Raw genomic sequence first — 105,549 nt, 5'->3', positions numbered from 1 at the left:
GTGGCATTCGCTCCGGTAGCCATGGCGCCCCCGGGGACCGCACCAGCGGCTCCTCTTCGGTGGCTTCTCCTTAGCGAACCTTCCGAACCTTCCGGGGGGAGGGGACTCGACTGTGTTGCCTCAGAACGTTTGGAGCTCTTCCTCTCACGCGACCACAAAGAGGAAGGAGAGAGCCCGCTACGGGGGCAGGGGCGGCCTGGGGGCGACAGGCCGAAGCCTGGATTGGGCCGGGCTGAGGCAAAGGGTCGGACCGGTGGCCTCTGATTGGCGGAGCTTCTGTCCTCGCTGTGCGCTGGGATTGGCCGGACGTTAGGCCTGGCGAGGAAATGGCAGCAGAGGCTGGAGAGCTGGGAGGTGTGGACGAAGGAATGACACGGAGACAGCGTTCAGTTGATCAGCAGCCTAGCCAGGTTCGCTAGCCAGGTTCTAGCCAGGATCTCTAGCCAGGTTCTGTGCTTTCCTGTCTTGTTACATCTGTATTTATACCAGTTGATTTTAATCCTATCAATTTCTATTCCAAAGGTTAGGGCGTTTCTTATCTCCATTCCAGGGAGTAAAGATTATGTAGCTTAAGCCTGATTGTTCGTAGTTAAAGTGATTAACTACCCACCTGGCACTTAGTTCAGGGGTTTTATCCCCTCCTTAACTTCAGGGAAAAATCCCCACCTGGGAAAACAACCTTTCTCGGAGAGGTGACCTTGGTTAAAACACATAGCGCCAAGAAGGGGAGCAAACATATTAAGAACAGTATGCCATATACGCCAGGTCCCTTGAAACATATGCTGTGCAGATGTTTCTTCCCTGCAGCGACTGTGTCAAGCAGCAATGATGGACCAGCTTCTGGCAGAGTCCAGTTCCCCAAAGAGCTGGGTGACCCCCACCCTGCAGGCAAAGCTGAGCCCACAGCGGGGGCAGGATGCCACCTACAGTAGTTCTTGACAGCATCCAAGGTGTGGCCCCGGGTAGCCTGCTCCAGCTGCTGGCCCCGCTCTTGGACCTTTGCATCCAGGGTGGCCAGGCCTCCTGCACCTTGGCCAACTGCTGGGCCAGGCTGTCCTGAGCCGCAGGTTGCAGCAGGCCCAGGCGGTAAGCCTCCGTCCACACCTGGGCCACCTTCTTCTCCACGGCTGCCAATTCCTTCTGCCGCCAGGACAGAGGATCAGATCTCACTCCCTGCTGTGTGCTCCTCACTCAAGAGTCCAGTCCTCACTGGCCAGGCCGCCTACGCTCTGCTCCACAAGCTGGGAGGGGGTCCTTGCCTCTCGCTTCTGGGGTCCCCTTACCCACTGTCTTCAGGGAGTGGCTCAGACAGGAAGCCCAGAGCATGGGCCCTCACCTCCAGGCACCTGTGCTGTTGCTGCAGGGTCTGCATCGATGACAAACTGTGGTCACAGGTGTCTCTTGCCATCAGGGTGGCCTTGTCCTGCATCCAGGCCAAGCTCAGCCATGGCCTGCTCCAAGCCATAAAGCTCCCAGGCTGCAGCCAGGCTCCGGAAGAGGGTGGGTGGGCTGCTCTGGGCTCAGCGTATTCCTAGGGTCCTTTCTCCCCGGAGTCATGACCTCCTGGGCCACCCCCTTGCAGGGCTGGGTGACTCGCTCATGACCCCCCAGGCACAGAACATGTCCCAGATGTGGCAGCTGCTCAGTGAAACCCGATGTTACGGATGATGTGGTCGGGCCTCAGGGGCATCCTGTGGGGAGAGTGTCTTCAGGGCACAACACGTGAGAAAGGCAGAGATGGGGGCTCTGCAGCAGGTGAGGTGGGTCCATGTGGGGAGGACACTGGTTTGGGGCATCCACCTGCTGAGAGGAGAGGGTCAGCTCAGGAGGCGGCTCTGGCTCGGACCCTGGGAGATGGCATCTCTGGTCCAGGCAGAAGTCTTCCATCTCCTGCCTCCCTACCTGGCCCCTCCTGGTGTGGTTCACAGCTCCAAGAAGCAGACAGCATGTCCGGCAGCTCCTAACTCCGCCAAGCCACCCCCACACAGCTCCCGTGTTATTAAGGACAGCCACGGCCCCAAGACCATCCAGGGGCGCCTGCAGGAGGTTCCTCTCATCATTGATGTTTCTATCTCTTTATCCCTCTCCCTTCTTCTTTCTAAAATCAATAAAAACATATTTTAAAAAATGATGATAGAGAATCACTGATCGGCTGCCTCCTACATGTCCCCTACTGGGGATCAAACCCGCAACCTGGTCATGTGCCCTGATGGGGAATTGAACCGTGACCCCCTGGTTCATAGGTTGATGCTCAACCACTGAGCCACACCAGTCAGGCCGTCTAAACCACCTTTGATCATGAACTGCTATTAGTAAGAATTTTTTGAGCAGGGACTTCCCAAATATATATGTATTTGTGTGTGTGTGCATGCATTTAGCTATATATTATTCTATATATGTATATACTTCTGTACTAATATGTTAAGTACATTGTCATGTGTTCAAAAAAGAAACGAGATCATTAAAAAATAGGAAAAGAAAGTTTAATGTGCCCCTCTCACCCTGGGGCCCACCCACACCTCATATTGGCCGAGTCCCCACACTGGTGTGTTAGCCTTTGTCTCCTCCTTCTGGGGCTGCCGAAGGGGGTGCAGGGGCCATTCAGGGAGGCTTGACGGAACCCAACACCTGAGAGGACGCCAGAAGCCTGGGAGGGGAGGGGTCAGGTGGCGTTCCCCACGGAGGCAGCTGGGCCTGCCAGGAACTGTCTGAAGTGATGGGCAGAGAGGGTGTTGGCAGAGACCAGCAAACCAACGTTTGCCATCTGTCAATCAAAGACCCCCCAGGGTTCCCAGGTAGGGGTCTACCTGCAAGGAGGAGGGGATGGCTCACCTGCCCCTGCCAGGGCGCCAGCACGAGGCGTCACAAACACTGTGGGTCCCGGTGGGCTCTCTCAGGAGGGAGACCCTGCCAGTCTGGGGTCCAGCTTTTGGCCAGGATCTGCCTTGATCTAAAAGTCTGAGGAGCTGGACGAGGCTCCTGTGGAACCTGGCACCTTGTCAGCAGTGTCGGTTTCAGTTAAATGAGCATAAAAGAAACCTGTCAGCGGCCAGAGTGCCAGGCACCAGCGAGGACATGAGGGCTCCCTTCAGGCCTCATGCAGCCCCAGAGCAGGCAGTGCTGTCCCAGTGCAGCAGACACTGGACTCCATGAGGTGTCTGCCCCAGCGCCCCCGTGAGTGGGCAGCAGGGAACTCAGGACTGCCCGGCTCTGGAGGCCTGACCGTAGCCCTGGCGCTGGTACCATCGTTCCATTAGGTTGTTTCTCTCTTCGTTCCCCCTGTAACGCTCCCCCTGATCTCAGCCCAATGACCATGTGCTGCTTGGCATTCATAACGGACCCCCTCCCTGCAGGGGGGAGGTGGTGGGGCCCTGGCTTCTGATTGTAGCCCTTGGCAAAGGCCGGTGAGCCTGGGCCAGGAGGCAGAAGGGCAGGAAGGGAAGAGCCAGATGCCCCATGCCCATGCCAGCCTCCCACGACTCCCCTCAGTCCCAGAGCCAGAGGTACCTGAGGAGCGTGGCCCGGCACCGGCCGAGGGTGCCCTGGGCCTCGGGGTGTCCACCCCGGTGCAGGCTGTGAGCCAGGCGTCTAGAGCGCTGATCCTTCCCGCCGGTGCCTCCAGGCCCCGCTCCAGCACCCCCTGCTCCCGCAGGAGGGTCTCCACGTTGGCTAAAGGGTCCCTGATACTGTGCATGGGGCTGCACCCCCCTATCCCAAGCTATGCTTTCCCCCCAAAACCACCCTACCAAGCACAGCCTCAGCTCACCCCTGGGACCCTCGAGGCTGTACTTGGCTTTAGGACTGTGAGTCTCAGCCAGGGAAGGTACTGGGGGATACGGTTTAAGTGTCAGAATTTCCAGGGCAGGGGGGGCTTTCACGTGGCAGGAACGCCTCCCCTTCTTCACACTCCCAATAAGGCTCCTCAGCACAGGATGGGCTGGGCCCCGATGGTTCTCTGAGGTTTCCTATGAGTAGGCTCGCCTGCCACAGGGGTCAGGACAGTGGTCGGAGAAGCAAACCTCTGGGTGCAAGGAAGCGAGGAGGGCCGAGGTGAGAAGGGTGGTGGGAAGAAGGCAAGAGTGGGCCTGGGCCACACGCTCACCCTCTAAGCTCCCACAGCATTCCCGGGGCGGGTGCACCTGAACTGCTCACATAGATGGGCAAGTAACTGCCCAGGGACTGATGTGGCCGAGGTGGGGAGACCCCTTGGCCTGGGAGCTCAGGCAGCCCTGGCTGGTTTGATCCCTAAACGCTGCTCTGGTAAACCCTCCCTCCCTCACTCCGCTGGCACCAACCCCAGACCCTCACCGGCTGGGCATGCTTACCGGCTGCAGAGCCAACTTCCCATCTGCTCCACAGAGCTCAGGAAGAACCGCTGGGAAAGGAAAGGCAAGAGGAGTTAGGAGAGGGTCCAGCGACTGCAGGGGCACGAACTTGTAGGTGGCCCAGTGGAGAAACAAGGGACCTGGGGCCTGGGTCAACAGGACGAGTCCACGCAGGCAAGACTTGTGGGCAAGCTGGGTGGTGAGCGGTGGGAAGAGGCCCTGGCACAGCAGCCTCTCTGGCTTTGGCTTTGACCAGGGCATGAGGTTAGTGTAGCCCCCGGTGGGCGGGGCAGGATGGAAGCTGCTTACCTGCAGCTCCAGAGGCTGCTGCCGCTGCAGCGGGCGCTCCTGCCAGGTCCCTTCCAGGCCATGCAGCTCCTGGTCTAAGCCAGCCAGGGCCTGGCGGATGCCAGGGGTGCACAGGTGCCCAGCTGCCAGCAGGCGCTGCCTGTGCTCCGGGCCAGGCGTATGCTGTCTGCTCGGGAGTCCAGCTCAGCCTATAACAGGGCTGGACTCAGATCCCCGAGCTGAGGCCGCCAGGGCTGGAGGAGGCCCAGTGGGGAGGAGGAGGGCTGGGAGGCAGCTGGAGGAGGGATGGGAGGAAGAGGAGAAAGGCAGAGGCCGGCGATGGAAAGAGGACCCAAGAGAAAGTTGGGATCACAGGAGGGAGAGGGCAGAGGGGAGGTGAGATCCCAGCGACTAACTGCTCACCTTTAGCTCCTGGAGCTCCTCCAGCAGGTGCCGGGCCTCTGCGGGGCTGCGGGGGGCACTTCGGGCATCCATCTCCGCCCGCAGCCCCGGCCCAGACCGGCAATTCCCGCAGCGCTGCCTGCAGGTTCTGAGCTTGGTGCGAGGCATCCGGCGACTCCCGCCTGGCCACAGGGTTCATCAGCTTGTCCTCCGAGCCCCTCTTCCCCCCTGTGCCCGCCAGTGCCTTCTGTCCCAGAATCCCCTCAGCCAAAGGCGGGCCCCCAGGGGCTGGGGGTCAATGGGGTGACAACACGGACAGGTATCTGAAGGATGAGAACTGGGGCCAAGAGAAGTATGGGGACCGAGGGATGGTCAGCAAGGGCACTGGGGTTCGCACCACTTCTCGCCCTGCTCTGGAGCTGCTGCCCCTGGTCCACCCTCTCCTGCTGCTGTGGCCGGGGCTGTGGCCGCCAGGGGACTTCTCTGGCAGAGGCGGCCCTCCTCCCTCTCCAGGGGCTGTGGGGGAAGCAGGCTTTACTCAGGGGAGTGCCGGCTCCAGGGGCCCAGAGGAGTAACAGCTGAGTGGACCCCCGCCGGCTCTCGAGGTCCCGAAGCCCCTGGTCCTCCGCCGGCCTTCCCAGGGCCCCACCTCCACGCCCAGCCGCACACCGCCAGCCGGGCCTGGATGGGGCCCATTTCCTGTGCCAACTTCTCCCGTTTCCACAGCAGCCTCTGCACGCAGTTCAGGGCCTGGACCAGGGCGGCCTGGGAGGAATGGGGAGATACGGCCTGGCCTTTCTCCAGCTCCTCCCTCCCTGCAGAGGGGTCGCTGGCTGCAGGGTTTTTGTGTAGGAAGCGAGCACGCAGCGTGATTCCCTTCCCGGAGCCCTTCGTGGGGCAGAGGGTTCTGAGGAGAGACTTGGGGTGGGGACTGCCATCAGTGAGGTGCTTCCACATACACGGTCTCACTGGACCCTCATCCCTTTGGAGGGAGCTGAGCATGGACGGGCGGGCCTGGCGAGGTGGGAGCCACAGGAGGAGTGAGGATGGTCTGTTCCACATGGGGCCTCTCAGGCTGCCTGCAGCCCCTCCACTCTGCCTCTGCCTCTGCCTCTGCCGGCCGGCCATTCTCGCGGTGGCTGACACAATCCTGGGCTAAGGCTCCCGTCTGAGCTTGCTCAGGGACAACGGAGAAAACCCTGGGGAGGGGGTCTGGCCTCTGGCCTCACGGTGCTTCTGGGGGTGAAAGGATCCAGGTGGGCTGTCCTCAAAGACTGCAGCGGGGGCTCCTACAGTCCAGAGAGGATCCTGAGAGCCCCTGAGGGCCCCCTGGTGGAATCTCCAAGTGCCCTCGCTGAAGAGGAGAGGTGGGCGAGGGCAGGACCCGTGGGCAGCGCTCACCCTGGGCTGCATTTCTCTCTGATCCTCTCAGTGACGGCATCCAACTCACAGGACAACGTGTGTGTCTCCAGGGCATCTTCAAGCTGCCGCTGGTGCCGGAGCGGGTTGCCATGGAAACTGTGCCACCTGGCAGAGAGGATGTGAGGCTGAGTCTGAGCTGGCCCTCCAGCCCCCTCTCCTGCCCACTGCTTCCCACCCTGGGGCTGGCCTGCTGTTGAGCTGGTGTTGCTGCTGGCAGATGGCCTTGACTTGCTGGGGGTCCTGGTTCTTGAGAGGCAGCGACAAGTCCTTGATGCTCCTGATGGGGTGTCATACATCGCGCCCTGTGGGGGTGCAGGGTGAGTGCATTGGCACCGCCCACTCTGAGCCCCTATCTGCACTGCAGTTGGCACTCAGAGTGTCTGCTTGGGCCCGAGGGAGCATGAGAGGCAGTTCGTCCGGGGAGTGGAGGCAGCTGCCTCCTCCGTGCCCCATCCCGTCCTGTCCCACCCAGGGGCAGTGAGCAGGGCACACCAGGAGCCCGCAGCCTCACAGTCTGAGGCCAGAAAGAAATGTGCTCCTGAGTCAGGACCAGATGGGAGGGGGCGGTGGGTACACACTAACTAACTGACGCTTTTGGAGTTAAAATGCAGCTTGTTGGGATAAGAAAGGCACCCTCATAAGAGAAATAGATGTTTGGGGGTGTGTGTGAGTAGGGGGAGATGCTGAGATGCTGAAGGATGGTTACTGATTATCCATTACACCGAGGCACACATGCATTCTTGCATTCTTTTATTTTCAATTTTGAAGTAATTATAGATGTCCAGGAACTTGCAAAACTAGTATAGAAAAGTCCCATTACTCTTCCCCCAGCTTCCCCTGACTGGTAACAGCTCACATATCTACAACAAAGTATGAATAACTGGGCTACAGATTCATTCAGAGTTCATCCATTTCTACATGCGCGTATCTGTGTGTGTGTGTGTGTGTGTGTGTGTGTGTGTGTGTGTGGCGGGGGGGGGGGTATAGTGCTGTGTAGTTTTGTTACTCGTACAGGTTCGTGTAACCACCCCCACATGTACATGCTCTCTTGCCTATGAGGTGGTAGGTGTTATCCCCATTTTAAAGACAGAGAAACTGAGGCTCAGCAAGATGAGGGAGCCTGTCTCAGCACATCCAGGCAGTAAGTATGGAGCTGTCACTTGAGCCCACACCTGACTCCAGAGCCCAATACTCTGAGCTGTTTTCCCAATGGGCGGATGTGTTGGCCGACCTCCCCCCTGAGGACCCTTACCCCGGCCCAGACTCCTTGGAGCTCCCGGAGCTGTTTGAGGAGTGGCAGGCAGTGCTCACGGTTCTGTCCCAGGTCACCGATGCTCACCATCACCCCCTGTGGAGGCGGAGGAGCAGGAGGGCAGCCCTGTGAGCACCAGCCCTGGTGCACCCAGCCCCCTGGCACCTTGCTGCCGGCGCTCCCACCTGTCAGGGAGCCAGGGGGCTGCAGGCCTGGGGCTCCCCACTTCTCAGCCCCACAGCCTCATCCCCAACTCGCCCCTGCCCAGTGGGACCTCACCTGTCCCTGCATCCTGGCCTCACAATGGTCCTCTCTCTGCAGGAACTCCAGGAAGTTCTGTATGTCCTACAGGTTCTGGCCCCAGAGGGCCACCGCCTGCGTCAGCGTCCCCCAGCGCTCCCACAGCGCCCACAGCCGCTGGGAGACCTCTCTGCCGGCTGGTGGCTCTGTGCCAGGAGAACCTCACCCTCCTGGGAAGGAGGGCTACTGGGAGGCCCTGCCCATCACCCTCCCCTCTTTCCTCTGTCACAGGCCCCTGCCTAAGGCCTTTCCCATTGGCCATCCTGGGATTCAACTTTGGGGCAGGGCTGGGGCTGACGGCCTGGCTGTTACCTTGGCGACTGACATTATGACCTCCTCGTGGGCCTGGACCTCAGCCTGGAAGGCCTGGTGTTCCCGCAGGTGCTTCAACTGACCTTTCGTGTCCCCAGGAGGGGGCAGCTCTCCCAATCGCTGAGCCCGCTGAGCCCGCTCCTGGTGAGGGATGAGTGGTCATTGTAATCCCAGAGGGCTGGGTCCCCAGGAGAACCAGAGCTGGCACACCTGCTGTGTTCCCCAGGGGTCAGCTGGTCCAGGGCCCACCTCCTGCAGCAGGCTCAGCACAGCCTGTGTGCCCGACACCCACTTCCTCTGCCCTTGGAGGCGCTGCAGGAGCGCTCCCAGCGCCGACTGATCTCCAGCTGCCTGCAGGACATGAGAGGAAGGGTGGCCTCCACCGGGCTGGGGCGGGGAAGCTGCCTTGGGGTGCACAGCTGCTTGGGGGCTGGGCTGCCCTGCAAGAGGCTGAGCTCCATGGATGAGGGCGTCTGGTGCAGTGCATCCTGGCCGCTTAGATACCAGGGGGGCCTGGGAGGGCCAGGCCTTCATTCCTCCCCACCCCTGAGCCTTCCTTCCAGCCTCCATCTCACGTGATAGCAACTCCATCCTTCCAGATGCCGGGCTAAACCTTGGAAACTCACATCCTCACACCCCACATCTGCTCCGTCTTCAAGTCCTTTTGGATTGAAAAAATATCCAGAATCCCACCACTGCTCACTGCCTCCACTGCTTCTTGGGCTGGATTATTTCAATGGGTTCCTAACTGCTCTCTCTGCTTCTGCCTTTGCCCTGTCTGTCTGTCCAGCATCTAGAGTGGTTATTGTAAAACAAAGGATGGTGTCCCTCCTCTGCTCAAGCCCTTCCATGATCCCCCCTCTTTCTCAGAGGAAAAACCCAGTCCCCACTGTGCCCTACAGAGCCCAGCACGATCTCTGCCCCCCTCCCCCCTGACCACTGTGTCTCCCTGACCTCAGCTCCTACTTGTTCACTTCGGCCAACGCGGGCCTCCATGCTGTTTTGCAAACATACCAGGCATGCGCCCACCTGGGGACACAGCACCCTTTCCTCTGCCGAGGTGCTGGGGTCCAGCCCCAGCGGGTCCAGGGGTTCCCAAAGGTGTGGACGGAGTCGGCGAAGGATGTTTTACACAGAGACAGCGTTCAGAACTCTCTAGCTTTCCTCAGTCTCCGTGGATCTTCCCTGTGCCTGGCTGAGGCCACAGAGAGAGGATCCCAAGGCAAGCTGAGCCTTTATTTTATAGTGAGAGGTAAACAAGGTAGTGGTTTCTATAGTTACACAGTTCTTGTGAGTTTCACTTGTTTTGACCATAGTTACACTTCCTGCACTTCCCTCAGCCCATTAGCTTCCCAGATAAGATCTAGAGAGCCTCATAAGGTCAAGCCTAATTATGCTAGGAGGACTGTGCCCTCTAAGCTGGGAATTGTTTATGACTTTGCCAACAGGTCAGTCTGAAGTTTAACCCTATAGCGGCTCCCCACATCTCACCCTTCTTTTATTTTTTAAGCTACTATAATGAGAGTTTTTACACTACTATAATGACAGTAAAATTTAAGCATCAAACTTAAGCATCAAGAACAAAACTCTGGCTATTAAAACAATAACAAAACAATGCCAATGCAAAACCTAAAACATTTTAAAATTTGAACATGCTAGTTAACTAGTAAGAATAATAAAACAATGGCAATGCAAAACAGCAATAAGTGAAAAATCAAACCACAGTAACATTTTTCTACCAAATGAAAGTCTCTTTTGCCAATTTACTCAGAGTCCTCTGACTTGGCTGAGAGAGTAGCTTCCACTTCTTGCTTTTCTACCATCTGCTGGGCCTCAGTTGTTAACTTCTTCAGTTGACCCCAAGTCGGTGGTTTGGTTGTCCTTGTTGATCTGGCTAGCAGGTGTTGCTGGCGACGGGCTTCCTGAAGTGTCAGTGTGTTGTACAGCTGGATCAAAGGGTCCATCAGGGCCGCGTTTGATGGTGGTGTCAGTGTCCGGGGAGGAATCAGCTGTGCCCTCTAAGTCAGCTGATATGGATGATACTGGGGAGGAGGATGAGGCGGAGATGGAGGGTAGTAGAGAAAAAGAAGAGAAAGCAAAAGAACTACAAGGCATGGAAGTGTTTAGAAAAAAGAGGAAGAAGAAAGGGAAGAAGGCAGCATCCTGCTCCAGCCCTTTCTTTCAGCTGCCCCTTTCCCTGTGGTCCAAGGTAGAAATGGGAAACAAGTCCTGTTGCAGTGAAAGGGAAGCTGCTGTCAGCCAGGTCTCTTATCTAGGTACTGATCTCAGCTGGACCAAGTCTCTTTCTGTTCCCGATCTGAGCTGGGCCAAGTCTCTATTTGTTATCTGGGTCCCTATCTGGGCTGGACATGGGAAGCGAGAAGCAGCCATGGGGGCAGGAGACCTTCCTCAGAAGGGGCGAGTGTTCAAGCCCCTGCACCATTGGGGGGGTGAGGATCTGTGCCCCACCTCTGTTGAACCCCAAGTTCTCTTCTGCTGGCCCCTCTGTGACTGTGCCTGTCTTAGGTTGTTCCTCCCTGAGGAATCTTACCCGTCTTTGACTAACCAGCCAAGCTCCGGGACCAAGCAGGGTAATGTGAGGTTCAGTTCTGTCTCCTTGGTAGTCTGTGTCCCTCTGGCCTCCATGCCCAGCAACTGCCTTTGGATCCCCTCGCCTGCTGGTGGGGTCCTGGCATTGATCACATATCTTGGGGAACCCAGGTTTCTTCTTCAGAGAGGACCCAGCTCACTCCATTGGGCAAGAGACAGATCCATGGTACCAGCCACCGTGACCTCAGCATTAACAGAGAACTCAGGCAACAGCTGTGGGCAATTGGATTGTGAGAAGAGGGTCCCTCTTGACACAAGGGCAAGAGGGGCCAATATAGGACAAAGGAGAGTCCCGGGACAGGGCTTTCTCAGCCCAGGATGTCAGGCTCTTGGCACAAGACAACTCCACGTATGAGGCATATACCAGACACCCCCTAGTCATGGCAGAAAAGGGAGGTGCCCTTCCTGGAACAGTAGGGTAGGGAGATTCTAGAAAAGGCTGTGTTCAGGAGAGAAGGAGAAAGGCCAAAGAACCAGCAAACAAGTAGTCAGATTAAGAAAAAAAGAAAAAGGATAGGAGATGTGGGGCAAAGCTGGAACATAAGGACAGACAAAAAGGAGGCACATGTGATCCTTCCAATGGACAGGTGGTTCCAGCTCAGGGCTGCACATCTGCTGCAGACGGGCACTGGTCAGGTGTGCTAACATGGCCTCCCAGGCGTGACGGTCCCCAGGAGGGAGGCAGAGGCTGCTCCTTCTGGAAAGATATAAAACACAACCTCTTCCCCACATCATTACTAGATCTGGTAAAACTCTTGTCTGGTTTGTGTATCCTTCTACCAGGCTGAGTCGGCAGAGGCTATTGTACAGGAGGCCCGATGCCTTTTGGCTGCTGTACAACCCTCTGCATCGTATTTTTAAAAAATTTAACATATAACAGTCTTCTCCCCCTTTTTTGTTTTTATAGAAAAGGTTTACATTGATGGAATTCTGACCATATATAAACATACATGCTCCTCTGTATTCACAACTTCCCACTTCAACCCCAAAAGCCACAGCTTCACATTTCTACCGTGAATTGGCTCCACCCCCGAGCCTCAGCACCTCAAAACAAAACCCCAATTTCGAGCCAAATTGTTAGTTTTACCTTTTGTGTCAAGAGCTAACTTTGATATGTTAAAAACTAAGTAAAATCCACTTACTCAATCCAAAACAGGAATTAAAAAGAAAAACCCCCAGTGCTCTCTTGTATCCATTTTAAGAGTAGGATTGGTGCTTTCCGCTATTACCTGAGTCCTGATCTATCACCCCAGGGAGAGCTTGCCAATCCTGCACTTTCCCGGGGTGGAAAGGCTGCAGTGGGGTTAAGGATAAGGCTCCTTGGGCCTACCTTCTCCCATGCCTCTACATTTACCTTTCCGGCACCTTTCCTTCCTCAGAAAAGCATGGACATGTTAAAAGATCAATACGGAGTCTTTTTTTCTTCTAGACTCAGTATGGCACATCTTCTCATTCTAAAGATCAATACAGAGTCTTCTTTCTTCTAGACTCAGTATGGCACATCTTCTCAATCTAAGTTCTGTACTATCCACCCACTTACCCTACTTATCCTCTATAAGGGGGTCTGCAGCACCCTATGGTGGAGTCCTATCCGTCCCGAGTGTGGGGGGGCTTACCTAGGGGAATCCTGTTCCAAGGTTTCCCAAAGGTGTAGACGGAGTCGGCGAAAACTATCCACCCTCTTCCTATGGTGGAGTCCTATCCGTCCCGAGTGCAGGGGCCTTACCTAGGGAAATCCTGTTCGGCCTGTCTGGGCGCCATATGCTGGGGTCCAGCCCCAGCGGGTCCAGGGGTTCCCAAAGGTGTGGACGGAGTCGGCGAAGGATGTTTTACACAGAGACAGCGTTCAGAACTCTCTAGCTTTCCTCAGTCTCCGTGGATCTTCCCTGTGCCTGGCTGAGGCCACAGAGAGAGGATCCCAAGGCAAGCTGAGCCTTTATTTTATAGTGAGAGGTAAACAAGGTAGTGGTTTCTATAGTTACACAGTTCTTGTGAGTTTCACTTGTTTTGACCATAGTTACACTTCCTGCACTTCCCTCAGCCCATTAGCTTCCCAGATAAGATCTAGAGAGCCTCATAAGGTCAAGCCTAATTATGCTAGGAGGACTGTGCCCTCTAAGCTGGGAATTGTTTATGACTTTGCCAACAGGTCAGTCTGAAGTTTAACCCTATAGCGGCTCCCCACACCGAGGGGCCTGTCCCCTCGTGTGGCTGCCCCTCACTTCTGTCTGGTCTTTGCTCAAAAGTGAACCTCCTCTGGCCCTCCAATCTAACTCCCCCACCCTGCGCACCTCATCTTTCCTCTCCTGCTTTGTTATTATTTTTATCATCATCTCACACACTATACATGTTTCTTATTTGCTTGTTTGCCTTAGCAGGGTGTTAGCTCCCTGAGGGGAGGGACATTCTGTGTGCCCTGTCACTGCTAAACCTCCAGCACCTAGCACAGTGCTGGAAGCAGCAGACACTCCATAAGTGCTTGTTTAGTGAATGAATTAGCACGAAGCTACCTAGACAGGGCAGTGCTTTCCCAACAGGGACGGATTGTAAGTGGTGAGTTTCAGGCATCAGAGGGAGCGAAGTCTCTTTAAAGGGAACCCCGAATCCATAGTCACTCCTCTGCGGCTGGGAATGGGTATGTGTAATGACACAGGCGTAGTAGGAAGGCCTAGCTTGTTCTGAGGACGGCTTATGTGCCTGGGGCTCACCTGCAGGCCACATCTGCCCAGCGGTGGTACTGCTCCTGCGGGAGGAGGTCTGCGGGCTCGGCCAATGCCTGGAAGCGCCCTTCCTGGGCCTCCAGCATGCCCAGCCTCCGGGAGCCGCCTCCACTGTGGCCGGGCTGGCGGGCAGGGCTGCAGCCTGGTCCAGCCTGCTCTGTGTCTGTCAGAAAGCTTTCCCGGAGGAGGGCTGCCTGGTGCTGGAAACGCCGGGCCAGGGTTTCTAGGCGCTCCAGCTGCAGGAGTCTCTGTTGCAGGGCCTGGTTGCGCCAGGCTGCTGCCCGCTCCAGGCCAGGACAGCTCCACAGGGCGCAGGCCCTCTCGAGGCAGGAAGGGCTGCGGTTCTGGGCTCAGAGTGCTGCCTGCAGCTGGAAGAGCAGGGCCCCTCGCTGCTGCTACCGAGGTGGCTTCTCCTGGGTGCGGAAGGAGGCAAAGGCCAGGAGTAGCTGGCGCCTGGCAGGCAGGGAGTCTGGGAAATCCCGTGTCTCCAGCTGTGCCTGCTTCTCTGCACCCAGCACAGCAGGTGGGCCGCCAGCGGCTCATACTAGGCCTGCAGCTCCGCTGTCTGCTGGAGCTGGAGCTGGAGCAGGATCTGGCGGAGGCCGGGGAGGGTCAGAACGACTCTTGGAGGCAGGCTCGGGAGGCAGGCACTCCCGTTTTGGACATCAGGTGCCGGTCAGGGTTGCCCAGGTGGGTGGTGGCTCCTTCCCTCAGCTGAGCGTGCACTGAAATGGGGTCGTCCCCACATCCTGAGAAGCCGGTTGGCTCAGCCCGAGTTGTACACTCAGACCTGGGAGGCCCCTGTCCTTCCCTCTTCCGTCTTATTTTACCCCATTGGGCCTCACCTCTGGGGGTGCTATCCTTTTTCTGAGCCTTTGTTCCTTTCCCTGAGGCCCCCCCACACCCCTAAAGCAGCTTGGCGCCCTAGGCCTGAATCATCTCCCCCACACCCGACTGAGACACCAACCCTGCGAACAGCCCTCCCAGGCCTCAGCCTCTGCCATGGTGGCCAGAGAGTGAGAGAGCCCCCAAAAGCATGGCCTCGGCCCAGCAGAGCTGCTTCTGTGCTCGTCCTCCAGAGTCTGGCTCTCTGAGCCGTTAACTCCCATTCAGAGTCAAGCAGCCTCAGAGCAGAGGGGAGGGGAAGGGAGCGGAGGAACAGGAGGGACGTCGCTCACTGGCTCTCCCTGTGTGCCAGGCACCCCATGGGCACTTTGTCACGCTCCCTTGAGCCCTCACAGCAGCCTCTGTCCCCCAGGCATTTTCACTCCATTTGCAGGTGGAGCACAGTCAAGTCAGGTGACACGGCTAAGGCCACATGACTAGAAAGAGGCAGAGGCCGGCTTCAGACCCTGGTGTGTCTGACACTGGAGCCCTGGCTCACCCTCACCTCTCCTCAATGCCACCTTCCCTTAGTCACCAACCTTAGCCAGTCTCCTCTGGACATCTGCCCCGGTGCAGGCGGGAGAAGTGGTGGTAGCACAGGGAGACATAGGTCATGATGGAGTGCTCCTCAGGCAGCAGGGCTGCCTCGTCCTCAGGGTCCAGCAGCCGAGCGATGCCCAGCCCCTGCCCAGCCCCTCTGCCCAGCCCCTGCCCAGCCACCCGGAAGCAAGGTCGAGGCTATGCCGTGGGCGGTCAGGACGCAGGGAGCAGCAGTCAAGCAGGTCTGGCCTGGACAAGGAGCAGGACAGGGCTCCTCACCAGAGCCAGTTACTGTGTGGGTTCACGTGGACTTGTTAAAAAGGCAAACAAGCTCCTGTTGGTCGTTCACACCTGACTGATCACCTGAGAGCCTGGCTGAAGGACCCAGACGGGTGGGGTGGGGGTAATTGGCTCGGGGGCCCTGCTCCTGGGGAGGGGGGGCTCCAAAAGGGCAGGTGCTTGCAGGGAAGAGGACTGAGAACAGAATCAGGGACACAGAGTGGAGACAGGAAGGGGTCAAAGGCAACCCTGGCCAGGTCCATGGGGTTTCCTAGGAAAGGGGAGAGGTGATTGCAGATCAGGGCCTTGGCTAGCAGCCCCCTCTCCTTCTGTGCCCAGGCTGCAGTCGCCAGAGGGAGAATGGGCAGGGTGAGAACCTGAGCCCGGGAGCAGCTGGCTCAGTGGGTGGAGGCCTCCAGGAAGGAGGCTGAGGCCGGTCTCAGGCCAGGCCAGGGCCGGGAGCGCGCTGGGCCCTTCCCCTGCACCACTGTGGGCATGGATGAGGGCTGAAGCCGAGCCCGTCACTCCAGCTACGGGAGAAGTCGGTGATGCTGACGTGAGCGTAGCAGGCTGCCTTCCGCTGGCCCCAGACCAGCAGAGCTTCCTTGGCAGACAGCAGGGCTGCCCTGGCTCCAAGCTCCTCCTGCAGGGACAGGTGGGGCGACAGCAGGGCCTGTCGCTGCGGGGGAGGCAGGCTGGGTGGGGCTGAGATGCTGTTCCCCTTCCCCACGAGGGCTGGCTGTGCCCTCGGGTTGTCTGAAAGCTGTCACCTCCGAGCAGCTGGCTTTCAGCGGCAACAGGAGCAGTAGCTCCCGTTCCTCAGCCCTTCTAATGGGCCGGGCATGGCGCTCACCAACCCTACGCAGCACGGAAGCAGGCGGCTCCTGGTCACTGGGCTCGGGCCCATACACACAGCTCTCCCTGCCTCAGGTGCTTCTTATTAAAGCTGGGAACCTGCTGCCCTAGGTCTTTTCACTTGGACGGGGAGGAGGAGTGAATCCAGGGAGAAAGGAACAAATAGACATTGAAGCCACGTGTGACCTGGGTCCTTTCACCCGCCGGCCACGTCCCCCTCTCCTGGGTCACATGGCAAGGCCCAGAGGGTTCTTGCACTTCCCTGAGTGTAAGCACAGGCCGCAGGGCCTTTGCACTGGCTGTCCTGGTGTCTGAAAATATTATTCCCCCAGATTGCCCCATGGCTACCTCCCTCCCTTCCTTTGCTCAAATGCCACTTTCTCTGTGAGGCCCACCCTGGCCACTTGATTCAAATCAAAGCCTGAGGACTGTTCCTCCTGCCCAGATACAGGCTGACCCCTTCACTCTGCTTGGGCGGGGATCCTGGTTTTGTTCCCCAATGCTCTCTCAGCGGGAACACTGTGCCAGGAAGGCCTCCTTCTGGACTCAGGCTCCAGAGCGTCCACTATGCCCCGTGGCCAGCCCAGGAGAGATGGTCTAGGAGTCCAGCCTGTCCCCGCTGCCCACCCAGCACCCACCCAGAAGCCCCCTCCCCGGTGCCCACTTGGCCCTGAGGAAGGCCAAAGCCTGGCTGCTGTTCTCCAGGAAGTGCATGTGCATTCAGCCCTGGCGGGGGGTGGGGGCAGGTGGGGGGGGTGGGGGTGGGGGAGTGGGTAGCAGGGCCTCACCCGAGATGAGCTCCAGGAGCCGCAGTAGGTGGGTGCCATGGGCCAGCTCTGTGTGCAGGTTCTGGATCTTGAGACCCACCTGGGGGGGAATGGGGAGGGCAAGGGGTCAGCCAAGCCTCACCTGTCTGCCCCCCCAGGACCTGGGAGGTGCAGCCCAGAGCAGCTGCCTTGAGGAGGGAGCATTGGCCTCAGTTGTGCTGTGGGGTCCAGAGAAGTCTCAGCCAGATGACCTCGCCAGGCCCCAGGGTCCACTGGCGGGAGAGCGGGGGAGGGGAGGGGGGAAAGGAAGGGCAGAGGTGGGCTGCGGGGCACCCGGTCGCACTGGGAGATGTTGTTGATCCAGTTGGCGAGAGTCTCCTGCATCCGCTTGTGCTGTGCCTGCAGCTGGCGAACGTGGCCCATCTCCTACGCAGAGTCCATGGTGGACCTGGGCTGGGAGAGCCGGCTCAGGGCCCTGGGCAGCCCTCCTGCTTCAGGTGTCCTGGAGCCCCCAGGAGCTGCTGGGGCGTGTGGGGCTGATGAGCCGTCAGGCCTGGAGCCCTTTGGGTCGGGGGGCCAGTGGCAGACATTTCCCTGCTGGAGATGTTGGGGGAATGGAGGCTGGGGGAGGCGTGTGGATATGATGGCTCCTCCGTGGGACGGGGTGCCTCTGCCAGGGGTAAGGAGACCCTCCCAGCCAGGCTGGCTGCCCACATTGGAGCCTCGCCCGGGGAGGTTGGGGTGCTCCTGGCTGGGGCCCTGCACTTGAATGGCCCAGGGCCCCCTTTTGCCCACCGCACTTTCCAGATTATTCTTTGAGCTCTGGTGCCAGAGGTCTCCCCTGGGCCACAGCGATTGGCTGCTGCTCCTTGGGATAAACCGCTCACCTTGGCGATGTCTGGGCCTGTGGAGGAGACCGACTGGACGGATGGGGACGGAAGACAGAGGAAACTGTGGGGCAGGAGCGAGCCGTCAGGAGAGGCGGAGGCTGGAGCCAGGCTGCATCATGGCCTCCTCTTGAGCCAGCAGGACGGTGGGAATGCACAGCCTCAGCCGGCATTATCCTCCCACCTGCCGTGGGGGCTGGAGGGGGCGGCTCCAGAATGCTCCAGACCATTGGTCAGATCCCCTTCTTCATCATGTCCCCAATGCCAGGTTGGGGCCCTGGCTCCCAAGACACAGAGGCCCATGGGCTGTCCTCCAGTCACTGGGGTTGGGAGCCCCATGGAGGAGCTGCAGTCGGGGGAAAGGAACTAGGGCAGAACCTCTGTCAGCAGCTTTTGCACCCGCTTCCCAGTCAGGGACTGCCTTTCTGCACCCACTTCCCAGTCAGGGAATGCCTTTCTGCACCCACAGGGCCTCTCTGGGGCACACACAGGGCCTCTCTGGGGCACCAACAGGGCCTCTCTGGGGGCACACACAGGGCCTCTCTGGGGCACCCATAGGGCCTCTCTGGGGGCACACACAGGGCCTCTCTGGGGCACCCACAGGGCCTCTCTGGGGCACACACAGGGCCTCTCTGGGGCACACACAGGGCCTCTCTGGGGGGCACTCACAGGGCCTCTCTGGGGCACACACAGGGCCTCTCTGGGGGGCACTCACAGGGCCTCTCTGGGGGCACACACAGGGCCTCTCTGGGGCACCCATAGGGCCTCTCTGGGGGCACACACAGGGCCTCTCTGGGGCACACACAGGGCCTCTCTGGGGGCACACACAGGGCCTCTCTGGGGGGCACTCACAGGGCCTCTCTGGGGCACACACAGGGCCTCTCTGGGGCACCAACAGGGCCTCTCTGGGGGCACCCATAGGGCCTCTCTGGGCGCACACAGGGCCTCTCTGGGGGCACCCATAGGGCCTCTCTGGGCGCACACAGGGCCTCTCTGGGGCACCCATAGGGCCTCTCTGGGGCACCCATAGGGCCTCTCTGGGGCACACACAGGGCCTCTCTGGGGCACCAACAGGGCCTCTCTGGGGGGCACTCACAGGGCCTCTCTGGGGGCACACACAGGGCCTCTCTGGGGCACACACAGGGCCTCTCTGGGGCACTCACAGGGCCTCTCTGGGGGCACACACAGGGCCTCTCTGGGGGGCACTCACAGGGCCTCTCTGGGGCACACACAGGGCCTCTCTGGGGCACCCATAGGGCCTCTCTGGGGCACACACAGGGCCTCTCTGGGGCACTCACAGGGCCTCTCTGGGGGCACACACAGGGCCTCTCTGGGGGGCACTCACAGGGCCTCTCTGGGGCACACACAGGGCCTCTCTGGGGCACCCATAGGGCCTCTCTGGGGGCACACACAGGGCCTCTCTGGGGCACACACAGGGCCTCTCTGGGGGCACACACAGGGCCTCTCTGGGGGCACCCATAGGGCCTCTCTGGGCGCACACAGGGCTTCTCTGGGGGCACACACAGGGCCTCTCTGGGGGCACACACAGGGCCTCTCTGGGGGCACCCATAGGGCCTCTCTGGGGCACCCATAGGGCCTCTCTGGGGCACCCACAGGGCCTCTCTGGGGGCACCCACAGGGCCTCTCTGGGGCACCCATAGGGCCTCTCTGGGGGGCACACACAGGGCCTCTCTGGGGCACCCACAGGGCCTCTCTGGGGGCACACACAGGGCCTCTCTGGGGCACCCATAGGGCCTCTCTGGGGGGCACACACAGGGCCTCTCTGGGGCACACACAGGGCCTCTCTGGGGCACCCACAGGGCCTCTCTGGGGGCACACACAGGGCCTCTCGGGGGCACACACAGCCAGGGGTGGGAGGGAACATGCTGGGCCGGAGCCCCCTCCCTTCCCCTCCTGGGGAATTGTCCGAATCTGGGCTCGGCTTTCCAGCCCAGACAGAAAGGAACCCAACCTGGCCCAAGGCTGACTGGCAGTGCTCCCTCACCCCCGGGGCTTCTCTCTGAAAGGGACTCCCCCTGGGAAGGGTAACCTGGATCCGAAAAGGCCATGGAGACCACAGTGGCTCCTTCAAAGCCATGGTTCCCTGTTTGGGCTCCAAGACGGGGCCCCAGCGCCTATGGGCCCGGAGTTGGCCGGCGGGGCTCCGAGGACAGCGTGCGAGGGAGCGTGAGTTCTGCTGCAGGCGGCTCACAGACAGTCTGGCTGAACTTGGGAGCAGCTTCCAAGCTGGGGGACGTGTCTGTGGTCACCCACCCGGCAGCCCTGGGAGACTCGGGGAGACACAACACTCCCCAGGGAGGTGTCCCTGACAGGCAACGCCAGCGAGGGGAGGCGTGGCCACTGCCTGGGCATTAGAGGCAGGGAGGGCGACTCACACTGAACCCGGGCTGTGGCTCTTGGGATGGGGCAACTCCCCTACATCTAGAGGAGCTTCCTCCCGTGGTCCTCTCCCTGTGAGGTCCTCGCTCCCAGCCCAGATCCACTGTCACCAGTGGCTGCGACTGCAGCCCCCCCAGTGCTCCACGGTCCACCCTCCCATCCCGTCTACTCTCCCTGCCCCTGCAGGTGCTCATCACAGCCCCCAGCCTGTCATCCTGCCTGCAAGGCACCTGCTCACGCCCCGATTGACCTCCCAGAGCACAGCTCTGCTCACACCCAGGAAGACTCCCCATTGCCTGGGCAGAACCAGCTTTCCTGCCCACATCTGGGCTTCAGCTTAGAATTCCCTTCTACTCTCCATTCCCCTATCGGATGCAGTGGTCGGCAAACTGCGGCTCGGCAAACGGTGGCTCGCGAGCCACATGCGGCTCTTTGGCCCCTTGAGTGTGGCTCTTCCACAAAATACCGACTTCTGCACATGGGCCACGCAGTTTCAATCGCACTGTACGTGCACGCCTGCATGTGGTATTTTGTGGAAGAGCCACACTCAAGGGGCCAAAGAGCCACATGTGGCTCGTGAGCCGCAGTTTGCCGACCACGGCCCTATCCTATCTGTCCCAGTTAAAACCTGCTCCTTCTAGGAAGCACCCCCTCTCACCCGCCCCCCCAGCTTGTTCCCCCTCCTAGTAAGACCTTGGCCCAGGACCTCCTGTGTGACGCGACCACGGGGAGCTGCACGATGCTTTGTACATAGATCTCAGCCGGGGTTGCTGTAGCTGAGGCTGCGCGTGGGGCTGGGGAACCGCGTTCCTCCCCGCTTAGCGCAACTGCAGGGAAGCCCCTGCACCTGAGGGCCGGCCTCTGGCAGCAACTGACTGAGCCCCCGCGGAAATGAGAGTCCCTGTTGGTTTTGGATTACTTACCTCGAAGGTAAGTGGAATCTCAAGTCAAATGGGTTTAAACAATGTAAAGGGAATGTATTGGCCCACATAACGGAGGCGTGAGGGAGGAGGACTTTAGGTGAGGTTTGATCCAGCAGCTCAAAGGATGCCCCCACAGGCCTGGATCCTCTCTGCCCACCCTCACTCCCCTACCCCAGCAGCTCTGTGCACCATTTCAAGGCCATTTATACTGCTGCACTAACAGGCTTGCTTTTTCACATGGCAGGATTCAGAGAAGAGAGCATTTCTCCTAAGAACTGAAACAGAAGTCTGAGAGGTCTGGCTCTCATAGGCTTCACTGAAACACATCCAGTCCTGAACCAATCTCTGTGACCAGGGGGATGAAATACTTTGGCTCAGGACCCACCCCAGAAAGAGCGGGGAGGGGCTTATCACACCCAACCCTTACGGCTCAGACTGAGGGTGGGGGAGTGGGAAGTGCTCTGCAAGGAGATTCTAGGTCTAGATCACCAAAAGGTAGGTGGGTGCCGGTGGGGAAACCCAGCTGTCTGCTCTGGGGTCCACACCTGCGAGGGGTGGCAAGAGGCAGGAGCGGTCCCAGCAGCCAGGGCTCCACCTGGTACCACTGCCCCGTCCTGTGTGAAGGGAGCGGACCTCCTGGCAGGACTGCTCCTTCGAGGTGCTCAGTGATGCCCATCCGTCCTCGGAAGGGCCCGCCTCCCAGGTCCCCTCTAGCCTTGGCTTCCAGTCTCAGTTGGAGCGTCGGCTTCCCTGGGGGCCTGCTCCCAGACCTGGCCTCTGCCCCGTGGCTGAGCTGCTTTCTCTCTAAGGAAGCCCCATTGGGGGAGCCCCCCTAGAGGGCACAGGAGGTCGGGAGTCACAGGGATGGCATGCAGAAGGGGCACCCGCCCCCTCACCCTGCCTGGTTTCAGAACAGATGGCAGGGATCCCCACTTTACTGCCGAACTGCCGACGGCTGCGCGCAGCCCCTGGACAACCAGAGCCAGCGGAGGAAAGGTGGTGATTTTTTCAGAAGTTTATTGATCAGTAGACGGTGTCTTTTTTTGTTGTTTGACTTCTAAACAAGGTTACAAAACAAACAGAAGCATTGTGTATTAACTGCACTGGCTAATTGACAGGTAACCTGACACACTCTTAAATCAGGCCCGTTTACCTGAATAAACTCAGTGCTTATCTGTCCCAAGAATGTTCTTCTTGTTAAATGCGCTCCTTATCCTCAAGGCGACTTATCCAGGTGTTGGGTGTCCGGCAAGACGCCGGGCGGTGGACTCCAGTACAAGACATTCCCCGGGGGGTGGAGAGGGGCTCCTGAGGACCCGCAGACACTGGGAGGGACTGTGGTCGGGGCAGGGGGGCCAGGCTCTGCCAGGGCGTCTCCTGTGAGCTGGTAAGGAGGGCAGGGGCTGGGGAGAGAGCAGGAGGCATTTGCTGCTCACGCCCTCTGACCCACCTGGACCCTCAGTCCTCTGATAATAGAATAAGAATTCAGCTCTTCAAGGCCCCCCGTTTGTGGGAGCACCCAAAGCCCAAGTCCGAAGACACTATTGCTGCACAATGACTGTGTTCCAAACAGAACCCAGTCTAGCCCTGGGAAAGCAAAAGCCAACTCACTGAACGGCCCTCCCCACTGAGGAGGGACCCGCCGTGGGCCATCCAGGTGCTCGGGGAGAACGGGGAGATGCTGGGCTGGAGCCGGAGGCTGAGGCAGGTGGCCGCCCGCACGTGGGACAGAGCTGGGGAGCCGGGCAGGTCTCGGTGCGGGTCCTTTACAGATGGTGCGGAGGGCCTCGTAGCAGGCTCACAACTGGGAAGAGGCTCAAGTCTTCATCCCCCCGACAAATGCCAGACTGCAGAGGTCTGTGTTATGTGGTATCATGTGCTGTGTACAAACCAGATTTTCTCTTGTGGAACCATGGGGAACACGAAGATAGTTCTGAGAGCTAGAGTTTACCTACTGCCACCCTCCCAACCACCTGTAAACACTCTGGGGAGGGGAACTTTGAGAATTGGGGTGGCGTGGGACGGCAAGAAGGTCGGTGGAGGTGGACAGGCCTTCCTGTCCCCCTGCCCTGCTGCGTGGGGTTGGGGGTGGGGATAATGGATGTTTCAGACACAATTAAAGGAACTCTGTGCCAGTCCTGGGAGGATATGGTTTCTCACTTGGGGGCCATCCCTAACGTTTCCCAGTGTTTTTCTTTCCAGTCAATTCCAATGACTTCATGTGGGAAGAGAAGATATTAAGAAAAAAGGGTCACACGATTTCCCCCCTTTTTTTCCTCAGCAGGGAAAGGATTCAGCTGTCGGATGCTCTCCCCCTGAGGGCATGGGGTAGGGGTCACAATACCATCCGTTTCCATCCACACAGAAACCTGAGTCCATTGGCTCCCTAAAACACTTTTCTTACATGTCTCTACATACACAACCTTTGGCCATATCTACATATGTACACATTGACAAGTTCAAAAATACATATTTATGTGACATATATGTGTATATATTTATCTTTATATGTGACAATTCAGTAGAGTTAAAGCAGCAAGATAATTCTGGATGGAAAATCGGCTAACCCTGGCATCTCTGAACCTGTGGACGATTGAGCTCTCTCTCCGCTCTCAGTGCTACACAGGTGGGCAGTCCCCATGCATTCACAGAACTCTGCTCATAATACAGCAGGAATTGTAACCGTCCCCTTTCTGTGTCTAATTAATTTTAAAGTGCTCAGTAAGAATAAAAACCATGCTATGCATTTATTTCTCTTAAAACAAAATTATTGAGACAGCAAGCTAGGGAGCGTGAGGGCTGGCATCTGGACGCATGCTTCTCTGAAGTAAAACATTTCTCTTAAGCCTGCAGTTCTGACCCTGATGTCACAGGTGACATCAGAAAAAAACACACCATGTGGCTTTGGGAGGCTCAGGTGGGGCTGCTCTGATTTCACGCATGTCTGGTGCTGGCAGGGCCCCTGCCCTGCGGCCACGCCGTCATTATTTTGCGTCTCTCTCCTTTACTGCCTAAGTCATGGTGAACGGCCCTGGGCCGAGCCAGCGCCCACATGGCAGGGAGGGTGGAGGCGATCATTAACACCTCCACCCGACACAGGGCCCAAGTGCACGGTCCAGAGGGGCTGATGGGGCACCTGGGAGAGACCCTCAAGGAGCCGCTAGATACGGGCCTGCCCAAATCCTGCCTCGTGATGGGCATTCATGATACAAGCCACACAGCTTTTTGAAGAAAAGGCTTTATATGAAAGGTTCCATCCTGTTTCTGTATAAAGGCTTTTATCCTATAAGAAAAAAAAACCAAAAACAAAAACCTAGACATAATAAAAATTCCTTTAAAAAATTAAAATAAAAATTGTATCTAAGAAAAAAAAAAAAAATTGTATCTAAGGCTAGTAGAACGATCTCTTCTCCCTGACAGCCGGGCAGGCTGGCTTCTCATTCCCGTGTCCGCAGGCCCGGACTCTGTGCTCACTGAGACACAATTTGCTGAATTTAAATCCTGCCGCTGACCAAGGAGCCCTGGGGCATGTAACAAGGCTATGGGACAACTGGGGAGAACCACCTCTTTTCCTCACTGTAGTTTAAGTACGATAAATAGACTTTGCTACAAATTATTGGACAGACCAGTAAGAAAAGCTAATCTTTAAGACTCCAACATGACTTGAAATCTTGCTGGGGCTAATAAAACGAATTATTAATTCCTAATTAATTCCAAGTTCCTAACCAAATACAACTTGGCGGGGAAGGCCCGGGGGTGGGTGCTGGGAGGGCCAGTGAGCGTGATGCTGGGACAGACGCCGTCTGCGGCCAGCTGCCTGTTCTGCTCGGGGCTGCAGAAGGCACGGGGCACAGACACTACCCTGCTTTCAAACCGTGGGCACCAATCGCCTTCTCTTTGGTAGACAGTTTAGAGAGAACAGAAACCCTCTCTGCCCTATCCTCCCCCCCCCCCCCCCCACCTCTAAATATATAAGGAAACAAACAAGATCATCTTTGCTCCCACAGGGCAAACAGGTTTATGATGATGAGTGGTCCAGGGAAGCCCCAGCTCACACCACAATCTCCTGGGGCTCCAGCAAGCCCACCCCCCACACTTACGTCTCTCCAGGATTCTGAGTACTCTTTGGTCAATTTCCATTTCTTTTCCACCATTACAATCTCCTTACCCACCTCCCCCCAGTATTTTAATAAAAACTCAGGGAATTGTAGAGGTGAAAGGACCTCATCTAGTGTCCAATGTCTGCCCTCCCCATTCTACAGATGGGGAAACTGAGGCAGAGAGGGCAGTGCCTTTCTTGGGGTCACTCAGTGAGTCGGTGGCAGCAAGGACCTCAGGCCCCAGTCCCAGGAGCCCCACCCTGCACTGCCTGCCCTGCGGGTGGCCCGCCCCTCAGTCAGCCTTCTGAAAGGACTTCCTGTGAGAGGGAGGCACCAGGTGGGGAGGCAGGCTGTTGGGCAGCTCGTAGCCGTCCAGCTTGATCTTGATGAGGTGCTTGGCCAGCGCGAACTCCTCCTCGTCCAGCATGCCGTCGCAGTCACAGTCGGCCAGCTTCCAGATCTTGCCCAGGACGCTGTTGGGCAGCTTGGAGGTCACCATCTCCTTCTTGGCGTTGACGCCTGATATCTTGCCATTGATGGGCGACAGGGCGTAGAAGAGCTCATCGTAGACGGGCTTGTCTTTGGCCACCACCCACTCCTCCTCGTCGGCGCCCTCCTTGGCGCCCTCCCCGTAGCCCTGGTTGAAGGGGCCCTCGGAGGTGCCATCGAAGGCGCCGCCCTGCACGAGCTGCATGGGCGTGTTCAGCTCCTCCTGGCTGATGAGGTTCATCAGGGACGAGATCTTACTGGTCAGCATGTTGTCCACGGCCTCGATCAGCTTGGGCTTCAGCGAGTGGAATTTGGTGAAGTCGTAGCTCTCAAGCTGTTCCTGCAAAAGGAGAAACCACAGACTTAGTGACATGCCCGATCCTCTGAAAGCAAAGAGGAGAGGGGAGCTGAGGGAGGGGAGTTCTCCCTTAAAGCACACACTCCGTACCCGGGCCTGTTCCAGGGCTCTCTCTGGTGGGGTCCCCACATCCAAACTCACCAGACACAGGACTGGCTTTTAGAACAAGAAATATGATGCATGGGATGCCACGCTTCGCTACAGTAGCTCATCCCTGCTGGCTGCGGTGGTATGACTGACAGCGATCCCTCAGGGCTGACAACCTTCCCTCACCCTGCCTTTTGAGCCCTCAGAGACTCAGCATTTCATCTCTTACCACATACCTCGGTTGACCTTCACAACAATGCTGGGAGCAAGCAAGGACAGCATAATGCCGTGTGTTACAGAGAGCACACGGGGCGTCCTGGCGGAGTCAAGACAAGAGCCCGTGCCTCCTGCTTTGACTAGTGCTCCTTGTGCTGTGACATGACGCCGTGGAGAGGGACTTATTTAGTAAAACAATTAAGGACACTATTTTTGGATTAGCTTTTAAAAATGTAGTTTAGGGTACAAATAAGTAAAAGTTGAAACTGGTAAGAGGGAACAGAGGAGGATGGGAAGGGCGATTATAAATCCAGCCAATATGCTCGTCAAGTCAGGCGGTCTCAGCTCCTCCCAGGAGAACTGGCCGTCAGCAGTCGGAGCGGCAGGAGCACAGGCTCCAGGGACACCATGATAATTACCTGGCGGGACAGGAGCCAACCATGGTGCCCGGATGGCTGTGCAGAAGCATTCCTCCTACCTTGGCTCTCTTTGGTTACTCATCCATCCATCCATCCATGCATCCATCCATGCATCTGTCCATCCATCCATCCATCCATCCATCCATCCATCCATGCATCCATCCATGCATCCGTCCATCCATCCATCCATCCATCCAACATTTATTGGCCATTTGTTATGTGCCAGGCCCTGTTTTAGGGCCTGGGGATATAAATAGGAAAAGCCAGTCCATACCTTCAGGGGCCTGTGTTGTAATAGAGGAAGGACATTTAAGTATCTCTGTTCCTGTCTAATTGCAAAAAGGGTTGACCTAGCTTATAGTGAAAATGTTATCACAAAATAGAAGTCATAAAAAAGGGAAAAGCCAAGTAATTAAGAGAGAGAGGTTGGGAATGAACACATCAGACAACTGAGGAGAGAAAAGCGACTGCCCCTCAGCTGCCCCCCACTGAGTCGGGGCCGGCGGGGGGGTGGGGGGGTCAAGGATCACACCCCCTCATTGTCCAAGGGAGAAGCCACCTGTTCATTACAAGCTTTCTCTTGTCCTGAATGGTGAGGTGGTTACCCAGGGCCTTGTATAAGGGGCCTCAAAGATCCAGTGAAAAATGTCTTCAACAGCAGTTTTGTCAAGTAAATGCAGGAAATTCCAGGGATGGCAGTTTTTATATGGCTTCTCTGTGAAGCAGTTCTGTTGGGACGACTCTAGAGGGCCAGTGCGCCATGTCTGGGAGATGAGGCAGGGAGACTCAAGGAAAGGAGGTTTCACAAACCTTCACACCTGACTGTTCGTGGCAGAAGTAATGCAGTAGGCCATTAGAAAAAATAAAACTTTGAGCTATCACAAATATCATACATTTACTGTAAGTACTAGAGGCCCAGTGCATGAAATTCGTGCATGGGGGTGGGGGGTCCCTCAGCCCGGCCTGCACCCTCTCCAATCCGGGACCCCTTGGGGGATGTCCAACTGCCTCTCACAATCTGGGACCACTGGCTTCTAACCACTCGCCTGCCTGCCTGCCTGATCGCCCCTAACCCCTCTGCCTGCCTGATCACCCCTAACCACCTCTGCCTGCCTGATCACCCCTAACCACCTCTGCCTGCCTGCTTGATCGCTAACTGCTCCCCTACCTGCCTGATCACCCCTAACTGCTCCCCTGCTGGCCTGATCACCCTTAACCACCTCTGCCTCGCCCCGCACCCGGGACCCAGGACTCCCTCCTCTGGCCAGTCGCAGGCACCTGGGACTCAGGCTTCCCTCCCTCTGGCCAGCTGCAGGCACCCAGGACCCGGGCCGGCTTCACCTGGGCTAGCCGCAGCCGCAGGGGACCATGGGTGGGTGGCTTCACCCGGGCCACAGGCGCCCGGGATCGCGGGGCAGGCGGCTTGTCCCTCTCCCGGGCTGCAGCTTGGCTGGTCCCCATTCCTCTCTCATGAGCTCATTTGTGCCTGGCTGGTCCCCATTCCTCTCTCCCCAGTGTTGAGTGTCTGAGCCCTTATGGCAGCATGAGAGTGTGATGACTATTTGCATATTAGCTCTTTATTATATAGGATTATGGGGGGTGGAGGGGACCAGAAAACAAAAATAAAAAATTTAAATCACTTATGATCCCATCACCCAGCAATAAGCTGCTAATATTTTGGGACATGCATTTCCAGCCATTTTTATAAACACACACACACACACTCTAACTAAAATAAGACCACACTGTTAAATAACTTGTATTTTAAAGAAATAATGTATTATATTGTTCCATAATATTAATTTTATACAAACTTTTTTTTGTGTGTAATTTTCCCAAACTATATTTTGCACAGACTGCATTCACTGAAATCCGTTTCTTAGTCTGTGTTCAGCTAGTGTTTTGACAGACATTTCCTTAAATGTCAGAAGCTAAAACAAAAAATAAAAGCAATACTCCAAGACCAACCAACCCACCAACCAACCAACAAAAGAATCTGCCTCCCGCCTACGCAGAATTGCTTTGTCCTGGGCAGTGCTTCCATACTTAGCGAGGCTGGCTGAACCCCGGAATCAGCCTGATGTATAACCTTAACCTTAATAGCTATAGAATACTGAGTTTATAGCTGAGCCCTTGTCATTCACCTTGTCCCATGTAGTTGGATGTTTAGGCGGTTTCCAATGGAGAAGCAAAACTGTGGTCTCTAGGGCAGTGGTTGCCAACCGGTGGTCCGCGGACCACTGGTGGTCCATGAGGTCCGAAAGGTTGGCGACCGCTGCTCTAGGGAATACTGGCAGGGCAGTGGTTCATTTTGAAGCAGAGCCCTTAGCTTTAGACGGTGGAGGGGACAGAACGGAAAGCTAGAGTCTGACATTATCTCTAGAGAGGCACCTCCAACACTCTTAGCAACTCTGCAGCTGTAGGTCTCATTGGGCTGGGCTGACATTATCCTCCCTGACAGTCTGTGGACACCTGTATGGCACCCCAACATCTCAGTCAGCCAAGGGCACTGAGACAAGAAAGCTCAGGAGGAGAGCAGGCAGCCTACACAAAAATCCCAGTGCTGCAGCGGCAAACAAGCCCACATTCCCCGGGTGCACAGATACCTACCCTATTTCCTCATGAATGAGCCTGAGCCCTGAGCACACACAGAGCTCTGTGTCTGGCCAGGCAGACAAAGGAGGGTGGTGTCCGCCCAAACTTTCCACCCTCCTGCAGGGGATGTGCATCCAGACTGCAAACCTCTGGAAAGCTGGCAAGGGGAAATGGCCACATACTGTGGGGGTGGGCAGGAAGCAGCAGCAGCAGCAGCAGCGGGCACACAGGAAACAAACCCCACATGGCCCGCCCCCAGGCCTGACCAGGGAGTGTGGGGTAGAGATTAAACCACTGCCCTCCCTGCCGCTAGGGTGGCTCCAGAACAGAAGTCTTTTCAATGGGATGAATGCACCCCGGGGAATTTAAAGATCAACTCATCAACAATCACACCTGTCAAAGCCACCAAGCCCAGGACAGCCCCTCCCAGACACAATGGTCAGTGCCCAGCCCCGTCTCCATACGCTGTCCCTGGCCCACTCACTCCCAATGTTCACCAAAAGCCGTTTTCGAATCCAGAGATCTGAGCAGATGGGATGGCTCTGCTGCCCTCTGCTGTTGAAATGCTGCCAACTCCTCAGCTGTGGGGCCAAATTCTCCTCGGAGGACCACTGAGGCAGCAGTGAAGGTGGTCTCGCCAGTGTTCTCCTTGTTTGCCAGTATGGACACATCAGTGTGGTAAATCAGGTTCCTTCCCAAAGGGAAGGGTGGGCACAGGCCGCTCACCAGGAGGTCACAGTACCTCCCAGCAGCAGGCAGAAGCCTTCAAAATGCACTTGACTCTTTATGGCTAAGAGTCAACCAGACCAGCTTGGTTTATGAGAGCACTGGGAGAACAGAGACTCAGAGCTGGCATCGGGAGCGCTGAGTGACCCTGAGATGTGCAAAGATCTTAATAAAGTCATTGCCAAGCTTAAGCCCTGTCCTGGATGAGGTTAAGGTGAGGTCGAATGCCTGAGCTGTAGAGGATGTCAGACTCAAGAGACTCAGGGATGACAGAGGCCCTGGCCCACACTGTGAGCCCTGCCCCCACAGGCTTCCTGGGTGACAGAAATCTAGCCTGAAGCACACCTTACAGGCTCCAGGCCTGCCTTGTTTCCTGGGGGTCCCTGAAGGCCTGGGGTGGTGTGATCAGGGCCCAGCTAGCTTCCCAAGGAGGAAGCCTATTCCCGCTTCCAGGGAGTTGCTCTGGGAACTGTGGGTCTGTAAGCCCGGTGAGCATCAGTCAGGGCTGGGCCAGGGTCTGAGAAAGTCACCAGCCTAGGGCTTGCTATGATTTACATGTGAGGAAAACAGAGGCGATGCAGCAACCCTGCCAAGCACAGTGACCAGAGGGACCACACAGGATGTCTACTCACAAATTCCTCGCTGGGCATGTCACAGTGCACAGGCACACTCTGCGCCTATCGATGCCTTAATAAAAGGTTAATTTGTGCCACAAGTGAGCCCCGCCCATTGTTTTGTGCATCTGGGATAACATGCCCTTAAGAATGTCAATAACTGTCTTTTCAGACCCCTCGGAGGAGGCATAACCACCTGCACCAGGAAACGCCTTATTGTTATCTTGTTGCCTCGGACCATCTCTATTTACTGTAAATGTGAAGTGATAAGCATCCTGTACCTCCCACTGTAAAAGAAGTATGTATCTATTTCACTTTTTATCCAGTCCTACAGATTTCCCTGCTTTGCCTTCTGCTGCCTCCCCAACTTACCAGCAATGGATTGTATGTAACCTTCCTTACATTTTCTCCTTTATTTCTAAATGTATAAAAAGAACGGCAAAACTGCCATTTTTGAAGCATTTGCTCAATCCTTTGAGATTTTGCTTCTGGCTGGTCTTCAGTTTTTTTTTTTGCTGAAATAAACACTTACAAAATTTTCTATAGGTTTGGACATAAGCATACACTAACTTAACGATGAACTCACTCAACATATATTCACTGAGCACCTGCTACATGCCAGGTGCTGGGGATATGGTGGTGAACAGGACATGGGTCACTGGCCTCATGGAGTTGCAGGCAATGAACACAACATCACTTGTAACAAGGAGCACATGTCCCCAAAATAAGCTTTGCTGCCAAAAGTTTTACTGCCAACCATAGTCACAGTGGCAGATACCATAATCCATAATGTATACACCACAGGGACAGAGATATTTGCCATTTGTTCATTTTTGTTTGTTGATTTATTCTGGGGCCTAGAAAAGTGCCTGGTCACAGTAGGCTTAATATTCCTTAGGTGAATGAATGAGTGAACACAGGTGAATGGGGCACCTGTCAGGTGGGACTCCTTGATCCCAGTCCTAGGGCACTCAGGTGTCCATTGAAGGTGCTAAGGCACCTGTATGGGGCCTGACCCCCAGGGTCCTCAGAGAAAGTTTGGGCCCTTCCTAAACTGTCCATCTAACTGGGCTGTGTCTTCTCCAGAGACCTGAGGTGAGGGGGCATATGGCTTCCTTGTTTCTTCCCCAGGGACTGCCCTTCTGCCCCAGCTCTGACCCGGCAGGCTCAGGCTAAAGTAGTCCTAGTTTGCTCCCTATGTTAAGGGAGGTCACTGGGGGATAGGTGGGAGGCCTGGGTAGGGGGGCTTGCAGCAGCCCCGGTGGCTCAGTGGTGCCTCAGGTCTGGGGAGCAGCATCTTCTTGTGAGTGGGGCGTTGTGGTAGCCTCACTAGGCTAATGAGCCGCAGAAGCCCCATTGGGCTATAGTGTGCAGTTTTCAGAGCAGTCAAAAGCCAATTTCCCTTCAAAAATTTCTGAAGGACGCCAAGAATCAGTTGTCCTTCAGCTGGTCATGGGGTGCAGCGCATAAACCAAGGGTGTGCAAGTGGAATCTGCTCAGGAAGTTGCTCCAAGAGGCCCCTAAAATTAGCCATCTTGTGACCAGATAAAAAGCAATTCGTCTTCTGAGTACAGGAATAATTATTTCATTTATGGAAGAACGCAGATATTTCTGTATTGATTCTGAAGTCAGCTAAGTCCCATTTGACCAGATTTTGTATTGCAGATACTCTCTTCTGAGCCCTGCCATGGCAACAGTGAGTGTAACCTACCCCTCTTCCCATGTGCACTGTATACTGCGCACTCCCACTCCGTGTTCTTTCTCTGTGCCTTGGGGCACAGCCAGCAGGAAGGTATCCTCTATCTGGCCTATGCAGTATTCTTTGAAAGTTTGAACCGAAATTGGAAAACCAGGGGACTTTATAGATTTCCAGCTTCCAGTGTTCCCCCAGGGCAGCGACCACCTGGCCTGCCTCGCCTGCTCACGTTATTGGCTAGCGGCTGCAGTCATCTCAACGTGTACTGCTCACCTTCCAAAGGACTGTGGCCTCCAGGGTAGCCAGGTCCCTCACTGGACTGGAAGATGGGCAGCCTGGCTCAATGAGGACCATCTTCCTGTCCAGTGCAAGGGCCTGTCTCCCTGGCTTGGAAGGATGTGGTCGGCATTGATATGTTTACCTAAAACCACTGTGCGCGGTGGGCACACTGGTTGGGCCAAGATGGCTGAATGCAGCACCCACTCGGGCTCATCTGGGGCTGCCCACACACAACTCAGGGGGACCCTGAAATCCGGCCAAAGGCTGCCCAACACGCACATTTAACAAAATCCTCAGTGAGCATGTCTCGCTGTGTCCAGAGATGCCCAGCATGTCCACAGAGCCCCATGCCTCTGATGCCTCCTGAGCCTGCAGCAATGACGCTGCCTGAACACGTAATCCCACATCGCAGGGCAGTGCCGGACAGCGCTGGCTGGAGGGGCAGCCTGGGTGACCTCCAAGGTCACTCCCAGCTCTGATTCCCTTACAGTTCTGGGATTCCAAAAAACAGGTGTCATCTCAATGTCAAAACAACAGTGAACAGAGCCTGAGAGGGTGGCTCAGATAATTTTTTCATGTGAACTTAACTTCCTGGACTGTGTCCCCTTTTGTTTAAATGTTTCAGGAGGCAGGCAACTCCTGCCTTATTCACAGCAGCCTGTTATCATGGATCACCACAAGGAAGGTGAATTCATTGCATTCTCCTCCATCCTAAACCATGAACCATGTGTACCCTGTGACCAGCCGGACAAGATGGCAGTGCCTCGTCCCCCCGCCCCCCCCCCCCCCCCCCAAGACGCTGTAACGGGCGCCCAGTACCTGCATTGCCTTGACCTCCGGGAAGTCCCCTGCAGAAATCTGGTATTCTCGCTGCAGCTGAATGTAGATTTCTGGCAACCTGTCGATAAGCTCTCTTTTCTTGTTTTCCTTTCCAAAAACACTTGGCATCTCCTTTTTCAGGTGGCTGATGATGTAGGCGTGTACCTGAAAGGGTACATGTCAGTGAGGATGTGCCATTCAGAAGTGCACCAGGACAAACAAGAGGGCATCTTATATGCATCACAACACACAGCAGGCACCCACGCAGAGCCATGGTCCTCGGGACCAGAGGAGGGCAAAGACGGGGAGATTATAGCCTGGTTCTGGATGTGTAGAATGTGAGGTATATGAGGTATATAGGGGAGCTGTCTCAGGGTGAGTGGAAGGGAGAGCGACCTGGACAATGGGTTTTAGAGCGGGACTTGAGGTGGTAGCAGAGCCACGGGAGTGGATGAGACCACTCGGGGAAAGTGAGCAGAGAAAACCCCACTGTTAAGGGTCAGGAGAGGAAAGAGGTGAAAAAAGATCTTGGGATGTGGAATGTGGCAGATACAGACTGTGGGAGGACAGATTCAGGGAAGAGGTGACATCTGAGTTGGGCCTTGATAAACAGGTAGGGTGTGTGGGCGAGGGGAGGGATGTGGCAGTCTGGGGGAGGAAAGAGCATGGATGGAGGTGTGGAGGCAACATGCTGGGCCATACTTGGGGCAGTGCCGAGTATGAAGATGCAGCGCAGGCTTAGAGGTGGGGAAGGTGGGCTGCATTTAGACTCTGCCTAGGGAACTCGGAGCTGATGGAGGATTTAGAAGGACTGCTGTCCTAGTACTGTGCTAATGATGGCTCTGGGAGAGCAGGGAGACAGGAATAATGCCGAGAGCTCCCTGCTTTCCAGGGCTGATGATGCCTGGCTGCGTATGGGTGGGGGCGAGGTGGGCTTGCACAGATTTCTCTTGGAACCCTGTCCTAAATAGCATCCCTGAGGAAGGGCAACTGACATGGGGAAATTCTATAGCCATAGTTCAGTTGTGCCTCTGATTGGCTGTTCCATGGGGAGTGAGTGGGATGGGTGGGGCCTGGGTGAGAAAGATCTTAGTTCTGGTGATTAACCAGAAGACCTAAAGAGAGTTTCAGATACTAAGGCTTCCGGTCAAGATGGAGGCATAGGTAAATGTAGCACTCTCATCCTCCCACAGCTATATCAAAATTACAACTAAACAAAAGAACATCCATCATTCAGAACTGCCTGAAATCTGGCTGAATGGAAGTCCTACAACTAGAGAATTAAAGAAGAAGCCGCCCTGGCCAATTTGGCTCAGTGGATAAAGTGTCGGCCTGTGGATTGAAAGGTCCCAGGTTCGATACCGGTCAAGGGCATGTACCTTGGTTGCAGGCACATCCCCAGTAGGAGGTGTGCAGGAGGCAGCTGGTCGATGTTTCTCTCTCATTGATGTTTCTAACTCTCTATCCCTCTCCCTTCCTCTCTGTAAAAAAATCAATAAAATATATTTTTAAAAAAGAAGCAGCAGCCATATTGAGACTGATAGGAAGGGTGGAGATGTGGAATGGGCTGATCCAAGACCCATAAGTGGCCTGTTTTTAATCCGGAGAAATATCTTGGCTGTGGAGGTCTACATGAGGAACAAGGGGTCCCAGCTCCACACCAAACACCTCAGCTCAGAGTTCCAGTGCAGGGAAGAGAAGTCCCCATAACTTGAGGCTGTAAAAACTAGTGGGGATTGTGACTGAGTGATATGGAGTATGTGGGAGTCCCAGGCAGTTCCTCTTAAAGGGCCCATGCACAGACTTATTTGGACTAATTCCCTTTGAGCTCCAGTGCAGCTTGAAAGGATCCAGGAGCATACAGGGAGGAACTAAATTGTGTGGCATCAGAGCAAGAACTCAGAGGCAGATTTTCCCAGATAAAAGTGTTTGGACTTCCCTCAAGCCAGAAAGCTGACAAGCAGGTGCCATATCTGAATTTCCATTAACCTGGCTCACACTGTTTGCCTGGCCCTGGTGACTCCCTGACACCCTACTCTACCCAATTTGCAGCCCCACCCAAGTTGTTGGCAGTGGTCTTTCCATATGAATAACCTGTCCTAGCCCAGGCTTCAGACTTTTCTAAAATCTCTGAAACAAGCAGCAGCTGGCCTCGGTGTGCCCCATACCTCTCAATAAGAGGCCCCAGGCCTGGAACTAGCAGAAGCCTGCCTTGGTTCACAACTTGGCCTCTCCTGGACATCTCCAAGCCCAATACAAGTAGCAACCATCTGCAGGTCTCTCTATAGCTTGTGGCCCAAGGCAAGATACAGGCAGTGGCTGACTTTGCACCTTCTGTGAGGCCCCAGAACCAGTGCATCCTGTGGTCAGCTTCAGACAATGCCAGATTACAACCCTACCACATCCATAAGTGACACATTCAAGGGGAAGACTCTGAGAGCACCAAAGCCCCACTGAAGCAAGTCCTGCTCTATGGGGGTGTCTCCTGCACAGCAGCTCTTTTGCTATAGTTGCAGCTGGTCTGCACAGCCGATTGGCCTGGGGGGGGGGGGGGTCAATCCTGCTCAGTATGCCAACAATAAGCAAGGCTCAACTACAACAGGACAGGGCACACAGACCACAGAGGGCTGCACTTAGAATGCCCAGCTCCAGTTACTGGGGAGACTGAGCCACTGGGTCCTACAGGACACCTACTACACAAGGCCACTCTACCAATTCCAGGAGACATAGCAGCTCTAACCAATGCACAGAAACAAACACAGGGAAGCAGCCAAAACGGGGAGACAAAGAAACAGGTTGCAAATGAAAGAACAGAAGAAATCTCCAGAAAAAAAACTAAATAAAATGGAAGCAAGCAAACTACCAGATACAGAACAATGGTTACAAGGATGCTCAAGGAACTTAATGAGATCTTCAAGGTACTTAGTGACAACTTCAAGGAACTTATAGAGAACATCAACGGCATGAAAAAGGACCAGTCAGAAATGAAGGATACATTAACTGAAATGAAGAATAATTTACAGGGAAGCAACAACAGAGTAGAGAATGCCAAGTATCAAATCAGTGATTTGGAATATGAGGAAGCAAAAAACACCAAATCAGCACAGCAAAAAGAAAAAAGAATCCAAGAATATGAAGATAGTGTAAGGAGCCGCTGGGACAATTTCAAGCGTACCAACATTTGTATCACAGGGGTACCAGAAGGAGAAGAGAGGGAGCAAGAAATTGAAAACCTATTTGAAAAAGTAATGACAGAAAGCTTCCCTTACCTGGTGAAAGAAATAGACTTACAAGTCCAGGAAGTGCAGAGTCCCAAACAAGAGGAACCCAAAAGGCCCACACCAAGATACATCATAATTAAAATGCCAAAGGTAAAAAACTAAGAGAGAATCTTAAAAGCATCAAGAGAAAAGCAGTTAGTTACCTACAAGTTGCCCATACAACTGTCAGCTGATTTTTCAACAGAAACTTAGCAGGCCAGAAGGAAGTGTCAAGAAATATTCGAAGTGATGAAAAGCAAGGACCTAAAACCAAGATTACTCTACCCAGCAAAGCTATCATTTAGAATTGAAGGTCATATAAAGAGTTTCACAGACAAGAAAAAGCTAAAGGAGTTCATCACCACCAAACCAGTATTACATGAAATGTTAAAGTGTCTTCTTTAAAAAAAGAAAAAAAAAAAAGAATAATAAAATGGCAATAAATACATATCTATCAACAATTGAATCTAAAACTCAAAATAAACAAAGAATCTAATGAACAAAATCACCTGATCAATAAAATAGAACCAGAGGTATAGAAACATGGAACAGACTGGAGAATTTCAGAGGGAAGGGGAGAGGGGAGGGCAAGAAGAGATTAATCAAAGAACTTATATGCATATATGCATAACCCACGGACACAGACAATAGGGTGGTGAAGGTCTGGGGTGGGGCATATCTGGGTAAAGGGGGGTTATGGGGGGGGGGGGAGGGGACATCTGTAATACCCTCAATAATAAAGGAGAAAAAAATAGTTTCATAGGGCCAGTGCCCAAGAGCACCAGGAAATGAAACTGAAGCTGAGTAAATGGCTGATCTTCACAGAAACGTGTGCCCAGTGAGCAGTGAGATGAGGATTCCCATAACCTTCCTGTGAACAGTGTAGACCCCGAGATCTCCACAGGTCATTTCTGCACAGGACCAGCTGCCTGGGCCCAGGCTGGACAGCAGAAGCTCGGTCCGAGAGAGGGACCCCCAATACACGAGGGGGAGCCCAGAAACCCTGACCACATGGGGGTTGCAGACATGACTAGTACCTGGGAGGTGAATCCTGCTTGGCTGGGGCACCACCTTCCTTAACGTTTGCACTTTTCCACTGAGTTCCAACTTCAGGACATTAAGAAATGTTCTTTAGAAAAGTTCTCTTTGTGTATCTAGAATTCTACAGAGTAATTTAGAAGTCAAGAAAATAACTAAAATAAGAAAGGATGAAAAACAGAGTGGTGATTACAAAACAAAAAATGACTATGTAGCTATGGAAAATCCTATTAAAGAAAACAGACTTCTTCTGTAATCTTGTGGAAGAATGGAAATTAAATAAAGGAAGTAAGTAGATAAGTCCCATGGTTCAACCGAGGGCCTCTGTGCATGGACACACACTTGGCACAGCCAAAACCACTCAGCTAAGACCCAAACACTAAAATAACTGCACAGTGCAAACACTGGCATGCTCAAACCAGACAATGCCAACTTCTCCATCCCTATGAAGGCCATTTTTACATAAGCACCCATTGTGCTGTCTGGCTACTGCTACAAGTATAGGTTGGGAGAGATGATTCTAAACTTTCTGTCACTAGTAAACTTGTTTATTTAGTTATTTTTCAAATTAACACTACTTACAATATTTACACAATTCTTTGAGATAGAGAAACCCAAAGTTTGGAATCTTTAATTTAGAACAATGGGCTTTAACTGCATTCCTGAGGATATGATGAGTAAGTGGTAAGACTAGTAATTTCCTTGTCTTGGGTAGTGATGCCTGACTCGGTTTGGATGGAGCGGGGGAGGGCCCTGTGTAGCCCTGAAGGACTTGGAGGGCCCCCTAAGACCCTCTCACCATCTACTATTGAGGTACCTCAGAGCTTCCAGGTCCCTGCTCAGGGAAGGCTGACTCCCCACCCAGCCCCTGGCCCTCTAGGGTTGGCACTCTGTTCCTGAGCACTTCCTGGTACCCAGGAGCCTGCTCTACCTGGGCTGAACTGTGGGTGATGTGCACCTACCACCCAATGCCTGGCACCTGCTCCCTGAGCTCAGCCCTCATGCTGTTCAATGGCTGATGACTGAGGCTGCTGAATAATGGGCCACCTTCAGACACCAGGCCTCAGGGCTCTGAGATAACTGGGGCAGTTTTTGTGCCAGTCCTCAACTCCCTCCCCCCCCCCCCCCCCCCACCTGCCTGGTGCTACCTGAGTCATGACCCTCAGGTGGCCGACTCATGCTGCAGGAGACTCTCAGCCTCAACCTCCACTTCTAGGAAGTTCCACTGGCCTGTTTTGTGGAAATTTCCTATTGTGCTGTCTCTGAATGACCACCCCCCTCCTGCCCTTTCCTGGGCATCCTGAGACAATAACCAGGGTCAGATTCCATGAATGGGCCCCACCCCTAAGGAGCTTATCAAGTTATGAGGTAAATTATAATCCTTAGAATCATGGAGTATTAAATCTGGAAGGGACCCCCTATATGGAAGTGAACACCTGGTTCCAGGAAATTCATATGACTTTACTCAAGGTCACCCAGCTAGTTAGGGGATGGAGAGTTGATACCACCATTCAACTGCCTCATTCTTATAGAATTGCTTTCTATGAGTATGAATTAAAAAAGTTACTGAAGCTGTTGAAGATCTGGAATTCAAAATGAATTGGGTCCTATAGAACAACAGTGTGGGAAACTTTGAGGTTTGACTTCTGATTATTCCTAACTCATTTGGAAGGTCATTTACTCTTCCCTTCGACACACAAGAAACAGATATGACACACAACACTATGGACACAATGTGGGTAAAGACTGCAATCTTCTGGCAGGATGGCACCCTGTACATTTCTAAGGCCTCTTGGTAAACAGAGGGCACAGCTGGGATGGCTGAAATCCACAGTCAACATCAACAAAAGCCCTTACGTGTCAAAGGTGTGTCTCCAAAGAAATGGCAGATGGAGGGCCAGACCAGGTGGTGGTCCCCGTGGAAGGAGGTGGAAACAGTCTGACACCTTTTGTTCTTCATAATGAGAGAAAACTCATTAAGAAGAAGATATATGGGAATGAGAAGGGGGCAGAGGGAGGAGAGAGGGAGGTAGGGCAGACCACGCACTGGAAGGCGGGGTCGGGCCCTGCCACCACTGCCGCTCCCTGAGCAGCTCCAGGAGAGATGGCTAATCCCCAGCCTCCGTTTGCTCATTTGCAATTTGGAAATTACAACCCTTACCTCACAAGGGAGGGTTGTTATTAAGACTTGAAGGTACTCTGTCCATTAGAAAGAGGAGTAAAATGTTACTTGTTATTGATTAATGGTCAAAGTCCAACAGCTGGAGGTAGCAATGCCAGAGAAGGCTCGTGGCTATTTAGTTCTTATTGAATAATTAATAAACTCTCCATATTTAAATAGTGATATGGTGAATTTGGGTCCCAAGTGCCTTATTCACAAGTGAAGGACATTGAACCCTGGGGGCTTTTGAACAGTCTTAGCTTGTCCAATTCACCCATTTATTTCATTGTATAAAAGTGGAAAAGCCCAAATGTCACTTTTTCTCTGGGCTAATAACTCAATGAGCAGAAAGATGTCTTCCCTTAAAATGAACATGAATTGATAGTTCACATACAGACTCTGCCGCAACCTCGTTAATTGTGCCCAGTGGCAAGTGTTCATATACACCCAAGACTGAGAAGCATGTACTCAGACTGATACTGGATACATCCACCTGGGCTTGAAGGACAACCCCCAGCAGCGAGACTGGAAGCTTCCCGTGCTCATGGTCAGTAGGAATGGAAGTGCTCATGGAATTTGGATACCGGAAGCAGTTTGAGGAAAGTTAGTCTGGAAAAACGTGATTCTACACTGTGCAACCTCATCTGCAAGCTTTGACACGACCTGGTGGAGACCTGCGCCTTTGTAGGCCCAGCTGGAGCCTTGCAAAGAGCACTTAACATCAGGGGATCAGCACATTTTTAAAGGGGGCTTATGATGATATAAGAAATTCTGTTCACAAATACCCAAAGATGAACCACGGGGTCATCAAGTGTGAGACTGCAAGAGGCAGAGAAAAGCAGCTGACAGGTTCCCATTTGAGCAGGAGGTTGGCTGTTCTGTTGAAATCAAAGCTGGCACTGATGGTCATGTGATTCTGAACAGCTTAAAGGGGACTTGAGGGGACCACCCAGCCACTTGAGGTCAACCTTCAAAGAGACAGGCTTCCCTATACGGGTTCAAGCACTGACATATACCCCCACAGCAGCTTGGGGCTGACGACTGAGCTATTTTTAAAAGCCCCAATGGTGGACCATCATCACCTACTATGGAGTGACTCATACACCTTAACCTGGGTCCCTTTGGTGAAGTTCAAAATGTCTAACTTCTCCACAAAAGGAACTGACAGACGAACCAGAAAGCTGGGCTCTGTACATTACACGTGACCAAGAAGAGAACACGCTTTGAAGATGAAACTAAATTCTGCAGAACTATAGTGAATCCCCAAAATCACTGGTCTCTCCTTTTCCTTCTCATTTTTAGTTGTTCCTTCCTCAAATGTTGACTCATTGTTTTGTTGAGCAAAGATCTCCAAGTGGGCAGGAACCTTTCCTATTCTGGGGCAATGTGTTATAAAGGGTGAGGTCTGCTCGTGAACAGGCCTTGATTTTTTACTTTTGTGCATTTACCCCATAAAACACTATCACCTCAGGTTTGTAAGAGCCTCATTTTTTAATTTGGCTATTTGAATCATAGCTGAATACAACTCAATTATATTTTCTAAATGCTTTCTGGGTCTTTCCCCAAGTAGCTTACTTTAAAGAATCATGAGACAAACCTCAACTGCATCTGAGATTGTGGACACTCTCCAGAGAATGACGTCTACTGACACCATGAGATGTGCGATCTCTGAGGCTAACCAAAAACCCACTCCAAGGTTTGCTGTTATGTGAAACAGAGCTGTGGAAAAAATGCATAAATAGAAAAAGCCAGGAAATCATTAAGTTTCAAGAGTTCTTTGGTCAGAGTGCCATGTTTCATATTATTCAAATGCCATCTTCGTGACATCTCGAGTTTGATCTCCACGGAACTGGCAGGACAGTAACATCCTTGTTTATTTTTGGATGCGTCATGAATTCTGCCTCATTATGGTGTTCTATAAATAGACACACTTCATACCCCAACTCAGATCTGACACCTCCTAGGTGACATCTGAATACCTTTCGCAGGTTTTCAAAATGTCAGCTCGATAAACCTCTGAACTTTTGTAGGTTTCTGTGGGTGGAGAATTTTATAGAATAAACAGTGGCAGATCAGCGCAGAAAGCAAGGACACTTATTGAGGAGCAACGAATGCCGTCCACGCTGGATTTTAGGTGAACACTTTCCAGGCCAAGGAGTCAGACTGACTGGGGTTGCAACTTACAGGCTACGAAGCCTTGGGCAAGTGGCTTCACCTCTCTGAGCTTTAGCTCCCTTTAGCAGGAGAAATGAAGATAGCGCCTGACTGTGCAATTACTGACTGGATCAGACGAAATAACACATTCAATGCAGACCACAATGCTTCTGAAACACGGCAGGCCTTCTGCAAGGGCTGACTTGCAAAAGGAAGACTAGATAAAGAGAATAAAGATGAATGTACCAAAATCTAAGAGTATTTTTAAGAAACATAAATACGGCAAAAAGAAAAACTCAGGTGACTCCGGGTCCATTTAAGCAACAACAAGTTCACAAATGGCCATACAACTGCAGATGGTGTAAAGAGGATGGCACCGCAGGCCACCGTGCCGAGCTCTCCTTCTTACCCGCCCGGGAGTGTTTCCCGGCCCCTGCACAGCTTGGCGCTGCCCCCCGAGCGCACTGGCACTGAGAAGCTCGGCTGGATCAGCTGTACTTTAAACATGTTTATAAGAAGGAACAAGCCAGCACTATTCTCAGGAAGAAAAAAGGAAGACAAGCTTTTTTCCTAGAAGTAAACTCAGCAAGTGGACTGCTCCCTGCCCCCATCTACACCGGCCTCCGTTATTCCTGGTGTCTGTCCAAGGCAGGATTTTGTGCCTCTCTAGACCCAGGCCACACTGGCCCATGCAGAGGGCGGCAAATGCTCAAGGGTGGCAAAAAGTCCCACGTGCTTGGCACTCCCAGTGAGCTCTCGGCTCTTTATTTCTTTTTAAATGTTTTTATTGATTTCAGAGAGAAAAAGGGAGAGGGTGAGAGAGATATATAAACATTGATGAGAGAGAAACATCGACCGGCTGCCTACAGGGGATTGAGCCTTGACCAGGAATTGAACTGACAACCTCCTGGTACACAGGACGATGCCCAACCAACTGAGCCACACCGGCTGGGCTCAGCTTTTATTTCTTTATATGACCGAATACAGCTGCATCTTGAGTCACTAGGCTCTCAACAATGACAGGTAAATTAAATATGCCCATGTGCATTTAAAAGTATTTCGAAAAAAAATCTTGAAATCTGCAAAGACTATGACATGATTTTCCAGCCTTGATTAGAAAATAATGTTGGGTATCATGTACCCTGACGGTTAAGTCCGGCTGTATCCACTGGAGAAGAGAAATACCGAATGCCAACAGGTCACTAACACCTGTGACGTGCTCTTCTTCGCTCCATTTTACAGATTAGAAAACAGTTTGGAGAGGTTAAGCCAGGGGTGGGCAAACTTTTTGACTCGAGGGCCACAATGGGTTCTTAAACTGGACCGGAGGGCCGGAACAAAAGCATGGATGGAGTGTTTGTGTGAACTAATATAAATTCAAAGTAAACATCATTACGTAAAAGGGTACGGTCTTTTTTTTTTTTTTAGTTTTATTCATTTCAAACGGGCCGGATCCGGCCTGAGGGCCGTAGTTTGCCCACGGCTGGGTTAAGCCATTTGCCCAAGGTTAGAGAGCTAGGAGCCAGAATTCAAACAGGGCACCGATCTCAAGGGTCTCTTCTAACCTCTGACAAGTTCATTCCCTAAGTCTCCTGGGATGGGGCACCCCCCTTTCTCTCAGAGAGCGGGAAGAGTCCCCTGCTTGAGGCTGGTGCGGGGACTGTGCTGCTTACCTTGGCCAGCCTCGCTCGCTTGATGAGGTCGTTGAGCTTGCGCACCGCTGCCTTCTGGGGGAGGCTCTGGATATCTCTGAAGAGGTCCTGGGCCTCGGCCTCGAAGAGCCGGCGGTTGTCAGTGTTCTGCAGGGGCTGCGCCCAGAAGGAGCCGATGTAGACGCGTAGCACCTCGGGCGTGTTGATGACTTTGCCCAGGGACCACATGAGGGCCCCGTAGACACGCATCAGCTGCTGCGTGTCCACTTGGTCGGCCTTGTTCAGCACCACGCGGATCTTGTCGTCCTGGCCCCGGAAGGCCTTGATGGCCTCAGAGAACTCGTCCGAGATGTCCAGTTTGTGAGCGTCAAAGAGCAAGATGATCCTGTCGACCCGCTCAGCGAACCACTGCAGGACCTGGCAGAAGTCGTACCCTAGGTGGAGAGAGGAGCACGTCAGTACAGCCACTGCTGCGTGTGGGAGACACATGTAACGAGAGTCTGGGAGTCACTGGTTCTCCAGCAGTGCCAGGGAGAGGACCCGTCTCCAAGCTGGAGGCAGTGGAGGCCTGGACCTGAAAATCACTTCAAATAGGGCCCCTGGATTGAGTGCATCTCATTAATGCTGGTGCTCCCAGGAGCCCTTCTGTGGGAAGAAATAGGGATTAGAAAGAGGCTCACAGTCACATTGGGCATTGCTTACTTCCACATCTGAAGTTTCATTGAGTCCTCACAAGTCTCTTATTTCACCTAGCACAGTCCTTGGATCAATGGAAAAATTGATCAATGGCTCTATAAAACCGCAGGCCATGGGTCAAAAGCTCCTACTTCTCTCAGCTTCTCACTTTTCTGATAGTACCAGAGATGGAGAAGAAAAAAAACCTGTTGGCCACCTGGAGACCCAGCGGGTGTCCAGTAAGCACAACAAGAGAGGAATTGCCTTTTCTTGACCCAAGTTTTTAAGAGTGTTAAGGAGGTCAAAGGTTGGGCTGGCTGAAATTGTGACCAATATTTATCATTTGGACTATTTATATCTTAAGAATGTTACATTTTAAAAAAAATTATGTCTCACAGCCATTCTATGAAATGGTCTCTTGCCAATTTCTTTTTTTAAAGTGGCTAGGCCCACCACAAGTTCTGTTTAGTTTGCTTTGGCCACATACCAATACACTTCAAATCATGCAGTTAAATCAACACTCCTCTCAGCCTGTGGTCAAGACTTTCAGGATTTCCCCAGGGAACAGAGTCCCGCAAAAAAGCTAATTAGAGGAGATTTATTTTTAATCTCAATCTGATTAGCTTCAGAATCAGAGTCAGTGCAGCCATTCAGAGCCCGGATGGCACCTTTCTTAACTCCTACTTTAGTGCTTGTGTCTCTTGTTTTAGATTTTGAAAACTTCCAAACGCATACCAGTCTAGAGAATCATAACATAAGCCTAGATTATTTATATAACAAAATACCATACAGCACTGAGGATGAACTAGATTTTTACTTGTCAACACAGGCCAATCTCCAAAAAACTGGTGAGTAAAAACAAAAAAATCAGTTTCAAAAGGATATGTACAGTTTAATAACATTCAGGTAAAATGCAAAAACAAAACAAAGCAATACTCAATTGCCTATGGATGCATACTGCAGCAGAAATATAAAAATGTTCACACCCATTTTGGGATACTGGGAGGGAGGAATGTAAGATGATGAGAAAGTGTCTAGAGGGCAATGATCTATTAGGCAGAAATAAAGGGACTCCATGCACTAAAGTTCCCATGACATTTGAAGAGCAGGCGTAAGGGGAGTCGTTGAACGAGCAAACCGATCCAGACACATTTTTAATATAAAACCCAAATGTTCAGCAATGCTGAAGCCGCCTGTGCACCCGTCCCCAAGCCCTTGACTCAACCTCCTCCCCGAGGAAACTGCTGCCCGAAGGCGGTATTTATCGTCAGCACCCGTCTGTGTGCTCCGGGTCAGGAGGTTCACTTCTCTATTCTGCCTCACTCCTGATTCCCTGGGGACGACAGAACAAAGGTATTCCTCAGAATGCGGGCCCACGCTTACTGTCATTCCTGTCAGCAGCTAGTGTAGAACAGAGGAAAATAAAAAACCCATTGAATGGGTCACACAGCAGCATGTAAAGACTCAGAGTCAAGTTTTCACTCTGAATTCTTTCCCTGTGAGGCCAGAACAAACTGTCTCCCAAGATAAGAGTAAGTGGTTCTGTCACTGGGGACTGGCTTGTGGGCCAGAGAGCCCCAGGTCCTGGTGGTGGATCAGCATATGAATGAGGCGCTGTTCCCAGGAGCCGCAGGGAAGACACCTTGGACCCGCCCACCGGAAGAACCTGCCTGTGAACGTGCTTTTCCAGTAGGGATGATTGGCCTCTCTCTGACCCAAACACTCTCTCCCTTGGTCTCCTCTGTGACCAAAATCAGGTAACTGGAGGTTCAGAAACAGGGCAAAGAAGATGTGTGTTGGGTGCACAATGTGCATTTTTCTGAACACCCTTTCGGTTAGGGTTGGGAGGTTCTTTATGGGCCAAAGCAGCTGCAGGTGTGGCAGACAGGCCCTTGCCTCATCATAGCAGGTAGGGCACAGGAGGTCTAGAATCAGACCATCATCGCCTCCCACAACAGCGAATTACTGAATCTTGAGGGAATGATGCAGACACAGGGAGAAGAGAGAATGAGACTTCATTTATAGTGTGGTGGCTTCCTACGCTAGTTTTTGAGCCTCGTTCTCCAATTAATTCTGTGAACAACCTGATCTTTTAGAAAAATGCATTTCCTGCTTAAGTTAGCCAGAATCAGCTTCTTTGCTGTGCTACCAAGGGCCGTGACTGGTAAATAATCCCCCCCCCCCCCGCCCCCCATTTGACTTCTGCCTGCTTCTTACAATCAGTACCGAAGGAAACGTGCCACTCCCATAACTGTCACCACAGGTGCACACGCAAGGTCAGCCAAGCAGCCAGCGTCTCTTCCTCCGAGGGTCCCCTGGCTTGCGGGGTTGGCCCTCATAGCACCACATGTGTTTAAGCTTTAACTTAAATTTGGGTTCCTAATAGTTACTTTTGATGTTTTTTAAAAAACACTTTATTTCAATGCTTTGGTACAATAAAAAGTTACAGGGCACTGAAGTACCAGATGTGAGTTTATTATAAGTGAACCATTACTCATCTCTGGAGGAATGGCTGCATGTACATATTCTCTTGTTTTAAAATAACAATGAGAGCTTAACAAGGTTTGAGTAGTACAGGTAGGTAGATGGGTGTTTGTCACTGAGCAGGTGCAAAAGTATCATTTGTCAGACATCAGGCATCACAATCAAAGGTGAAGAAATCAGTGTTTCAGAAGAAAACAGAATTATCAAAGCTGAGAAAGGCTGGTTTACTCAATCCCTCACCCCAGTTTTTATTTATTATTATTTATTGGCATTAAGCACATTCACGTGGTTGTGCAACCACCACTACCACCCACCCCTCAGAATTCTTTTCTTCTTCCCAAACTGGAACTCTGTGCAGCACTGTCTTTCCGTGACTGGCTTACTTCACTTTAACGTAATGTCCTCAAGGTGCAGCTATGTTGTAGAATGTGTCAGAATTTCCTTCGTTTTTAAGGCTGAATAGTTTTGCTCAATTCTTCTATCTTCATGATATAAGATGGGCACCGAATACCTATCTACCAAAAAGTTCTGGCTGATTCTTAAGAAATGATTTAATTTATGATGTTTAATCTGCCTGAATAAATGCAGAAGGAAAACAGTGACCTAGAGACCACTGATTCTCAAATGTGGCCTTGCATTAGGATCAAGTAAGAGGCCTGCTAAAACGGAGACTCCCAGCCCCTCCCCAGAAACACAGAATCCAAATCCATGTGTTTGAGTTCGATGCCTGGTACAGTTTGAGAACCACTGCCTTAGACTGAATACTAAGGCGTGGATTGCAGATATGTCTATGTTATAGTTGGTCAGCAAAACAAAACACATTTAAAGTAGTTTCTTTTTATTATAAAAAGTTACCAATAGATGGTTTGATGGTGCATCATGGAATTGAGGAAACACAGACTTTGAATCTGTTTATTTGAAGATGGATTTAAAAATTCATGAAAGCTCCACTATCATTGCTCAATGCTGGGCTTTGGCCCTGGCAAGCCCTTCCCCTCTGGTTTAGGACCTATAAATCTAGCCTAAATCTTCCTCATTCTTCAAAGCACGTGGGCGAGCCTTGATTAAGTCATATGCTACTTAACTTCTTTAAGCCCCCATTTTCTCATCTGTAAAATCAGGTTAGTGAGTGATTTCATGAGAAAATGCCTTTAATGTGCTCAATATAGTGTTGAGGTGTCGTAACCTTTCAATCAGTATGAGCAACTACTATTGCTTCTGCTCCCTCTCCGGCTGCAGGTGGACTCAACTCCCTCTTTTGAGCTCCCAGAGCCCTTTGCTACGCTCCTATCACAGCCCTTTACAGTGTGTTATCATTGGATGGATGGATGGGGCTCTCTTATTAGACCATAAATCTTTAACTGCAGGGACATGTCTTCCTCATGGTTGCACAAGACAGTGGTTCTCAGTGTGGGCTTTGGACTCAGGCTGCCTGGGACCTAATCCTGGCTCCATTACTCACTAGTTCTGAGACGTGGGCAAGTTGCTTAACCTCTCTGTGCCTCCTTTCCTCATCTGGAAAATGGAGCTACTAATAGTATCCACATACCTCATGGGGCTGTGGAGTTAACATATGTGGAAGCATTTCATCTTGGCACCTAGAAAGCTCTCCAAAATGTTATCTACTAGTTATTTTTAAAATATTTGTGTCCAGTGCCTGGTCCACGGTGGGAGGTGCAATAAATATTTGTTGAAGGATGTCTAGTTTGGCAAAGTATAGTCTGCAACCATGGAGAGAAACAAAATTAATTAGCGTAAAGGTGACAATGCAATGAAGCATGAGCCAAGCAAGGGGACTGGTGCTCAGAAAATAGAGTAGAAGACACTGTCCGTGCAGAGAGGCGCTCATGCTTTATAAATAGAGCTCGAGGGCTCACAACGGCCCAGTGACCTTCCTTTTTCTTGCTTGTGAAATGGATGGAGTTTTACAAGTTGGTTTTAAAGACCCCAGGTCACACCTAAAATAAATCCATGATTCTATCGCAGATACTTCCTGGCGTAGGAAAGTCCAGTGTATAAGCACGCTGGCTGGGAAAACGCAGGGTATACACTGTACTCAGTAAGGGGAGAATAGTGAATTTTCCCAAAGATTCTGTTACAGAAGGTGGCCAGGTCCCATTTAACATGAAATAGGTCTGTGACAGGACTACCACTTAGAAGCAGGTTGAAAACCAGTGGTCCTCAGACTGAACGTGGCCCCCGCTGCTGCTCTGTTTGGCCTACACAGGGCCGGCATTTTGAGTTGACTGTCTTTGGTGCAGACATGCACTGTCCACCTGGTGCCCACTTGAGTGAACACACCACGGCTCCGACTCAGCCTCAGCGACCAAGCTGTGCCCTCTGAGAAGCCACCCCAGCTCTCTTGGGCTTTCGCAGGGTCTCATAGCACCCAGAGAACTGTACTGTGTTAGTTCTCAGGTGTCTCCCTGGCTGGGCCTGGAACATCTGAGGGCAGGGCCCCTTCTTACCTGCTCTCTCAGCATCTAACAGTGCTCACCAAGAGCGGGTCTCAGCAGATGCTTCTGAGGACTGAATGTTTTCTGTGGAAGTGCATTAAACATTGACTGATTTGGCTTGAAACAATGTTTTGGCACACATCTCTCCAGAAATTGGAAATACATCTTGGAATTTAACAAAACATGTTAGATACAAAAGTAAAGAATGGATTAATAAATAATTACCAAGTGCCTAGGATGTGGCTGAAGCTGTTGCTGAGGAACAAACAGCTATAAAACTGAGACTGCTAGCTTTACCCATAATAGCCCCCAATGGAAACAATCCAAATATCCCCGAACAGGTGAACAGATAAACTGCGGTACGTCTACACAGTGGAATTAAAGCGATAAGCTGACACATACAACAACTTGGGTGGATCTCAGAAACATCATGCTGAATGAGAGAAGCCAGACACTAAAGAGTACACACTGTGTGAGTCCATTTAATCTAAATCCCGGAACAGGCAGAGCTAAGCTACAGTTGCCTGTGGCTGAGGGTGGGGCTGGGACTGACTGCCAAGTGGCATGAACAAAGAGGAACTTCTCAGGGTGACAGAAAGTTCTATTTCTTGATGATGATGTTGGTAGCACGGGCACACAAGTCTGTCAAAACTTGAATACAATTAAAATAAGTGCATTATTATATTCTGTACTTCAATAAAATTGACTTAAAAAGTGAAAAATAAAGAAGAAATACAGAGGAAAATAAAGAAGGAAAGAAAGAAAGGGGAGGGAAGAAAGAAAGAAAGAAAGACCCGAAAGCTGCTAAACTGGTTTAACGACATACATCTTCCGAACTGCTGACGGACCTGGAAGATGAAATCTGTTCATCAAGGGGCCATGCCGCTAATCGGGCTGATATGCAGGTGGATTTAGCTAAAGCAGGAGTCCTACGCTTTAGCTGAAATCAGCCTTAATCAAAGAAATTAATGTTAAAATTTGGCTAATCCATTAGAATTTTGAGAGTGGTGTAATTTCACGTGATGTGCCTTCTGGCTATGGTGTGAAAAGAGCCTCTTTTGGTGATGGATTAGGGACAAGAAAGCTCTATGTCTGTGTGTGTGTGTATACATGTGAGCATGCATGAAGGTGTTATGTATGTATGTATGTATCAGTGTGTGGGGAGTAGGTGTGTGTGCAGGAATCAACATCATAATAGAACTGTCTCCATGCTCAATATATTTTAAAAATTTATTCATTCAATTACAGACATTTCAGTTCTATAAGACCTTCCAGTGGAACTTTTATTAGCCTGGGACAAAACAGAGATGTAATCAGTCCAATGTTTAAAAATATAATTTCTATCTTTGCAAAAAGACCCAAAGCTCTATAGCTCTGGGAGCTGGGAAAGAGTATTTGTCCTGCGGAAGATCCCGGCTTGGCATTCCTGCCTCCATGTTCTGGGAACTAAGGGAGGGGGCAGGAAGGAAAGGGCCCCTTCCACCCAATCAGGGGCTTCCGTCACAGCCCCCATGGAAACTGGTCTCCATCCCGGCCACAGGGACCCACCAGGAAATGGCATCTGAGGTTAGAACAGTAGCCCCCTGGCTCAGGTAAATATAGGGTGGGGGCCCTAAGGAGGCAAACTTGGCAGAACAGTTTTAATAGAACAGAAAAAAAAGCTTCAATTTGTTCCCAGAGCCAAGTTTCTAATTACATGAGTTTTAAACAAGACTTCTGTCAATAAAAGGATGCAAGATAATGCCGGACAGCAGGACTGAGGCCAGGTTCTCCCTCCCATGCCCCCAGCTCCATTCTTGGGGTGGCCAGGCCACTGGCCAAGCTGGACTCGGCCCAAGGCTCTGCTCAGACTGCTCCTCTTTGATAGGCCCTGGCTGCCCCTCTGGAGCTGGCAGCTAACATTCCATGGTGGGCATTCATACCCCTCCCCCAACACTGACTATGTAGATTTGTTTGTGTAACACCAGCCTCACTCCCCGAGGCCCTTACGTGTCATGTCTATCTTTGTGCCCCTCTAGCACCTAGTCGATTGTCCAGCACAGCCTGTCCCTGTCCTGCAGGCCCCGAGAGAGTGCTGGAGGTGCCCCTTAACGCCTTTCTCATCCCTGCTTCTTCCTCTCCAATCCAGCCGTCAAATATTCCCACCCCTTCTTAGGGCTCAGAATCCCCAAAACTGTGAGGGTCCCGATTACTTCTCAATAAATTACCTCTAGAACCTGTTCACAGAACAAGTTCTCCATCACTAGCCCCAACCTCACCCCTCTAGCCTTTTCTCATAGCCTCTTACTAAACCCAAACTACACTGGGCTCTTTGCTGTTCCCCAAAAGCATCCTGGACTTTCCTGCTTCTGCACCGTTGCCCAGGCTTTTCCTCTGCCTGGAATGCCCTCCCCTCTGCTCCATCTCCAATATACATATTCTTTTGTTGTTGCTAATCCTCACTTGAGGATATTTTTTCCATTGATTTTGAGAGAGAATGGAAGGGAGGGAGGGGGAGGAGAGAGAGAGAAACATCGATGTGAGAGAGACACTTCAATTGGTTATCTTCCGCATGTGCCCGAACCGAGGTTGGGAATTGAACCCATTAACCTTTGGTTCATGGACAGATGCTCTAACCACTGAAAAACACTGGCTAGGACCAATATACTTGTTCTTTAAAAAAATATTTATTGTTGAGAGCATTACAGATGTCCCCCCATTTTCTCCCCCACTGTTCCCCTCCACCCAGTTCCTGCCCCACCTCAGGCCTTCACTACCCTATTGTTTATGTCCATGGGAAATGCATATACGCATATAAGCTCTTTGGCTAATCTCTTCCTACATCTCCCCCCCCCCCCCCCCACTCCGCCCTCCTTCCCTCTGAGATTTGTCAGTCTGTTCCATGTTTCTGATTCTATTTCATTTATCAGATTATTTTTTTCACTAGATTCCATGTATAAGTGAGATCATGTGATACTTGTCTTACTCTGACTGGCTTATTTTGCTTAGCATAATACTTTCCAGGTCCCTCCAAGCTGTCTCAAGGGGTAAGAGATCCTTTTGTTTAAAATGTTTTCATTAATTTCAAAGAAAAGGGAGAGGGAAAGAAAGATAGAAATATCAATGATGAGAGAGAATCATTGATTGGCTGCCTCTTGCACACTCCCTACTGGGGATCAAGCCCACAGCCCAGGCATGTGCCCTTGACCAGAATTGAAACTGGGACCCTTCCATCTGCAGGCTGATGCTCTATCCACTGAGCCAAACAAGCTAGGGTGAGATCCCTTTTTTTTTTTTTTTTACAGCTGCATAGTATTCCACTGTATAAATGTACCACAACTTTTTTATCCACTCATCTGCTGATGGGCACTTGGGCTGTTTCCAGATCTTGGCTATTATAAATAATGCTACTATAAACATAGGGGTGCATATACTCTTTCTGGTTGGTGTTTCAGGATTCTTAGGATATATTCCCAGAAGTGGGATCACTGGTCAAATGGCAGTTCCATTTTTAATTTTTTGAGGAAATTCCACACTGTTTCCATAGTGGCTGCACCAGTCTGCATTCCTACCAGCAATGAACTAGTATTCCCTTTTCTCCACATCCTAGCCAGCACTTGTTTATGCATATTCTTATAGCATTGTAATTTTTCTTTCATAGCAGTTATACTCTACTAGCGCCCCAGTGCACAGATTCGTGCACATTGAAAGGAAATTAATTAGAAGGTGGCCGGCAGGGTGGGACTGGGTGAGATGGGCCAGACATGCCCTGGAGCCAACCTCCCATGGTTCCTCCCTGGCTGGCCGGCGCCATGGCTCAAAGGGTGTCTGCGGAGTGAGCAGGGCCCTTCCGGCAGGTGGGGTCCCTCGGCCTGGCCTGTGGGGATCGGGCGGAGACCAGCTTTCTGACATCCCCTTATGGGTCCCGGATTGTGAGAGGGTGGTTCCTGGGTGATGCACCCTGGAATTGGGCTCCCTCCTCTCTGGTTCTGGGGTGTGTCACCCGAGAACCACTGCTGCCAAGTCACTGCAGCTTGGCAGTTCCTGTGTTGAGTATCTGCCCCCTGGTGGTCAGTGCACATCATAGCTACTGGTCAGAGTGTCTGCCCCCTGGTAGTCACTGCACGTCATAGCTACTGGTCGGATGGTCGCTTAGCCTTTTATATATATAGATAGTGATATATTTATTTGGTAATTACAAGACATAAATTCTACGAGGGCAGACACCACACCTCTTATTTCGTTCACCACTGTACACCCAGTATCTACTATCAAACATAATAGGTTTTCAATAAATTTGGTTTATTCCTTGAAAAATTAAAAATAGAACTACCATATGATCCAGCAATCCAAAAGAATTTAAATCAGGATCTTGAAGAGATATTAGCACTCTCATGTTTACTGCCAAGATGTGGAAACAACCTAACTGTCCATTAACAGATGAATGGATAGAGAAAATGGGTGTATACATACAATGGAATATTATTCAGCTTTAAAAACGGAAACTCTGCAGTATGCACAACATGGATGAAGCTGGACAACATTACATTAAGTGAAATAAGCCAGTCAGAGAAGGATAAATACTGCATGCTTTCACTTACATAAGGGATCTAAACAGTCAATATCAGAATCACAGAGGGGAGTGGTGGTTGCCAGGGATCAGTGGCAGGGAAAACGGAGTTACTATTGAACAGGCAGAAAGTTTCAGGTAAGAAAGAGGAGTAAGTTCTAGAGATCTGTTGTACAACACAGTGCCTATAGTTAACAATACTCCATTGTACACTAAAACATCTAAGAGGGTAGGGGGTAGGAGGGACTGGAAGAAATTAACCAAAGAATATATATGCAGAGTCCATGGACACAGACAATAATGTGGTAAAGGACTGGGTTGGGGGGTGAGGATCGGGTGGAGGGGGGCAAAGTGGGAGAAATGGAGGACCTCTGTAATAGTCTCCACAAAAAAATTTAAGAGGGTAGATTCCCATGTTAAATGAATAAAATAAAAATAAAATAGAATAAACTTGGTTTAATGAAGTGAATTGACATGAATAAGAAGTGTAACTGATTTTTTTTTTTTTAGCAAGTTAGAGGATTTAGTTACTTAAATAGTAGTGTGTTTCTTTAAATGGCTGTTACTAAATATAGCAAGTACAAATTGGCTAAAAATAAACATCAAATATCTGGGATCGCTCAGGTATTAAATATATATTTTCAAAAATAGTCACTTCAGTTAAGAATAACGGCTGCTTCAGTTAAACACGTGCAAAGAGTCCTTGTATTGTTTCCAGGCTGAGTTTACTTTGCAACTGGAAAAGGCTGTTTCTGAAAATGTTAATGGGGTTGGTGTAGAAAAATAGCTAAAAATAAATACTTGCAGCAAATATTTACTGGGCCCTATGGACATTCCTACACTGCTCTGAGAGCTTGATATCAACAGGCTCTCCTGCAATCCTCACAATAACCCCACGAGGTGGGTACTGTTATTATCCCCATATTGCAGGCAGGGACACAGAGACCCAGAGAAGCCAAATAATTAACCCAGGGTCACACAGCTATTTCCCACGGGAGCCAGTATTCAAACCCAGGGACTGAGCCCAGAGCCTCAACAGTTATTCACTGCACTGCGCTGCACCATATGTATACCAGAATGGTGAAATTAGGGATCATGTTTATTTTCTCCTTTTTTGATCTTTTAAAAAAAGTAGTTTTCTAAGTGTTCTACAGTGACTATATTCTATTTTTATAATAAGAAAAAATAAGCATATTGTAAAAATGATTGGTCCATAGGCGACTGGGCTAACATTATTGAGGAAGGAGTTCCTTTTCTTCTATGATGGTGTTTATAGTGGTTGGGGTTGGATTTCTAGTGCTTTCCAGTCTATGGCTACCTCAAAAAACAGTGAGGGTGAAGTAGTCTCTTTGTAACTACACAACCCCTGGGGGAAGAGGCAGCCCCGATCAGCTGTGTGAGAATGAGTCACAGACACTCAGCTTCTCAGCCTCCCTGCCTCCCCTCTCCTCTCCAGCTGGCTCCCTCTTCCTCCCAGGTGACCAGACACAGAGGGTGTCGGTGGGAAGGGGCTGATACTAAGGCCCATAGGAGGTCAACAGGCTGCCCGGAGACAACAAACACTGTGGCCTCCGAGTCTGCACAGGCGTCCTAGGTTCAGTGTCCGCTCACTCAGGGTGTTCAGTTAGCAATGGCCACCTCTGGGAGAAGGTCATTGGTTATGAATAACCCCGACAGGAACAGAGTTCCTGGCCTCACTGTGCCTGGCCTGCAGGGGTTTGGCCGCTGAACATATCACAATTGAAATAAAATCTGGGGCCCTAACCAGTTTGGCTCAGTGGACAGAGCGTCAGCCTGCGGACTGAAGGGTCCCAGGTTCGATTCCGGTCAAGGGCATGTACCTTGGTTACGGGCACATCCCCAGTAGTGGGTGTGCAGGAGGCAGCTGATCGATGTTTCTCTCTCATCGATGTCTCTACTCTTTATCGCTCTCCCTTCCTCTCTGTAAAAAATCAATAAAATATATATATTTTAAAAAAAAAAAAAAAAGAAATAAAATCTGGGACTGAGCCTGTCCCGGGATGGGCTTGGTGTTGTGAATACTCTATCTCCTCTCCCCACTCCTTCTCCTTTGGAATTCAGTCCAAGACCCTGCGAAATAATTTTCCTGTGCCTGTTTCCTCCTAAAATAAATAAGCTAACCCCACAGCCTGTCTTTCCTTCCTGTGGAGGATGTTGTGGAGATAACGTTGGGGCAGATGGGGCCACGTGACCCTGGAGGCCCCTCGCGCCACAGACTCACACCACATCTTGGATGGGGTCAGAGGAAGACTCTACTTGAATATTCAGCCTGATGAACACTGCTGCCGCTGGTCACGTGACCCAAGGGAAAATTGGCGTTCATGTCTTATTTTCCATCTCAGATTAAAAATTAGGTTAAGAGACTGAGCCCTAGAAACACACAGACACTTACAAGGCATTCTAGGCTCTTTGCTTGAGACAGAAGTTGGTGAAAATCTACCAAGAAAAACTTGCAGGTCCTAGAGCCTGGCTCAGCCATGTTACTTCGCTGGCCCTTAGTTTCTACATCTGTCTGATGGGTCCGCTGACCAGTGAGGATGCTCTCCAGATCTCAAAGTTATATACGGTGACAAAAGAAAGAAAAAGTTATATATGGTGGTTCTAAATATCAAGCTTTTCTAAAATAAAGAGTCATATTCTCAGGAGAATCTATTTAGTGTCTGTACAGTAAATATCAAGCAGCTACAGTACCAGCATAAGAATGTAAAACCATTTAAGTGGCGACAGGAACACTCAATGACTAAATTTAAATGACAAAATTATGAAGTAGCAAGTTTCATTTTGTCATAGTCATTCCACTGGACTCATGTCCTGTGACATTTTGGGCTGGTTTGAAGGTCCTTCGTGTTTCCATAGGGATAGTTAGTTGACCTGCAGTTTAACTTACTTGTCACTCAGTTCTAAACAACTCTATGCTGAAAGAAATGACCTGATGAAAAGTCGTAGAATTTGAGACTTTCAAGGATGCTTAAGAGGTCATTAGATTCAACCTTCTATTATTATAATTAATCAAATCCAGGAATCAAGTGTAATGCACAGGGAAATTGCCCATTCCTCATTTTCAAGTGGGCTTTGTGTACCTCAGGCAAGAAAGTCTCAGACAATAGTCTATAAATCAGACAGTCAGTCTGTATTTGCACTGGGTTTTCTTGGGGCAAAGTGCCAATAGTATACAGACTCCACCCAAGCGTGATGAGGCCAAATATTTACAAACAAGGCTTCAATCTTGTCATTTTGTAGTTCAGAAGGGCAAAAAGATAATGTTTCTTCGAGCCACAATTTTCTAAAGAGAACTGTTAAACCAAGAGGATGACAACTTTGGGATCAACAGCCTGTAAGGGCGTGTAAGCACCTTCTGACCTTGGACGCCCTGCCCTGCCCTGTTCCTCCTTTTAAACTTTCCCAGAGTTGCATGAGTGTTCTGTGAGCATCTGGAAACTAGCCAGTCATGAAGTCCAGCTCCAGCAACTGAATTATCAACTAACTCGCTCCTAAAGCCAAACTATTACTCAGAGATAGTTATTTCTGCGTTTATGTCACAGAAAGAAAGACAGATCAAGTCAATGGGGACCATGTGAGTCCACACTGGGTTCCTTATAAAAAAGAAATGAGTCACTTATTTTACTAAGTAGAAGTCCATGTAGTTACCAATAGTACTTCCAGAAAGGAAACACTTTGAAAAGATTTGTCAATGTGAAAAGACGCTCAACCACACTAATAATGAGAAATGAAAATTAGAATTATAATGAGATGGCATTCACCTATCAGATAAAGCAATCACAAAGCAAGATTAAAAAAAAATTGACAATGCCCTCTGTGGGGAGGGTGTGCGGGATCAGGCACTTCTGCCTTGCTGGTGGGATGTAAGTAGTCACATCTTCTGGAGAGGGCATTTGGCATCAGCTACACAGTAAAAAGACCACAGTTCCTTCTGATTCAGCAATCCCTCTACTAGGAGTGCATCTTACGGTTACATTTGCACATTACTGTGCTGTTTGTAACAGCAAAAGATTAGAAACAGCCAGAGTGCCATCCATCCAAGGATGCCAGCTATTAATGTTGGCACATCTTATTAGTTGGAATAAGAAGGAAGTAGCTCTAAAGTCCTGACATGGACGTGCCCCAAGACTTCCTGCTAAGTGAGGAAATCTTGGTGCGGAGCAGTGTGCAGAGGATCCCACTCCGGGAGGAAGCCTGAGAGAGTGCTGACGGGTTTACCCTGGGAGAGGAGTCGGGTGTGGGTGGGACAGATGCTCTTCGCTAACATTCTGTCACTTGACTGTTTCGTCCCAAGCATGAGGCAGTGGTCCTGAAGAGCACTTGGGAAAGGTGAAGTGCTGAATCAGTGGTCTGACTTATGCTTTGCATTGTGATTTGGATTCAGACAGGAGGTGGTTTTGAGAAAGAGACTAAAAGAATCCAGGCGATTTAGAGGTTCTTGAGAAAACTAGGTCACGGCACGTCTGAGAAACATCTCCAGATACGAGAGAGGGTGTTGGCAAAAAGGATTGGAAACGTGATGAGAGCTGGGCCCTGGGCCCCAGGAGAACACCCCCTTGGGCTGTTCTCTTAAGCCGCCTGCATCTCTTGGCATTCTTCCCACAGCTCTGCAGTCCAGTCTAAAATTTTCCTTTACCCGCCTCCCTCCTTTCCTGGGTCCCTGGAAGAGCCAAGTCTTTTTCTGTCTGAGTTTTAGGACTTGACCACCATCTGCTCTCTCCCTGAGGAAACTCAGATACTTGGCTGAGCCAACCCTTCAAGCCTGGTCATTCTATGCTAGGACCATCCCCGTTCCAAGACCTGAGCAAAGACCTCCCTCACCACCAGTTATTCAACAGGACTCTATGCTCAATGGTTTGCACACATTGTTTCGCTTTCTCTTCAAACAGCCCTGCAAGGGTCCCACAGTGAAGTGGAGGTGCCAGGATCTGAGCTCAGGTCAGCCTTCTCCAGCGGCCACAGTAAAAAGAGGAATCTGGGGTAGCACTAGGCCTGCCCCCTCTGCTTCCATGGAATGCCCTGAAGGCACTACTATTTTCAGTGTTTCCACATCCACCTGGTGAAGACGCCGACCTGCGGGACACCAGCGCAGGAAACCTGACTTCCCTCCACACTGCGGGTCCTCTCGCTCAGTGTGCTTCCCGGCTCATGTCCATGGAGCACTTAGGTATTTACACAGATTACTCAGCTTCTCACAAGATCCAACCCTGTGAGGGAAAGTATTTTCTTCCCATTTTACAGAGGAGAAAACCGAGGCTCACAGTGGTGGAGTAATTTGCCCAGGTCTTCCAGCTGGTGGGTGGAAGAGCCAGGGGAATGGAAAAATGTCTCAGGCACGATACTGCCCCTCTCCAGCCCAGAGAACTTCATTCACTGCCCAAGGGATTAGGGGGAGAGGGCTTTGCCATGTAACAATAGGGATGGAGGCTGTGTAACAAGAATGTCCCCATTACAGCAGTGAAATTATTAAATATTTAAAAATGTAAATGACCAATCTTTAAGAAATCAATTCTTTATTTTTCTTTAGGGGTTGCTAAACATCTACCTTCCAAAGAGGTCTAGAAGGGTTTGGGGGTGCTCCTACATCGAGGGAAGGCACAGGCAAACTCAAAGCAAGATAAAGTAAAAAATAATTGGCAATGCCCTGCATGGGGAGGGTGTGGAATCAGGCAGTTCTGCAACATTAGGCCAGACTGGCGTATGCCCATGAGGCTAATGCAATAGCAGTTACTTGGTCACCTGCAGGGAGGTGACTCTACTCCCTTCACCCGGGAAGATGTTGGTTAGTCACACAGCCAAGCCCAGTGCTGGGCTGCCCCTCACCCCACCCAGAAACACCCCCTCTTGCACTTATATCTTGTCCTGTCATCTGAGGGCAGCATTCACACTGGTGAAATGGAGATGTGGGACACAGCTCAAGTCCATTTTGATGGGTTTTCCAAGTTTCTGATCATGTTTTCTTTCACTTGGCTTGAGGTGGCAGAGTACACAGGAGTGGGTAGGCTCAGTGCTACCCCAGATTCCTCAAAGTGGGGACCTCCTGCATCAGGACCCCTGACAGCCAGCTTTCTGGGCCCATCCCAGAACTCCCAGGAATAATCTGTGTTAACTGTTTATCCTGAGACCAGGAAGTAGCATATGATCCCCGTAGCCTGAGGATCACTGCTTCAGGCTTTAGTGCATCATGCGTAGCCTCATCGACTCCAGGGCGGGGCCGGGGGGTGGGGAGGCGGGGGGGGGGGGGGGGGTGGGGGCGAGTGGGGTGGGGGGGTGCTGAGGGGAGAGGGTGACTTGAGAATGGGTAGAAGAAATGACAGTGATAGCCTGGCGTCAAGGGAAGAGAAAATCAACCAACCAAACAAACCCACAGAAACTGAGACAGACCCAGGGCTGGTTCTGGTATTGCCCAATACAAGAACATCCGGATGCTCATAGTGATAATTCTGGGTAATCAAGAGGTTATAAGAGATAATCCTTCAATGGCTTCCTGTTCCTCTCAGCATAACATTGACACACTTCCCTAAGGCCAACAGCAGCAGGCCTGCCCGACCCCACTGCCCACCACTTCTCCAGCCTCCCTGAACTGGCCAGGTCTTACTACCCTCTGGCCTTTGCCTGTAATGCCCTTCCCCCAATTCCCTGCCAGGCTGGTCCCTTCTTTAGGTCTGAGCCTAAATGCCACCTCCTCAGAGGCCTCTTCTCACTACCCATCTAAAGTAGAAAAGCCCTGCCGTGGGACTCAGCCAGTGTTTCCTCCAAGTCGTTGCTTCTGCTTGCATTTGGGCTCCTCCATCGGCCCCAGTATATGCTCCAGGAAGGCAGAGACAGGGCCCATTCTGTTGCTGTCAAAACTAAAGCTCCTGGTGCCTGACACATAGTATGCACTTCAAAAATGGGCAGGAGGCACCTAGCAGAGTGTGGTGCATGGCAGATTTCAATGTGAGCAAACGTCTTCCCCCTCCCACTGTCCTCTGAATGAGAATGCAGGACAGTGTGCACTGTTCCAAAGATTACCATCCAACAGGGATAAAGAAAGCCCCCAGGAGATGTGATATTTGTAGGAGAAAAGCACCAATTACATGGAAACTTGGCCCACATGGTACCCTTCCCTAGTGCTGCTGCTGCTGTGTGTGTGTTTGGGGGGGGGGGGGGGATGTCTGGAGGGTGTATCCCTGGTTTGTGTCCTTGTCTCTTGTGGTTAACAGCACGTGATCTGGAACCAGGATGTCCGGTTTGAATCCCACTCAGCCACTTACTCGTTGCTTTGGTTATCAGTCACCTTAAAACTTAGTGGCTTAAACAACTTGTTGTTTCCTCTGGTCTGAGGGTTGACTGGGCTCAGTTGGGTGGTTCTTGACTGGGGCCTGTCATGAGGTGGCAGTTAGATGGCAGTTGAGGCTGGAGCCATCTCAAGGCTCAACTGACCTGGTCACCACCACGAATTCTTCACTCGAGTCTCAGCTGGGTTGGTTGGAACAGGCGAAGGCTGCCTAGCTTGGGCTTCCCTCACAGTATGGTGGCCTCAGGGGGGCTGGACTTTTTAGATGGCAGGTGGCTTCTCCAGAACAAACATGCCAGGAGGTCCAGGAGGGACCTTCAGGACTTCCTGTGATTTTGACTTGGGAAGTCAGAAAGCACCACTTCTGCTGAATCCCACTGATCAAAAAGTGAGCTGGGAAGCCATCCCAGACTCATGGGGAGACGACAACACCAGGGCACAAATACTGGGAGGTGTGGTTCCTGGTGGTGGGGATGGTGGGAGCAGAAGGCAGCTTTTGAGACTAGCTACCATACTGGCTACCAGACGGTGGGTGAATTACTTAACTTCTTTGTGCCTCAGTCTTCTCTCCTATAAAATGGGATAAATCGTTCCTACCTCATAGAGGAGCAAATGAGTAAATAATATATGGAAAGCACTCAACAATGCACTAAGTATTAGCTATTATTATTATTATTACTCAAAGGAGTAAGGAACAAACCTCTCCTTTGATTAATCCCTGTATCCCACCCAGCATCTGTGAAATGTTTTATGATGATGAGCTGCTCTATATGGAAAGAGAAGTGCCCTTCCCCCAACCCCCTCCCCCCCAATTTTGTTTTTCATTTAAAAGTTTAAAGTTTGGGTAGAGCCCTATCAGGTGTGTTCAGTGGTTAGAGCATCGACTTGTACACTGAAGGGTCACAGGTTCAATTCCTGGCCCGGCCAGGGTGCGTGAGGGAGGCAAAAATCGATGTCTCTCTCACATTAATGTTTCTCTCTCTGTCCCCCTCCTCCCCTCCCTTCCACTCCCTCTAAAATATCAATAGAAAAAATATCCTTGGGTGAGGATTGACAAAACAAACAAACAAACAAAAGTTTCGGTAGAAGAGGTCATTCCTCATGATCAAGTATGTATTCAAAATATTAATAATATTGAAAAATAGTTGCCAGTGTTTGGCAAACACCATTCTGAGTCACCTTAATGACAGGCTCACATTAGGGGCAGAATAGCAACACTTGTGGTGTGGAATTTCCCGGGCACCGGCGGGAAAGGAGCCATGAATGTGTTTGTCAGCAAACTTCCCCCAAACAAAAAGAAACCAGGATTTCCTGCTGGAGGCCAAGGAAGCGAGTGATGTTCAGGACCTCACAACTCAACTCCAGACTGGCCTTAGCACTGGGCAGAAAACAGGATCTGACAACAAGTCATCAGCCGGTGGCCCAGCCCAAGCGGATGGGCACTTTTCTGTGGCTGCCAAATCCAAACAAAGCTCAGAGACAAGTCATTGAACTCAAGCCCTAAGTAGAAAAATGGCTTCATAATCCATCCAAGCCAGTGGACACATGTCCTGTTCTACAGAAGTCTCCACCACGTCACCTGCTGCCGCATACCCCCTCAGTATTCCACACAGCCTTTAGGATAAAACCTAGTCTCCTCATGTGTGCGCTCACCGGCCACACACCCAAGTTCCGGCCTCGTGCACAACTCGCATTCCTCCAAGGGGCCCTGAGCTCACACATCTTCCTAGGTCTTGCACACATTCTTTCTGCCAACTGGGAGGGAATAACAATAGTAAGGACAGCCAGTTATCCTTCCCTTGACCATGGACCACACAGGTGCTGTGGTGAGAATTTCATTCTATCATCTCACTTTATCCTGACCCATTCTATAAGGTCCTGACCTCACAGGCTGATGAAATCACTCATTTACCTAGACTTCATTAAAACTGAAACCTTTTGTGCTTCAGATGATACCATAACAAAAGTGAAAGACAACCCAGAAAATAAGACAAAATATGTGCAAAGAAGATATACACGTGGCCAACAAAGTCCGTGAAAAGATGCTTAATATTGTCAGTCATCAGAGAAAAGCAAACCAAAACCACAAAAACATTACTACTTCATACTACTAAAATGGCTCTAATCAAAACAACAGTGTTGACGCGGATGGGGAGAAATTGAAATCCTCATACACTTTTGGTGGAAATGCAAAACAATGGAGTCTTTTTAGAAAACAGTCTTGCAGTTCCTCAAAACATTACATATTGAGTTACCATATGATCCAGCAATTCTGCTCCTAGGTATATACCCAAGGGAATTAAAAACACATGTTTTCACAAAAACTTGTACATGAATGGTTATTGCAGTATTATTCATAATTGCCCCCAAAGTGAACTAAAGAAAAATTAAAATGTGGTAGAGCCACACAATGTAATGCTATCTCTCTATATAAAGAGCCAGGGTCCATCACATCCAAAACAACCGGAGGGACGACTGAACACCAGGCTGCGTGCGCAGCAGACTCTGTGGGCGGGGACTGGTGAGAGGGCTGAACTGCTGTCGCTGCATTTGGGGGAAGTCAGTCCTGGGTCCTGGAGCAGTGGTGGGGTGGGGTGGGGGGGGGAATTTCACGGAGCATGGTGGGCGGGAGGAGCCTCACAGAGCAGTGGCGGGGTGGGGGGGGGAATTTCACGGAGCATGGTGGGGCGGGGGGAGCCTCGGGGGCAGTGGCGGGGTGGGGGGAGCCTCTTGGAGCAGTGGCGGGGTGGGGGGGAATTTCACGGAGCATGGTGGGGCGGGGGGAGCCTCGCGGGCAGTGGCGGGGTGGGGGGAGCCTCCCAGGGCGGGAGCTTCACGTAGTGTTGCAGGGCGGCAGAGGCCATGCGACAGAGGACAGGCTAGGTCTAGGGACCCTAACCACACACAATTTCGTGTGCGCTGGGCCTCTAGTTCAACCATAAAAAGGAATGAAGTACTGATACATGCTAGTACATGGATGAAGTTTGAAAGCATTGTGCCAAGTGAAAGAAGCCAGACATAAAGACCATATTGTATGATTCCATTTATATGAAATGTCCAGAATAGGCAAATCCACAGAGATAGAAAGTAGAACAGTGGTTGCCAGGGTCTGGGGGGAAAGGGGGAGAATGGATAGTGATTTCCAATGAGTACAAAGTTTCTTTTTGGGGTGATGAAAATGTTCTAAAATTGGTTGTGGCGATGGCTACATGGCTCTGTAAACATATAAAAAATTCACTGAACTGGAGAGAGAGAGAGAGAGAGAGAGAGAGAGAGAGAGAGAGAATGCAAATAAAAAAATTTGGGGAAAAAGAATGCTTTCTCTTAGTAGTTTTGCTGACTCTGCCGACCTCCACCCCCTTGGCTGGAGGCTGGTAAGGCCCATCTGTTCACTGTACTTCTATTAGAGCTTGTTTGCAGGTCCACCCATACCAACAGCTTGTGAGCACCTGGGCCAGGGCCTATGCCTCACTCATTTTGGCATCCAGGACAGTGCTTGGCACTTGGTACATAATCAATATATATGTGTGTTGAATGAATAGCCTTTAGCATGCCCCTAAAATTGCCCGTTGCTTTTTACATAATCACTTTTAAAATAAAGAAATGACAAAAAGATCACACATGCACACAGTTATTTTAAAACTAGTAGCCTGGTGCACAAAATTCATGCACATTAATAGGGAATTAATTAGCAGAAATATTTTATTATTGCTATTTGCCCCTTCTCTATAATAGAAGTGTGAGAGATGAAAGGAAATTAGTAAAATGTATATGAAAATAATATGTAAATTTATTAATAAACAGTAACAAAAGGATATAACAACAACAGAGGCATGATATAAAAACGACAAAAACATGACATGAAAACAACAAAAACATGATCTAAAAACAACAAAAACATGATCTAAAAACAAGAGTGATGCAAACAATGACTGATAAAGTGATTATTCTAATATCTCCCTGTACACCACATTAAGAGTGAAAACACTTTTAGAGTGCTTGACTAATTTCCCTTGTGCTAAAGTATTTAGAACTTTAACGTCACATGCTCTTCGAACTCGAGAGAAAGCAACATATAACTGACCATGTGCAAAAATGGGTTCAGGTAGGAATATGCCTACTCTGTCTAGAGTTTGTCCTTGTGATTTATTACTAGTCATCACAAATGCTGGCATCACGGGAAACTGTTGTTGAATCAATTTAAATGGAAGGCCAGTGTCAGATGGGGACAAATCAATTCTTGGAATCAGAACAACCTCTCCCTCTGCAGATCCTGTTAATACTTCAGCTTCGATAATGTTCGGTCGTAATCTTTTGATAATAAATCTAGTACCATTACAAAGACCCCATTTACTATTAAGATTTCTCAATAGCATGATGATTGCACCCACTTTCAATTTGAATTTATGACATGGCATTCCCAAAGGAGTAATATTATTAAGAAATTCAATGGGAAAATTTTCCTTTTAAACATCATCTGTGGAATCAATGGAATCATCACTCAAATATGTGTGAAAATCTCCATTGAGTATATCCAAAATTTCTTCATTAAATTTTGAACGTGCTCATTTTTTGGACAAAGAATTGCACGTTTAGATATATTTTTAATATTATCTATAGATATAGTATTTCCAAAGGTAGCTTCAATAATAGATCTATTACAAATCATTTCACAGGAGATTTCAATAATATCCATTCCTAAATGAAAACTGCTATCAAGTTTGCCATCTCCAAGTTTTACTAACCATTCACTATAAGCAGAATCCTCTGATCTCATATTTGTTGTAAGAGACAACTTTCTGAAACGTCCCCAAACATTGCAGTACTTTAAACTCGTTTGTACTATGGCCGATTGCATAGCATGCGGTACAATACTGAGACATTGTCGAAAATCCCCTCCAAGGAGAACTTTCCCACCAAATACAACATTCAAATTTCTCTTAGTAATCTGTCTATGGCGTTTATAGCATGACTGGATGCCATGGTGCATTCATCAATAATGAGAAGTTGGGCCTTTTTAATAGTTTTAGCAACTTCACTGTTTATAACGAGTCTAGAAATTGAAGTTTCATTTAGTGGAATGGGTAATTTATATTGAGAATGAAAGGTGCTTCCACTGAGAAGTAAATTTGCACCAATTCCTGTAGACACTGTGGGTAAAACAGTACTACCATGACCTCTAATATAATGTATTAAAACTTTATAAATATATGCCTCCACACTCTGAGGGCAGGTTCCTGCCTCAAACCTCGCCCTTACCGGAAACAGCTCGGGGAGGGTGCAGAGTAGCTAAGAGGACCCAGGACTCAGTGTGGCCACACTCTGAGGGCCGGTTCCTGCCTCAAACCTCGCCCTTACTGGAAACAGCTCAGGAGGGCACAGCTGTGGCTAAGAGGACCCAGGACTCAGTGCGGCCATGCTCCGAGGGCGGGTTCCTGCCTGAAACCTCGCCACTCTTGCGGGAAACAGCTTGGGGAGGGTGCAGCCATTTCCAAGACAACCCCTGCAGGACTGACTTCCTTCTGGTTGGTTGGGCCTCGGTCATGATGTTACACCCAGGGTTTTTATAGAAATAGATTCTTTTTCCATCAAATATTTTAAGCTGAATAATCAATTAGAGTGTTATCTCTTTTCTACTTCCTGCAAGACATACAATTTCAAAACTGAAAACAAGTCATCAATAAAATGACCAAGATAACGTAAGAAAAAGGTAGAAATACTTATCCAAAAATAGCATTTTCAATCCCTGAACAAACTTCACATTCCAAATAACTTGACAAAAACTTCCCCTACTCTCTGAGACAGAAGACTTTATGAGACAAGAGACCAATATCTATATATATAAAAGCCTAAGTGACCAGAACAACTGGTCACTATGATGCACACTGACCACTGGGGGGCAGATGCTCAATGCAGGAGCTGCCTCCTGGTGGTCAGTGCGCTCCCACAGCCAACCTCCCCAGGCTGGCCAACCTCCCGCAGTCCCTCCCTCCTGGCTGGTCAACCTCCCAGGGTCCCTCCCCCTTGTCCCTGGGCTGGGACAGCGAACCAGGGGTAGGGGGTGGTGGATGCAGCCCTTTTCCCAGTGGGGGGAGCCAAGGGCCAGTTCCCTCCTTGGAGCCCGCTGCCAACCTCCCATGCCCTGTCCTTCCCCCCAGCTGGCAGGTCCCAATCAGCCCACCGTGGTGGTGGCATGGCGGCGAGGGGAGGAGGAGGGGGGAGGCGGGGAACCACATGGTGGCAGAGTGCCGATGATGGCAGTGTCGGAGTCCATTTCTTCCGCACCCAGCCCAGTGACCGCTGCCTCCTCTCCCGGCCCGGCCCTGATTGGCCTGGTCCTGATCGGCCCTGATCACCGGCCAGGCCTAGGAACCCCACCCATGCATGAATTTCGTGCACTGGGCCTCTAGTATACCAATATAAACTTTAACTAAATTCAGTCTTTGAAAACTCTTTGGCCTTCAACAACAACAACACAATGAAATGATGAAGCTAATATTTATTGAGCACTTACTATGTGCTAGGCTGGGCATTATTTTCTGTGTCCTATGTATTAACTCAGTTACAACAACATTATGCACTAGGTACTATTACTCTCATTTTATAGAGAGGTTAACAACTTTTTCAAGGCCCACAAGGTTGGTAAGTGACTGAAACCGAGAAAGTTCAATTCTATTGTCTATGCACTTCCTGTTCCATGAAGGACAGCCTTCAGGGACTTCAGTCCCTTGATTTGATCAAGGAAATCAATTTGTAGGATTCTGGGTTTACAGACTGATTAGTGTAGGTTAGAGAAAAGATGTGGTGCTGCGGAAAAGCTGAAACTGCCTTGAGCTGGATCTGTAATTGCATGGTGACCAGAATGAGGAAGAAGATAGTGTTGTCTCACAACAACCTCCCCTTTATTTAATTACTAGAGGCCTGGCACACGGATTCGTGCACAGGTGGGGTTCCTCGGCCTGGCCTGCGCCCTCTCACAATCCGGGACCCCTCGGGGGATGTCAGACTGCTGGGTTTCGGCCCGAGGGATTTAGCAGTGCTGAAGCGGCAGGTGGCCAGGGAGGACTCCCAGCCAGGGCCAGGTGCAGCTCTGCTGCTGCTCATCCCACCGCCGCTGCCACTGCTCAGTACTGCTGTCATGGAGATGGGAGAGGCTCCCACCACTGCTGCAGCTGCACTCGCCAGCTGTGAGCCCAGCTTCTGGCTGAGTGGCACTCCCACTGTGGGAGTGCACTGACCACTAGGGGGCAGCTCCTGCATTGAGCGTCTTCCCCCTAGTGGTCAGTGCGCGTCATAGCAACCGGTCGTCCAGTCATTCCGGTCGCCCAGTTGTTCTGGCCATTTGGTTTTAACAGTTGCTTAGGCTTATATATGTATATATAGATTATTCCTTTTCTTATTTAGAATACTACCCAAGTAAGGCCTGAACTTCCTTGTTTCAGGGTAACCTGGCAGACATTGCAGGCCCCTCTTAGGAACTCTTTTTTTTATTAATATATTTTTATTAATTTCAGAGAGGGAGGAGGAGAGAGAGAGATAGAAACATCAATGATGATAGAGAATCAACAATTGGCTGCCTCCTACACCCTCCCCCTACCCACTGGGGATTGAGCTTGCAACCCAGACATATGCCCTGACCAGGAATCAAACTGGTGACCTCCTGGTTCCTGGGTCAACACTCAACCGCTGAGCCACACGCGACTGGGCCCCTCTCAGGAACTCTTCATGAAATTCAGCACTTAAACCTACGGCCTGGCTGTGAGGCCTACCTCAAGGATAGGCCCCACCTGCCACCACTGCCCCGCCCGGGGAGCTGTTGGTCTCTGAAGTCTCTTTAATCTAGTGCTTCTTAGAAGGGTCTTTGCTGCTGTTGAGCCTAGCCAACGTCTTGCTCCAAGCCTTCTTGTTCTTTGAGGGGACAAGACATATTTGTGTTTTCCTCTCTAGCCCTCGTTTCCAAAGCCTGTGAGGAAGTTGTTCTTTTCTGGACGTCTCTAAATGGTCTCCCGCCTTCCTTGGGCAGCCTTCAAAATCAGGTCTTTTGTCTTTCAAGTTCAAAAACATGTCATTTAGGTGTGTTTGCACCTCTCTGATTACGGTCTGTTTGGCCTTCTCTGTTTTTTTCTGCACTTTTATTGATTACAGGTTGGATTTCCATGCCCTGTTTTCCAAGTCTGTCAATTCTTTTGCAATACTATGTTTGGGCACCTCAGCTGTGTTGGCATCCTGTTCATGTTTGCCTGTCAGTATTCAGAGGCCTTTTTTATTTTTGAGGACCTCATTTAATATTACCAAAATTAGGAGGACTGAAGGATGTCTGTATGTAAATAAAACATTAATCAATGATTTTTGACACTAATTATTGTCTGTTATGTTACTTGCAGTGCAGTGAGATCCTTTCTGTTTCATGCATTACTATTATTTATTGTTTTCACTAGCCGGACATTTTCTGGCCTTTTATTTTTCACTATCTTCTTAGTTCTACTCGTTGACTTATAATGAAAAGGACTTATAGTGAGAAGAGCTTAAACACCAGAGGAAGACACTTCTCCCTCTCATTTGATGAGCTGTTGGTACTGGGAGAACAGGCACATCTGCTAGAAAATTCAGATCAAGAGGTTTTTCTTCTAGAGTTCTTAAAAGGGAAAAACTGTACTATTTTTATGACCAAAGTCCAGTGTGTTGAAGACTATACAGAACCTCATACTCTCAGAAAACCACAGTACCTTCCAAATGCTTTTGTGCTAAATATGTGGACAAGCCCATCAGGCGCCACAGTGGTTTTCACAGTGTTCTCCTTGTCACACAGGGACACTGTGATTGGAGCCAGACGGGAGGTTTGTACCCCGTAGTTGGGAACACACTTGGGCTCATGCCGGGTCCAGAAATAAATCCTAGATGATGTTTAGGTTCAGTATGAAATAATTAGTATTTTAGGATGCAAACAGTCCAGGAGCCAGAATAGAAAGAGAATGGGAAAAAAAATAAGGATGTGTCATCACACAGAAAAAGAGTCAGGGGAAAAAAAAGAATTAAAAATCTGGATGTTGTCATCAGGGGGCAAAGAATGTTTCTCAGGAGTGAGCCAATCAGATTCCACCCACCCATTTTGAAAAAATAATCTAAAAATTCTTAAGAATCAAGATTTTTTAAAAATTGGTTACAAGAAAAGAATTAAGAAAAGTCTGTAGAATTTTTAGGTAGCTATTACTTGTTTAGAATAAAATTATTACTATCAATATATCAGAACATTTTTATCCCTACTTGATGGGAATTCTTTATGTTGGCCAAGAAAGTTACAGTTTAGAAACTATGCTCAGTCTTTTGTTCCTAAAGATTTTATGCCACTATAATGAAACGAAGGAACATTTTAAGGGGATGGGTTTTCACATGGAGAATACTAAAAGTTGCTCTGAAGTCAGTCACCATCGTGGGTGTTACCTATAGAGCTCCCCAACAGGAGAGTTACTCCCCCAATGCTGACTTGCATTCTGATTTTCCTGGAGCAGAGCAGGGAGGTGACAATGGCAGTGACCTGATGCTCAGGGTCAGTGTAAGATTCTGCTGATGAGAAGGCAGTGCTTAGACACATTCTGATCTGTAAAGGCCACTTCTCACATAAGAGTGATTTCACTTCAAACCTAACACCATGAAATTTGAACTACTGTGTAGAAATATCAAGTGTTTCTTCTTGTCACCTACAGCTTTGGCCTAGAGAAGAGCAATGTCTGCAAAACAGCATGTCCTCCTTGTAGTCCCACTTGCCCCCTCTACTCAGCACAAAAAAAAAGGGGGGTGGGGGAACTAGGCTTACGATGTCACAAGAGAGAAGACTGAACAAGGAAGAATGAGCCACAGGTGAGGTGAGATGCGTGACTGAACCCCAGGTTGAGAGTCTCCATCTTGTGCTCACTACTAAGGCATCAGGACTCCTTCCTGGAGACACACCCTCACTAGGCCATCTTCTCTGCAGAGCTCTGGGCACCTGGGCAATGCCCGGGAGGCACCTGAAAGCTGCTGGTGATGATGTGATGCCAGCTCCCTCAGGCCCCTTGTTCCCCATCTGACCCCCAGCAAAGCAGCACAACGCACCACCACTCTGCCTGCCGTCTGTGCTGTCCTGTGCTGATGGGGAGACCTCTGGGTGTGGTGCAGTCCATAGGTCCTCCTAGGGGACGTGCAGCAGTCACCACACACTCGCCACCTCCTCCTGCAGCTGCACTGTCTGTCCAGCACGCTCTCTGCCAGGGCTGCACACCCCTGCAGGCCAGAGGGTGGGCTGGGCCCACACCACAGCTTCGCCATCAGCACTGCCTGAAGCGCTCATCCCCGGAGCCTGTTCTCTGAAAGTGGCACCTTCTCAACAGTTTTTACTGTGCCCATTCCCCCAATGTCAAGCTCCACCACCCGTCTGCCCAGCAGCTGGGGAGAGAATTCTCATGATTGTTGGGAGACTCTGCTTTCTAGGGGAAGTGAGGGCGAGAAGGGTTTCCTGGGCCAGGGCTCAGCTTCTGTGTGCACATGATTGTGTGTAACGTAGACAGAAATCCTAAACAATTAGCACAGTGTAGACACACAACTCAGTACACGGTGGCCATTCACATACCACTATCATGGATACACATCTCAAGGAGAGGCCTTCAATGTGTAAGAGGGGCCTCCGTGATGAGACCCCTTGTTGAGGGTTAACACATCAACTGCACGGACAAACAGAAGACACAGCAGCGGCTACCTCTCCTCTTTCACAGACTAAACACCACAGGGGAGGCACAGCTCCTCTGATTAAGTCGATGCAGATGTTTCAAATGTTCTGCACCTCCTACCTCACCCCATGTTGACATACATGACTGACGAAGGTGGTGCTGTGATTTAGGAAGCTGAGAGATGCAAGTGATACACGAGTGTGTTGTGGGAATGTAGCACCATTTGCAATAGTTTAAGCAGAAGCAGCTTTAAAATAGCATATGTTCTTTGGGATTAATGTGTTGGAACTGTCAGCTGAGTGACTCCAACCACCAACGGTGCCCAAACATGGTAAGATACTCTAGCTGGGGAGCGCTGGCCCCACGCGTAGTGCTGACACTGTCTGCAGCTCTCGGTCCGTCCTCACCAGCTGCTCTGCCTGTCAGGGCGGCAGGGACCAGCCGACTGGTTAGAAGCACATGTGCTATTTCTGTGCATAGGATGTGTGTAAGCACAGGTCACAGTAAGCCAGACCAGGATGTGAGTCAGATTATTATAAAGTGGCAAAAAGGACTGATCTTCAAAGCACTCGGAAAGCGTCCTGCCATGCTACAAACAGGAGCTACAGTTTGAAAGACACAATTACTAAGTGAAGGAGAAATCCTGAAGAATATGGGTGATCAGAATTGGCCAAAGGCCTACCTACCAATGAAAAGAAGTGGATAAGGTCGAAACTACAATCTGGGTCTTAAAACTTAGAGGTAAAGAGAGAGATTTATTACCAGCAACCTCTGGTTTCTCAGTAACGTTGGTCAGACATGCAGAAGTAGTGAACCGTGGGCAGCTGGGAAAAGCTCTGGAACATGAGTTTGCTTTATTTTCCTTTTAAAACAAAACATTTTATCTGCAGAGCAACTTTCATGGGGCCAGTTAATGGTCCTAAACTGGCTCTTTATGAAGAGTCTATTGGCACTGAGGTGTAAAATACACAAAAGAGAGGAGGAGGGAGGGGCAGAAGGGGCCAATGGGGGAAGAAAGGGGACATATGTAATACTTTCAACAATAAAGATTTTTTAAAAAGATACACAAAAGATGCCTATCTATAACACTATTTGTAAGAGTGAAATTATTATCCACCACAATAGCCACAAGTTGGTTAAATAAACTATGTTTCCTCTCTTTGATGGAGACTAAGCAGCTATTACGTGGAATAAAATAATTTGAATACACTGGTATGGAATGATGTCTGCGACAGATAGTTACGGCAAAAAGCATGCTGTAGAAAACATGCATAGTAATCACATTTCTGTTCAAAGTGATGTGTTGTATACGCATAGAAAAAAGTCTCTAAGGAGCCAGAGAAAATCATTGACCATTGTTATTTGTGACAGAGGGAGATTTTTGTACATCCTACTCATTGTTTGAATCCTTTACAATAAAGATTACTTTTGTAACAGAAAATAAAACCAACAAAGATAGTTACAAGAGAAGAATAGTATTAACCTGACTTTTGCTGTAAGTGTAATGTTCTCGGAGGCCTCAGGGCAGCCTAATGGCCCACGAGTCCCTGACCTGGGTGGTGAAGGCACAGCCAGGCAGCCCGAGCGAGCGCTCGGTGAGCCCATGGCGGCTGTGGTCAGCACCCTGAAATGCTGGGAAAGAAGGGTGTGCAGATCAAGGAAGCCCGTTGTTTACTGTATTGGGGCTCTTGCCTGTTAGCTCTTTGTGGCCTCTGTAACTACATTCTGTTCAGGAGCACTGAGGGAGCTCACTGTGTGGCCGTGACCCGTGACCACGACCCCAGACAGGTCACTGCTCAACTTCCGCATGCCAGCACTCTCAACAGAATCCCACTGACTTGCTGTTCAAGGGGTGGCGAAGTGAAAAGTGACAGCAGCAATTCATCAGCTCGTCTTCTCCTTCCCAGCAAAGCCTTTTCTGGTATGTACTTGCCAGGCCAGGATGAAGGGAACTTGACCTATCTCTGTGGCCACAGGGGTCCATCATGGTGTCCTCCCAGTCAGGAATTTCCTTTCTCTAAGTAAACTGTGTCCTCTGGTCTGCCCCGGATACCTCCTTTCTCCAAGAGGGTGGGAGAGCGAGCAGGCCCATCTGTTTAACCACAATGCAAGGGTCTGGAAACAGTCACTGCCTCAGCCTTGTTTCCTGAAGGCTGAAGTCGCCCAGGCATCACTGTTCTTCAGTCATTTTCTATTCTTCCTCAGTCTCCTCTGAATATCAGTCAGCCAGTCTCTCCTTCCCACGCCAGCTGCCCTCAGGTAATTCCGGGGCAAACTCCAGATTCTGGCTCAAATGCACGTCCTCTGGGGAGCCTTTCCCAGCACCCCACGGCCAGGCCAGGTCCCCTTATACCTGATATAAGCCCCATCTCAGAGTGCTTATCCCGGCTCGCATTTTCAATTTACTTTGTAAAAACTGAATTAACGTCTGTCTTCCTCAACAGAACGTAAGTTCTTTGAGGGCAGAAACTGCACCTGCTTTCCGCACTCCCAGTGCACAGGACAGTGTCTGGCACCAAGTACACACCAGAAAACACTTACTCAAGGCAAGGATGCCGAGGGGGCAACTGGGTGGAATATGTGCCAACAGGGGAGGGAGAAAGAGCAGCTGGGAAGCCCGCCCCCGGCCTGCTGTCATTAGCTTTCCTGCTTATGATTGGTTAGCCAGACTCCTTGGTTATTTCTTGGGACCCCTTTAGCTTGGGACCCTGGGCTGCTCAGGGACGCTGGGGGTCCTGGAGCATGGGGAGAATACACTAGGGACGGAAACCCAACAGCAGAGAGCGCCTTGGCCAGCACTGGGTGGGGCGGGGCAGGCAAGGGCACTGACCTCGGCTGATGCGCTGCTTCTCCCCAGACAGGATGCCCGGGCTGTCGATGATGCTGATGCTCTTCAGGACCTGATTGGGCAGCTGGGAGCACATGAATCTGGAAGGAAGAGATCAAAGGTGGGATCAGAACGGCACTGCAGAGTGTGCCAACGACGGAGCTCCTTGGCCTTTCTGGGCTGCTGGCATCATCTGCTGTGAAGTGGGGCTTGCAGGGGACTGATGGGACCTCCACTGGGGCTACCTGCTACCAGACTCTTTACTGTTCACTGATTTTTACCAACATTTATTGAACACTTAGATATTTTACAACATCATCTCATTTGCTCCTCATATTAACCTCAGGAGAAAAAAATTACTCTTAACCTCAGAGAGGTTAGGTTAAGTAACTTGCTCAGAGTTACTCAGAGCTGGGCCTTAACCCAAAGCCTGCCGGCCTCACCTGCACCTCTTCAGGCTGCTCCTTGGTCAAGCGTCCGGATCTTCTCACCCAGGGGAATCCCAGGCCCCACTGGGCTGGAGCATGCCGAGCTCCTGCCAGACCCTGCCCGATCCCTAAAGTGACCTCAGAAATACTGGGGCCTGTTTTCACTATGTGATGCCTAGGGACTCAGCACCCAGCCGGACACTTGCTATGGCTTCAGGCTCAGGGTGGGGCAGGCACCTGTGGGCAACCCCCCAATCCTCCAGGTGCCTGAGTCCTAGGAGCACCCGATAAGCACATGGAGGGAGGGCAGGGTCGGGGAGGGACCTGGCCAAGCTTCCCCAAGCCTCCTTCCTTGTCCGTCACTCCCCTTCCTTCTCTTTTTGCTCTCCCTCCTATGGTTCTAGTCTGCTGTCTTGACGTAGGCCTCATGGAAGTAGAGTGGAGTGGCAGGAAAACTGTGGCCGGGGTCAGCAGACCTGGATTCAGGTTCAGCTCAGCCGCTGCCAATAAATTCCTGTGGGACCCTGGACAAGGACTTCCGCCCTCTGGGACTCAGTTTCCTCATGGGTAACTGGAGACACCTGGAACAGGGCGGGTGAGTCTTTTTAGCTCTAACACTGTCTAACTCTAGAGTAGTAGAGGGAAAGGCTGTGTTCCCTCCACCCCAGGTGACAGAGCCTGAGGGGGATCGCTTTAAAATAAATAAATAAATAAATAAATAAATAAATAAATAAATAAATAAAAATTTCAGCGAGGAAGGGAGAGGGAGAAAGAGATTGAGACATCAATGATGACAGAATCATTGATCGGCTGCCTCCTGCATGCACCCCACTGGGTATCGAGCCTACCACCCGGGCATGTGCCCCGACCAGGAATTGAACCATGACCTCCTGGTTCATAGGTCGATGCTCAACCACTGAGCTACTTCAGCCGGGCCCAAGAGGGATCTCTTTTAGCACTGGGTATGTTTTCCGGTGGAAACGGTACAGGGACAGGAAGGCTCTCCTTTGTCTACATTGTCAGTGCTAACTTCTGTATCTGTGTGGGCAGAAAGCTTGAAACCCTTGGTGAAAGCTCAATTCTTCCATTCAGTGGAACTGGTGGGATTACTCAGAAAGTAAATATGCGGGGAATGCAGGACAGGGAGGCCTGCCCAGCCTTCGCATGCACTGGTGGACAGCACAGAGGGCAGGCTGGGGCGTGGCCGGGCGGGCAGGGGTGGGCAGCCCTGAGCTTTTGCTGTAACTACTGACCTTTCAAAATAACTTTCTTTGAAGGTGCTCAGGACAAGTTTGTCATACATTCTTTCCTAGATTTTCAAGTCGGCCTGGGATGATGTAGGAAAGATATTACGAGCATTCTGTAGCTAGAAACGCTGAAGCACAAAGCAGTTATGGCATTTGGAGGTCATGCCACGAATGCATGGCTGGCTCGAGTGCAGCCTAATGTTCTGATGTCAGTTGAGTAGAACTCAATCCATAATGTTAAAAACCCTATAACGTGAAAAATAAAGGGTCAAGTTAATTTAAGAGAAGCCCCTCATTTCTGATTTTTCCTGCCCCTCCTGCCCCCTCCACCTTTACGTAAACCCCACTGCCACCACTTGGCGAGATCTGTGAGAATGAGTGCACAGGGATCCCCTAGCAGCCTTTGTAGGTTCACAGAATAAGAAACGCCACGTTCAGTGCTCTAGCGTTGGGGAGGAACGGAGTTCTGAGCACATCTGTGTTGGGCCACATTTCTTGTCGGCTGTGATTCAGACTCTTATCACAGTCCCGTCCTTTCTATGAGGTGGCTGGAGGCATCGGGCAATCTGGAAAAAGTGCCCATATGTGGAAAAGCATTCCTGGGAGAGGCTGACCTTTTCCCCAAAACCACTTAATATCAGTATTTCCGAAACACAAAATCCCTGGATTCTACTGTAAAGTTAACAGAGGGACTAAAACATTCACAAACTGTCCACTCCCTCATGTGCCAAGTGACAACGTTTCAACAACTCCCTTGGCTCCTGACGCATCTGCAGAGGCAAAATGTATGAGCCGAGAAATAAGATGCGGTCAGATATAGTGAAGTTACCACACAACAAACAAGGGAGAGGGATTGGGCCAGGAGGGGTAACTGCAGAAAAAAGGAGGAGGGGAGAGAGGGGAGAGGGAGGGAGAAAGGACGGGACTGTGATAACAAAGAAACAGAATTTCCGGAGGATGAGGCCCAGAAATCAGGATTTTAAAAAGATTCCCAGGTGATTCTAATGTGCAGCCAAGGTTGAGAACCACTGCTCTAAGGAGAAGAAGATAAAAAGCAAAGCTGTGTGTTGAGTAGGGCGTCGTCAGCCATGGCTCAGGCCTCCCTGCTCATGTGTCTGCTGAAATGTTTCCAAGCACAGATTTGCCGTCCCAGGATGGACTTCCTGCTCCTTGGTGGAGTGACTAACATGAAGTATATCCACTCCTTGCCTTGAAGTGTATCCTTTCACATTTCATATGTAATATGCAGACATGTGCTAGTTCAGCCCAGGAGACTCACATAAGCTTTTATAAAGTGTTTCCCTCACCCAGGGCTGACCTGATACATTTTATTTTATGATAAAAGGATGGCAGGAGGGGGCCAAGCCCTACTCTGGACTCCTATTACCTGTCACCCCCACAACCAAGGAAGACTCAGGGGAAACAGAAAGCCAGTGGGTAAAGGAATGGTCAGGGTTGTAAGTCTTAGGCCAGCTGAACAAGGGGGTGAAAGGATTAGAGTTCTTAAAATTGTTTCCAAACATTAACATTCCAATTCATTGATCAACGTTTTATTATTTTACTAGAGGCCTGGTGCATGAATTCGTGCACAGGTGGGGTCCCTTGGCCTGGTCGGTGATTGGGGCTGATTGGAGCCAATGACCCAATCGGGGCCAATCGGGGCAGGCTGGCTGGGTGGAGGGACCACTGGAGGTTGGGTGGCCAATTGGGGCCGGTTGGCTGGTGAAAGGGACCGCAGGAAGTTGGCCGGCCGCAGGAGGTTGGCTGTGGGAGCGCACTGACCACCAGGGGGAAGCTCCTGCATCGAGCGTCTGTCCCCTGGTGGTCAGTGCACATCATAGCAACAGGACAGTTGACTGGTTGTCCAGTCGTAACGATTGCTTAGGCTTTTATATATATAGATTTATTTGTTAATCCTCACCTGAGGATATTTTTTCCATTGATTTTTAGAGATAGTGGAAGGGATGGAAGGATGGAGGGATGGAGGGAGGAAGAGAGAGAGAGAAGAGAAAGAAACATCGATTGGTTGCCTCTTGCACATGACCAGACCAGAGCCAGGATCAGGATCAGAATTGAACTTGCAACCCAGGTACATGCTCTTGACTTGGAATTGAACCTGAGACCCTTCAGTGTGTGGGGCCCATGCTCTATCCACTGACCCACACCAGCCAGGGCTCACTGATCAACATTTTAAAAAAACCAGGCAGTACCTTAATACTGCTTTTGATTTCCAAACAGTGCAGGACATCTATAGTTAACTCACTCAATCCCCACCACAACCTCAGAGGTAGGGGCTTTGTATTATTTTACTGAGGAGACTGGGGCACAGAGGGGGCACAGACCATAACTTATCAAGTCACATGGCTGATAAGTGACGAGCTGGTATGCTAACCTGGCAGTTCTGACTCCAAAGTCCAGGTTAACTACTAGTCTGCTCCTACCATTTCATGCATTTGAGCCACAGCTGTGTGCCTTTATCACACAATCGGCAACATCCTAAGCAAAGAAGTGACATGCCCTAGTCCTGAACTCCCCATTGAAGAGACTCCCACATGTGACTTGTTCTCCACCCACTGGTGCAGGGTGGAGCAGTAAACAGGAGGCAGAAGATCCAGGCTCTGGTCATCTTCTTGCTCACGCACCCTGTGACCGCCTGTAGGTCTCTGAGCAATTCTGAGAACTCCCAGGCTGTCATTAGGTTCAAATAAGCCGAAGCTTCCATGGAGAGCATATGGAGCTATTTAAAAGGACCTCCTTTACCAGCTCACTTTACTGATAAGAGTAGGACCAGAGAGATTACACAAATTCCTATTTACTAGTACATAGTAAATAGCATACAATATACAAAAGGATTTTGACAACTAACCTGTAATCATTTTATATGGTCCTACAGCACACATGTCTGATCTAACCTTCTACTGGCAGCAGAAATTTATTTTAAATCCACACTATAAAAAGCCAAAGGTTACCTACCCCTAGATCTTACGAATTACCATTTTTACAAGTAAAAGATGGTTGAATATTGGTAATTTCATGTGGTTCAACCTAAATATGTCCTTTTCTAAATCAAGTCTCACTGTCATGGGGGACTAGGAGAGCTGGGTGCACGGTGCCAGTCAGAGCCAGTGCCGGGAAAGTCTGCTCGAGCCCAGGCAGTAAAGCTGGTTTTCTGGAATGTCAGCACCAGGACTGTACAGGCAGCCAATAAAGAACAATGGATTCATGACCTGGGAGCCACCATGATCCTGAGGTTAAAGATTAATGGCAAGAGCTTCAGGAAGTTTATCATGGATAAGTACAGCACATACACAAAGACCAACTAATGCCTCAGATTAAAAAAACAATTTCTTTTGATGGTGAATCAAGAGTGATTCTTGGCAAGAGCCTATTTCCCATAATCTCTGTAGCTAAATTAGCTGGTGGAACCAGCATGTGTCTGGACTGACTCTATATATTTATATTAAGTCTGTTTTTATTATTTATTATTTTTAGTTTAATTTTTTTAAAAATTCATTTTTATTGTTGACATTATTACAGATGTCCCCTATTTCCACCCCATTTCCCTCCCTCCTCCCTCCCCCTTTCCCTCTGAGATCTATCAGTCTGTTCCATGCTTCGATGTCTCTAGACCTATTTTGTTGGTCAGTTTATTTTGTTCCTTAGATTCCACATATAAGTGAGATCATGTGATATTTGTCTTTCTCTGACTAGCTTATTTTGTTTAGCATAATAGTATTCAGGTCCATCCATGCTGTCTCAAAGGGTAAGAGATCCTTCTTTTTTTACAGCTACATAGCATTCCATTATATAAGTGTAGCACAGCTTTTCTATCCACTCATCTACTGGTGGGCACTTGGGCAGTTTCCAAATCTTAGTTATTATACTAGTAAATAATGTTGCTATGAAGATAGGGGTGCATATATTCTTTCTGATTGGTATTTCGGGATTCTTAGGATATATTCCTAGAAGTGGGATCACTGGATCAAACAGCAGTTCCATTTTTTATTTTTTGAGGAAACTCCGTACTGTTTTCCATAGTGGATGCACCAGTCTGCATTCCCAAGAGCAGTGTACTAGGGTTCCCTTTTCCCCACATCCTCACCAGCACTTGTTTGTTGATTTATTGATGGTAGCCATTCTGGCAGATGTAAGGAATAACTCATTGTAGTTGTAACTTGCATCTCTCTGATGATTAGGGATGTTGAGCATTTTTTCATATGTCCTCTTTGGGGAAGTGTCTATTCAGGTCCTTTGCCCATTTTTTAATTTGATTGTTTGTCTTCCTTTTGTTGAATTGCATGAGTTCTTCATATATTTTGGAAATTAGCCTCTTATCAGAGATGTCATTGGCAAATCTGTTCTCCCATTCAGTGGGTTCCCTTTTCATTTTGAGGATTTTTCTTTTCTGTGCAGAAGCTTTTTAGTTTAATGTAGCCCCATTTGTTTATTTTTTTCCTTTGTTTCTCTTGCCCTAGGAGATGTTATCAGAGAAAATTCTGCTATGTGAGATGTCTGAGATTTTACTGCCTATGTTTTCTTCTAGGATTTTTATGGTTTCATGACTTACTTTTAAGTCTTTTATCCATTTTGAGTTTATTCTTGTGTATGGTGTAAGTTGGTGGTCTAGTTTCTTTTTTTTCATTTAACTATCCAATTTTCCCAACACCATTTATTGAAGAGACTGTCTTTATTCCACTGTATGCTCTTGCCTCCTTTGTCAAATATTAATTGACCATAATGGCATGGGTCAATTTCTGGAATCTCTGTTTTGTTTCATTGATCTATATGTCTGTTTTTGTGCCAGTACCAGGCTGTTTTAATTACAATGGCTTTGTAGAATAATTTGATATCTGGTATTCTGACCCCTACAATTTTGTTCTTCTTCCTCAAGATTGCTGTGGCTATTCACGATCTTTTTAGGTTCCATATAAATTTTTGGAATATATGTTCTAGATCTGTGAAATATGCCGATGGTATTTTAATAGGGATTGCATTGAATCTATAGATTGCCTTGGTTAGTACACATTTTAATGATGTTATTCTCCCAATCCATGAACACAGTATATGCTTCCACTTGTTTGTATAGTCCACTATTTCTTTTTTCAATGTCTTAGAGTTTTCTGAATATAAGTCTTTTACCTCCTTGATTAAGTTTATTCCCAGGTATCTTATTATTTTTGTTACAATGGTAAATGGGATTGGTTTTTTAGTTTCTCTTTCTGAGAATTCATTATTGGTGTATAAAAATGCCATTGCTTTCTGGATGTTAATTTTGTATTCTGCTACTTTGCCAATTTCATTTATTAAATCTAGTAGTTTTTTTGGTGGAATATTTAGAGTTTTCTGTGTACAATATTATGTTATTTGTGAGTAATGAGAGTTTTACTTCCTCCTTTCCAATTTGGATGCCTTTTATTTCTTCTTCTTGTCTGATCACTGTGGCTAGACTTCTAGTACTAGGTTGAATAAGAACAGTGAAAGCAGACAACCCTGTCTTGTTCCTGTTCTTAAGGGAAATGCTTTTAGTTTTTGCCCATTGAATATATTGTTGGCTACAGGTTTATCATATATGGCCTTTATTATGTTGAGGTATGTTTCCTCTATTTCCACTTTGCTGGGAGTTTTTATCAAAAGTGAATGCTGCCTTGACCAGTTTGGCTCAGTGGGTAGAGCATTGGCCTGTGGACTGAAGGGTCCAGGTTCGATTCCGGTCAAGGGCATGTACCTTGGTGGCGGACACATCCCCAGTAGGGAGTGTGCAGGAGGCAGCTGATCGGTGTTTCTCTCTCATCGATGTTTCTGACTCTCTATCTCTCTCCCTTTCCCTTCCTCTCTGTAAAAAAATCAATAAAATATATATATTTTTATAAAAGTGAATGTTGTATTTTGTTGAATGCTTTTTCTGCATCTGTTGATATGATATGATTTTTACCCTTCATTTTGTTTATGTGATGTATCACATTTATTGATTTGCGAATATTAACTAGCCTTGTATCCCCAGAATAAATCCCACTTGGTCATGGTGTATGATCTTCTTAATGTATTGCTGGATCCTATTTGCAAATATTTTGTTGAGAATTTTAGCATCTATGTTGATCAGGGATATTGGCCTGTAGTTTTATTTCTTTGTAGTGTTCTTATCTGGTTTTGGAATCAGGATAATGCTGGCCTCGTAAAAAGAGCTTGGAAGTCTTCCCTCCTCTTGAATTTTTTGGAAGAGTTTGAGGAGGACAGGTGTTAGCTCTTCTTTGAATGTTTGGTATTACTTGTCTATAAATCTATCAGGTCCAGGACTTTTGTTTGCTAGGAGATTTTTTTGATTACTGCTTCAATTTCATTAGTTGTTATCAGCCTATTTAGGTTTTCTGATTTCCCCTGATTGAGTTTTGGAAGATTGTATGTTTTCAGGAATTTGTCCATTTGTCCCAGGTTGTCCAGTTTGTTGGCATATACTAGTAGGTGTTCAAAGTATTCTCTTACAATCCTTTGTATTTCTGTGGTGCCTTTTTCATTTCTGATTTTACTTATTTGGGTCCTTTCTCTTTGTTTCTTGATGATTCTGACTAAAGGTTCATCAATTTTGTTTATCTTTTCAAAGAACTAGTCCTTGGTTTCATTGATCTTTTATATTGTTTTTTAGTGTCTGTGTCATTTATTTCAGCTCCGATCTATTTTTATTTTTTTATTGATTTAAGAGAGGAAGGGAGAGGGAGAGGGAAATAGAAATATCAATGATAAAAGAGAACCATTGATTGGCTGCCTCCTGCATGCCCCCTGCTGGGGATCAAGCCCCAAACCCGGGCATGTGCCCTTGACTGGAATCAAACCTAGGACCCTTCAGTCTGCAGGCTGACACTCTATCAACTGAGCCAAATCAGCTAGGGTTTCCGCTCTGATCTTTATTATTCCTTCCTTCTACTTCTTCGGGGCTTTTCTTGTTGTTCTCTATTTCTTTTAGTTGTAGGATTTATCACTTACTAGAGGCCTGGTGCATGAATTCGTGCACGAGTAGGGTCCGGCTGGCCTGCCCCATGGGGGCCCATTGGGGGTAGGGCCAGCTGGGGGGAGGGGCTGCGGGAGGGCTCCAGGGCATGTCCACCTGTCTTGCTCAGTCCCAAATGGCCATACCCCAGCAGCAAGCTAACTTACAGGACAGAGCGTCTGCCCCCTGGTGGTCAGTGCACATCATAGCGAGCAGTTGAGCAGCCTCAGTATATCATTAGTATATTATGCTTCGATTGTTTGATCGGATGACTGGATGACCGGGCACTTAGCATATTAGGCTTTTATTATATAGGATTTGAGCTTTTTCTTTTTTTGAGGTAGGCCTGTAATGCTATGAAGTTCCCTCAGGACTGCTTTCTCTGTGTCCCATAGAATTTTGTGTTCTTGTGTATTCAATTTCATTTATTTTCAGGAAGTGTTTTATTTCTTCCTTGATCTAATTGGTAACCCATTCATTGTTAATAACATACTATTTAGTCTCCACGTGTTTGAATGTTTTTTGAGTTTTTTTATTGTAGTTGATTTCCAGTTTTGTGCCGTCGTGATCTGAGAAGATGCTTGATATGGTTTCTATCTTTTTGAACTTATGAAGACTTGTTTTGTACCCTAACATGAAGCATAGCATACACACAAAAACCAACTAATGCCTCAAATTAAAAAAAAATTTTTAAAAAAATGTATATTTTGCTGGTGAATCAGCAGTGATTTTTGGCAAGCATCTATTTCCCTTCATCTCCACAGCTAAATTAGCTGGTGGAACCAGCATGTGTCTGGACTGACACTGTACACTTGTATTAAGTTAGTTTTTTTAAATTCACAATGATACTAAATGACTATGTACTACTCATAAGCTAAAAAGAGTCTATTTAGTAAAGTCTCTTTAATTAAAAACATAGAGGTAACAAATAAGAGTGTAAGTCCAAAAATACTCATAATGTATTCTACTATTGCTAAATTATTACACAAATGTAAGACAATATTTTTTTTATCATCACCATCATAAGGCCTGGCTAAAATAACAGGTGCACTAAAAGTACTATTCAGATTCCTTCAGTTTAAAAGGAAGTTTCAAAATGTAATCCCTAAGGCTAATGATTAAAGTTATTTTTTAAAGAAATTGAGGCAATGAAGAAGTAAATGAGATTAAGAATGTGTTCTCTGGAAGACTACAATTTAAAATTAAACTATATGCTAAATTTAAAACAATGTCTGTAGCTGTCTGAATTTGAAAAACAGACTAATATTTTTAGAAAGGAGTCTGAGGGGAAAACATAACATCCAATTCAAAAGCAGACTGCAGGGGGAAATGTCAGAAGCCAATTCCTGACACTGTTGAACTGACCAAAATACACTGGTGTCTGTCTCCCAGGCTCATGGCCTCAGGGTGCTGTTGGTCTGTCCATCTCCTCCTCTGTGAAGGGGAACTGCCTCCTGATAACAGACTCTGTAACCTCAATAACCACATTTCCATGGAGCAACTCCGAGACAGCCTGCCTGTGGAATTCCTCTCGGAAGTGAAGTTGCAGAATGTCACGGTAAAGTCGCTTCCATATAACTCTTTTTGTTCTAGGCTCAACTCCTGCTTTTATCGCTCAAGTATGGAATTTCTATCATTTGAAGCTGCCCTTTTGGGAATTTGTCTTCATTTTTCAAAAATGCACTGTAGACTCCCTGTTACTTTCTGAAGAACCGGCCTTGGAGATTGAGACTCAGGCTCCACTGGTTTGCTTAATGCTTTGAGGCTAGTGTCACCCTCGAGGGGTCATCTGGTACGACCAGGGGAAGTACTAAACTCTTTTAAAGATGCTGCTGGGGGCAGATGCCCAAGCCAAGGCCCCATAAGAAGGGGGCCAGGACAATGGAACTTGTCCCATGGATGGCTGGTGGTTGCTCAGTGGGGGAAGGGAGTTCTCCACAGCAGGCAGATGAGTCTCTTCTATGTGGTATAGTATTTTGACCTCATTTCCAGAAAGTATACTATGTAAACAGAAGTTTGCCTGCCTTTAGACCGAACCTGCTGATATTCCCATAGGGATGCTAAAATTACGTACACACATTTGAGCGCCCTACACTGACTCTCTTACATAAGTGCTGGGGTGAAACAGCAGCATTTTCATCATTGCTGGTGGGCTAAGTTAAGAACAGCTTTAAAAGTCAGATAGGGGGGCAGTAGGCAATGATTCTTTTTTAAAAATATATATATTTTATTGATTTTTAAAAAAAATATTTTATTGATTTTTTACAGAGAGGAAGGGAGAGGGATAGAGAGTTAGAAACATCGATGAGAGAGAAACATCGATCAGCTGCCTTCTGCACACCCCCAACTGGGGATGTGCCCGCAACCAAGGTACATGCCCTTGACCGGAATCGAACCTGGGACCTTTCAGATCGCAGGCCGACGCTCTATCCACTGAGCCAAACTGGTCAGGGCTAGGCAATGATTCTTAGTGTAAACATTATATCATTGGGCAGCTCAGTATAATGTCACTAGCAGGACTCTGGGCCAGATGGCCTTGGTTCCAATCCCAGCACTGCCACTTAGCTGAGTGACCTGGAGAGGTTAAATCAATCTCTCTACGCATCAGTTTTCCTCTCTACATTAGGGATGATAGTAGCACCTAGTCACAGGGTTTTTTGAGGTCATTTAGAGCTAATATAAAGTTAGAACAGTATCTGAAACAGTAAATACCATATAATTATTTGCCATTATTTTTCTATGTATTCTGAATTCAATTAACACTTGCTTATATGATGCACGGATTATTTTCAGCAAGTTTTCGATTCTGAGATAATGAACCTTGCTATTCAAAATCTCTCCTAAATGCTTTCTTTTCATACTCATCTGATAAATGTTTGGGATTTGAAAAAAAAGAGGGAAAGTAAATCACCTGCCAAAATTAAACAAGCCAAAAACCACTCTTCCTGGTTTTTCTCTTGTGAAAATGGACTTCACAAAATGGGAACTTGAAAAAAGTCACAGCTTATTGCTCTTTTAAGCCTTTGTCAGGCAAAAAGAGAGTAAGACTGAGTGCAGTGGTAATGAAACCACAGGACCCCAGGAAGCCTTCCGCAGAGAAGGAAGGGTGCTGTGCCCTGCACTTCCTTTCAGGGCCAGTCTTGGGACAGGAAGCCTGGCTGCTGCCTTCCCCATGACCGCAGCTTCCCGGAGGCCCAGATCGGGGAGCTCTTGTCCCACTTCCCCTCAAGGGTGGTTTACTACTTCCCACCCCTTCCCGAGAGACCCTCTGTTGTTCCCCACCTGGGCTCGACCCCTATTTCTCCCACCAGAAGACGCTCTGGAGTTGAGGAATAAACTGCAGTTCACTGTTAGCAACAAGATGACATCTTTCCGTGCTCCATCTATGCCATCAGCACCTTTCTATTTATCCTGCTCCAACGCTCTCCCCTGCCACTTGGATGCTTTCTTTGATCTCCATAGCAGCATTAAAAAGCCCTTAACGGGGAGTATGGGTCCCTAGGGAGTTCAGGTTTCCACAGAAGGCACCTGTGGAGGTTGCCTGGACCACTGGGGGCAGAGCCACTGCACAGCACCCAGGCACATCATTCATTCCACAGTCCCCATGAATGGCGCCCCCTGGAGTTGTGCAATGAGATGTCTCAGCCCCTAGGAGGACAGCAGTCTGCTGGGAAGATACATTCCTATTTTTAAAAACCAGCTAAAAAGGAGAAGTGCAGTTCAAGTCTCTTGTCTGTCAGCTCTAGTCCCACCTCTCCCTAAAAGGGTATGGATGACCCCCAACTTGTCCTTGAACCTCCCACAGCCCACTCCCTCAAACCAACCAGTCTAAAGCAGTAAACTCATAAAAGAGGGGGCGAGGGGAGAGGGGAGTTATAGGGAAAAAGAGAGAAATTTTAAAAAAACACAACAACCCCCCCCCCCCCCCCCCCCCCCCAGGAGTGGCCATGAGGAGTGAGGGGGCGGGGAAGGTAGGAGCAGATCATATCTGAGAGGGCAGAGCTGCCTCCGGCAGAACCTGCCTCTCACCCATTTCATGGGGAACTCTGGTGAAAGGTGACAGGGTAGTAGAACTGCATCTCCAGTGAAGACAGTACTTCGGCTATCCTACAACTTCACATCGAAAAAAACAATGCCCATATATAAAAATTAACTTTCTGTGTTGTTTTGGCTCTATTTCCTCGGCTCTGCTCTGCTCTAATAAAGAAGGATTTGACAGCATGGGAGTGAGAAGCATAAGGGGCAGCCAGGGAGAGGAGGTGACCTGTCCTGCAATAATCAACAGACAAATCTGGGGTCAAGTGTACCTTAGGGTCCTCTGGGCTCAGCTCTGCGCGGGAGGCCCCGGCACACTCGGCCTGAGCGGTGGCCCTCCAGCCAGCGACGGGGAGCTCACACCTCACAAGGCAACTGGATCAATGCTATGCAGCTCAAACTATTAGAAATTTGTTCCGCCCTAACCGGTTTGGCTCAGTGGATAGAGCGTCAGCCTGCGGACTGAAGGGACCCAGGTTCGATTCTGGTCAAGGGCATGTACCTTGCTTGCGGGCACATACCCAGTGGGGAGTGTGCAGGAGGCAGCTGATCAATGGTTCTCTCTCATTGATGTTTCTAACTCTCTATCCCTCTCCTTACTCTCTGTAAAAAATCAATAAAAATATATTAAAAAAAAAAAAAAAAGAAATTTGTTCCTTATACTGTGTGGCCTTATAATGTCCAATCCTGGGCCTTAGTTCTGCTCTCTGAAGTCACCTAGAATAGGTGAAATGATCATTTTCTATGAAAATCTTTCAAATATATTTTTAAATTGATTTTTAGAGGGGGGTGGGAGGGAGAGAGGGAGCGAGAAAGAGAGTAACATTGATTTGTTTTTCTACTTATTTATGCATTCATTGGTTGATTCTTTTTTTTTTTTTTAAATATATTTTATTGATTTTTTACAGAGAGGAAGGGAGAGGGATAGAGAGTTAGAAACATCGATGAGAGAGAAACATCGACCAGCTGCCTCCTGCACACCCCCCACTGGGGATGTGCCCGCAACCAAGGTATATGCCCTTGACTGGAATCGAACCCGGGACCCTTGAGTCCGCAGGCCGATGCTCTATCCACTAAGCCAAAGCAGTCAGGGCCATTGGTTGGTTCTTGTATGTGCCCTGACCATGGACTGAACCCGCAATCTTGGCGCATCAGGACGACACCTTAACCAACTGAGCTACCGGGGCCAGGGCAAGTTTCAAACATTTGAATACCAAAAGCATATTCTCTATAACGTCTCTCTTTTGGAACAGAAATGTTCAGTTCTGTTTTTGAACCTTTACATGTAATTGGCAAGAATTCAAAGGAAAGTTTTAAATAACCTGGCCAAAGGTGGCAATTTGCTGGTCCTTACCGATTCAGGAAAGCATTTCCAAAGCGACCAAGCTTTCGGAATGGCTTTTTGGGGTCCACAACTAACGCATTCCCTGGGGTGCTGCCCTCGTTCTCCCCATACATCACAGCGATGAAGGAATCGGTGGTGGGCTCTGGACCAATCCTCATGCCAGGGAAATCTTGCTCCAGTAAGTACCTGGGAGAGGGGGAAAAAGAAACAGCATGTTGTCACAAAGCAAACCATCAGAAAGCTTGCCGGGTCTACCAATTTTTAACATAACCATTTAAAACCTAGAAATATACCTCTCTGCCTCAATGAAGGAGTATGATTTATTCTTTTGCTAATAATGATTTTTCAAACCTTAAAATAGACAGACCTATCTCCCCCCACCTCCCCAGTGTAAGTAGCCCAGTGAACGAGGTCAGACATCTTGCTGACTGACGGCCTTCTAACGCACCTCTGCTCAGCTCAGCAATTCTTGGTGCAACAGGCAACCCCCCAGAGCAGCGTACCCAGCCAGCTCCTATGTCTCCTGGAAGACCCTGCTCAGGCCCACCTCCTTTAGGGAAGTGTCCCTGTCCCTCCAGCATGTTGGGGACACCTCCCCTGTGGGCCCGGCACCCTGTGCCTTGGCCATCACGGTGCTCACCATGGGTTCTGTACTTCTCTGCTTGTTGTCCCTTGCAGACAGGCCCTGTCTGTGGCCAGATGCATAGCTCCAGCACCCATCACTGTGCCTGTCCACAAGGGCACTCCATTAGTGAACGAAATAATGAACCATCTCCTGCCTTGTCACTGACAGTCTATGAGCCTGGCACATCCTCCTTTGTGCATTTTACAGCTCCCTTGGGCTCCTGAAGGTTGTAGCCATTGAAGAACATTTCCAAATAATTCAGTAGCAACAGAGGCTGCTATGAAGGATGGGGGTGAAAGAGGGGAACTCAGATTAGATATCACCAGGGCCATCGAAAGCCCTTTGTGCAAATCGGGAAAAGGTGCCCTTTCCTCTAGGCAGACACAGCCCCAGACCAGGATTCACAGCTGAGCAAGGAGGACTCTGGCTGGATTTTATGCGCCCACCCTCCCCCGCCTCCGCATGCCCCTTTGCCCAGTGGCCCTCATGTAGTTTAACCTGCACAACTGTATACAGAGGCCCTAGCAAACGTCATTGAGGATTCTCATTCAGTGGGCAGAGGAGACCAGTTGATGAGATACAGGGCATTAGGACTGGCTCAACGACATGTTGGGTTGGGGCAAGTCTACTTTCTGTGGGAACTGGATGAGCCCTAACATAGCCCTCCCCACCCCACCAGCACTTCATTCAGATGAAGCCACTTAGAGTCCTTCCCTCCCTCCCCACCAAGATTCCCTTTCCATGACGCAGGAAGACACTGTGTGTTTATGAAAATATGGGGGGGGGGGGGGGACCACTCCTTCTTTCCTCTGCAACCAAGAGGAACATGAGGAAGGGAGTACAGTTGACCCTTGAACAATGCAACTGAAAACTCATATATAACTTTTGACTCCCCCCAAAACTTAACTACTAATAGACTATTATGGCCCAAAGCCTTAATGATAACATAAACAATTAACACCCATTTTGTATATTATATGTAATACAAATTGTAATGGGAAGGGGGTGAGGAGAGGTACAAGAGGGTATGGGGGAATAAATGGTGATGGAAGGAGACTTGCCTTGGAGTGGTGAACCCACAATATACAGATGATGTATTACAGAATTGTACATCTGAAACCTATATAAAGTTATTAACCAATGTCACTCCAATAAATTCATTAAGAGAGTAAAAAAAACAACAACCTGTATTCTTAAATAGAGTAAGCTAGAGAAAATAAAATGTTATTAAGAAAATCATAAGGAAGAGAAAATACATTTATAGCATTTGCTAAAACCAATCAGCATATATGTGGACCCACACAGTTCAAACTCATGTTGTTCAAGGATCAACTGTACTTTGGAATACATTTCACTCATTACCAAGCAACAGGTTGAAATGCAGCCCCTTCAGAGAATACTTGACAGTGGCTGTGAACAGGCGCTGGGGGTGGAAAGTGGTGGAAGGGTCCCTGTACAAGGGGGGTGGGACAGAGCCATGTCCCAACCCTGCCGGGGGGGATGAGCCTTCACCCTGGGGAAAGCTCAAGGGCAGAAACCTGCAAACTTCCTCCAGCTCCGCATTCCTCCAGCTAACAATCTACTTGGTCCTAAACTATTTCCTTTATTTCTACAGTGCCCTGACTGATCAAATTTAAGCAAAGTACCTGTGATTTTATTTCTAGGGATAGAAGAAAAGAACTGAACTATCAAATGTCCAACAATTTTGCCATCTTTCTAAGAATAAGAAATTAAGCCACCCTTTAGATCTATGTTTTCTACGTACATAAAATGAAAATTGTTTAGCAATTGCAGCAGGCTATTTCTAAACATTTAATTGATCTCATTGCTAGTTTTAATGTCACCCAAAGTTTCTTCATTTCTGTGAAGCTGTGGAGCACCAGAATAGACACATCATTTAAATATATCCCCTGAATTTAGAGTAAGTGTGAAAAAAAAATGGATCATAGCTCCCAGCATTTACCAAGTATTCACTACTAACCTGGTGTAGTACAAAGCCCTCCATGCACACATTGTTTCATTCAATCCCCATAGCACTCTGAGGAGGCCACTACACTCTCATTGTCTGGTGGGACACTGAGGCATCAGAAAGGCTAAGCAACCTGACCAAGGTCACACAGTCAATGTTTCAGTGGAAACGGAATGCAGGCAATTGGACCCCAGGTCTGTGCTGTCTCCAGATATGTTTAAACCTGAGTTTGAGCTGGTCGTTTGCTCAGGGATAAGGAGAACAAGGGAGTTCAGGGCCACAGCACACAGTGTCCCACTGGGCATGAGGCACCATATTTCCTTATAAGTGAAGGAAAAGAGCCCTCCGCACTGTCCTGCATGGTCTTTGGGCTGCCCCAACACCAGGGGCCAGCTGTCTCTCTTCTCCCTGGAGAAAAGCTGGGGAGAAGAGGCGCTATTTTCAAAACATGTTAAAATTTAATTTAAAAATGTTTTCAAAACCTTTTCAGGCACCTAGTAGACTAATAAATACTCATAGGAGCAGAAATATTCATGTTTATAAATTCTTATAAATTCCACACAAATACTGGTAAAAGTGAGTGTCTCAAATTTTGCAGAACTCCATGTGTACAGTGTGCAAGGCGGGTGTGGATTTCACATAGGAATGCGGGGTTTAGGTTTTAGGGCTTTCAGTCTGAGGTCAGCAGCAGCAAAGCTAGAATTCAAGTCCAGATCACACCCATTCATGTCCAGTTTGATTCCCACACCCTGTGGCCTGGATGAGGCTATGCCAGGAGATCCAGGGGACAGATGGAGGAAGAGGAGAAAATTAGGGAGAGGGGCCAGGGCTTGGAAGAACAGCAGCCAATGTCACCAGGCTTCTTGCAGCACACAGTTCCCAACTCACAAAAGGGTCAGGTCCAAGTGTTGTCTTGAAATCTGACAGGCACTTTCCATAGAATCAATTGTTACTGCAATGGTTGGCTTGCCAAGACAGCCTACAAAAGGTCTGTGACCTTGGTAAGTCATCCAATCCCAGGTACAGAGGAAGAACTCAAACTACAAAAAAATTACTATGTTTTATAATTTGTTTACATTATTTTGTTTAGTGATACTTTCCCCCACAGATAATAAAAAGCCAAAAGTCAACTTTCAATTTCATTATCAAGGTAATACCAATTAAATAAACAGCATATTAGCACTTTAAAAAACTCATAATACTCAAGCTGGTGAAGCTGTAGTAAAATAAACACCCTTATATATGCTGGAGGAAGAATAAGTTGGTATAACTTCACTGAAAAGCAATCTGATACTTTGTGTTAAAAACCTTCAAGATGGGAGTAATTCTACTTTTTGAAATCTATCCTCAGGAAAAATCCTTAGACACACGGAAAAGATTTCTGCATGAAGATGCCCATCGCAGCATTATCTATAATAGCAAAAAATTAGGAAAAAAAGTGTTCTTTTTCCCATAGCTCTTATTCCCTCTATCATAATGTAAAATGTACTTATTTATTATTTTATGCTTTATTCCCTATCTCCCCCTGACAGAGTATAAGCCACAGGAAAGCAGGCTTTTTGTCTCTCCTGCTCACTGATGCTTCCCACGTGTCGGAGCATCTCTGGCACACGGCTGAGATAGTCAATAAATACCCATTGACAAAGTAGCCTCTCCAGGCTGTCTGATGCCCCCACCCCTCTCTCATTTCCCTGCTCATAGCACAAATCAGTATCTGAAATTATGCTACTGTTTGCATGTCACTGTCCCAGATGTTAGGAGCATATTGAAAGAGAGGACCCGGTCTGTCTGGCTCACCATGGTCTCCCAGCATCGAACAGTGTCTGGGACATGGTAGGAGCAGAACCAGTATCTGTGGACTCTGACTTTCTCTGAGCCCTCATCCAGGCAGTCACCAGGTTCTGGCCTCCCTCGCTCACTTCTCCGCCTCCTCATCACACCTCCTTTGGACTCTGGTCACTCCACACTTCCCATACTTCCTCTCCCCCATTTGCCCTTGAAGATCAGATGCTTTTTCTAAAGCACCACTCTAACAGCCCAGTCCTTCGCAGATAACTTCTATTCCGGAACCCCCACAAGCCACCCTTTGCAGTCTGGGCTCTTGCTCCTCTGCTACAGGGGGCCTTTTGTTCCCCTCTTGACCAGTCTCTTCTAGGCCCGAAATTCCTGCCCCCATCTTCCCTCACTTCATTTCCTCTCTGTGGGGAATCACGTCTCACGATCTAGTATCTGTCCTACCCACTCTTTAAGCCACTTCATCGCCTCCTTCGTGGCAGCTCTCCCTGATCACTCCAGGACCTGGTTTTGGTCACAACTCTGATTTGTCTGAGCGAATCTGAGGTGCGATGTACTAAAACAGGTTCCCCACACAGCCCCACGCAGGAGGCTGATCAACTGTGTTTAACTTTTTCTTTTTTGACACCTCAGAGGCTTTCCCAACGCCACGAGTTCCAGGGACTTTGTGGTGTTATCTGCGATAACAAGAACTCAAAAGAACAAGAGGCCACAGGAAGCTACAGAAAAGAGTCCACCACGGCTCAGAGCAGCTGCCCCCTCACAGGCATCCTGTGCGTTAGGCTGGGTTTCTGTCCCTGGCTCCACCTCGCTCTCCTTTTCCTGAGTTCTCAGAGAAGCTGCCAATTCCAGCGGTGATTGCTCCCTGAGTCTTGAGCCAAGCCACCAATGTAAAAAGGGACAGACATTTGGATTCCAAGAAGCTGGGCAGAAGAGGTGGTGGGAGGACGGGAGTGCCGACATCGCTTGTCCCTGCCTGCTGAGGGCCACGGTTCAGCCTCGCCCAGATGGCTCCTGGGCACACTGGCTGCCACGTTCGGCCTAGGCTCACAGAGCTGCTTTCATGCCAGGGCACGTGTGGACAGTGTCTTTTTTCTTCCACTGCTTAGGCTAGAATTTTTTTTAACTTTATAGAAAAAAAAGTCATGTGACAAGAAGAAAAAACCTTCAGGAAATGGAAAGTCCCTCAACATACCCAAGCACCCATCATCCTCTCAAAGATGGGCATAAGAATGACTAAATTACAAATGAACAAGCAAACTATAAGAGGCACATTATTCCAAAATTCCAGCTGCAAATTTTGTCTCTCCTGAGTATTCATCCATGCATTCTTAAACTTATTCCATTCTAAGTACCTCTGCGTAAATACTATTTTTATCCCCACTGTACAGATGAGAAAAATAGGGCTCGAATAGGTTAAGTGGTTTATTAGAGCCTAGGATTTCTGCTAGTCCTGTGGAATATTACCAGCTCTAAGTCGGAGCCTGAGAGGCTGAGTCAGGCTCCCATAGGAGCGTTTATAGGAACACATTCTATGAATCATAACACACATACAAACCTAAGACTTGTTAGCAGTATTCAATAATTAAGCAAGCACTCTAAAAAGTATTATGACACCTATATTTGGGGTATATTATGAGCATTAATTTAAAATTCTCAAAAAGTCTAGAGAAACAGCTTGTGTAATGATAAATGAGATTTTTAAAAGTGTTTGTGCCTACACTGGCCTCTGCGTGTACACTAGAGAGTGCAATTAATTGATATGGCCTGGGACTTTTTAAAAAGAGCGTTAAACTAACCCCAACATATCATTTTATTCCTTTGGGTATTACTAAGGTTTTAAACCACACAGATGTGAAAAAAATATATAAAGTACAACTTTTGAGTTCTGTGAAACATTTTATTTCCTTATTTTTAAATACGTGGCTATGAGTTTAAATAATTCCAAATTATAATAAGTGTTGGGGAGTTTAACATGAGGTATTTATTGATAATACTTGACCCGCTGTTTCACCAGGAGAGAGAATGAAAAAGAAGGGCCAGTCCTTCAACTCTGATTTGTCTGGAATCTGGAAATGATGTTTTTAAAACAGTTTCCTTTGTTTATCCTCATGTTTAATCCCATGAAATGGAAGTGGGAGGAGAATCAAACCTTTACTATCACAACTGTCTTATAAAATGGTCCCGAATATGTAAGTTAGTACTACCACCAACTCTACTGCCAGACACCACCAAGTAACAGATAATTATGAAATGATGTCGAACAGTTTATAAGGCTTTTCACGTGTTTTACCACTTCACCCTCACTGTCGTTGGGGCAGGTATTCTTATTCCTACCTTATAGAAAACTGTGCTATGACAAGTTAAGTAGATTGCACAAGACCATATAATGACCACTTTTAACATTTTGAAATATTTTATCCATTTTTTGCACATATATTTTTAAAAATAAAATTGGGATCAAAATGTTTAAATAAGTTTGTACTTAGATTTTCATCCTTAGTTTTTTCTTATACCATTAAAAATTCTTTGTAAACAATTTTTAATGGCTGCATACTGTTCTAAGGTGAATATGTATCAACTTAGTTTACCATTTCCTAACTGTTGGGTATTTAAATATCTTCCCATTTCTTACTAGTATAAATAATGCTGAGCTAAATATCCCAGGACAAATATTTCACCTACTTTAAAATTTTAATCTTCTCTGAAATATTAAAAAACTAAGTCAGAATGAGCTTCACTTGCATTTTAAAACTATATGTCTTCTTTAAGTGTGAAACCTTTTATTTTCATTTTTGTTTTTCCCTTAGTTAAATCATTGACATATTATCACCAGGAATGCTTATTCAGAATATATCATATTTGAAACTGCTGACCTACTAAGGGAATGTTATCCTATTGTACCAAGAAACTGGAATCTGCTGGGTAAAGCCTTTTCACATCTCTGTTTATCCTGCTATGAATGGAAGTTAAACTACTGAGCTGTTCTTAAAGCACACTGCTGTCTAACACAAGCTGTTCCTTATAGCTGCTCTACTCCACCTTCCATGCTGTTCTGGAAGGAGGGTGGAAGAATGGGAAAGGAAGAAGAAGAAAGGGAGAGGGAGTTTACTGGAATCAAAGGCAACATGCTTTCCAATTTCTTACAACCTTGTTTATTTTCCCATTCATTCAACTGTGCATGCAATGAAGATCTATTGTGTTTTCTGCTATGACTTGTAAGTTATGAATCTTACTATAGACTTTAAATTGACCTTGACGCACTGTAAGCTTCATGAGGAGGCTACAGAACACAGCGTTTCCCAAAGTCATTTGATTAGAGAACCCTTTTTTTCCTTTGAACATCTATTTACAACTTCCCAGAATTGCATTCCACAGAACATAGGTTGAAGTAAAAAGTAAAACGGCATTTTTGTTTTGTTCTGTTAGTCCTCACCCAAGGATCTTTTTTTTCCCATTGATTTTTTTTTTAGAGAGAGTGGAGGAAAGGGAGAGAGACAGGGAGAGCAGATGCCTCTCCTTAGGCATCTGAAACACCAGCTGCTGCCCCTCCATAGGCCCCTTCCATCAACATTAAACTCATGCTCATCTTGAACCAAACCTCCGGAATGCCTGTGACCAGGGCACGGTTCCTCCCCTTCAGTGCCCAACTGCTGAGAGTTTTCTATATTTGACGTTTCACCTCCCACTCATTCCTCGACCCATCACCACCTGGGTTCTATCACCACCACTTACTGACATGGCTCTTGCCAAGGTCAGCCTGATTCCTGATGGCTAATCCACTGCTTCTATTTTCATCCTTTCCCAGACGCAGCTGACTTTGCTGACCACCCCTCTCCTCTCTTCCCCTGGCTTTTGTAGGGAGTGTCTGCTGTTTCACTTGTCCAGTATCCATTTCCCCCTTTTGATAACAACACCCTGAGGAGGCACCTCACCCCACTCTGAGTCCACATAGTTTGGGGTTGACTACCCCGCTCCAGGCAGGGGTTATTTCATTCCCCTGGGCTCTAGGGAGTGGCTCAGGGATGGGCATTTGGCCAAAGTTGAACTACTGAGGCTCAAACCTGAGATTTCTGCTAAACTGTTGGGGAAGAGATTCTCTTTTTTCCCCACTGAGGTTGCTGAGCCGACAGAATATGAGTCTGGAATTGGAGACAGCCACCTGCCCACTCCATGAGGGGCAACTGACTGAGAAGGAAGCTAACACGAGGGAGGCAGCAAAGCTGAGAGTCCTCAGCTGACGGTGCCACTTGGGGTCCTAGGCCAGGTCTGAAGCCAGTACACCTGGTCTTATCAGTTTCATGAGAAAATCTGTATATATATATATTTTTTACTTAAGCCTTTTATAATTGAATTTCTGTCACTTGCAACCTTAAGACCCCTAAGATGGCTGGGAGCCACATCTTCCCCTGACATGACTCTACCTCTTCACTAACTTTTTCCAAGTGTCTCCACAAGCTCCTCTTCCTCTCACCCCAGACCCATATGTCTGATCCCTTGTGGACTCTATACCCACTTAAACATGGGTTTAAATCTAAGCTCATAATTATGCCCCACTCTCCCTCTACTTAGGTCCCCACCTCGGTGGATAGCTCCTGTTATCCAAGAAACGTGGGCCTCATCCTTGACACCTTCTTGTCCTTACCTCCTGTTCTCCTTTGGGCAGCTAATTCTCAGTGCTTGGCTTTTAGGTTGTATATTCGGGGAGGATTTTCTAACCTCCAAGCCTAAATGAAGGATCTCCATCTCGCCCTGTGCTTTTAGGGGCACATCCAGAGCCCTAGTGGCTTGTGGATTCTTTTCCATATTCCCCATGAAACTCCAAGCTCTGTGATTAGCCAGGCCCATTACTGAAATCACATTATTTAAATAAATGAACACTAGGGTGTATAGGTGTGATCTTGTATGTTGTAAGTATAGTCTACTCTTCTGTGAAAATTAAATATTTCTATATCTCAGAGAGATCTGGAGAGGGCATGGTAGCATGGTATCTGGCATAGCAGACTATGATTTTCAGGGGCTCCAGTGCCTGGATGAGGGTGAGAACCACCAAATTAGCCCATGCTGTTTCTCAAATGGGATTTTTTTTTTTAATTTTTAAAATTGTATTTATTTTAGAGAGAGAGAGGAAGGGAGAGAGGGAAAGAGAAACAGTGATTTGTTTCCACTTACCTATGCATTCATTGGTTGATTCTTGTATACCCTGACAGGGGATTGAACCAGCAACCTTGTTATATGGGACCATGCTCTAAACAACTGAGTACCCAGCCAGGGCTCTAATGGGATCTTTGTAAATGGGTGAATCAAGCTACCTCCTGTGAGTGCTTTCACCTCTCTTCTCTTTAATAATGGAGTCTAGAGCTTATCAAAGGAATGAAGTAGAGCTTTGTTCTTGAACACAATCTATTTCTCTCCTTTTTTTGAAAACTGGGACATCTGGCTGCTTCCAATTTTCTGATACTTTTCATATTCTTCACAATTTCTTAAAAAAACACCAGCCACAGATCTTTGAGCACAAGTACACATTTTTCCTATACCATCCTCCCATCCATCTATCCACTCAGGTACTTACTGGGCCATGCCTGCGCAGGCCCTTGAGAGCACCTCATCCCCAGGGTTTGAACACCCTCTCAATTAAGGCTGGGCCCCCTCTACCATCTCTGGATCATTTTCTTTGAGGAAAAGGAGGAAGCAAAATAATAGCTGACTAGTTCTGCTTTCTGTTCATGTTTCAGCAAGAGTCCCAAGCTCACCATGTTTTAGTGGAGCTCCTAGTTCTTCCCAGTTATGGGCGGGGGGGGGGGGGGGGGGGGGGGGGGGGAGCAGTGGGCCTGTGGCTTCCTGATTTTTTTTCTTGTTCTTAATATGCCTATAAAGGCTTTTTAATTGTTGGAGGCATTTCTGCCCTCTCAGCCCACTCACTCCAGCTTCTTAGTGCTTGTTCATACTACCCATAAGCCTTATTCCCCCCTTGCACATGGACTCCCCTTTTCCCTATTAACATTATATTTAAATATTTAAAGTTTTAATGTACAATTACTTTATCAAACATTTTATAGGAAAATATCATATCTTGATTTTAGTAACTTGAGTGTTATGAAGAGTGAACATATTTATACATTCATAAGAACATGTAGGGGGAAAACCATATAGGGATTGTGTGCTGGCGAATCCCTTTTTTCTCATGTCTACTTCTTAGTTCCTTTTATCCTTGTGTTCTTTCTTTTAGCTATTTCCACTTCTTCTTCTTCTTCTTTTTTTTTTTTTTTGCCGTGTTTTATTTCCGGCATCCATTTTTATTTAAATTATTGCACACAGATGCAGGAATTTCTTGACTGGCATAAATTGCAGAATTGTGGAAGTTAAATAAATCATAGGATGCTCAGTTTTGGAAGACTCAATTGTTTTATATTTTTATTGAGATACTAGAGGCCTGGTGCACAAATTCATGCATGGGTGGGGTCTGGCTGGCTGGCCCACCCTAGGGCCAATGGGGCAGGCTGGCCGGGGATAGGGGCTGTGGGTGGTTGGCTGGCCGGCCCCACACCCTGGTTAAAATCCCAGTCGAGGGGACAATTTGCATATTAGCCTATTATTATATAGGATAATTCACATACCATAAGATTCACCCTTTTAAAGGATATAATTCTGTGGATTTTAGCATATTCACAAAGTTATGCAACTAATACCACTATCTCATTTCAGAACGTTTTCATCACCCCCAAAATAAACCCTGAGTTCATCAGCAGTCACTCTCTATTCCTTTTGCAATATAGATACACAACTATCCCACCATCATTTGTTGAAAAGAATATTTCTTCCCCCATTGGATTGTCTTGGAACCCTTATAAAAAAATTTACCATAGATGTATGAGTTTATTTCTGGACTCTCAATTCTACTCAATTGATATATATGTCTAAACTTAAGCCAGTACCACACCCTTGTTTACTATAGCTTCATAATAAGTTTTAAAATCAGGATGTATGAGAACTCCAGTTCTGTTCTTTCTTAAGATTGTTTTGGCTATTCTGGATCCCTCATATTTCTAAATGAATTTTAGGATAGGCCTGTCAATTTCTGTAAAGAAAGCAGTTGGAATTTTGGTTGGAATTGCACTGAATCTATAGGTCACTTTGAGTAGTATTGCTATTCTAAAAATGTTTACTCTTCCAAACCACAAACTTAGGCTGTCTTTCCATTTTTTAAGGTTTTCTTGAACTCCTTTCAACAAAGTTGTATAGGTTTTTTTTTTAATTTTAATTTTTGTGGTTAGACAATCATATATTTTACAGAGTGATCCCCCTGATATTTCAAGTAAAGTTGTATAGTTTTAAATGTGTAAGTTTTACACTACTTTTGTTAAATTTATTCCTAAGTATTTTATTCTTTTATATGCTATTATAAATGGAAATGTTTCTTAATTTCATTTCCAGATTTTTCATTGCTAGTGTATAGAAATACAACTAATTTAGTATATTGATCTTGTGTCCTGACACTTTGCTGAACTCATTTGTGAGTTTTAAGAGATTTTTAAAGGATTTTCATAAATCTTCAGGACTTTCTAAGATCATGTCCTCTATGAATAGAGATAAGTTTACTTCTCTCCAATCTGCATACCTTCTATTTCTTTTCCTTACTTAATTGTCTTAGTCTCTGACCTTTTAAAGCCTATACAGTTTCTTGAATGACTTCCCTCTTTTCTCATTAGAAAATTTTTTCTGGGAGAAGGGGATAGGGTGTAGGAGGAAGAAAGCAAACCAGTCTTTTAAAAATCAAAAGTTGCAACTGTGTGGTTTGAATTGATTTTTGGTGAGCCTCGTATCCTCTCAGTGGAAACGTCTTCCCTCACAACATCTGGCCCAGGGATTTTCTGGGGGAAATCTCTGAAATCTGTTATCCTTGGGCTTTGGACACAAGCCTGACTGAGCCCAACACCTAACCTCCCTTGGCTGTTACGGAGCCTAAGATGACAGGCCATTTTCTTTGTGCCCATCTCTTGTTCTTCTCTGGCCAATTCTTCTTTGCTGGTCAGAGGTGGAGTTTCTCTCATTGCATCTTCTGTCTTATAGGAGATAAGAACTGTCAGTGAGACAATAGGTTTTTCAACTGCTCAGCTTCTACCCCAAAGAGACTTTGGCAAGTATCTTAATCACATCTGAAGTCTCCTTTCAGGACAGTTTTGTGATCCATGTGAGGACGGTCCACCAAGCCTCTCCTTCAGTTCCTCCTCTTCCTTGCACGTGGGCCCCTCATGGTGATCTCTATGCAGAAGTGAGGGTACTTTTCTTGACATTCAGGCTCTTTATCTACCCCACTCAGGAGACCTTTTCCTTAGAACAAGCCGCACACTTAATTTCCTTATTCCTGATGAAGGTCATGGCTCACCACGTTTTAGTGGGGCTCCGAGTTCTTCCCAGTTATGGGGGAAAAGGAGGGAAGAGTAAGGTTCCATTACAAGGGTGTGGAATGGCCCTAGCCAGTTTGGTCAGTGGATAGAGCATCGGCCTGCAGACTGAAGGGTCCCGGGTTCAATTCAGGTCAAGGGCACATGCGAGGGTTGTGGGCTGGATCCCAAGTAGGGGGCGTGCAGGAGGCAGCCAATCAATGATTCTCTCTCATCATTGATGTTTCTTTCTCTCTCTCCCTTCCTCTCTAAAATCAATAATGTGTGTGTGTGTGTGTGTCGAATGCACACCAAAGGCCTTGCTAAGTGGCTTTGCAATAAGTATCTCTCCATATCAGTGCAGGCTTCATTATTAGTGACTTCTTGGGATGTGCAGAAAGCCAGGTGGATAGAATATACTGTGTAAGTATGTAGATAGGTGCACGCCACCCCACAGGCAAGTATGAGCTTCTAGTGCTCAATGGCTAGAAGCAAAAAACACAGGCACTGCCCAGCCTCAGAGAAAAGATAGCTATGGATGTAGGCAGAACCAGGAAGTCAGCACCATAGGCCAACCCCTCTGCTCCCAGTTACGGGTGCAGGTCTCTAGAGCAGTGGTTCTCAACCTTCCTAATGCCGCGACCCTTTAATACAGTTCCTCCTGTTGTGGTGACCCCCAATTTCATTGTTACAAATTGAACATAATTAAAGCATAGTGATTAATCACAAAAACAATATGTAATTATATATGTATTTTCCAATGGTCTTAGGTGACCCCTGTGAAAGGGTCGTTTGACCCCCAAAGGGGTCGCGACCCACAGGTTGAGAACCGCTGCTCTAGAGGGTAGCTGCCCTTTTGTTTGGGGCTTCCCTCCCAGGAACTAAATCTCTTCCTCTTAGCTTCACTCTGAAACCAAACTCAGGTCTCTGGTGCCTCAGCAAGCTTCTGACCACCCTGATTTCCTTCTAACTTCACAGGTCCACTTTATGCCTGCTACCCAATGCCAAAGACACTTAGGCCAGGAGAGGTCTCAAGAGCAAGTGACTTTCTGATATGGTAACTCCTCCCTCACCCTGAGGTTGCGCATGGCTCAGTGCCTACTGAGAAGTGCTCCACTTGGGTAGAATCTCTAAGCGTCAGATCTCAAAATTCTTCTTAAAACTATGCTTAGCAATACCACAAAGCTCCTGCCAAATGATGAAGCAGAGAAAAGAATGAGAAACACTCCAATGAATTAGTAAACTGAAAAAAAAAATCAATTCATGTTCCTCTGAATTGTGCTCCCCTACTTCAGGCTTGCTTCTTATGCTGTCTATGGGAGCACAGAGTGAGCCACATCGCATCCAGGTCGGTACAGCATCAGGGCTCCCTAATCACAAAGGGTATAATAAAGTCCTCGTGGCAGACGGGCAACTGCCCGGGGTGCTGTGAACATGCCACCACTAATGTCTGAGATTACTATAATTATAACAATGCCACCTGCTCATCCTTTATCTCCCACTCTTGTACCAATACTTCATTATCCCATATACTTAAAAATTTGTTAGTATTACTAAGACCTTAAATGCATTGTCTTGTCATCTTTCAAGGTACCAGTTACTGTAATATTTCTATGGTTCATTTTGAGTGTCTGGGGTGACATATTTAATATTATTTTCAACATATTATAAGCACCAAAAAAGCCATTTTAAAATTATTTTCTTCAGTCTTGCTTCACATTCAAGTTACTGTCTAGAACAGCAATTTTCAACCTTTTTCATTTCAAGGCACAAAACTAATTACTAAAATTCTGCACACACCAAACAATATATTGTATTTTTTCCAATCTGACAAAAAAATAAAAATAGGTATAATTTTCATTCATTCACACCAGACAGCTATTGTGTCAGCTGTTGTCATTTTTTATTTCACAATCTAAGGGAATAGAGGTCTGTGCCCCTGACTAAATAGTCAGGTATTGCATGTTTTAAAAATTCTTGCGCCACACCAGTTGAAAAATCACTGGTCTAGAACTATATTTCAACATAGTATATTTGCTTGGCTGAATTCATTCATAGAATATCTGTAGGCCTGGACTGAACATATTTCCTGTAGTGACAGCTACTCTATTTGTAGAAACTATTTAGGGTTCTGGAGTGGAGAAAAAGAGGCCACTACTTAATAGCAATGGCATGTATCCAAATATAGATATAGTTTTCTGAACACCTGTTGAACATCAATGATGAAGAAACTGTTATAATTTCCAAAACCCTGGACCCAAAGTGCCTTAAATCCTCAGGCACTTTGTTTCAATTGACAGAGGATTTAACCCAGGAAAACAAGTTTCCTACCCAAAGAATGGAAAGCCTTAATATGCCAGCTGCTTTAGAAAATAAGCCTCTTCAAAAATCTGTTTCAAGGTCAATTATTTCCCATCAAAAGTCACTACCGAGGAAACTACATTATTTGAACCTTCGGGCATGTACAGCAATTGTTTGCTCTTGGAGACACAGAGGGCATGACAAATATTTTTAGTTGTCAAGGGTGACCAGGAAGAAATGACCCACCTAAGAAATGGAAACTCAGAACAGTAATATGACACTCCCCCGTAGTTGCACTGGGTGCGGTTTGCTACACGCAGCTTACTTCCTGCGGTAGGAGAAAGGCAAGACGGTGCAAGAACTGGATGAGGTGGCCTCTCGACCCCTACCCCCAACACGGTGGTGGGGGGTGGCATGCGACCTCAAGGGAAGGGGTCATAGGCAATACGCTCTACTGTTGCCATTCATTCATTCATTCATTCAATAACTAGTTATGCGTTGGGTACTGTGTTAGAGACTGAACTCTCCAACTCTGACTCAATAGCCTTCCGATACCCCACACCACTGCCCTCATTTCCAGCGCTAGGCCTCACTGGCTCACCAAGACGCTGATGATAGCCAGATGGCAGGATAAAGCTAGCCAGAGCAGTGCCTTTCCAAGAACACGGAAGGAGGTTCTGGAGTCCGCGAGAACAGGTTCCCAGACCCTCCCGCCCGCGTGATGACAGCGGGCCCCTACCCTGGCGGCCGCGCTCTGGGCAGGCCTGCGGTCACCACGCTCTGACGCAGAACCCGAGGTCGCGTGGATGCTGGCCGGAGGGGGAAGCAGCGGCGAGGGGGCTCCGCGAAAGGGGAAGTGGGCGCTGCAGGAAGCCCGAGGGCGGCGGGAGGCTGGCGGCCACACGCGTACGCTAGGGGAAGACCGCCTTCCGCCAGGTGGTGCGGGGCCAGGGTCCGGGGAGGGCGGCGGAGGGGCGGGGCGGGGCGGGTTACCTGATGAAGGTGGTCTTGCCCGTGCTGTACTGGCCCACCAGGAGGATCATGGGCTTGTTGTCGAAGTCGGCGTCCTCCAGCGCGGGCGAGTGGAACTCGTGGAAGCGGTACGCCTCCTCCAGCGGCAGCACCTTGCGCAGGTAGAGCGAACGCAGGCCGCCCGTCACCGTCTGCACGGCGTCCGCGCCGCCCGAGCGCTCGCGCCCGCCCGCCTGCCGCCCCATCCAGCTGAACATCCTGCCGCCCGTCCGCGAGCCCACCGTCCGCGCCCCGCGCCCGCGCTCTCAGCCCAGCGCCGCGCTGCCACGCCACTCGGGGTCTGACCCTCCGGGCTCGCACTGAACTGCCCGAGCGGCGCTCTCCGCGGCTCGAGCTGGCCCCGCCTCGCGCCCTGGCAGCCAATCTCCGGTCGCCACGTCACGAGCGCTCGTTCACTATTCAGAAGGGCTCCCTCAAGTCCTTCCTCATTGGGCCGCTGTCAGAGCCGGTGGAGGTGTCAGCCAATGGAGAGGAGGCCCTTAATGAATTACGGATGACGGGTCCGGGTGGAGGACTGGGGCGGCTAGAGGATGCCCCTCCAGCTGAGTGACGCAGACCCGACATCCAAGGCGCCTTCTGAGTC

General features: G+C 48.9%; 1 protein-coding gene and 1 pseudogene across 1 annotated transcript; both read right to left on the bottom strand.

The window, feature by feature from the left end:
• LOC139016525 (splicing factor 1 pseudogene) overlaps window positions 1-23 on the bottom strand; it is a 1,603-nt pseudogene extending 1,580 nt beyond the window's left edge.
• Window positions 24-23,639: 23,616 nt separating this feature from the next.
• On the bottom strand, window positions 23,640-105,273 carry EHD4 (EH domain containing 4). The gene is made up of 6 exons (XM_070424678.1): window positions 104,928-105,273; window positions 88,871-89,047; window positions 74,828-74,925; window positions 43,852-44,264; window positions 33,566-33,730; window positions 23,640-26,096 (listed from the first exon to the last, which is right to left on the bottom strand). Exons 1-6 carry the CDS (start codon window positions 105,161-105,163, stop codon window positions 25,560-25,562), a joined length of 1,626 nt encoding a protein of 541 aa, XP_070280779.1. The 5' UTR covers window positions 105,164-105,273; the 3' UTR covers window positions 23,640-25,559.
• Window positions 105,274-105,549: the final 276 nt, after the last annotated feature.

The sequence above is a fragment of the Myotis yumanensis genome, unplaced genomic scaffold, assembly GCF_028538775.1.
Source record: "Myotis yumanensis isolate MYYU_CA2020_CCGP unplaced genomic scaffold, mMyoYum1.0.hap1 SCAF_1, whole genome shotgun sequence".
NCBI classification, from domain to species: Eukaryota; Metazoa; Chordata; class Mammalia; order Chiroptera; family Vespertilionidae; genus Myotis; species Myotis yumanensis.
This window is presented reverse-complemented; position numbering and strand designations above follow the sequence as displayed.

Bases quoted from the DNA above. Each gene is read 5' to 3' on its own strand.
- EHD4 (XM_070424678.1), bottom strand. From the start codon at position 105,163: ATGTTCAGCTGGATGGGGCGGCAGGCGGGCGGGCGCGAGCGCTCGGGC. The intron at 44,265-74,827 runs GTCAGTGCCCTT...CTCTCCACCTAG, and splicing joins GAAGCAGCGCATCAGCCGAG to GGTACGACTTCTGCCAGGTC. The intron at 26,097-33,565 runs GTACTGGGCGCC...CTCCTTTTGCAG, and splicing joins CGGAGGTCAAGGCAATGCAG to GAACAGCTTGAGAGCTACGA.